This window comes from Anopheles cruzii, chromosome 2 (genome assembly GCF_943734635.1).
Source record: "Anopheles cruzii chromosome 2, idAnoCruzAS_RS32_06, whole genome shotgun sequence".
NCBI classification, from domain to species: domain Eukaryota; kingdom Metazoa; phylum Arthropoda; class Insecta; order Diptera; family Culicidae; genus Anopheles; species Anopheles cruzii.
In genome coordinates this window covers 28,597,694-28,738,523 of record NC_069144.1, presented here as the reverse complement: position 1 = coordinate 28,738,523, position 140,830 = coordinate 28,597,694, and the positions used below count along the sequence as shown (strand labels likewise).

General features: G+C 45.9%; 13 protein-coding genes across 15 annotated transcripts; 4 read left to right on the top strand and 9 right to left on the bottom strand.

The window, feature by feature from the left end:
• Positions 1-52,912: 52,912 nt before the first annotated feature.
• LOC128278806 (uncharacterized) lies at positions 52,913-53,356 on the top strand. Its single transcript, XM_053017533.1, has one exon. The coding sequence runs from the start codon at positions 52,913-52,915 to the stop codon at positions 53,354-53,356; it is 444 nt and encodes a 147-aa protein (XP_052873493.1).
• A 161-nt stretch (positions 53,357-53,517) lies between these two features.
• On the top strand, positions 53,518-54,879 carry LOC128278805 (sodium channel protein Nach-like). Its single transcript, XM_053017532.1, has 5 exons — positions 53,518-53,847; positions 53,922-54,255; positions 54,333-54,447; positions 54,538-54,647; positions 54,722-54,879. Exons 1-5 carry the CDS (start codon positions 53,518-53,520, stop codon positions 54,877-54,879), a joined length of 1,047 nt encoding a protein of 348 aa, XP_052873492.1.
• A 643-nt stretch (positions 54,880-55,522) lies between these two features.
• Positions 55,523-59,343, bottom strand: LOC128269138 (succinate dehydrogenase [ubiquinone] flavoprotein subunit, mitochondrial). Its single transcript, XM_053006514.1, has 4 exons — positions 59,232-59,343; positions 57,081-58,826; positions 56,555-56,888; positions 55,523-56,391 (listed from the first exon to the last, which is right to left on the bottom strand). Exons 1-3 carry the CDS (start codon positions 59,283-59,285, stop codon positions 56,709-56,711), a joined length of 1,980 nt encoding a protein of 659 aa, XP_052862474.1. The 5' UTR covers positions 59,286-59,343; the 3' UTR covers positions 55,523-56,391; positions 56,555-56,708.
• Positions 59,344-59,757: 414 nt separating this feature from the next.
• On the top strand, positions 59,758-63,062 carry LOC128268216 (1,4-alpha-glucan-branching enzyme). The gene is made up of 4 exons (XM_053005250.1): positions 59,758-59,961; positions 60,365-60,534; positions 61,004-61,694; positions 61,784-63,062. Exons 1-4 carry the CDS (start codon positions 59,876-59,878, stop codon positions 62,886-62,888), a joined length of 2,052 nt encoding a protein of 683 aa, XP_052861210.1. The 5' UTR covers positions 59,758-59,875; the 3' UTR covers positions 62,889-63,062.
• A 93-nt stretch (positions 63,063-63,155) lies between these two features.
• Positions 63,156-66,544, bottom strand: LOC128268217 (serine palmitoyltransferase 1). The gene is made up of 6 exons (XM_053005251.1): positions 66,494-66,544; positions 65,865-66,364; positions 65,454-65,781; positions 65,148-65,383; positions 64,933-65,062; positions 63,156-64,872 (listed from the first exon to the last, which is right to left on the bottom strand). Exons 1-6 carry the CDS (start codon positions 66,542-66,544, stop codon positions 64,696-64,698), a joined length of 1,422 nt encoding a protein of 473 aa, XP_052861211.1. The 3' UTR covers positions 63,156-64,695.
• A 3,675-nt stretch (positions 66,545-70,219) lies between these two features.
• LOC128268822 (mucin-5AC) lies at positions 70,220-101,716 on the bottom strand. Its single transcript, XM_053006075.1, has 7 exons — positions 101,555-101,716; positions 92,166-92,189; positions 77,244-77,563; positions 76,150-76,463; positions 75,955-76,086; positions 71,808-74,534; positions 70,220-71,496 (listed from the first exon to the last, which is right to left on the bottom strand). Exons 1-7 carry the CDS (start codon positions 101,658-101,660, stop codon positions 71,154-71,156), a joined length of 3,966 nt encoding a protein of 1,321 aa, XP_052862035.1. The 5' UTR covers positions 101,661-101,716; the 3' UTR covers positions 70,220-71,153.
• Positions 101,717-107,705: 5,989 nt separating this feature from the next.
• Positions 107,706-111,669, bottom strand: LOC128277522 (uncharacterized). Its single transcript, XM_053015992.1, has 2 exons — positions 111,595-111,669; positions 107,706-111,369 (listed from the first exon to the last, which is right to left on the bottom strand). Exon 2 carries the CDS (start codon positions 111,332-111,334, stop codon positions 108,230-108,232), a length of 3,105 nt encoding a protein of 1,034 aa, XP_052871952.1. The 5' UTR covers positions 111,335-111,369; positions 111,595-111,669; the 3' UTR covers positions 107,706-108,229.
• Positions 111,670-114,423: 2,754 nt separating this feature from the next.
• Positions 114,424-115,675, bottom strand: LOC128268341 (putative nuclease HARBI1). Its single transcript, XM_053005398.1, has 4 exons — positions 115,509-115,675; positions 115,016-115,445; positions 114,807-114,951; positions 114,424-114,706 (listed from the first exon to the last, which is right to left on the bottom strand). The coding sequence occupies exons 1-4, from the start codon at positions 115,637-115,639 to the stop codon at positions 114,444-114,446; spliced, it is 969 nt and encodes a 322-aa protein (XP_052861358.1). The 5' UTR covers positions 115,640-115,675; the 3' UTR covers positions 114,424-114,443.
• A 321-nt stretch (positions 115,676-115,996) lies between these two features.
• LOC128267660 (enoyl-CoA hydratase domain-containing protein 3, mitochondrial) lies at positions 115,997-117,078 on the bottom strand. Its single transcript, XM_053004546.1, has 3 exons — positions 117,018-117,078; positions 116,534-116,958; positions 115,997-116,466 (listed from the first exon to the last, which is right to left on the bottom strand). Exons 1-3 carry the CDS (start codon positions 117,042-117,044, stop codon positions 116,085-116,087), a joined length of 834 nt encoding a protein of 277 aa, XP_052860506.1. The 5' UTR covers positions 117,045-117,078; the 3' UTR covers positions 115,997-116,084.
• Positions 117,079-117,327: 249 nt separating this feature from the next.
• On the bottom strand, positions 117,328-121,818 carry LOC128278803 (glutathione S-transferase). Its single transcript, XM_053017531.1, has 7 exons — positions 121,752-121,818; positions 120,862-121,016; positions 119,744-119,911; positions 119,277-119,419; positions 118,993-119,155; positions 118,080-118,247; positions 117,328-117,972 (listed from the first exon to the last, which is right to left on the bottom strand). The coding sequence occupies exons 2-7, from the start codon at positions 120,992-120,994 to the stop codon at positions 117,662-117,664; spliced, it is 1,086 nt and encodes a 361-aa protein (XP_052873491.1). The 5' UTR covers positions 120,995-121,016; positions 121,752-121,818; the 3' UTR covers positions 117,328-117,661.
• Positions 121,819-123,328: 1,510 nt separating this feature from the next.
• Positions 123,329-124,649, bottom strand: LOC128267350 (transcription factor MafK). 3 transcript variants are annotated; one of them, XM_053004163.1, is made up of 4 exons: positions 124,443-124,649; positions 124,198-124,372; positions 123,959-123,994; positions 123,329-123,836 (listed from the first exon to the last, which is right to left on the bottom strand). In XM_053004163.1, the coding sequence occupies exons 2-4, from the start codon at positions 124,234-124,236 to the stop codon at positions 123,471-123,473; spliced, it is 441 nt and encodes a 146-aa protein (XP_052860123.1). In that variant the 5' UTR covers positions 124,237-124,372; positions 124,443-124,649; the 3' UTR covers positions 123,329-123,470. The 3 variants fall into 3 exon arrangements, with proteins under 3 accessions (XP_052860123.1, XP_052860124.1, XP_052860125.1); XM_053004164.1 differs by having other exon boundaries at positions 124,463-124,649; XM_053004165.1 differs by lacking the exon at positions 123,959-123,994.
• A 383-nt stretch (positions 124,650-125,032) lies between these two features.
• LOC128267662 (elongator complex protein 4) lies at positions 125,033-126,320 on the top strand. Its single transcript, XM_053004548.1, has 3 exons — positions 125,033-125,185; positions 125,260-125,375; positions 125,438-126,320. Exons 1-3 carry the CDS (start codon positions 125,035-125,037, stop codon positions 126,278-126,280), a joined length of 1,110 nt encoding a protein of 369 aa, XP_052860508.1. The 5' UTR covers positions 125,033-125,034; the 3' UTR covers positions 126,281-126,320.
• A 95-nt stretch (positions 126,321-126,415) lies between these two features.
• LOC128268326 (CD151 antigen) lies at positions 126,416-129,531 on the bottom strand. Its single transcript, XM_053005384.1, has 4 exons — positions 129,469-129,531; positions 127,315-127,554; positions 126,845-127,240; positions 126,416-126,781 (listed from the first exon to the last, which is right to left on the bottom strand). The coding sequence occupies exons 1-4, from the start codon at positions 129,529-129,531 to the stop codon at positions 126,416-126,418; spliced, it is 1,065 nt and encodes a 354-aa protein (XP_052861344.1).
• Between the last annotated feature and the right edge of the window lie 11,299 nt (positions 129,532-140,830).

The following is a 140,830-nucleotide window of genomic DNA, read 5'->3' as shown; positions in this document are numbered from 1 at the left end:
AGCGAAACTACGACCAATGCTGCCCAAGCTGCTGCTATATCATGTGTTGGCATCGAATATTGGGGTCGAACCGAACCCGGGGCATCGATTGCCGACGTGGAAGACATCGTCCGGGAAGTGCAATTCGCAATCGCTTTCCCGGACTGCTCCCGTAGACCGCAGCCATTTCTGTTGCGCAATCGGTGCACCCGTCGTATGCAAATCCCATGCAAACCAGGACCAGCTTTCGAGGCCCAAGGTTTCGACGGCTTCACCATACTTCCCGAGTGTTTACCGCTCGATCCCTTGTTCCCGGCGGAGCGGGGTTCCGGGTTAGTTGGCGGTGCGAGAATCATGTACGCGTGGCGTGTCGGAACGCAATGTGACACTGCACCGGGAGCGTGACAAGGACAAGGAAGGTGACGAGGAGGTCCCGGAGCTCGGTGCTCCGTGCTCGGTCCCGGAGTTCAAGTTGGCCTCGGATACTTCGAAGGACACTCGCAGCATGCGCAACACGATAAAGCACGAAACAGCTCGCAAAGGTTGCGCCAATAAATTGAAGGCACTAATTGAATAATGAAATCGGCATTCGTCCAGTGCGGCTGATTTCATTCTCGAATGGCACCCGATAGAAAGCTAATGACGGGGAAGAATTGATGCCGTAATCAGACCGTGTCGGAGGGCGTACGAATGAGCGTCTGTATCCGTTTGTCTGTGCCCGAATGTGTTTGTGGGTGTGTGTGTGTGTGGAACGGATTGCGTGCCTATATCGTAGGGGCTGCTTAATTAGCTCAGAAGGATTCCGCTGTTCCGATCGATACCAATACAACCCAACGTAGGTATGGACTATTAAACATTTGACCTTGGTAGGTCAAAGAACTCGTCAAGAACTTTAATGTACAAACCACGTGTAAACAATAGAAAAAATAAAATACTTAAACAAAAAAAAAGCTGTTGCAAACGAGAAGCTACTTAAAGTTGAAACACAACATATAAAATTGTAGCTCTTCATTTTATCTAAAGCGATAATCACGACCCGTACTGGCCTCTAATGCGATGAGTATAGTCCTCGTTTATTACTTTTCTAAACACCTCCCGTAAAACAAACACATTTGGTCTTGTCAAACCGAACCATAGCGCGCGCAATGTGGCGTGAACATAATGACATCTAATAGTGACCCCGACCTATCAATTAGCGCGGAAGCGAAACGACGGCGGATTTTGATTTATTTGTATGCTGTCACCAAATTAGATCAATATTTACGATCGTCTTGCAACGCAACATGTTGCCGAACCGGGTGTGGGTGGTTGGCCGAACGAGGCCCAACCACACACGCGTGGTTATGTTTGAATTGCCTGATTCGTTCCATTGTTTACACGTTTATTGGTTTCAGCACTTGTCTGTGAGCCGGTGTCACATACAAAGCGCCGCACATTACGTCCACCTGACTAGAAAGATGATACACCGCGAAACAGACCGAAATGTGCGATACCGATGTATATTAAGGAACATTCAGATCATTAGGTGAAATAGATAGCCCTATTAGTATGATTACAATATCCTGCAATGGTTCACCCTAAATATTGAAGAATAATTAACATTGAGAAGATGGTTTTATTGGTCGCTTTGCAATCTTTGATTAAGTTAAATATGTTCAATTATATTAAATATTTAACGTTCTCCCATCCTATTTTTTATATTATCTGATTTATGTACTTTATACCATAACAGCATGAGCACTCAAGACGACATAATATTCTGTGTCTGTAACAACAAGCGGTCGGGAAATATTGGATATGAAAATATTTTGTATAACTAATCAACGAGAAAACGGAATCATTCAATCTAAATCGAATTTAGACCATTTGCTTGTAAGCGAAATCAAACATCATAAGCAAATTCACTTTGTCAATAAAATGTTGATTCAAAAAAGCATAAAGAATAATTGAACAATAAAAAAACAACAACCGTTGAACACGGCCATTCCACAGTCTCCGTCAGCTGTGTAGAGAGCAAATATTTAGCCAAACGGTGGCTCGGCAGCAGCGCAATCAACGCAGTGCAATTTGTACACCAATCGAATGATCTAAAACCATCTGCCCAAAGAAGCTGCCCGACTGTCCAGGGCTGGCTTTTTTGTTTTCCGCCAATATGACCTTCTTCGCGATGGAGAGACGCAAACAAAGGTCGGTAATTCTCCAATCTGGACTGGGTCAAACAACTTATCAACGTTAGATCAGCTGCGCGCCAACAAACCATCCGTCAACGTCAGCTCCCAAATGTTCGGAAAACCCATCAAATCCACTCTCGTTCAAGGCTTCCGACAATTTTGACATCAAGTTTGTTCTTCTTTGATTGATTGACACAGGGGGCGCTGCCAATGTTGGCCGAAACATTTAGCAGCGGCTTATCGGCAAATGGGTCGTGAACAAATATATGATATTCTTTCGTTCGTAACTCGTATTCAAATGAACCTGGTTGGGTACTGTTTTCAAAAAAGTTTTTAAATTTAATCCGTATGGACACGACTCAAGAATGGAAAAATTATGCTACAAACATTTTCAATCAAATTCTGACACGATTTTAACTCAATGATTCCAACCTGATTCACATCAGCCTCGGTAGAATGACTGCACGAGCAAGATAAATCGATTATCATTTGCAGCAATGCGACAAAAGCTACATCGGCCCGTTCGTAAATCGCTGTCTTCTCTAATTTCCGTCGATTTTTTGATCTCACCATCCGGCAGGGACATTCGGTTCATGTTTTACATATTTTTCAGCAAGGACGAAGAAACGACGACGACGGCACAATCGAAGATTAAGCGGCAAGAAAAAGCAACCTGTCTTGATTGCCTCCGAAACTCGCTCCTTTGGGTTTCCCAGCTGCTTCTGCGGAATGTAGTGCAAAAGAAAAACTTCCACAAAAAAGGTTCAGCAATGCGACGAACCGCAATTACTAGGTAAAAATATGTGGAAACAAATTTCTCGATTCATGAAAAAACCAACCCCAAAGATTATGGTATGCGTCGAAGACGAATTCATTCTCTGTTCTTTGTCACTCTGATGGCTGTTGATTTCTGATGTTTCAGGTTTATGGTGACTGATTGGCTACGGTGGGACTCCTGGTTACGACTGATGGCTCGAACCCTGAACCTAATCCGTCTTCGTCATGGAGCATTAGTTTCCCGGTTTTCTAACTGAGACATTGGAGACTAAATTCAAATGCAATTGAGATCGAATGGCAGCTAACTACACGGAGTATTACAACTTTTTAAGATGTTATCCAGAGTTGGGTTTACAATTGGCTATCACTCTTGTCTGAACAAGCTACGAGTTTCTTTCAAAAACATAATATTAAAGGGGATCGTAATTGAAGAGAATTTATGTGACTTTTAGTCATTTTTCGGTGTATCTTTCTATATGCTTCTTTGGTCATATTTCAGTAATGTTTTCATATAGTCCAGCTCGTCATCAGTTGAACAATCAAATGGGTTTGTAATTGTTCCGGTTTAGTATCTCATTGGACTGCTCACTGCAAAGTCCGTTTAATAGGATTGAGAGTTTAAGGCCACAGAATAAATACTTGACCAGGTACTTTGATGATAAGACAAACGGGAACTCGAAAGCACCGTTATTATAACAACATCGCCCAAACATGCCCCTTTGGCACACTATGTACCTGGCCGACATACTAGTTTAATTTAAAAATTGTAGTCATCCATGTTAATGAGTGCTTGGCTGGCACTTGTCCGTTTACGGTCGCCGGGCCATTTGCTGGTGCTTCGCTGAAGTGACCACTTGAGGCGTTGACAGCGTTGAAATTTCACCCAGAACTCCTCTCGGCTGCTTTGATGCAAACCGTTGCTAAGAGCACCTTGAATAGTACGCTGGTGCGCTGGTCCCCTGGATACAATCCTCCTGCTGGCTAAAAGCACCGTTCCACCGTTACAAGTCATCCGATGATTAATGAATTACTTCATCGTACCCGCCCCTCGAGGGAACCGGAACCACAAAGTACAGGAAGAAAACAAAATCTTACCGTAGCCCCGGCTTCGCCCGGTTCTAAATCTCATCAGCAACTTTACGACGGGCTTTTAGTGTTACGACATCTGCAACGAACCCGCCGCTAGAGGTGGACCGTGGCCGTCCGGCGTGGTCAAGCTCGCGCCCTGCAAGGTCCAGTAGCAGAGTCAGAAATGTAATCTGTGGCCGTAGGATTTGGGACAATTCTTGAACATTTATGAGTTCATATGAAGTGCGCAGTACATGGCAAATGATGCTTCTAGAACGTTGAGCGAAAAAGATGACTTCGTTCGCTGCTTTAGCTTTATGAAATAGTTCGACAAATTACAGAAATGCCGACTTTGTGCCGAACATAAATAGACTTCAAAGCATTTACATCATTCTGAAACAGATTAACCTATGAGTTTAACCTCTCAAACACTGATTGATCCTCCATTTGCTCTTATGTACAGACAAAAAGTTTGCTACTGTGGTTATTTAGTTTTTATTAACTAACTTATTGTAGTTATTCTGTGCATAGTTTTATACTTATTCATTTCTGACCTAGTTCGATGGTCTACCAAAGCTTAAATTGGTCAAGATTAATGCGAACCACTTTGGTTGCCACGACCTTCGGTGTCGAATAAACGATTCACTTCTGGCATTGGGTTTAATGTGCAAAACACTCATCTCACTTATCACTCTGTTTCCGGCTTTTTATAGCATGCAAGCATGGCGCACCCCTTCATCGGCGATAATTAATGTAGCGATGATTATCGGATCAACCTCATTACCAATAATGACGTACTTTAATTGCACGTTGGGTCTTCGCGCCTCGTGGCGGCGACGAGATAATTTGATCTTGGCCGACAAGATTAAGTAGAAGCGTATCCCAATAGCAATATCATACGAAAATTTGTGTGGCCCGATTTTTGATGCATTCCTTCGGCCATTGCTCCATTTAATTGCTAAATAAGCTGAATGTTTTAAAAACATTTTGAATACATTAAACAATGCTTCAGCAATAAGTGGGTTTTTAAGAACACTACAAAAATTGTGCAGCTGATATACGTTACTTTAGTAGAGATTTCCGTTCCCCAAAGCTTGGGCGATCAATCCCAATGGTATTCGTAAATACTTCTCAAACGCTGCGTCAAGGCCTTGTTTTCCGCAACTCAGAAAGCACTCCAAAAGGGCACGCACAACTGCTGTCGACCATTAACCATCGATAGTAAACGAAGATATCCGTTTCCGGTCGTAAAACCGTATCCAACTGCGGAACGCGAACGTGTGGAACATAAAAATGCTGTTCGCTGTGTAGTTCCATCTGTCTTTTTTTTTTGGGGAGGTTCGCTGGTGTCGTACCGTCCGCGTTCGTCGCAGTACTCAATCCCGAGAAAATGAAGGCTACTAAATGCCCTGTATTGACCATTTGCCTTCCATCAGCGGCGTAGGACGATGCACGAAAATAAACAACCGGAACGGGAGAATTTCTGCCAATGATTCATCTGCTGCTGCTGCTGCAACCGAACCAGGAGCAGATGGTCCATGTAGAAATCATGGCTCGGAAGAGCACCGAAGTTCTATGACAACGCAGCGTGAAGTATTTATATGGTGGGAAATTTGGCCTTTTTGTAACCGGCCTTGCTAATGGGTGCTGATGATACAGATCTGCGCAAACATTTCTATTCTTTTAGTCACACACCAGCCAGATGGTGTCACCGTTCACACTGGCATATAAGACCGGGCAGATAAAATTGTTGACTATCAGTTTGCGAGGTCGCTCTCCATGCCAGCAAGATAGGATTGTAACATGATACCATTCTCGGCCAGTTGTCATATAAAACAAATCGTGATTGATTGTTGTGAACGACACGACAGTTTGGGCAGCGATATATCATACATTGTAAACTGACGGAACTTACTCAAACAAAACTAGGAATTAGGTTCGGTTGGTAATGTTCTTTATAAAGTAAGTGAGTCACACGAAACAAGACATTGTGAAGCTATGAGCTTCTATACACAAATTCAATACGTTTTAATGGCCAACAAATAGAAACCTTCATAACATGTTTATCGTCACATACGACAATTGATCGAAATCAAACCACCGAAAACACTGCTGTGCTTTGGTGCAATTTTAAACTTATCGTAAAACGTCTTAAATGTCAATACCCGCACTGTTATGTCCGACCTATTGTTTTCACAGAGCATTGCAGATAAAAAGTACGGCATGCAGTGTCAGCAAATAACATCCATTTCCACCAGCAACCACCGCACCGCGCTACAATTTACGATTTGCATCAATTTGACGAGCCGGTGCCGCTGAACAATTTGTGTCATAAATTGAGTTTGGTTCAACCCGACCCGACCACCCAGCGCAGAAGGCTTCCAAATTCGTCCTGTTTCGTACTGTGCGCCCGGGCTAACAAATGGTGAAACGTTCGAGAGTAAGGGTCAACTTTTTCGCCACATCCGCATCATCGATGTGGCCCGCAAACTGGTTCCAGTAATTTGACCGGTTGGTTAGTTGCTTCTGGCCTGACGGACAATAAACTAGCAGAAAAAATAGACACCAAAGTTGGAAACAAATACACCAGCGGAGCATTGCTACCCGAACACCGAAACAGGACATACGAAAGGGTGGCCCCATTACCGGTGGCGGTCCATTTGCTATCCGGAATGTTTACCCTAATGGGCATTTTGTCTCCTATTCAGGGGCATTATTTGTTGGACCCCCGAACGAACTCTCCGGTCTGCCAGAAGCAATGTATGGCTCTAGAGCTCCTGGGTGGCTCAGAAAAAAACGACCATCTATTGGCTGTGTTGAAATTCAAAACGAGCCCCGCCTGCATCTATCTTCTTGCTGGCGACTTCCTGGGTCGTTGTAACACAATTTACATCTCGGCTAGGCCCGAATGTGGGTGCCGAAAGCTCCGAACTAACATGTCGATGACGCGACAACCTTTTCAAGTTTTGTGATCCTGAAAATTTGTCCGTGTAAGCGAACTTGCTATTCTTGGTAGACCGGCCTGGTACTTCGAAACAGCTTTGTTAACGCTTCACGAATCGGTCGACCCATATCAACTGATGTGACCGTTGTAGCGTTCACTTCGTGCATTTACCCCCAGATTCGGAACATAATGGAAATGGCGAATGCAGAGTGGCAACAAAAACCGTGAAAGTATTTTGTGCTAAATATCGAGACATTTTTTATGTCAGCGTCAGTGAACGAACTCGCAGAGGCATCGCCTATGTTACTTCTGCAGGTCTCAGCGCCTAACTGTGGTAGATTATCTGACCTACTTCGAGTTTTCGTTATCTCATCTGCATCAGATATGACAGTCACATGCCATGTCATGATTTGGGACTAGTTACTAGTCCAATTGAACTAATCAATAACCGAAATTAGATAATTTTAAAATCAACAATATGGCATATTGAAAGAGATACAGCGATTCTACAGGACTTCCATTTTCTTAAATTTATGCTGTTAAGTTGCTGCACAAACCACATAAGAGAAAACAAAACAATTGACAAGATTTACACAAACATCTAATTAATTTTACAATTAAAAATTTACAGGGCGATCCAGTAAGTGGTTTCTTTTTCATTTGGTTATAAAACAAAAACGGCTTAGTATTTATCAACGGTTGAACATTTATTCGAAAGGTTCATTCATCATTATTATGTAGAAAATACTTATTTGGTTGCATAAAATTGGTAAATATGAAAAACTTATTTCCAAAGTTGTAGATCTTCAAATCATTCGTCAAAAGTACATTTCATTGAAGCTCATTTCCACCTCGGTGGCTATGTTAATAAGTAGTATTGTGGTTCGGAAAACCAACATATCGTGCAAGAGAAGCCAATGCAGCCTGAGTGACTGTTTGGTGCGGATTTTAGCTGATTGTTTCTTCGGCGAAATTGAAGCTGAGAACTTGGACGGCATTTGGTTTCAATAGGACGGCGCTACGTGCCATACAGCGACAGCCACAATCGATATTTATGTTATGCGAACAAACCAGCAACTATTGACAACCTCAAGACCCAAATTCATGTTGCTATTGCCGAAATGGGACCAGATACAATCGAAAATGTACTCGAACAGAATGAGCTACTGTCAAGCCAATCGTAGTGAACATTTCGCCAAAAATGTTTTACACAAAAAAATGCCATGAATCAACCTTTCAAATAAAAGTTCAAGCATCGAAAAATATTAAACCGTTTTTTATAGGAAAATGAAATCATGTACCGTTACCGAAACACCATATATATTGAACGTTGATTTTGATCGTTTTTGTTATGGAACCGTTACTTTCTCTTTTTCTCTATCTATCATGCTCAATGTGCTCCTAGTTCCGTAAGCCGCATTTTATCATCATCGGCGAACGTTTCTCAATCGATTCAGCAAACCATTCCTATGGTTTAGCAAACAGACCAGAAGTTTGGTGAAAACTAAATGGTACCTTGTCACGACAATTTGCACAAGAAGAGCGTAGCCAAAAATGACAAACTGAGAGCGAAAGAGACAGTTGAGGCCAGTAGAGCGAAAAAGATAGAAAGGTATGAAAAAAGGACGAGTGTGTGTGAAAGAGCATATTAGGCGCACAAGGCAACAGAATGCGTGGTGGTGGCCGAATGCCGGGAAAGCTAGAAAGTGGTTCGATGAGCGTGGTTCGGTTGTGTAAATATTATTTCCAGCATATTTGTGGTCGGCGAAGCGTTTACGCGGTTAGCGGCAGGTTTTATTCACTGGTTATGCTTTCGACACGACTCCAAACGCTCGGTTCGGTTCGGAGAAAAGCGGTAGATGTATGTAGTGGAGATGCAAAAAAACCGCAAAACTCACAAGCACACGCACGCACAGACCCTCCCGCCCGTCCGGGAAACAAAGTGCTGGGGCGTCGAAATGAGTTCCTGTAATTTGTGATTACATTCTACTTGCCACGGAAAATGGGCGACCGGCCGCTGGAACTGAAACTGACTGGCGCGTGCATGAGTTATGTTTAATTTAGGAGCTGCGACGCAATGGGAATGGCGTGAGTAAGTTATAAATTCTTTCTGCATTCATTTCGGTCATTCGGGAATTTTCGAACGCAGCGCCATTTAGGAAATAGTACATCAATAAATTTGTTCATTACAGGCCTGTCTGAATTTAGGGCTATGCCTGGGCAAAGGTCGTAAAGTGAGAGCATAAAATTTTACTAGTGCGTGATTCAGAACAACGTACTCAATACTCGTGTAATGGCCAACGCATAATGTGGAGACCGCGGGAAATGATTTCATATTAAGCATTTCATCAAATGAAAAAATATCGACAAACCTATACCGCGTCAAGTATCGGAGCAGCAAAGTCAACGCCAATGATTCTGGCAGCCTTTAAAACAAACACCACTATGGCCGTTCTCAGCCGTCAAAAAGCGCTCCATTTTACATTCAGCAGGACTCGAGGATCGCTCCATAATTCACAGGCATCGCAATTTTAAATTGCACAAAACTCCATTAATTTCGGCTGATGAAACTTTCTCTTTCGCTCGTTTGCCCTCGGCCTTTGCGCAGGTAATGCCCGAGAGACAGAGAGAGAGAGAGAGAGAGAGAGAAAGAGAGAGAGAGAATGCACTTTACCGTCGACTAATGGCAAGCTCATCATCATCATCATCATCAACATCGGGAGTTCATATCACGGAATCCCGCTCTCGAAATTCTGGTATGCCATTTCCGGGCACCCGGTATAGCTTCCGCTGCGATGGTGCGATATTCTGGGGCCGCAATCCGATGTAGATTCAGTGTGCGAGTAAAATTATTACCTGCGAACGAAGGTCTGGTGTGTCTTGATTATCTATCCGGCATTTCCGGTAAGCTTCCCATCGTTTCTCCCCGCCCGCCCGCCTGTGGGGTGGGCTTCGAAAATGAAGTCCACAGTCCACGGGCAGAGAACAATTTATAACGACCAGCTCGGTACGCTCGGCACTCGGCGGTCCGGTCCGTGTAGGGCACTGCATGGCACGCTCACTGCTGGTCACGGTGGTAATGGGAGCTGGATTATTATGTGTACTAAAAGCATTGCAGAAAAATTGCATACATTCCTTCCGGACACCTGAACAGCAGCGCGCGACGGCTGCCAGGGATGTCCGTACCACCCGAGTCCAGTCCGAGTGTGGTACGACCGAGTGGTGGCGACCGAAAATAAAAATGTTCCGCCCTGGCAGTGCCGTGACTCAAGGCATTTCGGGAGTAAGTGAATACGGTAAGAAACTTACGACGGGGTTACTTGGGCTCCTGGATACTGTCGGTCTAAACTAACGGCACCGTCGTTGGTTCGGTAGGATTTGTGCAGAATTTATGGCAAAATATATTTGCCCCTGATAGCGTTTCCGGCACTTCTGCAATGCATTTCTTACACCCGTGCATGTGCGCGTCCGTTCGAGATGGAAAAGAAATGGCTTTTTTCATGCACTCGAATGCGATAGAGCGTATGTAGGGGCTGGGCATCAATTTATTACATTCAATGATTCAGATTTTCCTAGCCTAGATTTATGAAACCCGGTAAAAGATCGCCCGAAAAAGGGCCATCGATAAAGTACATTAGTTTGACCTACGGGCCACTGTGCCGGCCAAAGCGTATGCAAATAGCGAGCATTAAGCAGGATTCATTTGCTAGTACGTTGAAAAGACACGTCAGATGGCAATCGAAACAGCTAGCGACCCTTAGTGTGTTACTAAATACTTGTCATTTTTTATACTCTACTTTATAGAACCTTCTGAAATTATGATTTTGGCTTCTGTTCAGGAGTCATACTGTTTGCTCTGTTAATGTGTTTCCCAAAGGATTTCCATTACATCTGCATCGAGTGACGGCAACGGCATTCACTCACCCAAACCACACATGAAGAAACAATTTACCAACGAATTCATATGGCGAAAACGCAACCGAACAAACAAAAAGAATCGATCGAAATACCAACAAATAAGATACGGCGGTCCTGCCGACCGCAAAAACCGAAACGACGAAAGGTTCACGCTTGAGTGGAAAATGAATTAAATTAGCATATTTTCGTCATATGCTGCTTGCTTTCCACTTCCCATCCCGGACGGCGGCTGAGGAGACGGACGGTGTAGATACGGAAGCCCGCCGCCAGGTGGAATGTCCTTGATGCGCGAGAAAAGTGGTTCCCCGGAAACTGAAGCCGGAGTCTCACGGAAGTTTTGTTGCGTTTTGCCTCTCAATGTTCTTATGCGTGTTCATCTTCCGAACCGTTGCCGGGCAGCTCCGAAGCATCCTGGCCTAGAAACGGCACCGATAGAGGAACGCGATAAGCAGCACGAGGTTACTGCCACCGGGAAGGTGCTGAACTTGACGATGATGTTGATGATAGTTCGAGCAAGTTTTGCATAAATTATCGAAGCAACAACCGGCAGGGGCGACAAATGCTAGAAAACGCTTCTTTCGCACTACGTCCCAAATTCCCGGCCGTTGGTAGCACGGTCGGGGATAATTGCATAAGCACGAACATGCTAGCAGTTTGTTTTTGGCTAATGAAAATTGAATTCTTCACCGAACTTGTCCGCCGGTAACGGAGGCGGTTTGGTTACTCCGTAAATGTAGGCCTCACATGACACACCCAGTACCAGCGGGCGTGGCCGTGGGCATAGGATTGAATGTCTATAGGCTCAAAACCATAACCCTCCATTAAATGGCGTTAACTATTTCGTAGACAAAACAAATTTACGTAACTGAATATTATGATGTCATTTTGCAATATGTTTTAGCATAGGAAACGTGGCCAAAACGGTCAACATTGATCGCAGTGGCAGTGGCAATGGCAATAAATTCCACTTTCTCAGTGACTCAAATTTCTTAAGTGGATATTTTTGCAAAGCGGATTAGATTCGATTGAATTTGCTTTCAGAAAACTGATTGAAAAATGCACCCCCATTGGCCAATATTCCAATTTTCATAACACAGAGACTGCCACTCTCGATTGGGATCTCCAGTGAATTCCTGGCAAAGATGAAGCCGATACCGTACCGGCTGTGTTTGGCTAGCTCTAGATACTTTCGTAATCGTGTGACTTAATTCCACCGTGACATGGCTCTGCGCTGACTTCCTGGCAAAGCGAATGTAGATCTGGAAAACAGACCCCTCAATACGTTCGAATTGGGCCAAGCCGGCAACTTGAAACCCTACCGATGTCGGACCGGTCGGATTCGTTCTTACCCAAGCAACCGGCATCTTTCGCTCATTCCCTTGACGGCAGGTCAATATCACCGAGCGAAGAGGCTGGGTTTAGTTTCATACCGTCCTCGAGAGGCGTCCGTTTTGCCTACGTGTTTCGTGTCGCTCGTAGCCCTAAGCTAGCTGGTCAATATTGCTATCGGGTCTGTTTGCGATTGTCGTCGGAGCTTTTGCTCACCTCGCCACGAAGGCATGATTCTCCCGGTTCGGTCTCTTGCATGCCGAACCACCGGGCTCATAATCCTTCGGAAACCAAAACGTATGCTTTACGAGCTTGTATCCTTCAACAAAGAAATGGGAGGTGGAAGGTAAAATAATGAAAACTTAAAATGATCGTAAGTATAACTATGGGAAAGATGTTTTTGCACGCAACTGCAACATACTAAAAAAATGTCCTTGTTTTTCCGATGCACATTTTGCGTTTGCTTGGAGCATTATTCGTACACAGAGAGATGTTGATCGTTTAAATCATAAGTAATATCAACAAATCCCGAACTAAAACACACACTGTACGTTACATCTCATCATTCTAAATGGCCATCGTAATATCTCCATTGAATGAAACCTAAAATAGAACAAAATACTGACGACACAATTATCAATTTTTTGTTGTATTTTCTAAAGTGTTAAAATTAGTATAACACACACACACACAGTAATACAACGATCGCTCGAAACAATGCACAAACATTCTGCAAAGTTTCTATGGCCAGCCCGTATGGAAAATCAATCAACAATTTAAAGAAGTAATGGTTCCGTCTAATCCCCTGATTACTAACAGTAACGTTCGCCGATCGATGCCGTTGTCCATTCTTTTTCGCTGCATTGTAAAATGAAAGTCTCCCATGCCGCAGTGGGAAGTCATTAATACAAGTTGCAAAAAGCAGTAACCCCGTTCAGCAAACGAGATGGAAAATTATACACTAACGAGAAACTAATGATGTCTGTTTTTACATCGGTAGCGACTTCAGAGGTACCGCTTTTTTGATGAATCCCCCGTTTCTGTCCGTCTCAGGACGGGTTGCCCGACGGGTTGAGGGTAAATTGCTCCCCAAGCGTGAAACCCCTTTTTGCTGCCACTCTCTGTCTACGGTGAAAGATAAACTCGTCCACCATCGCACCAGGGCACCGATACGCCACCATCATGGGTCTCTCCAGGTCCGGTTTGATTGTGAAGGATTTTCTGTTCAAATATTTTATTTCACAGCGTGAAGGCTCTAATTCCTGCGATATCAAGTTCCCTTACTAGGCTCCTTGCCGTGCCGCTCTCCGGCATTAATGCTGTTGTTTACCGAGGTCGAAATCCGTGGACAAACTTGATTGAACCACCACAGCAGGACCGTGCTCGGGACTTCGGTTTTCGGCACGCGACAAACATTTCGCCTTTTCGGCTAGCTTGTCAAAAGTCGATGCCTTTTAGACCCCGCGTACCCGGCGACTGACCCCCATCCATCACCAGAGAGCTATGGTTTCTATGCAAAACCAGAGGCAGAATTAAACCGAAACAAACACGGACCTGGGCGCCAGGACATGGGGCAGTGCTGATATTCATATGCCCACAGCAGACGGTCGATGGGCCGGGTCCATCCACCGGTGTATGGAGGACCCAGACCCGACGGTCGCTCGGCATCCTTCATCAACACGTCGAGGGTTCATGTCGAATCTTTTCGAGACTGTCATCGAAAGAAACTGGCGTGTTACCGATCCCACGTCAATTTGACGCGCTGAGACAGCCTTTTGTTTGGTCGCCTTCGAACGGTGCTGATGCGGCGCTGTACATCAAACGCTGGGCGGGATTGAAAAACTTTTTTCATCATTTCCCAAAACTGCCTTCCGAAAAGCGTGAGGCACGTTGCAAAAAACATCCGACCCTGGAAGGGAATCGATATTTTTTTCTAATATTCTCAGTCCACTCGGGACTGTCCCCGAGTGGACCAAATGTACTTCCATTCAATTTGGAGCGAAAAGTTGAACCCTAATCACGTGACGATACCCTGTTACGTCACGGAGTGCTTTACGCAACTTTTTAACAAGTTAAAAAGTGTGTTTAGTACACAGTACGGCTACGGCTCGAATGAGTGGCAGGCCTGCATTACCCACACTAACAGGAACTGACGCCTCGTGTAGTGGAACAAATGCGGTTACCATCGTCCCGCGTGAGGATAACTCCAAGCATTTGTGGCTGTATATCTCCCGCTTGGCCCCGTCGGTAACCGATGATCAACTTATTGCAATGGTGAAGCACAGACTGGACACAAACGATGCCACCGGGATTTGTCTCGTCAAAAAAGGAAGCAGTCGCGAGTTGATGAATTTCATCTCGTTCAAGGTGAGAATCGAGGCAGCCCTTCGTGAGAAAGCACTCACTCCGAGCACATGGCCAGCGGGGCTCGCCGTACGCGAGTTTGTCCCGCAATCCTTTTCTCACACTTCTCACAATTACGCTCTACCGACCATACGACCTTCATCCTCACACGTTCCGGACGCGTTGAGCCGTACGTCGGACCGCTCGCCGGAGAATGCTAATAACACACTGGTCGACGCTCCATCTCCCACAACACACGGACACATCTCTAATCATGCGACCTCTCACGCCAAAACTCAGTCCACGCTGGACCGATTCTTTCGCGGCTCCTAATCGCCATCAAAATAAGAATCTGTCCATCTATTATCAGAACGTACGAGGACTCAGAACCAAGCTTGACAACCTCCGGCTGGTAATCGCCGATGGGGACTACGATGTATACGTATTGACCGAAACCTGGTTGGATGACACCGTTCCTACTCCGTTGTTTTCGTCCGATAAATATATCATTTTTCGTTGTGATCGTAACACTGACAACAGCATCTTCCGTCGCGGTGGTGGTGTGCTAATCGCCATCGACAACACCATCGCAGCTCGTGAACTAGTCATGAACGTACGTTCACTCGAACAACTTTGGCTCCGCGTCAATGTCGGGATGCACACTCTAATTCTCGGCACAGTATACTTACCTCCAGGGATCAGCACGTCTTCTCCCGCTATCGGGTCACTGAACGCGACGATGACTGACCTGCTCGCGAATTCTAAACCTAACGATGGACTGCTGCTCATTGGTGATTTTAATCAACCGAATGGCCCTAATGGCATTGGGTGCCCTGAGTTCATCGATTTGTTACACCTAAACGGCCTCTTGCAAATCAATGGCATTCGCAACTGCAACTCGCGCCTGCTTGACCTCGTTCTGTTCAACAATGCAGCCAACCTCGAACCACAAGTTTCTGAGTCTGCGATATCCCTACTACCTTGTGACAAGCATCACCCACCGCTGTTGATCTCACTAGCATGGACAATTCCTGGTACGACCAACTTGACCTCACACCCAGTTGACTTCACACCGAAACTGAACTACAAACGTACCGACGTGACGAAACTTCGGTCACTGATTAATGCGTTCTCGTCCCAATTCCTATGCTCGTCCCTCACAAACATATCTGTTGACGACGAAGTTGATTCCGTCACATCATTTATGCTGGCGGCGCTTCAATCCTGCACTCCCTATGTGAAACCATCCCCTGGTCCACCCTGGTCCAACGCGCAGTTAAGACGCTTAAAAACGCACAGGAACAAAGCAATTCGCACATATGCCAAGCGTAAGGATTCCGCGTCTCTGCTTGTCTTACGTACCATCAGCAGCGACTACGGACGTCTTAACTACGCATGTCACCGTTCATACACGAGGAAAATGCAGCTTAACTTGTATCGTAACCCCAAGCAGTTTTGGAAATTCGTGAATCGTCGTCGTAAATGCTCATCGGTACCGTCCTTGATCAACTTTAACGGCATCGAGGCGTCGGATCCAACCGAGTCCTGCGAGATCTTTGCGGATCGATTCTCCAGTACGTTTGCCGAACGGATACTCGACTACTCGCTAATTGAACGTGCCTTGATCGACACCACCCCTGACACCATCGGGCATATTAACCTTTCCGTCGACACCACATCCGTGTTAGCTGCCATCCAACGGTTAAAATCGACACACCAGCCTGGCCCCGATGGGATTCCTGCATCCGTAGTGAAAAACTGTGGGACTGAGTTGGCTCCAATTTTGTCCAAGCTGTTCAGCCGCTCGCTGTGTTCCGGTGTATTCCCTTCGAAGTGGAAGACGTCTTGGATGTTTCCTATCCATAAGAAAGGGGATAAGTCCAACGCCAGCAATTACAGAGGAGTCACATCTCTATGCATATTCGCTAAACTGTTGGAGTCTCTAATATACGACGCTCTCATAACGAGCTCCCTGAACTTCATCACACCACTGCAGCACGGCTTCGTTCCGAAAAAATCTACAAACACGCTGCTAATGGAATTCACTAGCTTCTGTCTACGAAACATGGACTCCGGAACACAGGTGGACGCCATATACACGGACTTCCAAGCGGCCTTCGATTCGATCTCGCACGACATCCTCCTTGCCAAGCTAAACAGGATTGGCTGTCCGGATCAGCTGCTGGCCTGGTTCCGGTCTTATCTCATTGACCGAAAGTATTGCGTCAGAGTCGGACCTCATCTCTCCCGGGCCTTTACCAGCACATCGGGAGTCCCTCAGGGGAGCAACCTGGGTCCTTTACTGTTCTTGATCTATATCAACGACGCCGCATCCGTCGTTTTGGACAGCCGTATCCTCTTGTATGCCGACGATGCCAGGCTCTTCCGCACAGTGCGCTCCGTCGATGACTGTCGATTGCTACAAGACGATTTATTACGCTTTTCCGCGTGGTGCAGCCGCAACGCTCTGACGCTCTGCATACCCAAGTGTCTCGTCGTTTCGTTCACTCGCGCCCGGAATCAGCTAAAACATTGTTACGCTGTGGACCAAGCGCCCCTAGCTAGAGCAGAACTGGTGCGCGATCTTGGGATTCTCCTCGATGGCCACTTGTCATTCAGGGATCATATCGACCACGCCATAAAAAAGGCCAATCGCTCGCTAGGTGTCTTGATGCGGATGTCCAGCGACTTCGAGGACCCCATGTGCTTGAAGGCAGTATACTGCGCCATCGTTCGGCCCACACTTGAGTTTGGCAGCGTCGTGTGGTGCCCCGCGACGGCAGGCGCTTCGGACCGTATTGAGCGCATCCAACGGCGATTCACTCGCTTTGCCATACGGAAGTTACCGTGGACCGCCAACGACACGATGCCTGATTACAACGCGAGATGTCTTCTTCTGGGGATCGAGCCTCTGATGCACAGACGGCGTGTGGCCCAGAGCTGCTTCATTGCGGGACTGCTGCTGGGGAAAATCAACGCGCCGAGCCTACTCTCGCAACTGCAGCTCTACGTGCCCTCGAGGGTGCTTCGATCCTCGCAGTTCCTTGCAGTGCGTCGAAGTCGATCTGCGTACGGTGATAATGAACCCCTGTCTAGTGCCATCCGTCGCTTCAACGATGTGTTCGAGTGTTTCGACTTTAATATTACTGTAGCTACGTTTCGTGATCGTATTGGTTATGTGCGTCTTAGTTGAATGCCCTTGAGTGTTAAATTGTCGTCCTCCCTGGGCTCAGTTAGGCTTCATTGCCCGTTGAGCCTCAACTACCAAATAAATAAATAAATAAATAAACAGTAAGTAAAACTTGATAGTAGAACCGATGTTCCAAAATCACATGGTTTTAGAACCTTTTCCAAATATCAGAACTGACAACAAAACCCGCAAAAAGTGGATCGATAAAGCCATAAGCAAGAACTGTACTCAGCGATCTGTCTCCGTGGTCGGTGCACGGCTCTTCGATGACAATTTTGCTAATTGTTACCGTTTCCGCTATCCCGGTCGGGAGTTTGGTACCGAGCTTGCCACGGAGAGTAACGACAACAACCGGGTTGCTATTCCGGGCATCATCTGTCACGAGCGCTACCGGGCATGCTTCGTGGTTATCGCGCAGATTTGCTAATTGTATTCATTTGTTATCACCCGGAAAACCGACTGTGACATCCAATTAGCGCAAGACGGAAACAGCTTCTGGCAGCTCGAGCGGAAACTGAAGGTGCCATTACGTTTGCCCCCGGCTGTAACTATGGCCAATGGTCGCTCCCTGCACCGGGGGCGCACTGTTTGTAGCAAGGATTACGAAGGAGATGGAAGCGCCGGTGGACCCGGTGTTCAGCGTCCCTGCTGGCGGTGTGAGTGTGCGTGGATACCCGGCGGAACCGAGCTCCAGAAAGAATGGTTCCACCGGATGATGAAGGTAGAAAAATGGAAATGGCAAAGCCGCTGAATGTTTAATTTCGGTTGCTGACTCTCCGTTTCCGACATAACTTCTCGATCCAGCCCTAGTGCATAGAGGACCATACTGGGTCAGGTTCCACCTGAGCGCCGAATGAACCTTCTCGGAAAGAACAGTTTCTCCAAAAAGGGTTAGACGGAGAACAATCTACAGTAGTGCACCCGGTTGAAAAGCCAAATCATAGTCCGTACCCGGTGTGAAGGTGGGCACGGCCTTACAGGACCTAATTAACTGCGAAACTTTTATGCTCGCTGATGGCCGGAAGCCATCAATCAAAATGGCAAAACGGGAACGGGAACGGAAAAACGGATTTCCACTGGACGAATTGGGAAATAAACGAAGAGTTATGAAGGGGCTAGCTGCTGTGGGTCGAGCTTCGTTATTAGAAAACCTATTAAACCAATTGGTGCTCGGGTCGCAACAGGAACGGAACTCAGCAGTGCTTTGCCGTCCTTTCTGTGTGTGAAGTTTAATAATCGTTAAGCAGGATAGCAAATTATTGATTGTTTTTCCTGCCGTTTCTTTAATTAACCATTTTTAATTAGTTTCGTTTTCAAAACAATATATATTTTTAAATTCTTTGTAGTACATTTATTTTGAGCCAATTTATAATTCTACGATTTATATAGAAATAGCACATGGGCTGAAAAATTCCGAGCCTAACACAGAGATGGCGCGAATCTTATTGCATTTACCGTTTTTTCAGTTAGTAGTGACCTTCAAAGGAAAGCTGTTAAATTTTCATGATACTCATAAGTTTGTGAGTTATGGTCCTAAGAGTGGCACTACTTTTGCTATTTTCGAAAAAAATAGATCAAAATGGGAAAATGGGAAGTGTTATAAGGACTCCGTTTTTTTCAGAAACAACAATAAAAAGGTAAACATAAAAAATCCCCCAAAAACATTAAAAAAAAATCCACAAAATCTTTTTAAATCGCTGAAACTGAGGCCTATATTGAAGCAAAAGATAAATCGTTCTACAAAAGTGGTATTGAAACGTTAGAGCGGCACTGGAATGATTGTGTGGCTCTTGATGGAGATTAATGTTGACGAATAATGCCAATTTTGAACAAAAATCAAACGCATTTTTACTTTTAGGCCCGGGACTTTTCAGCCCATATGTTATATCAGGTTGGGGAAAAAGAAATCGACGTTTTTGGCGTGAACTTCAAAACATTATTTAAGAAGTTCCAATGGTCCGATTTGCGTCAAATATGCACCATTTTGTTGAAAAATTTGTTGTCTTTTTAAAAATACCTCCATAATGCCTCTTTAGTAGAAGGCTTAGTTGTTATTGGCGAAAAACTCGAGCAATCCATTTTCACAATCCTTTTTTGATCTCAGTTTTTCATCACTCAAGAAATTTTGTAATGTGCGAAAAGGGTATCAATCGCTTAGTGGAAGGTCCGTACTATACGGTGGATGCATTAAAACTTTCCATCCAAGCTCCTGAACTTTCTGGCGAGTCACTTAAGACGTGCGTAACATTTCGTTGTCCTGGTGGAACACAAAACCTCTTCCGTTGGCCGATTCTGGTCGTTTCTGGTCAATTGCTAGCTTCGAACGGTGCAGTAATTGATAGTAGAGATCTGAATTTAGTGTTTGGCTACACGGAAGTAACTCACAATAAACAGTTCCTTTCAAGTCCCACCATATACCTAGTAGAACCTTCCTAGCCGTTTTTTCCTGGTTTAGCCACCGGTTAAGCAGCTTTACCACGCTTAGACCCCGACCGATTTCACACAATATTGTCGTAAGTGACCCATTTCTCATCCCCAGTACCCATCCGTTTAGGAAATGGGTCGATTTCATTCCGTTTGGACAAAATTGCGAAGATGGAAATTCGAGCCATCGTGTTTTTTCATGTAAATAGGTTGGCCTCAAAACATTGAGCTTCTTTGTGAACCCAGCTTTGCGCAAATGGCTTAAAACTGTTTGATGGTTAATCTTTAGCTCCTGGCCAATGCTCAGATTACTAAACTGCTGATAAACTTTGGTTATTTCTGTGATTTTATCGACATTTTCGATGGCGGGTCTGTCTGTGCGAGGTGCAACTTAAACATAAAAAAATAGCTGAAACGGGTCAACGAAACCAAAATTTGACCTAGCTAGCTTATAAAGTTTCGGCACCACAAACACCATGCACAATTTCAGCGGTCTAGCTTGAATTTACACCATTTTCTAAGAAAAACTGTAAAATGTACCGAATTTTCTCTTAGTTGACCTCCATTGTTTACACCCTGCAACTCACAAACGAATGGAACAAACAATAAACAGTGAAAGCAGTTTTTTAAGTGTAAAGTATCAGCTTTAAAACGAGCCTAAACTTGAAGCTGTACGATCGATACTTCACGAGATATAGATCACAAAAGGCAGCTGTTGTGAAAAACGTCGATTACTTTTTCCCCAACCTGATATATGAATCGTTTTATACCGCACCTGAGAAAGACATGTTTTCAACGATTTGTATTTCATCAAACGATTTCATTTTTATGTTTGTCCATCTGCGATGACCAGAGCCTTGTGTATTTAGGTCCTATGATTGCGAGATCGCTTTTTAAAGTTTTAAGATGAATACTTAATCCGACATTCCTACCAGGTTTAGCCCGAAGGATGTTCGACCCCCGCTCAAGGGTCAAGTACTCATCAAACTCAAGTCGCCCGGACCACGTTATGCTCCGTTGACCATCTTATCCTTTTCGCCTTACAACAATGTACTTTGCAAATTACTCGAACGTGCTCCAAATTTTTTGCCCGCTCAATTAGGTTCGGCTAATTTGGCTTTGGCTTCGAGTAGAGTAACTGGAGCCCGGCAACGAACTTGACCACCACCGTCCTGCGTATCCATCGTGACGGTTCATCATCGTGTTTAAGCCATAGCGCGTCTAACCTATGGCGTTCAAGCAGGGCTCTAGTTCAAAGGATGTTGATTAAGCTGGTGTGCGAGGCGAGGGCAACATCAGAGGCTAATGTAGTGCAAAAAGGTGCTACCAACGAAGGTACACAACACTGATTACTGCCAGCCCCGCCGTTTGTTACAGTAACCCTCGCCCGGGCCGATGGTAGTGAAGTGCACCGAAATGGTGACCAAACCGCCGGCGAAGGCACGCCGGTATCGATGGTGTGCAAATAATAATGAAAAAACTTTTTCAATCAAGTTCTTCCCCGTTTGGTGTCGGTGGTGGTGTTGAGCCGCCTAGCGCGACCTCCATCATTCAATGACGGGACCTGTCGCTACCGTTTCCGGTGCGCGTTCGCGTACGCACTTCACAGACAATGAACCCAACGAACCACTTACTTCGATCCGGGGTCCTAGGTCCACCCTCGAGAGGTAAGGTAGCCCGGCGTAGCAGTGCGCCGTTTGTTATTTAAAGTTACGAGGTTCACTTTCGCTTTCATTATTGATACTGGGGCACCATTTTGCCTGCGATGGGCGCTTACGCTTACGTTCCAAAGTTGCAATAAACGGAAACTGATGGTTCGTGAAATAGGAAAAAGTTCCAAGAGTCTCTTTCGCATTCATTTTGGTTTATGAAATAAAGAAAAGTTCCAAGAGTCTCTCTTGTTTTCATTTTTATCCTGTTTATGGACCAAACCTGTTTCACGAACTGTAGAGTCCAAAGTTTGCTTCTAAAATCTACAAAAAGTGTGTGCTATTATGGCAATGTTTAATTTCAATGATTTTCATTTCAAAATCTGTACAAAGCCATTTCTGAAACAATTGATACATAGTCATTGTGTTATATCACCGGTGCATAGTTTCCCATTTAACGTTGTGTTTAGCTCTACAGCAGTTAAATTATTAAATTCACTCTATGGTTTATATAGAGCTTCCCATCCTTTAAATAGCTAAAAACGCTGTGGGTGCTAACTCCTAAAAAAATATGTGAAACGTCAAGAAACGTATTTTACATGATTTTTCACATTCTCCTCAAAACAGATCTTTCATATCTTTAAAAAAGCCTGACTGAATAAGCCCTTTTCCTCTTGACTTCTTTCAACTCGGTCAATGCTTTGGATCTATATACACATTTTCAACACGGACTTGGCAAAAAGGACGATTTTTCATTCATCGTAGCCATAAAAAACACTATAAAAAGACAGCTGCTAAGCAACGTTCCGTCTCCTACTTCGGGCTTCGTGGCAGCATTTCTCATGCCATGACATCTTCGCCGCCATAGTAACTTCACCACGGCAACTCGTCCTGACGAGATAATGCTACGCCTTGAACCATCTATCAGTACTTGAATGTCAAATAGTAGCGTATCAAATGCCCTTCTTAATTTCGTTCTCGCAACTTTCAGTCAGCATGGTGTAGCCTTTCACGATCAAGTATGTCCTCTCTGCCCTGCCGTGCAATCCTTGACCGATGGATTGGAAGCCAGCTGAAGAAAGTTTCAATGCACAAGCGTTTTGTGAGGTTTTATTCCTCTATCGCCATAGGCTACCACTTCACGTCGAGCTCGAATGATTTATGGGGTTTTCAGCTCGAATTCGACCCCGACCAGACAGCAGCACTCAAACGGTCCCTTGATGTTGGATTGCCGGTTGCCTGACCGTTAGCATCGGCAATGCTCTAAATCTCGTTGAGAAAAACTTTACGAAAATCTCCCTTTGTTGACGAACTACAGTCTTAATGTTATCCTGATGTCGTCAGCCACCATTAGTTAGTGTTTACATTTAATCCTACTTTTTCCCTTCTATTCCTCATTACTAATATACCATACTTCATCGCCAAAACCGTCGAACGAATGTGTCGCATTATATTCGTTCTGCAACCAGAAGAAAAACGTAAACACAAAATGAATATTTATGTTTGATGAGTTTCCATTGTAGCCCAAAGTAATCGTAGTCCAAAACCATAGACCGACATCGCTAGGACATCGATGCCCGTTTCTTGAGTGTGTTGTATTCAGTTAAAACAATGTCAGAAAAAGCAGCGCCCATCTTTCTAGGTCATCTTATTCTTGGGGAAAGCATAACGGACTGTGGATTACTTTTATCTTGTTCGGTTTTGCATAATGTTTGAATCGAATAAGTCATAATTCATTGCCAACACGCTCGGTGGCGCCTTTTGGTGTCATGTAAAGTAAGCGGTTTGACTCCTTGGGGAACTCGACATGCAAACAAGGAACAGCGAAACCGTTTCGCATTAAAACAATTTTCCCCGTTAGTATCGTCGATCTATGGAATGGCGCAAAACATGCAAGAAACCCACAAGAAGATTTACGAGCAGCACCTTCTGACACCACCTTTTCTCTATTCCCTTCGGATATCCTGTAATCTGTTTTATTCTTCAAGAACACGGTCGGAGCCCCGATACAGCCACGGTTTGGGTACAAGCTACAAATATCCTTTCATCCGTGGGCCGAACCCGGTGCTTGTTGTGGTCCAAAATACCTTAACTCACGCATGTGATGAAGGCCCACGGAGATATCGCTAGCATGGAAGTATCGAATTTTTAATGTTTTATGCTGATTTATGGTCCACGTTATCTGCAACAAATGGCAACATATAATACCATCCTTCTTAAGAGATGACACGTACATAACTATAACTCTTCAGCATAGTCTCTATGTTTTGAATGCCTTTGAAGTATTAGGTCTAGGTGTTAATTCGTGCGGTTTACAATACATGGTACTGCTCACTAAGTATAACGAATATTTTTGAAATGAAATATGTGTTTGACAGCTACTGTCATTACGCATCTAACGCAGTATATGTTTTTTTGCTAAAGTGCAAACAACACCTTTTATAAGCATTTGAACATGTCAAGTTTTGTTCCTTGTAGAGTAGTTTTGCGGGGAGTACTTTTTCATTACTGCTTGCACGGCAGCAAAAGGGGTTCTTGTACCGAATCGTCACAGGTTATGAAAAGGGGAGTTATTACAAGAATCCTAAACGCAAAAAACCCTGCATACAGCTTGGTGAACCAGGGCCACCGCAACTAAAGCAAAATATTCCTTGCGCAAAGGTTATGCTGTGCATATGGTGGGATATGAAAGGTGTGGTATACTTTGAGCTTTTAAAACCTTATTAAATTGTTGAAGGACAATCCCATAAACCACAATTAATCCATTTGAAGTAAAGCTTTGGCCATGAAACGACGGAAATGGGATAAAAGACATGATAAGCTGATTTTTCAAAAGGCAAAACTCGATCCCACATCGCAAAACCGGTCAAAACCTATCTCGAAAATGTCGGATGGGAACTATTAACCCCCCCGCGCTATTCACCAGATGTTGCTCTTTCTGACTAGTATTTGTTCCGTTACATGAGTAACGATTTGGCAGCACAGCGGTTCTTCTCTTATGAAGGTATAGAAAAATGGGTCTCTGACTGGATCGCTGATAAGGATAAGAATTTCTATCGACACGGAATCGAGGAATTACCCGAAAGATGGGAGAAAGTCGTCGCTAACGACGGGCAATACTTTCAATAAGTTAGTTATACGTTATGTTGTTGTAATTAGGTTATAAATATTGAATAAAAACCGCACGAACCTAATAACACCTAGACCTAATAAGATATTCTACACCCCGGGGAAGTTCTAGTGGTGTTAAGGTAATGTTGGAGAGGCTCAATATCTGATTACAGTAATCAAGGTTACAATTACTAAACGATGTTGCTTATCAAAATACGTTCAATATACAGCAATGGTCTATTCTAGAAATTTCAGTTAAAAATTGTCTACAATAATTGATAACTTCATAACTTTCAATGCTAACAAATCATGGAAACTTATTACAAGTATTTTTACATTTTATTGTATATTCAAAACGAAAGTGCAAAAGAAATGTGGCTATGGTTGTACAATATAGTATCCTTTCTCGTTTAATTGAACGGCACGTAAAGGTGATGGGCCTTAAGCTGGGTCTCAAAAAACCTAAATCATCCCACGACTCATTAACTACCTTTCATTAATATGAATAGAATTTTTAATACATGTGCAATTTAGGGTCCGAGGTTGCGGCCCGCACCTAATCCGAGGCACATAAATCATGATTCGGGTGAGACCGGCTACACTTGCAACCATTAATTTTGTCACCATGTACTTACTGCACCTGATCCTTCGGCCCATGGCAACCGTGCCTTGGTCCGGCACTGGGCACTGGTCTGGCCAACGCGTTGTGAATTATGTAGCTGGTTTGCGATACGGTTTCGGGTCCCAACCCGTATTATTTACAGTAAGCCGCTACAGTACACAGTATCTACATCCCGGTTGTTAGCTGATCCTCGGTGAACCGTAGTCTGTAGTCTATTGGGTTCCAAACAATTCTATTCGCTGCACAAATTGAGCGCCGTGTGGTGATCTCTGATGGCGCAGATTAAAGTTTCATCGCAAGCGTGCGGTGTTGAAATTGAGTTGCAAAACAATGCGGCAGAGTAATCGCCTTCCACAGTGCAGCCAATCATCCGCATGGATTGGAGAATGTAATTCACTTGTGTGGTGCGTTTCCATCAATGCTACGCAACGTTGGAAACCACTAATGATTACCAAACAGTACGATGCTAAAGTGTAAAGGTAGTTCAAAATCTAAAAATATTGCGTCAGACAGGAGACTATGAGCAGTGTACTATGACTAGAGTATGAGCAGTGGTGAAACAAACGGAGATTTCTATGAATACACTTAATTTGATTGAATAATTTAAGTTAATTAAATTGCAAGACATCTAGTTTAACCATGGAACGGACCAGTGTTAATTTTAAGTATCAATTACAATGCAACGCCTCAAGATGTCGCACTAATGTACGAGATTTAGAGATCGTGTACGAAACACACGGAACCATTCGGAATGGTTGTCCTTGAGACCGACCGTCAGTCCATTAATCAAACCAACAGTTTCAGTTGGGAATTGCTTTTATGGTTTTTCCTAGTGTACCCTTTTCTAGCGCTAACCGATTAACGATGCCGTCGTCATTAATTAAACACTATCCGAAGAAACGCCCAATTGGGTTCAGTGGAAGTTGGAAAGCGTGGGGCTCGATTAAAATTGTTTACCGCTGCTCTCGAGTAGTCCCATTGCACTCATTTACGCTGATGGGACGATATCTTCCTAATTGAAAAGCTTTGCTTAATTATCCGGAAAGCAGGTGACATTCGGGCATGCGAGTAGCGCAGAATAGCTACGGTCATTGCAGAGGTCGGTCTTCGGGTTTATTCATAAGTTATTGCGAACAAAGTCCGACTGTTTGCGGTCTAAATCAAACATCCCCTACTGGGTAAGATAGCAAAGAATGGAAATCACTAAACCCAACAAAAAATAGCCCATTGGTTTACGTAAGTATCACCTCCAGGGCAGTCCAGGTCCAATGTGTTCCTGTAACAACATAAAGCTTTTATTCATATTGATTTCGTTGCGGCAACTACTCGTCAGAGACCAGTATCGATTTACAGCTGTCCGTCGACGGACCAACACATGTCAAAAAGCTCTATTCGTCTATCGATTGGAGCATTTAAGATGCGTCTGTCTTCGAACTGAAAGCTAGCTATTGCTACTCTATTGCTTTCCGCCGTGGTGCTAAAACAAAACCCAACGGTTGCCGTTGATCGGTGTTGACAATCGTAAATCGAACCCTTGGCTGTTGGGCACTGACAGATTTGACTGGTTGAAGTTTTAAAGACAGTGACAATTCCTTTCTTTCATGCCGATGCCACAACACAACGGCACCCAGGAGACATGTTTGTCACACTGTTTCCTCGCCATCCTCGCAGCCGCTGCAAGGACACATGTGACGAATAACAATTCAACTCTCTCACCGCAGCGCGGCTTGACGGAATATTTGAACCATGCTGAAGACAGCGGATGTTGCACCACTCGTTTCCGGGTTTATGGCTAGGCGGCTAGGCGGCGTGTGCGTGTTTGAAAAATGATCAAGGACCGGTTTTTTTTTGTATTGCAGTCAGTACTTCGGCAAAGTGAAAATCGAATGAGACTACCCGAGATCTGGAGCGAAACACAAAAAAAAGTCATTCAACTTAGACATCCCACAAACACCACAAGCTGTAGTCGTATTTCAGTTCGTATTTCACATACGGAGAGTCATTGTCTTGTCAGTGCCCGGCAGCTGGCAAGGGAGCTTGCCGTGGCTGCAAACGCTGGGGTCCCTTTGCTGATTTCCAGTCTTTGTGAGTGTCACCAACGGATCGCTTCCGTCTCGTCCGCACTTCCGAACTGTACTTTTGTTTGATTAATAGACGTCGAGCCTTGCGTAGTTTTTCATTTATGTCCTGTTCTTTTTTTTCCTATTTTGTAAAGTACCCCAGAGTGCTGGTTTCGCTTCATTTCCTCCATTGTCTGCCATAGAACCGGGGGACAATGACGAGTGATAGGCGTCGTAGAAGCGCTTTAAGGATTTTTTTTATTATTTTGCCACATGCACACAGCACAGTGATCTGCATTTTTGCTGTCGGTCCTTTTGTTTGCCTTTTTGTAGCTAACAAAAGGTTTTGTAGTAGGTTTTGTTTCGTATTATTCAAACACAACCCCGGACACTCTTGATGAATTGCGGTGTCAGTTGAAGGATTTTTTAATTCAAATAATTGCAACACCCAGACTCCGCAGCCCAGTTGCAGAAACAACCTATTTTCAACCATCAGCGAAGTTGAACCCGCATCTTTACACACGTGGCATCCTGACTGACGGACCTACCCGGTTCCTAACAGGAATTATTCAAAGTGGAGAAAGCACGTGCCACGGCCAACGACCTCGTCATCCGACGCGAGTTTATAAGTCTGTGATCGGTTTACGTTCCCACTCTCCCGATCGGCCCATAAATCAAACGCAAGCATCCCGCAGGCAACAAATGGTCAAAATTAAACCATCATCCCATTCATCTTCGCGCCCGAATCAACCGGCTTCAAATCGGATGGTCTATTTGGCGCGTAATGCTCGCCCGGTACACACGTATTCTTCGTTACATAAATTTGTTTGTATCAAATAAAACGAACACCGATAAATTACCGGAAATAGCCCCACAAATCTTTGCACCCCGCAGCACGTTTCCCGGCAGCGCCGATTTTTCACATAGCAGCAAGCCGCCTCCCTCCAGTGGTGTTGCGAAAATCCGTCCCCGCACCCCGGGCGACGGCGACGTGACCTTATGCGGGAGGGAAACTCGAGAACTCGCCATGTGCCCGGAGGAGCCGAGTGGGCGGGGGAAAGACCCTTAAGAAGGCGGCAACAAGGAAACAACGAACCCAAAATGTGTAACATTCACAGCGAAAGGTAGCGAAACGCCAAACGCTTCCCTGTGCCGTGCCGTGTGTCGACATCGCTGCCAGGCTCGTAAATCTTCCTCGGGCGGCCCAGGCCTCGGGCAACATTAGACGACGCACCCGAAAACGCGCTATGCGTCAGCTCAATATGAATACGAATCAAGAACCATCAAGCCGCGGCGGTTGACATATCGCTTTAATAAATGAATTTTTATGCCCTTCCGGTGCCGGTAGGTGTTCGAATGTGTGCACGGAAAAACGCACGGCGCTGGCCCACGGCGGGGAATCGGTGGAAATATTCATGACGTTACGTGCCCCAAATGAAATGCCTTTTACATGTCAGCGCTGGTTTCGGCAACCCGCGTCAGGTTTGTGCGTCAGGGAGCGCAATTTGTTCTGCGGATGTGCGAACGCCACAGATTCACCTTAGCCTCGTGCGCACTGATACCCAGACGCCGATTGATGTAGCTTACAAAGGCACTACCTACACGAAGGATTTAGCAAACAAAAACATTAAGAGATACGCTTAGTCCGTATGCTTCAACGAAAACCAGCAGTATCTCATTTATTTTTGGCCGAATGGTCTCTGCAATATTGCATTGCAGAAGACACAATCCATTAGAAGGTGCTGCTGATTATTACCTCAGGTTTCGGATATGTTTTGAAAATTTAAATATGACATTAGAGACGTTTTACATAGTGGCCGATACATGTTTTGGCAAAGTCGCATTTGCCTGTAAAACTGAAACAAACTCGACACAACCTCCAGATTTACAATAAATCCCTAAGAAATAAATCCGTCCACGAATGCCACTATCTGCGATAACTGCGATTTGTTATACGAAGCAAACACATAATCGACATTAGTTGAAATTATAAAGAGTTTTACCTGAGGAAACGAAATTTACCGATATCGATGGTAACACCGTTGTTTCGACGGTAGCACCGTTGTTTGCGTATGCATAATGACTACTACGACCAAAAGCCCGGTGATACAAAACCAACAGTAAAATGTCAGTGAGCACTTTAAAGGAATAAGAGTGTCTTTGTTTGTTGTTTGGAGCACGTTGCAAAAGTTACAACATATAAAAACTGTCACTCGTGACATCACTGTGGAAGATCTCGTAGAACAATCGCTGGACGTCGCTCTCTAACGGAAGAAACATGTTATTTAACATAGAGAACAGAACCTGTAAGTAATGAATGATCTTCTAAGAAACCGCGGTAGACATTTTCCATACCCATTTGATACCCCATAGTATTTTATTCTGTAGAAGTCGCCCTTTTGCGTCGCCCCCTGGCGCCTCACACAACGGTGGTCTAACTATCTTGAATTTCTAGAAGACTGCTTTTGGAGAAACTCTTGGCCATTGAACGCATGACCAATTTACAAAGCTCAAATAGAAATACAGTTGTTGCTGTTGATTCTGTCTATTCTGAGAAAATTTATTGGGAAATCAATCCTTTTACTTTGAAATGTACTATTGATTTTTTATTGGTTTTACTTTTATCATTCCTCAATTACTGAACGCTAATTGCAGTCCAATTAGTCAATCATCAAAACATTACATAAAGCAAAAGCTGTAAAAACAAACCGTTTCAAAAAGCATCAGAGATTAGCATTGTCTCTGATGCAGGCTAGGACCACTCAGCGGGTGTTATTCAATAGAAGAAGAAAAAATTTAGGACAACTAAAAATTAACAACAGCAGAAGAGTGGAGTGTATTCTGACATTCATACATGTAGGTGAGACCTTCGCTTTGAACATGTAACAAGTTTAGCTGATTTTTTTGTGTTAATAAAACAATATCGAAAAAAATCGTGTAAAAATTATGGTGCGACTCATACAGGATAAAACAAGGTACTTACGGACTCGCTCCTTATGGCTAATAATTACCCATATGCAAGACTTTCGGTGTGCTTCCACTGCTAACAGGAAAACTCTACGAATACTGGTTTTGCCCGTATTACTACATAACTGTTACCGGAATATCGATAAATCAAGGAAAACTAGTCTTCACTCCATATGCGCGGTGCGAACAATGCGCGGTTGCGGTGCACATTACTATTGAACCAGCAATTAAAACAACATTTTCATGGACCATTAATCTTGACAGCACAAAGCCCCCGAACGCAAACGGGTAGCAAATCGGCAGCCGTAAAACACCAAGGCACACACAGCGTTCACCGCCACCCGTTAAGCGCTGTGTAGCTGGGACTACGAACAAGAAGACATTTCTAAATGGTTATCATTTACATATTTCCCCGGACGAAAAGACGAGGGCCAGCCGGAGCGGGCGGGTGCCGCTTCCCGCCAAGGAGCCGCTGCTTCGATTAAGAAGGCGACGTTCTTTGATTCCTTTCTCTCGTGGCCAAAACTTGATAAACACAGACACTGGGAGGAATTATTCATTGCCAGTTTGGCGCTACCGACGTTTGTAGCATGTTCTCAGCGCGGTGCAAAACTGTTTGTAAGAGCCCGCCTCCTTTCTCCCGTTTCTCCGGATCGCCCAAAATGGCAATCCAAACTAAACCCACCCAACTCATCTACCGGAGCCGCACACATCCCGGGCACGCTCGGGGCGCACCCGGGGAACGTCGTATCCAAGAGCTGCTGAAGGGTGTACAGTTAAATTAATTGCCCGGCGCAGCGCAGCAAGTACTTGGCGAGCAAGTCTCTGGCGCAGACAAACGAACGGCTGTTGCCGAGCGAGAGCTGCTAGCTGCTAACGAGCGGTACTAATTACGATCAAAGTTTTAATTTAGTTTTAGCGAAGAATTTATTACGCTTCGTGCCGTATTTTGGACAGCCAACATTGGCAATTCAGCTCTCGCCGCGCTCCGGCTGTAGCTGCAGACTCAGAGTTGGAATTGGCAGTTGGATGACTGTATGGGTTTTGGGTGAAAGGGAAAAAAGACAGAAATCCACCCCGAACCATATGATATACATTCCGGTGGAAACGGCCGGTAAGGGCAGTAAGTGCGCAAAAACAATTCCACACAGCCCAAAAACCGTTTCACGCCAACACCGGCCAAATGTACAATTCTTCGATGTGAAGTTCTTTTTCAATTCCGTTTACCGTCCACCAAACGATCAACGGCAACATCCTCGCGCGTGGCGCGCCGTGTTCGACCGCCAGGGAACGGAAGTGCGCAAAGGATGTTGTGTGAATATAATTGAATTGTAAATTACATTACGCTTTGTTTCCGGTGACTGTGCACGCATAGAGTGCATAGAATCGCTTCATATCGCTGTTTGGTAAAAATGTAGGCCCGCTTTGCCAGCGTCCAAGCGTTAAAAACAGGCTACAAGTCCTGTGCGAGTCACATAGATAGCCAGGACGATTAAGTCAACAGTCAACCGAAAACAGCCTTTTTTATAATTGATACTCTTTTGCTGGAAAATAAATGCTTTCCAAAGGGCGTTGTAATTCACGGTGATTTAGTGTTCACTCATCGTTTCCGGGACGGCTGAAAGTAAAGTGTTTGTTTACACAAGGGTAGTTTGTTAAGTAAGGCACCTAAGAAACGTGCAAGACATTTCTCTTGTTTTTTTTCTAACATAATCACCTGCAACTCAACTTCTTGAAGGTGGTTCCCTCTTCATTTGGAGATAATCTCTTTCGTTCGAGTGCAATTCTTATATGATGGAACAAAAAGAAGTCGCTTGAAGCTAGATTTGGTGAGTGAGACAGATGGTCAAGCAGTTCTACCCGTAATTCGCGTATTTTCACCATGACAACCGCTGAGCAACTTGATTTAGTATGTGACCAACACGTTCTTGTGACATGTTCTTCACCTTTGCAATTTCTCTCACTTTAATTCTGCGGTCGTCTAGTACCGTTTGGCGAACTTAAGCGACGTTATCGCCAGTTTGTTGCAGTTTTCGGACGTCCCTAATGCTCATCGTCTCCCCAAGCACTTACGGCCACGTTTAAATTAAGCAACCCAAAATGTCACTGTGGTAAGCGATGGTACAGAATGATCGATCGATTATTTTCGTATTTCGTATTACCTTTCATAAACAAAGGTCCGAACACATGATTTTGTCCATATTCACAAAAACACCGACATCAGCTCACTCAAACGATTGTGACACAAAAACGGCTGACATTTTGGTGAGAAACTGTCAGAAGATTAACAACCACATTCACTAACTTTCATTACCTAGCACTGCCATCTTCATGTTGAGGTAAGAAATAAATCAAACCACCCATCGACCTTAAAGATTATGAATTGCTCGGTCGATTACTACCACTTACTACGCGAGTTGGCACGATAGAAAATGTGTTCGACTTACTTACTACGACCCGAAAAGCTCTTCTTCAAAACACCCCGACGAATCATCGTTAATTTTTGCTGCAAGAGCTTTAGAAAATTTATAGCCCCCACCAAACGGGAAAACCAGAATAACGAACTAATTTCCCAAATGACAACAAACCCACCATTTTGATTGAGAGGCAGCGGCGAGTGAAAGTTTTGAATGTTAATGAAACCCCTGGTCGCCCCAGCCCGGGGGACGGGCGAGCATTTGACCAAACTTTCGGCCCAAATTACCCTCGCTGGCCGGCCAGGACGACGCGAGAAACGTGAACCGCAGATGGTCAGGGCCGTCGCGCGCCGTAAGTGTCGGTGCCATCCGGAGCCCGAGGAGACAAATGGTGAAACATCACACGAAATTCTATTGAAATTATTCAAATGACTTCATCACACTTCCGGCGCGCGCAAAGGCGTCGACCGACCGACTTCGAAGTGAGAAAAGTGAGAACAAAACTTCCACGTTTAACGCACTTGCCGAGAGTCGCTCCGACATCGGCAGATTCCTTCAAGGCGGTGGCGGCGGCGATGGCCGGCCGCTAAGACGGCGAATGAACATTCGGTGGACACCATTCGAGGGACACCATTCGCACCGCAAGCCGTGAAAGTTTTGCGGGGAAAATATTTTCCATTCCATCAACGACGCCGCACCCGCGGGGGTTTGGAGTCCCGGCTGAGGGAGGAGGGAAATTAGAAATTCATTCAAACATTCCTTCAAACCGAATTCCGATTTCTGATTCTTCCGACGCGGCGCCTCCCGGTTGATGGGCACGGAACGGTTGGATCATGGAACGCGCCGCCAGCAGCCAGCAGTCGGTGTCCTTGCGCTAGTCTCACAAGACACGACGACGAAGTGTCTCACGAGATGCTGCTGTGGAACGGAATCGAACCTTTGGTGCATAAATTGATACGAAATTAGATCGCAACAGAACGCCGGGACAGAGGTGGCGCCCGAAAATGAAGCTCGCAAATTGTGCGGCATTTCACTCAAATTAACCACTGCTCGTTGCTTTTGCAGATTCCGCACAACCTTCTCAATTATGTACCAACTAAGTTGTGAAGCATAGCATGTTCTTATGCATGTTCCAACTTCTCTGCGACGCACATACAGTGGTTAGCGAAGAGAAGTTTAGTAGTTGAAGAACACAAACTTTTGGCCGTACATATTTAGAACAACCGAAAATTCGTCCGACGCAAAATGAAGTTCAGTATCCGCCATGCATTCCAAAACCAAGACAATATTGCCAAATGACGTTGTTTTGTCAAGCGGGCGGTTCTACAGTCCTGAGGCATTATTTTGGTCCAGATTATGTTGATTTATTTAGTCAATTCTGTTAAACTGAGAAGGGTCTTCCCACATACTATAAGGTTCGTGAATGGCCACATGTCCCCTATGGGGCCTTCATCTTGTAAGTTTCATGGAAATAATGCATTCCGTGAGCCATAATGTTGTTGTAGTTTGTTTCCTAATGTTGATTTAGACAACATATAGCGAAAAGTTCAACTGCTCATAGCAGTAGTTAAGTCATACCAAATATTCATCACTTCGGAGCCGCTTTTCTCACAATAAGGGAAGTTTCGAAGCATGAGGTTTCAAGCAGCAACTCGTTTTGGTGTTTATTTATGGCGCCATGATTATTACGACCTTCGTTCTCATAACCACAGATTGTCTAGCCAAATACTGCCACACTTTTATGGCATATTTTTGGAAAATTCTTGTTAGTTTTACTACTAAAACTCTTACTTATGAGCATTTGATGTTCTTCATCGGTTATTTTGGAATATTTCAAGATGTTAGCCATCTTACAAGCTAATAAACAAAATAATGTCTTGAGAATTCTTCACAATGCGTTTCTCAGTCTTAATTGTTTATTTTAGAGATGAAAACATGTAAAAAACATACTCAAAATCATATACTCATTTTTTCACATACAGGGTGGTCCATTTGGTGCTCTTTTATTTAACATCCAATGACTTGATATTTAAGACGTCAAACTTAATTCTGCAAATTGTAGTCATTTAGTATACACTTTGAAATTGACGAAATGATACGTTTTACGCTTAAAGAAAGCTGGGAAATATTTAAAATTTATTTCCAAAGTGGTAGGTAGTCAAATCATTCGTCAAAAGCACATTTCATTGAAGCTTGTTAATAAGCAGTATGTGGCTTGTTAATAAGCAGTATTGTGGGTTGGAAAACCCACATATTGTGCAAGAGAAGCCAATGCATCCACAATAAGTGACTGTTTGTTGCGGATTTTGGCTGATTGGTTTTTCGGTGAAATTGAAGTTGAGAACTTGAACGGCGTTTGGTTTCAACAGGCTGACGCTACGTGCCATACAGCGTCAGCCAAAATCGATATTTATGTTATGTGAACAAACCAGCAACTATTGACAACCTCAAGCCCTAAATTCAAGTTGCTATGGAGGAAATAAGATCACATACGAGGGGTGTTCAAAAAGTAATGATAATTTTGCATTTACGCGGGCTACATAAGTCCGATTTTCGATTTTTTTGTGGCGATAAGTTACTACACATATCAGTGATTTATGGTGAACAGTTCGACCATTTTGAGTAATCGGTCAATTTTTGACAGCTGTTTAGCTTGGACAAGATTTGACTCATCTTCGATTTTTGTCTCTTCCAAAAAATGGATGGCAAAGAATCTTTATAAAATTTGGTGTGAAAAACAAAAATATTCGATTGGACGCAATCGATTTGTTGACTGTGGCTTATGGTGAAGCTTTTAAGACCAAAACCATTGCTTATCGGTGTTTCAAATTTTTCTCAGTGGGCCGAGAAGATGTGAACGTCGAAAAGCCTACTTTGATCGATTGTGAACAGTTTTGCTTACAGTTTTGTTCGATTGCAGGGTCGTGTTGCATCATGAGTTGTTGCCAAATGATAGAACGGTCAATAAAAAATATTTCCTGCAAGTTGTGCGAAATTCGCCCGAAGCAATCCGTCACAAATGTCCGGATTTGTGGGAAACCCAAAATTGGCTGTCGCGCCCCTGCTCACACGTCGTGGTTTCTGCGCGATGTTTTGACCAAAAAAAAACTTTAATGATACCAAAGCCACCGTATTCTGTAGATCTGGCCTCCTGTGACTTTTTCATGTTCCGGAAACCAAAAGGAGGCATGAAAGGACGACGCCACGATACGATTTAGGCGATAAAGACGGCATCGAAGATGAGTCAAATCTTGTCCTAGTTAAACAGCTGTCAAAAATTTACCTATTACTCAAAATGGCCGAACTGTTCACCATAAATCACTGATATGTGTAGTAACTTATCGCCACAAAAAAATCGAAAATCGGACTTATGTAGCCCGCGTAAATGCAAAATTATCATTACTTTTTGAACACCCCTCGTACAATCGAAAATGTACCCAAAAATAGGTCGACCGAATAGGCCACTGCCAAACCAATTGTGGTAGACATTTGACCAAAATTGTTTTACATAAATACAAACTTAAGAATCAACCTTTCAAATAAAAGTTCAAGCATCGAAAAGTATTAAGCCGTTTTTATTTTATAATGAAATGGAAAAAAAGAATTCGGGCTGGGCCACCCTGTATTATTCAAATGTTCAGTAGCTAAGTTTCTTTTCGCTATCCACAGTAGTGCATAATTTTGGAACACTTTTCAATATTTCTCCCATCCTTTTTGCAGAGCTTTACCGTGATACTACATCCAAAGGTACCTTACTCAACTCCATACAGTACTCGACACACATCGATTACATTTTTGAATGATAATGGAGAAACAGATAAAACTAATGTACCATTTCATACACGCCATATGGCCACGATACGCTGTTAAACTTTTCCTAAACATTTCACCAATGGTATGTTTAGATATGCTGGACAACTTGGTCTTCATCGCAGTCTCTACAATAGAGATTATTCGATTTCATCGGTCGTTGGTTTCACTAACGCCGTCTATCATCATCACCATCGACGTGCTTCGGTGCGAAAGTACATTAGAGAATCACTCAGCTTCGCCATACATGTGCTCCGTTTCAACGGGAAGCGAAGCGTTACTTCGGAAAAAACGGCAAATATCAGCCATCTGACGGCATAAACTTAAGATATCGTTATATTACCAAAACAAAAGCATTTCCGACACATCCGGCTGAAGGCACTCCGTATGGTTGGTACAATTTGCTCCGAAGCTTCTTCAAGTTTACTCAGCGCCATAATCTTTACGAGCTTGCCGAAAGAGCAGACGCGAGCCTGTGTACTCATAAATTTCACTTTTTAGTGCATGATCTGCCGGGAAAAGTTATGCCATCCATTTTTGCTGCTCGCTTCTTTCTTTCCCTTCCCTTTCACATGTTTCGCCATGATTGGCCTCGCTCGGCCTCGGAACGAACGGCCAGGCAGCCCCAAGGTGACACTTTAATAGCAATCACATACCGACGCAGACGCCTTACCGTTAATGGCACCACAAGGAACGTTGCGACGGGAGTGTGCCGTTTCACAAACACACCGCCACCGAATCCATGCCAACGACAACGGGCTCCTGAAACTCCCGGCATGCCACGCATCGGTTGTTCGCTAATAAATTCCTGTTAATGGTCGAAACTTTTCATAGAACCCAATAAATGTCTCATCGAAACGTGTTCCCGTTGGCAAGCCGTAAGCGTACCACCTTATTTGCTAATTCTTTTCGGTGCTCCAGTAGCCGAATCGGGCGTTCAAGAAACGTAGCTGTTAAGCTACGGCGCAGAAATTCGCCACAAATTTTGATAAGCCTGACCGCATTAAATATCCATTCGCACGGTGCCATCAAACTTGCCCACTGTAGCCAATCAAGATTGGCTCCAATCAACAATTCTTAGCCAGATTAGAAGCTACTGCGGCAACCGAAAGCCCCAAAAATCTGCTAACCAGATCCTGCGTTGGCAACGGCCGAGGGCCTGTTGTTCGCAACCACATTGAGACCACATTTTACTCTTAATGCTCGTAAACATCGATTATCGTGTCCATCGAAAAGCCAACCACGGCGACAGGCACAAGGGCAGCCACGCTGGGCAGCGCGTGTCCTTCGATAAAATCGTCATCTTGAGCACCGTCCACCGTCCAGAGCGGGCGCAGGGCGAAAGTGGAGCAAATTGTGTAAACGGCTCGAAGGGCATCGCAAGGAAGAAGGATGCGATACAGAAAGCAGATTAGCTTTCAGAGTGCTTCCATTCTTTCCACTTGCCATCATTTTCGTTGAACAACGTCTTAGCGAAATGAGGTCAACTATTGCGACCACGGTGGGCGGGCCACGAAGATCGAGCCGGTCGGATGGTCGGAGGGGCCAGGGAATCAGTGACTCATGACCCTCCCAAAGCCACCGCGCGGGCGGAGATCTTCACATAAGCATCCAATTATCAGGGCATTATGATGAAAATAGATAGTTTCATAAAATCTTCAAGATTGCGGTCATTTATTTGCGGAAGCTAAATATAATCAACTACATACATCGTTCGATTGCCCCAGTTTGATCAATACGGTGCGATTATCGGTGTAACAGTGACTCTTTGGGCTATCGGTACATGCTTTTGGGTGATTCTCTTCGGTTTCACTCAAGTGTTTTCATGATTTCCCACAAACGTTGAATGTATTGGCAACGTCACCGTTACCATAATCGGCTATTATGTAAGACGTGTAAGCGATAGTTTTGCTGTATTTAGGGGTCATGGATACAAAGGCAAAGTATTAGCCATACATATTTATAGATTATATATAGATCAAAATTCTACTGCAGAATTTAGAACGCAAAAAGAAGTTTACTATCCGCAATGCATTCCACCTTGAAGATATTGCCAAACAGCGCGGATTTGTCATGCACTCCGTTCTACGGTCCTCAGATATTATTGTTGACCAGGTAGTTTTAACTAATCGAGCCAATTCTGTTAAATTATGTAGAGTTTTCTGAAATGTTCTCTCAGGTCTACCAATGCCCACATATTCTCATCTCACCACAACCAGGAAATGCCACCAACCTGTAACGTTCATGCGAACAATGCATCCCTGGACCATAATGCAATTATAATTTGTTTCCTAATGTTGATTTAGACCACATATGAAAGAAAAGTTCAACTCCTTATAGCTGTAGTTGAGTCAAATCAACAATTCTTCATTCTAGAGCACCTTTTCTTACCCAGTAATGCTAACGTAATAATAAAACACACGAAATCAAAATGTCATTTAATCGTCATAATTTTGCTTTTAGAACCTTAAACTAATATTTACCAACTCGAAAGAGCGACTCTAAAAGAAGATATAGAAGCCCAGATTTTCACATATTATTCAATCGTTCAGTAGCTAAACTTCTTTTCGCTATTCTCATGTATTCTAACGCTAACATATCAGGTTGGGGAAAAAGAAATCGACGTTTTTTGCGTGAACTTCAAAACATTATTTAAGATACTTCCAATGGTCCGATTTGCGTCAAATATGCACCATTTTGTTGGAAAATTTGTTGTCTTTTAAAATACCTTCATAATGCCTCTCTTGTAAAAGGCTTAGTCGTTATTGGCGAAAAACTCGAGCAATCCATTTTCACAATCCTTTTTTGATCTCAGTTTTTCATCACTCAGGAAATTTTGTAATGCGAAAAAGGTGTCAATCGCTTAGTGCAAGGTCCGGACTATACGGTGGATGCATTAAAACTTCCCAACCAAGCTCCCGGACTTTCTGGCGAGTCACTAAAGACGTGCGTAACATTTCGTTGTCCTGGTGGAACACAAAACCTCTTCCGTTGGCCGATTCTGGTCGTTTCTGGTCAATTGCTAGCTTCGAACGGTGCAGTAATTGACAGTAGAGATCTGAATTTAGTGTTTGGCACACGAAGCAACTCACAATAAACGTTCCTTTCAAGTCCCACCATATACCCAGTAGAACCTTCCTAGCCGTAGTTCCTGGTTTGACCACCGGTTAAGCTGCTTCACCACGCTTAGACCACGATCATTTCACACAGTATTGTCGTATGTATCCCATTCTCATCCCCAGTACCCATCCGTTTAGAAATGGTGTCGATTTCATTCCGTTTGGCCAAAATTGCGCAGATGGAAATTCGAGCCATCATGTTTTTTGGTGTAAATAGGGTGGCGCCCAAACATCGAGCTTCTTTGTGAATCCAGCTTTGCGCAAATGGCTTAAAACTGTCTGATGGTTAATCTTTAGCTCCTGGCCGATGCTCTGACTACTAACATGCCGATCAACTTTGATTATTTCTGTGATTTTATCGACATTTTCGATGACGTGTCTGCCTGCGAGGTGCATCTTTAACATCAAAAATAACTGAAACGGGTCAACGAAACCAAAATTTATCCAACTAGCTGTTAGAGTATCGGCACCATAAACACCATGCAAAATTTCAGCGGCCTAGCTTGAATTTTCGCCTTTTCAAAGAAAAACTGTAAAATGTACCGAATTTTCTCTTAGTTGACCTCCATTGTTAACACCCTGTAACTCACAAACGAATAACAAACAAAAACAGTGAAAGCATTTTTTTAAGTGTAAAGTATCAGCTTTAAAACGAGCCTAAACTTGAAACTGTACGATCGATACTTCACGAGATATCGATCACTAAAGGCATCTGTCGTGAAAAACGTCGATTACTTTTTCCCCAACCTGATATGTATTCTACAAAGCCCAATTTGAGCCCAAAACACGTAACAAAGACATTTGATTTAGAACATGGTGTGCCTGAACAATTTGAAAATCTTTCGTTATACGAACGTGAAGTGCACGAACATAGCATATTATATGAATCAATATCAATTGTTTTTTTTTTAATTATAGAAGCAGAGTATGAGTGATAAATAAAGGCGAGCTGCCATACATGCAGATCACGGACTTTCATTGATGCCCTGTTTTTTTCATGCTCGTCTTACCGGATTTGCATACTAGTCACTAATGGCTCAGCGCGAGCAACGGTGCGCTTAAAATCGAAAAGCATCGGAAGGAACGAGAGCACCGATGCATAACAACTGCCAAGCCGGATGCAAACACAACATCTTCCGGAGGACGAAAATCTCCACTGATTTGTTTGTTATTTCGACAAAATTCTTTTCATTTTGAAATTCCTTCCGCTTCCGGCCAGCCGCCAAGCCTTGCCACAATCCCCGGTGGGTGCCGGTGGGCAATTGTTTGTGGCAGCCTTTGTTCCACTTTCACACGCAACCACCGGCCATTGAACCAAATTGGTTCGGGCTGGACGCAAAGATAAATGGACAAAATAGCACAAGGACACCAACCATCCGTCATCGTTGGCGATGGCGATTTCTAGAAGTAGGACCTTGTTTTTATTGTTTCCCCTTCTCCCGGCCACAGCCACGGGGTGATGCCACGTGAAAGTCTTTCTTGACGCCCCAAATAAAAAGTCCGTCACAATGGACTGTGCCGTGCCGGTCGCAGAACCCACAGAATGACATTCGCTGAAGGCTCGCCCCCTTAGACCGGTGCCAATTCGGCAGAATACGGCGCACACGGCAACCTCGCAACATAAGACTGAATTGGCGGAGTTGGCGCAAACAATGGCCGGCGCACGGATGGGAGAGAAACCAAAAAAAACTACCTTTCCTTTGTGGTCGTCGAGAAACAAAAGGAATTTGCAACCAGAACAGAGTTTCGTTCGTGGCAACGACAAATATCTTTTCACACAGCGCCGCTGTGTTGTGGTGGATGTTTCTCGCACATTCGCATAGCGCAGCACACAACAAAGGTACTACTACGGGCACAAGGGCACTGTTTCCGCGTGCACTCATCCTTAATCCTGCTGCTGTATCCTTTTCCTCTTGTTCCTGCTTCACATTCAAATAAACACAAACAACGCGATGCCTATTATGTAAGAATCCTTTCGGTTTCGGCGACATAAAAGAGCATAAACGGTGCCACCAGTACTCGGAACTGGAATACTCGAAAGTTCAAATAAAATATCGCCTCTTCGGGTGTGGTGTATCAAAAGCGGTTGGGTAGAAGATAAGCCCTAAAAAAGGAAACCACAAGGCCTGTAGTGTTTTTTTGCTACACGGTGGTTCTAAGCGGGTTATGATGTCAGCTGCGAGCACAATGCTTATGTAATGTTTATTTATTGTTGCTGCGATTGAAGTTCAGCATCACTGCCACAACCGTAGCCCTTCGGCAACTAAACGCACCCACGATCTGTAATCACTGAACGTGAAATTACCGTGAAGCACCATGCGCCTCCATCAAGAGGTGGCCTCCACCATGCGCCTCCATCATGGTTCGGGTGGCTCGTTGTTCATGCTGCAAGACAGCACAGGTGGTTGTTTTACTCTGTTTATTGAGACATACACAAGAGGATGTGCTGGGTTGGCTTGGCGAAACCAGCTCAGGGCCAATGAAGCATGAATCACTGTGCAATATTTGACGGAAGTTAACAATAATGCACTTGTTGCTATAACCCGAGCCGAGCACTCGGTTCCCTACGGACGCTTATTTAAAACCATTGTGTCAGCATCGATGGAAACGATCTGAGCGATTCCTGAAACTTGTGGTCACTTTGCAGGCCGTCCTCAGCAGCTGGCTGAGTTCGCCCTTCGCAAACCAACGATCAAACTCTTGCATTAAAAGGCTCTCGGTCAGCCGGCGGTTGACAGACCGTCGGTTCATATCTTGGGCACAATTAATTACCACAATGGACCGGCGCTCCGGATCGGGGAAACATTAGACGAATTGACCGTTCTTCTGCGGAGTGCCCAGCAGAGCTAATTAGAAAGCGCCGAAGTCGAAACCACTTGCCATCAAATACAGAAACTCTTCCAGACGCCATCCACCAGTCGTGGCCAGACCTTTCTCACACTACATCGGCCTCTGCCCTCTACGGTGACCTCGAAGTTTTTTTCTTGCCCCCCCCTTTTCGGTACATTTCAACCAATCAGCTCGGATCGCTTATAACTTAACGGACGGACGAAATTCCGTTCGAATGTTCGAAATAAATCAGCATCAGTTTCCGATGGCGAGTGTCTTCGTGTCTGCCAAAGATAAAGCATCCGCCGCGGCAACTGCCGAACAAGCCTCTGGTTCCTCTGCTTCCACTGCCACCGCTACAGTCCTGCTCGCTGCGAATCCCGCTGACCTTGCAAGGACTATCGGTCGGTTGCTCCTGGGTAAGCAAACGAAAGCTGTCAAAACCCCCAGACATGCGCAATTTTGTGTCGACACGGTTCGGCGTATCGACGACACGGTTTCGCTCGAGTTTTGTAAACATTTTACGCCTCTCGCTGCTTCTCCAAGCCGCGGCTCCTGCCGACGACGACGACGAAGCACGGCGAGGATGTGTAGCTACCAACCCAACCCGCAATTCCTGCAGTGGAATTCGTGTGTCCTTTTTTTTGCTCCATCCGCCACATAAACGTGACGTTATTTTCACCGATTTCACCGACGGATTGTCGATAAACATCGGACGCTTTATGTTTTCGGCCCCCAAGGCGAAACCAAAGCCACCTGCAGGGCAGATCATTTAAAGGAATTACATAAAACGAGCATTAAACTTTCAACGGTATCCTTTCGGCCGCCAGCAACGACCAGCCAACGTACCGTACCGTGTTACGATTCCGTCGCTACGGCTGAAATTTCCACGAGCCCCAGTTCAAGGTGTCACGCAACGTGCTCGTGTTGTCGGAAACAACCTTTCGGAAAAAGGGTCCGCCAGCTTACGTGAACCGAGCGACCGAGCGAATCGTGGTGTGCCAAAGTGTAGTCCAGACTCGTCCGACTCGAATTCTGGCTTGTGGATGAACTGTGCTGTTCATCCGCGTAACAGCTTTCCACGGCGCATGTCCTTTTCGACGGCGGCACGCTGGTGGGGCGAATGCACTGTTCGATACGCTTCGGAAATGCCATCAGCTGATGGTGAGTTGCCAACTTCATTCTCGCCCGAAGAAGTGGATCGAGAGCTGCTCGAGAAGTAATTGGCCCGCAAAACATAAACATTTCATCCGGTGACGCTGCTCCCTTTGGCGGCGTCCGGCTATTTGCATGGGAGCGCTGTTTGTTGAATTATGCGGTGCTGAGGCTCATTAGAGTAAAGGTACACCGGTAAGTTGTGTCAAGATTTGTGAATTTAGTTTCTGTCATCCGTGCCCTTCCTTAACAATTCCGATAGAATCACTTAAAACCATATCACGAAACAGGATTCACAATCAGGTTTGTTGATAAATCTGTTGATATATCTTTTACAACATTGAGCATTCTTGCAAAGGGCAAACCATTCGAATTGATTTATTTCAATAATATACAAGGTGCAATTCAAAAATTCCAGGACTTTTATTAAAAAACGAAAACCATTGATTTTTTTTGAAAAATTTTATTGGTCGGCTTCAAAATAATCCCCTTCGGATTGAATACAGCGATTTGCACGTTCAAGAAGATTATCGAATGATTTTTTTAGGCCATCTTTTGGTACAGCGTTGAGAATGGTGGTCGCCGCCTTTTGAATGGCATCAACGTCAATATAGCGTTTTCCTTTCATGGCCAAATGAAGTTTTCCGAACAAATAAAAGTCGCACGGTGCCATGTCAGGCGAATAAGGTGAATGATTGATGCTTAAAATGCGATTTTTGGTCAAAAAATCTGTCGTGAGTGTCGAACGGTGAGCTGGTGCATTATCATGCAATAATCGCCAGCTTCCTTCTTCGCGATATTCTGGCCGAATTCGTCGAATGCGTGATACCAAACGCTTCAAAACACTTACATAAAACACAGCGTTAACTGTTTGGCCTGTTGGAACGAATTCTTTATGAATAATACCCTTGGAATCGTAAAAACAAATCAACATTGACTTGATTTTTGACTTTTCTTGGCGCGATTTTTTCGGATTTGGCTCGTCTGGATGCTTCCATTCGCTGCTTTGTCGCTTGGTTTCGGGATCATATTGAAAACACCATGTCTCATCACCAGTCACGATCGAATACAAAAAGTGTCGGTCCTTTTTGGCCTCTTTAATGATGTCTTTTGAATGTTGAATTCTGAGGTCTTTTTCGTGTTGTTTCAATGTGTGCGGAACAAATCGAGCACAAACCTTTCGGTAGCCCAAATTTTCTGTCAAAATACGAAAAATCGATGCTGCAGATATTCCCAATTCTGATTCCATGTATTTAAGCGATGATTTCGGCTCTTTTTTGATGAATTCACGCACAATTTCCGTGTTTTCTTCGTTCACAATATCTCTTGGCCGCCCCGACCGTTCGTCGTCTTCCAAGTCCTCCCGTCCCTCTTGAAAACGTTTAAACCACTCGTGAATACGGCTACGAGATAGACAATCATCACCATAAACATGTTTCATCATTTGATGAGTTTCGGTAAAAGTTTTACCAAGTTTAACACAAAACTTAATATTGGCTCTTTGTTCAATGCTCATTTTTCGACCGACACAATAAATGTACTGTCACATTTGGCGCGATATCTCAGCTTGTATACATCCAAATGTCATAAAAATTTGACAGAACATTACTAATGGATAGACAAACAACCGATACAAATTTCAAAGAGATGGCGCTACTAGAAGATGGGAAATTATAAAAGTCCTGGAATTTTTGAATTGCACCTTGTACGATTAGAAAAATAATCTCAATAAGTTGCGTTGTTGTGTCAGGAAGTCAATTCCTAAGAGTTGAGAAAGTTACGATATTATTCAATTTCAAAGCACAAATTTCAAACAAGCAAAAGGTCCTTTGGTGAACAGCGAAATAAGCGAAAGGGTGTTTCCAGGTTGTTCAATAAGTTTTGAGCATTAATAAGAAAAGATAAGATGATAAGTCAGTTCAATAAGATTGAAGCCGCTAGAGTCCAAATCTGATGAATACGGTGGATGCTTCAACAATTCGAACTTGGATTCGACTTGGACTTGGATTCATGGATTTTTGCTTGCTTGCTTTTTGAAAGCTCTAAAACTCAATACTTTAGTTTAAATGTTGCTTACACTGTCCTATGAGATACCTTAGGCATCTACTAAATTTCTTTCAGTCACTCGGCGATTGTCCAATACGACATCCTGTAATTTTTCTACGTTTTCATGTGTTGTTGCTGATTTTAGACGTCCTTGACGTGGATCGTCTTTAAGGCGTACAACACCTTTTAAATTCAGCAACCCATCTTTCTGCTGTACTCATTGAAGGCGAGGAGTCCAACATTCATTTATAAATTTCCTTTACTTTGAAGCCTTCGAAAAATAAAAATTCAATCACTGCATGATAGTTAAGTTTTTAAATTGTCAAAAAATACTGTAACGCATCGATACTAAATGGCTTATAAACAAAGAATGGCTTGAAATGAAACCTCACATGCGTTCATATGGAGAGTATGGAGAGTACGAACAAAATAACATAAATTTATGCTAGTAGTGGCGCCCTCTGTAGTTGAATCGCAAAACGTATTGAACAACCCAGTATTTAATCGGATAGTTCATTCTTGAATGTTCAAGAATCGAAGCTTTATGAGGTGAAAAATGAAACAAACCACACGCTAGTCAAACATTCCTTGTCAGCTAACTGTGTACCAACAATTAACAATCAGATTCCCAGACGACGAGAAATTCCAAGGAATTTAGCGCTGAGAGTGGCGCGCCACTTATCCTTTTCCTGTTTGCTTCCTGTTTCGTGCACACGATTTATGTCTTCTATTAGCATTAATATATCCGTGAAAGTAGTTCATTTGGACGGTAATTAAATTCACCGTCAACCACCGAGTTGCGCGGCTCGTCTTCCCGTTTATTGCGTTTTTACACGAATGGCTTCACAATACGCCGATTTCCCGCACTGTACCCAAAAAAACGCGAAGTGGCCTTTGGCATAGGCTGAATATTAGAGTAGAGCCAATCGTCAGCCGCCCTACGGAACCCTTCGAGCTAGCCGCGGCACTTAGTCAGCTGTCATCGCACCACCGAACGTCCTCGCCGAAGCGTCCAGCGTGGGTCCGAGGCAAAAACCTGTCGCATGTCGCGCGTTCGTTGGCTGTTTGCTGCCACGCTCCCTTCCGAAGGCGTCAGGAGGCAATAAATTATGTCTCCCCTCGCCGCTGTCTGGGCACTGTTGAGGACAAACTCAGCGACCGTCCGCGTGGTAGGTATGTTCCGTGTCGATGCCAACCACCATGCTCTTGGTCTCCCGTGGGAGGATGCCGCTGGTCTGGTCGCTGCCTGGCAAAGGACACTTTCTTTAGGGTGTGCGCGTTGCACTCGGCTGTCTTGACTTGTTCTAGCTGCTTGCGTCCGCTTGCCCACTTGCCGAAAGGATCATCATCAGTGGAATTGAATTTACAGTTGTAGCAAGTTTTCCGACGTACCCCCTCCGCGCACCAGCCCCACTCACCACCCGGATCCGTAGACCGGGTCCGGGAACGGGTAAGAGTTCCGGTCGGCTCTCGAGATTTGTGGTTTTTACCCGGGCGCAATCTTTCTCGCAACGAAACTCGACTCGACCATCAGCACGGCGGTGTGTGTGTCCCTGTGCGACTTGGAACAGTTGGAAAAAGCTCCTGCACGGGACCACCTTCTCGGACTCTCGTGAAACCGAGCGGCGACGGCCGGGACCGGAGAGGCGTAGCCGACGAAGGAATCGGAATTGGATGGCACAAAAATTTGCGACAAGGGACATCCTTGCCGGCTGCCTTCCTGATTCTTCATCCGGTGACAGTTTCATCCAGTAGCGTCCACGGCGCGGCGCAAACACTCGCACCCGTGGCGGAGGTGATGACAGCGGGGCACTAGCCGGCTAGTGGCGAAATTCTTCGGCGGAATGGGCCCACGCCAACGACGCTCGAACGTGTGCGAACGGAAAGATTTACAGTTTAAATCAGTGTCATCAATTTCAGTCAAACAGCGGCGAAGAAACGCTGTTTGCTACGCGCCTTGGTGCCGTGCGTTCCTTTGGTCGAACCGGGAATGCCGGGCTACCGTTTCGGTAAGGATGTGATTTTGTGGCGTAACGAAGTGCACCTACACGCACACACGGAAGCGGGCGAATGCACTAAATCAGAGTCTTAAGCTTGGGGCTCTGAAGACTGCACTAGCGCAAGGGTTCCAGAAGCGTTCCCCGGACCAATAATTATAATTTTTCGACGGGTTGACTTCATTGACACCTTTTCATTAGTGGGTTTTGAACGCTTTCCCGATACTCTTTGAACATTTTGTGCCACTTATAAACTCTTGTTTTCGATAAAGCTTGATCACCGGAAGTCCTTCTGCAACATTTTCAACCTTTTTGATAGTAGAAATTTCATTCTGCACACCACATTTAATGGAACTGCGTTGTTGAATAGTTTTAGACGTAATGAAAAACGAGGAATTCACTTAAAATTGTTTACAAAATATTCCGTATCGTCAGCATTAATTAGTATTGTAACGTATAATTTGATACAGATGTTGGTGACAGTTAGAAATATAACCATTTGTCCCAAAAACCATCACAAACAGTTCTGCTTTTTGAATCTTGGCATACTCAAGTTAATGCTGTTTCCTTTAAAAAAAATGTGGGAAAATAATTAACTTTCCATTTATTTAAAAAGGACGATCAGTTCAATCGATCATCATTCTGAGAAGATTGTGGTCGTTTGCGATGTAGAAAACATCATCTTCAGCGTTGAACGTTGATAAATGATACAAGTTCCTCAAAAAAAAAGTAACCATCTAAACATCGTGACCATAAGCAATCGAAATAGTAAATTAAGTTGGGCACTTCGATGGCGCACGTGCCAACCACGACGCACGTTCCAACTAATGCTAACGACAGCAACAAACACTCGGACGCGGACACCGAATTGACTCACTCGAATCAACAATCCACAAGCCCCATGCAAGGGATTTCCGGCACTCCATCCAAATGTCCGGCCCATTTTTAATTAAACAATTGCGCTCGTAGTTTTCCCTGTTTTGGCGATGTGATTGAAAATCAAATTATAATTACAAATGCTGGGTGTGTTTTCGGCACGCCCCGGAATCCGATCCCACCCCGACGGGGGAATTTTGGGCAGGTCTTGCTCCGAGGCCCAACGCCGGGGACCGCCGGTCGATTGGTATGCATCGCCACATCGTTAATGCGTTCGTTTGCGTTGGCACTATCGAGTTCCCCGGGTGCTAGGCAAGTAGAGTTGGGTAATGAAATTTTGATATATCCGCAACCGAGCTGCAAACGAGCCGCTACTTCAAACGAATTTGTTTCCAACATCCCCCAGCAACAACAACAACAACAACATATGTTCGGTGAAATTCGAACCTTCCGGGAGTAACCAGTGAAAATTCGAAAACAATTAAAACCAACCGTTTTCCCTAGGCAGGCTTTCCGGTGTGTGGCGTGGCGTGGCCAAAGGATCCTATGCCTCAAAGGGACATCCATCCACCACCCAAGGGGACCACCGGGACCAGCCAAACGAACGCACCGTCAGCCAATTGGTGTGAGTTGTGTGGTTTGTCCATTAGACGCACCGTTTTGCAGTTTATTTTACGGCTTCCATCGGCTATCGCGACCATCGGTCCAACAACGGAACCATTTGCTGGCTGATCCGCCGTTTCGATTTCATCACCAACCACCGATGCACGCCTAAATATGGACGCTCTTACCGGTGGTTTGGGTACCAAAGCTTCGAGGCCTTTCGAGGCCAACCGAGTGGCATTTCGGTTGCTGTCCATTTTCAAATAGCGACCGGCGGACCGGTCATCATCGTCGTTGTGTTGGTCTTCGCCGTCGGTGCGTTTGGGCGAGAAATCAGTTCGGAAAACAAAATTACCATTTCCAGCTCGGGGGCTACGTCACCCTCGAAAACCGGAGCCACGGTTGACGGAAGTGATCGATCGGGTTTTTAGGGGCCAAGAATGCGCCGGTCACCCGTAACTCATTCGATATTGCCCATCGTAACGACAGCCCTCTCCAGGAAACCTCTCGGGGGAAACCCGAAACCGCCTGGATCGATGCCAGGCGCACCACGGGAGTTGGAGATCGCACTGTGCTCCCGTTTGCGTACGTCCGGCATTTCCTATTAACAAATGTCGGCCCCAACGGACAGTGCGCTGGCGGAAAAAGAGCCCGCAGCGGCTTTGCCAGCGACCCTGGTGTCCTGTTTTGCGATAACGAGGGCAATGGTGCACTTCTGGGACGTTTTGGTCTCACACGGCACACGGCGCTACCACGCCACGGCGCTACCACCGCCAGTGCCCGCTGCTGGTGCGTGCAATGATAAATTGGGTTTCGTCCGCTTGAGAAACGGCGACACTAGGCCCTCGATAGGTTCTCGATTCGCAAAAGCGACCACCGGCTCAATCTTATGCTGTTTGAGCATTCGGATACAACCTACCTCCATGACGACCTTTTTCTTATTAAATTGGAACGTTTTTAACCACGTAGTTACATTTCCCCATAACCGTGACACAGTTCCCCGTCATTTAGTACTTCAGATAGAAATCTCCACGGTTCAATTTAGGTGTGCCCTATGAAGACCTATATACATTTAAAAATGTTCAAAATAAATTCCTATGACATCGCTGTAGTATTTTTACCTGCTTAAATTACAAAACCCAAAATACCCTTTTCGTGAAAGCATCGTCATCTTTACAACAACGAAGAAAACTACAAAAGGCAAGTTATATACCGACACCAACCGTAACCTAGCAAAAAGTGTGCAAACGACCTGTCGAAGAAGGAGCGAAACGGAAAACCCAAGAAACTCCGCGACGAGTTCAGGTTCTTGGCCCTACGGTTAGCTTTCGACCGTCCGTTTTATGAATATCGCTCGTAAAATGAGTCGAAGCCCGTAACGAACCTAGAAACGGAAAAATAAAGCACCGGCAGCATCGAATGCAACAAACCTGGCAAAGGACGAACACCCAGCAGCCCCAAGAAGAGCCCACGCACACCGAAAGCACACCATCCCGGCCACAGTCCCCAACACACACTCGCTAGATGCCCATATCTAACCGTCAAGGGTCAGCAGGAATAGAGATAACGTTGATAGGTTTAATGAGGTTACATAAATTTTATCAGATTGAAAGATCGATAAACGTGACTTCCTTCGTTAGCACCTCCAGCGAGGGTGCTTGCTGGTTGGATGTTCACCTGATCTTTGGTGCTGGCCGCTGAAGGACCGTTGGGTAAAGCATGGGCGAAAATAATTTGCACGTTGTAGCCTAGATTTGTCCCATAATTTTCAGACCTTTTTTTACGGACTGCGGACTGCTCCTGAATACGTATAGTTTTCTTCTACACATTTGGGAAAGAATCAAATCTTTCTCAACACTCGATTAGAAAAAGTTGTGGAATGTTTTTTGTTTTCCTGAAACCGTTAAATGAAAACCATATTTTTGAGGAAATTTAAAACTTAATTTAACCAGCTTCAAAATTGATGTCATGGAAGTTCTCGCCTTTGCTTCGTAACAAACCTTTTTTAGAGGGAATGTACCACATAAATTTTCCTTTCAATTATTGAAACATCAACAAGTAGAAGGAAAATAAATGTCTTTGCTTTGGCTGTAACCTGAAAGCCGATATTCCTCTTCCCACTTCCGCTGTGGTCTGCGGAACCTGTTCTTTCAGCAAATCTCCCATCAAAGCGTGAAATAATAGAAAATATGTCGCCTGTTGCAGTCCGATTCTCGATTCAGGCCCCGGCTTGAGTCTACCGGCAGTTCTCTACCGCAACCACGTAATACTTACCGACATTTATTACGACCACTGCAGATCCGGAGCGGAGCACGAGATGCACTTTGGTGCCTTTCTTATTCACGGAGAACCGACATTCAAATCGCGGCATCCATTCGGATCCGGTAACCATGGCCCCATAGACACCGTGCCAAGGAGAATGCAGTTGGCAATGGGATTTTATTTCCATTTTACTAATAAAACATTCCACCCGGTACCACATTGCCGATCGTTCGTCCTGTTGGGGGCAATATTTTTCGTCTTTATTGCTTAAATTTTCCACACCAACGGATGTCCGATGCAAATTGAAAGAAAAGCTTAATCTCGGTACGGTTGCGGAACGGTCGAAAACAATCAGAGCATAACATGTGTCGACGTTTGCTAGGAAAAACAGCATTGCATTATTGGGAAAGAAACATCGATACGAAAACAAAATCATAACGTGATCTACAAGGAATCATTTTATTTAATGGCAAACTACAAAGATTGATCTTCTTCCTGGTTTTCATGAAATGGTGGTATAATCTCAGCATTCAGAATTTCGCCAAAGGGTTTTTTCCGGTAATTAAAATTTTAGACCCTCGTTAGTTTGCCAGACGTACTGTTAGAAGGGAGCACTAATGAAAAGAAACCTGTTGCAATCATTATAACATAGTAAGACTAAATAATGCGATGTTAAGCGTGTTAATAAAATAGTGATATTAAGCGTGTTAATAAAATAAAACAAAGACCACTAGTATTGCACCATCCCGTATTTGAAAAGGGCGACAATTGAAGCGACATTGTTCATAGTTTTAGTTTCATGAAACAAAAAGCTTTTTCTCATTATCGTCCTGCCACATTAAATACTGCTTAAGATTGTAACCGCTGCCATGGACGGCGAATGCAACAGCCGTAAAATATATAAAAGAAAAAAAAACAATCATCAGTAGGCAAATCGTACGAAAATAACATGTACAGTATCCAACATCCATCGTCAGTCTGCCCTTTCTCTCTCCATTTAGGAATTGTTACTAGCATTTTGTCTCAGGCAATGTCGCTACCATACTCAGAAATGCGCAATTAAGCTGACAAGTTCATGCTCATCCTAAGTACGTGTTAATTATTCACCACTTGGCCTTGTTTAGTTTACCGCGCGCTCTAGGATGGCCGGAACGAACGCAACATGAAGCCCTATATAAAGAAAATCGTATCAGGTGCCTACAGTTAATCAAAGGAACCGCGGCACGCGGTGCAGCAATTACGGACGATGCAGATCCCTCCGGTGCAAGGAGTATTTCAACCGAGGCCTGTGCGTGTTTCGCAACTACCCCACTACCAGCAGCGCCATCACTTGAAGGGCAGCCTTGGCCATCGTTTTCCGCGTGTTCATTCGACACGCTTGCTGTGGAATGCGTTTAAGGAAACGTTCTACGACTTTACGTCCGTTTCGAAAATCCACGGAAGCCACTACCTCCAGAGGCACGTAACGCGTGGCCCGTCACGGGTACTGTGGGTCGGTATCATACTGTCGTTCTTCGTCTTCGGCGTTGCGCTGATAGTTTTACTATGGCAAAAGTTCCTCGACAACCCGACCAGGGTAACGATTGCCTCCGATATGAAGCTCGTGGAAGTACCGTTCCCTGGCGTTACCCTGTGCCATCCACAGAGTGTAGTCGAGTATAAGGCGAAACGTTTCGTTGAACGCATGTAAGTGATCCGTACGCAACTGACCTCCCGTCTATTAAGCCTCTAGCTGATGTTTCCAGTAAGCTGCCTCTAGGCGCAACTAAAGAGACTGTCCTCAAGAATCTACCATCACTTGGCTACTTCACCGAACACCAGCGGACCTTCCCTAGACCGCAGGACTTGAGAATGGTCGACGAAGTACTACAACTGAACAACTACACCATCGAGAAGGCCATCGATGCGCTCGGGCTGATCTGTAATGACTTCATCGTAAGCTGCTACTGGGCCGGTAAGAAGTTTCCGTGTTTCGACAAGAATGCCTTTCTCGGGTGGATCGGATCGACCAGCCATTACGGGGCCTGTTGTTCGCTCAACTATCACCCGAATGAGGAGAAAAATAGTATTCCATACGCCGTCAACACGTACGGTATGCACGGGGGTCTGAGCGTCATTGGCACAGGATATCCACAAGCTTCCGATGGAAAATCGGGTGCCCTGTACTCGGAAGGCTTCATGGTGTGTAGTTTAGAATCGCTAAACCTAAATTCGCTTATCTAGAAATAGGTTTCAAAATATGTCCCCATTACCAGCTAATGGTACACCATCCTCACGATTTTGCCGTGGAAGACGCCCCCCTAACGCTGCTACGTTTGGGCAAAGAGACCTTCGTCAACGTGCTGCCAACCGATTCGCGGTGCTCGGAGCAAGTTCTTGCGCTGCCCCAATCACAACGGAAATGTATTATTGGAAGTGACTTCCACCCACCGATAGCATACTATCGCCAGCCGGCCTGCACGCTGGATTGTGTGCGAAAGGAGGTTCACCGTAAGTGCGGTTGTCATCCGTTCCATTTGCCAAGACCACGAGCTACGAAAATTCGTAACTGTACCGTTTACGATTCAATTTGTTTCATCGAAAACTACTGTGAGTATTGCGTAGATTTAGCTGGAGAGTAACTCAAAAACGAAATCCACCTTCTTCACATTCACATTCTTTCGCAGATATGTTCAAACGATTGAAGTGTGACTGTTTTCCGGCTTGCAGCGACGTTACCTACACGACCACATCGTTTGTGACAGACTTTTCTGCCCAGCAATTCTCGATAAATCCATTCTAGTAAGTGCACAAGAATAAACATTCAATTTGCTGGAACCGCTTAGTTTTCGAACACACCAGACCTGTAACTAATGTTGCGTACCATTTCAGTGCGGAAACCAACCTGACTAAATTTGAATTTATCTTTCACATCTTCCTGAGCAACCAAGTTGTGGAGGCCAACAGAAGAATCGTCGTTGTATCGTGGATATCACTACTTTGTGAGTGCGCTGAAAAAGATTAGCGACCTAAGGCTTTTTATTGACCATTGGATGAGTGTTTCTCGTTCTTCTAGCCAACCTTGGAGGAGCCTTCAGTCTGTGCCTTGGCATTAGCGTTCTTTCGCTGTGTGAGATACTGTTTTTCAGTACAATCCGTTTGCGCAAAACTTATCTGTCACTGAAACAACGTCAAGGACATAAAATCAACCTAGTCGCACCAATTGAACGCTGAAACAAATGCCGAAAGCTATCATCGAGCAGTGAAGAAAACTTGATGATAATTGTATAATTGTACAACCATTTTAATATAGTTATTTTATGGTGTAAAAATATGAGCAATGAAAAAAATACTTCAACACACTACACACGTTGTTGAGAAGGCAATGACCATGTTTAGGTTATTATATGTCGCCTTCGTGCAAAACCAAAAGCAGGGAAAAAACAGCAAAGGTCAGTAATTCTGGCCAGTGCTACGTTACAACTGACAAGAACGTCGTAAGAACGACAAATCCAGCAAAAAGCGAATTGAACACCAACAAGTAACAACGAAAGGGATAGTAAGACGACGCATGCTAGCCAAAAGGGAACAGGAACAGAATAGTTTTGTGAAGAAAGTACTATAGTACTGTTTGATCCCGCTAACTTGCGTTTGGACCACTTCGTGGGAATTCTTATAGCCGGACACAATCTTCTCTCGAGGCCTCCACCGGCAGGCAGCTACCCTGTCCGTCCCAGGCCAAAAGAGTCAATGTATTTAATGAGATTTAAGGCGGAAACCAAGGCTGGAAACGCTAAGTAAAACCAGGATCAGTACGGACCACGCTTAGCATCTTGTATCATCAATCGTCGATGAAGTAAAGCAAGACTTTTTGCAATTTAGCTTATTATTGTTGACCTTTATTGTTGTTGTGCTTTCTTATTGCAGAAGTATGATCGATTTTGTGACCAAACTTTGTCTGCTAGCTGATCCATTCAATTTTAATGAACCTAGTAACACGTACACGAAAAAATAATCTAATTTTAAATACATCATTCTTTTCTGTTACGGAAGAAAACATGTGAAGATCCTGAAAGGCAGCAAACGTAATCAAACCAAAATGTACCTAACAGCAAATGAAAATCCTAGCTTTCCGTGTTCTGCGCATTTTTTGAAACCAATAACAATCGAATCGCGTTTCGGCATTGGTATACTCAATGTCCCTATATTATGAACTACTTTTGGTTGAATTTATTATCGATTTTAATTTTCTTGTAGAATCACAATCTACAACTACAAAATAGTGAAGTACACAAATTTACTCAAACAACTCGTTGCTCTTGTTTTGTTTTTGGTTTTCCTGATTTTCTACCTAAACAAATCATTTTTTATAAATATTACAAATCAGAATACATATGTGTTTTGACTCTCTCTCTCTTCCATAATTCTCACTCGTCGAATGCCGGCCCTGCCCTTATCATAATTCTCGTCGTCGAAAGTATCGGCGCATCGTTCGCTGGGTTTCGTTCACTAGGATGGTCGAAAGGTTGACTGCTTCATATGGTGGCACATGTGTTGTGTAGTATCGATGGCCATTCGTGAACCAGAATGGTTACAATGTAAGGCATGCGATTCAAACGTTAACATACCATCGCTCGCTGTATCTCCACCGTTGCACCGTTCAATTTTTTGGCTTTCTTAACAAAATGTCAGCGTTCATGATGAAATAAATAAGCAGTGCTGGTGTGATCTTCCGCTGTGCTGTTACTGTAACCAAACGAGAAGAAAACACAAACATTACAGATTAGAACGGTGATCGTCAACGTGAATGCAATTAAATTTAATGCCACCTCCCGATCGACGAACGTTCAATTTACGCTCACGACGCAAGACTGAAGGTTAAACTGATAGCAAAAGTAGCAATACTTACAGTGTCAGTAATACTTTCGATTGCCACCCTGCATCTCATTTTGTCCTTGGATCGAACGGTGAGCGGCAGACCTTGTTTGGTTTGGGTTGTTGTTACGGTCCCGAAAATAGATCACAATGCAGCAGCAGGGACAGCAACTTCTTGCGAGTGCAACTTAATAGGACCGGATAGCTGGTGGGACGGTAGAGCACTCTTCGCTAAGCGTTTCGTCAATAACCGGTCGGTAATCGATCTTCACGTCGCCAGTCGCCGGATCGATCCATATCAGCGTGTGCTTGCGCCAGTGTTCCTCCACTGGCCGTTTCTGTTGCCCTTCGATCGGTTTGCTGTAGTCCTGTTTGAAAAACATGAAAACCAATTGGACATTACTATTGGTGATACGTGATAGGTGGTGGTACGTGATTCAAGAAGCGTTTGGTGCAGATTGTACGACATTATCTTGCTTATTACTACTTCTTCTTTCAAGCACCTTTAGCCATTCAGTACATTCTGTGTGAATGCATTTGTATTAACAAAATATACTTACAAATTCATCGCTGCGCGCCTTGTAGTCCTCGCGAGCGTGGGCACCACGGGATTCTTTGCGATTTTCTGCCGCAACAATCGTCATGTTGGCATTCAGCAACAGATTCTGCAGCTCGAGGGTTTCAATCAGATCCGAGTTCCACACCAACGAACGGTCCGAAACCTTCACATCCTTGATGGTCTTGTAGATGTCGCTCATCTTGCGCACACCTTCCTGAAGCGTTTTCTCCTCGCGGAACACGGCCGCATGCGTTTGCATGGTCTTTTGCATATTGAGCCGCAACGTGGACGTCGGGACGGCTCCATTTGCATTGCGCACCCAGTCAAGATTAGCCACCGATGCTTCACCGGCGTTCGGTTTAAGCTCCTGCACCTTTTCGCCCGGTCGATTCTCCTGAGCGATCGTTTTGGCGCACGCGCGACCAAACACGACCAGATCGAGAAGCGAATTCGCACCAAGCCGGTTGGCACCGTGCACCGACGAGCAGGCAGATTCACCGCAAGCGTAAAGCCCGGGCACGACCTTATCGGTGCCATTTTCCGACGTCAGCACCTGGCCCTTGTAGTTCGTCGGAACACCTCCCATGTTATAGTGCACGGTCGGTAGTACAGGAATCGGTTCACGCGTCACGTCGACACCGGCAAAGATCATGGCCGTTTCGGAAATTCCGGGCAGGCGCTGAGCCAACTGCTCCGGAGGCAGATGGTGCAGCTGCAGGTAAACATGATCCTTCTCCGGTCCACAACCGCGGCCTTCGCGGATTTCGATCGTCATCGATCGCGAAACCACATCACGTGATGCCAAATCCTTGGCCACTGGCGCATACCGTTCCATGAACCGTTCGCCCTGCGAATTGATTAGATAACCACCTTCTCCGCGGCACCCTTCCGTGATAAGACAACCGGCACCGTAGATGCCGGTCGGATGAAACTGCACAAACTCCAAATCTTCCGATGGTAGTCCGGCGCGGGCCACCATCGCCGTTCCGTCACCGGTACAAGTGTGGGCCGAGGTGCACGAGAAGTATGCCCGTCCATAGCCACCCGTGGCCAGCACCGTGTTCTTGGCCCGGAACCGATGAATACTTCCATCCTCCAGGTTCATGGCAATCACGCCGACACACTCTCCATTTTGCATCAGCAGATCCATCGCGAAGTACTCGACGAAGTAATTGCAATCGTAGCTCAACGACTGACCGTAAAGCGTGTGCAGGAGGGAGTGTCCGGTGCGATCTGCTACACAGCAGCAGCGATGAGCCTGTCCACCCTTGCCGAACTTCAAGCTCTGTCCACCGAACGCGCGCTGATAGATTTTTCCGTCGGGCGTTCGAGAGAACGGCATACCGTAGTTCTCCAACTCAATTACCGCCTTCGGTGCTTCGCGGGTCATGTAGTGGATAGCGTCCTGATCGCCCAACCAATCCGACCCCTTCACAGTGTCGTACATATGCCACTTCCAGTCGTCCTCCTCCATGTTACCGAGGGCCGCATTAATGCCACCCTGGGCAGCCACCGTGTGCGAACGTGTCGGGAACAGCTTCGTAATGACGGCCGTCTTGAATCCTTCCGCTACGAGTCCGAAAGCAGCCCGAAGGCCCGCACCTCCTGCGCCAACCACGACTGCATCGTACGTGTGGTCCACCACGGGGTACTCTCCCGAGATGGCATTCGGATTCGATTTGGCATTATTCTGTCCCACGGTGAAGTGAAGGTTACGTTGCGAGGTTCCGACGCTCAATCCACGTACCTACGGAACGAAGAGATATGGAATTGTTCGATCAAAAGTGCATTGACATAACCTACAAAAGCAAAATATTGACAGAAAGGGGGCAAAGGTTCACAACAAGTTAATGGGAATCTCAGGGTCGAGCCACACGAAACCCGGCAATACTTAGGGACACGAAACGCGGCAATTTCCTCAGCAATGCACACCTTTTCACGGGTCCGAGCTTGATATTTAATTTATCTAAGCGCATTACATAACACCAAAGATCGACGGAAACGGACTGTTCTTCAGGTGGCACTTTTACTTGGATAACGTTGTGTAATCGAACAACACAGCGGACACACGGAGCTCGAAAATTGGCACGGCATACTTTGAAGAGGCTGAAAAGCACGCCAGGCCACTCGAGCAACGACGTAGGTAACTTACCGCAGAAAGAGCGTTCTTGGCCAGCACCGTCGGAAGTCGTATCATTCCGCTCATCTTGCACGAACTATCGAATCGAAAGGACAATCTTTAACGCCGACCGACATGAAAAAACTGCTAATTTTATCTCGCCGACATCACACACACATTCACACGGCTTTGACAAGGCCGTGAGGAGCCGGTGAGAAGAACTGTCAACGAAGTGAACTGACGAGCTCATTGTCCTAACCGTTGAGTTGCAAAAGTAGTTTCCAGTCCAACAAATCATGCTTTAAACTCATAAAAAAATTATTGTTATTTCGACATATTGTGGGATCGTTTGCCGCCATAAATATTCGGTCATTGTTATATTGTCTCAACCGGCCGGCTTTCTTCTATTTATTGCCATCTCACGAGTGAGCAAAGAATGCTCACAGAATGCTCAGTGCCGATTGTTTTGTTTATTATTCGACCGGTCCGGCCTTTAACGAGTACATACGAATTAGATTTAGACGCAGTTCTTCGCAGTTCTTCGTAGTTCGCACAGGAAGTCAGACGTTGATTTCTTGATTCTCTCTCTACTGCGAAATCCTAGAAAACCGAGTGTTTGCAGCGTTGCAACGATCGTTTCTGTGATAAGTGATATTGAAGTGAAGAGGACCGAAACGATGGCGATGGAACCGAAAGTTAACATTGAGACGATCCTCGAGTTGGATCCCTATCTCAAATTGCACGAGAAGGAAATCCGTCGCAGGTACGTCCAATCGCCTAACCGGAAATTGAACACGGCGAAACAAAGTAATGTATCTTCTGTAACCCAAAACGGCAAACGTTGGCGGCCGGCAGGAACACGCACACATTCTAATCGTAAAACCGGAAGAATGTCGTTTCGAAAAAAGAAATTTCTAACCTGCGGCCGGTGAATGTCACGCCAAGGTCATTGCCGTTCGATGCGATTTGCTTCGGATGACGCGCGGATGCGCTCGAGATAATTTAGTGTGTAACAGTGTCGTAAGATCAGCCTACCAACCGCGGCGAGGTTCATGTACCGGTCATTCCCTATCAGCAACAGCTGGCCACGCCGCCCGAAACGTGGAACAAACCGGGAATGTAGAATGATAAATGTGAACTGATTCTTCCACTCCTGATTGCTACAGAAACACCGAATTTCGGGGATGGATCAAGCGCTTGAACGAGCTGGAAGGTGGGCTGAATGAATTTACACAGGGCTACAAGTACTACGGATTGCACATCGCCCAGGACAACAGCATAATCGCACGTGAATGGGCCCCGGGCGCCAAGGAGGTCTATCTCACGGGAGATTTTAGTAAGTACATTTTATTTTTAACCATTCCATGAACCTTCCGGTGAGCTTCACATTTCCCTATGGTCTGTGGACACAGTGATGCAATTAGTGTTGGCGCCAATTATAATCAACAGCATCAGCTGGGAAGCTGTAATAAAAACACTGATGAAAAAAGGCTTGACCACGGGCAAGCGTCCCGCGTCGATGCTTCATCTGTAATTGACTGTATCGTTATCAGTGGCCAATCAACAAATCAGACGTTTGTCCTCTCTACGTTTGTCCAATGATGATCTAGCAGAGGACATGTTCTTAGCAGAACAGTTATATAACTGCAGCTCGTTTATGCTACTTTTGCCCATAAGCATGCCCTTCATTCGTACTTTTGCCATTGCGTGCTGCTGAATCACGGAACGGACTCTTCTTTTTGTTGACTCTGAAATCTTTAACCGTTTCTTTCTTTTCTTCCCTTTCGTCCATTTCTACGCGGCAGATAACTGGCAATGGTTAGCGACACCGTACACGAAGCTGCCTTTCGGCAAGTGGGAGCTGAAAATTCCCCCGAACTCGGACGGCTCCTGTGCTATCAGGCATCTGTCGGAGATTAAGGTGATCATACGCAAGCAAGATGGAGCGCTCGTGGACCGGCTGTCCCCGTGGGCCACCTATGTGGTGTCTCCACCGAAGGAATTGGGGGTCAACTATCAGCAGCGCGTTTGGCACCCGCCGCCACATGAAAAGTACATGTTCCGTCATCGGAAACCCAATCGGCCGCGTGCCCTGCGCATCTACGAGTGCCACGTGGGCATTGCCACCGAGGAGTACGGAGTCGGAACGTACCGCAATTTTGCCGACAACGTTGTACCGCGCATCGCGAAGCTCGGCTACAACACGATCCAAGTAATGGCGATCATGGAGCATGCGTACTACGCCAGCTTTGGATATCAGATTACGAGCTTCTTCGCTGCGTCGAGCCGTTGCGGGACGCCCGATGAACTGAAGTACATGGTGGACAAGGCCCACGAACACGGACTGTTTGTGTTGCTCGACGTGGTCCATTCACACGCCAGCAAGAACACGCAGGATGGACTGAATCAGTTCGATGGCACGAACGCTTGCTACTTCCATGACGGTGCTCGCGGAGAGCACACCCTCTGGGATAGCCGATTGTTCAACTATTCCGAGTAATTATCCTCCGAATTACTATTTACTAAACCACAGCATAGAGCAGACAAGAATCATAAAACTTTATCCCCATTCTGTGTTTCCTAAGGTACGAAGTGTTGCGCTTTCTGCTCTCGAATCTTCGCTGGTGGCACGATGAGTACAACTTCGATGGGTACCGTTTCGACGGTGTGACTTCGATGCTGTACCATTCGCGCGGTATCGGAGAAGGTTTCTCCGGCGACTACAACGAGTACTTCGGGCTGAATGTGGACACGGAAGCCTTAATATATCTGGCCATTGCGAACTATTACCTGCACGAGCTGGATCCGAACGTCATCACGATAGCCGAGGACGTCAGCGGCATGCCGACGCTTTGCCGCCCGACCGAAGAGGGTGGTATCGGCTTCGACTACCGGCTCGGGATGGCCATTCCGGACAAGTGGATTCAGCTGCTGAAGACGAAGAGCGACGAAGATTGGAACATCGGCAACCTCGTGCACACGCTGACTAACCGGCGCTGGAAGGAGAGCACCGTTGCGTACGCCGAATCGCACGATCAAGCGCTGGTTGGGGACAAAACGATCGCTTTTTGGCTGATGGACAAGGAGATGTACACGCACATGTCCGTGGTGTCGGATTCGAACCTCATCATTGATCGGGGGCTCGCGCTGCACAAAATGATCCGTCTCATCACGCACGCACTCGGTGGTGAGGCTTATCTGAACTTTATGGGCAACGAGTTCGGTCACCCGGAGTGGCTCGATTTTCCGCGTATCGGTAACAACGAGTCGTTCCACTACGCGCGCCGCCAGTGGCACCTGGTCGATGATCAGATACTAAAGTATCGCTTCCTTAATGAGTTCGATCGCACGATGCATCACACCGAGGAGCGATACCATTGGCTCGACTGTCTTCCGGCGTATGTGAGCTGGAAGCACGAAGACGACAAGGTGATCGCATTCGAGCGCAACAATCTACTGTTTGTGTTCAACTTTCACAGCAACAAAAGCTTCACCGACTATCGACTAGGAGTTGAGTTGGCAGGAAAGTATCGGGTCGTGCTCAGCTCAGATGATGGTGAGTTTGGAGGCTTCAATCGAATCGATAAGAACGTCGAGCACACCACATTCCCGGAGGGTTGGGCAGGAAGGCGGAACTATCTGCAACTGTATCTGCCCTGTCGTACTGCCTGCATTCTAGCACCACAGTAAGATCGTACTGTGCAATCGAGGAACAAATTTGTTCCAGTTACTTCATTGTTGAACTTTCTTTTCATAGTTTATAGGAATAGCTGCCATATCGAAACATACTAGTGGTTAGCTTACGTTTATCGGGGGAAAATTTGCAATAAAATGGTTAGAAATCTCACCGATTGTTTCCTTTATATGTTATGTTGACAAGACTTTCTGTCTCAACAATTTTTTTTCGAAATTTCTCAGTTGCTTTAAAGTTAGCCTTTGGTTCAACTTTAGTTGGTCTGCGTTTTATGAAGCGTTTTCGTTTTATTTTTGATACCGTTTTCCATTGATTCTTTTACTGCACCTTGCGAGTGATAAAAAATAAACCTATTGCTCGAATAGCAAAACTCCGTGCTGCTGCACTCTACAGCGTGGTTACCTGAAAAAATAATACATTCCGATATGCCTATTACACCTCATTTCATTAAGCATGTAACCTTAGTTCCGAAAGCAAAATGGCTTTCCATCTTAATTCTTAACCCTACGACCGCTAACGGCAGTGCAAAACACAAAACACGAAACATTTGCAACAAAGATTGTTTGTCCGGTATGGTGAGAAAAGGCAAAAAGCTAGGACACACCCAATTGGGACAAAGTCTATTAAATAGCCAATTTGGCGAAAAAGGGTACTGCGTACTTTATTCATAAGTGACAAAATTGCTTCTGAAGCGTAAGGCTTTGCTAGTAAATGCTCTGAACACACATCCTCTTGGTGTGTTTCTTGCTGTTCCACGATATCCCTTCTTTTGACTGGCCATATTGTGGAGTTTTCATAAAATTTGGTTTATTTGTCCGTTGTTTGTCTGTTCCTATTAATACTCGCTCTAACCGGTTGTGTCCGTCGCTCTATGTTTTGCCGACAATTGTTCGCCACCCGATAAGACTTCTCTACATAGATAAATGGTTTCTTTTTCTTATGCTTAAGCGTTCATCGTTCATTAAGTTACTATATTGAATTTATGACTTGTTTTTTGTACATGCAAAATCTTGTGCCCCGCCATAATGAAAGGGTAATTGTTCTTCGGGTTTAACATACGATTACGCATCTTCAGTCCCCAGTTGTGCAAAAAAAGGAATTCAAAGCCAAAGGAATTTTGAATGGCCTTCGGGTTTCTTTTTTCGAATCGCTTTTCTAAAAGTTTATGAAAATCCAATAGGACCTTCGCTACCCGTACTCTGGGTGCACGACGTTGCTTATACACGCATTATAAAAGGCTCTCAATTAGCGACGAAAAATATACACTAACTAGTTTTGATTGCATGATAAACCTTGTGATAAACAAAAGAAAACGTAAGCAATTGTGAATACTCACTCGATGGAACAAATGTGTAATTTCTAGCTAACCAAACACAACGTCGTTTCCCGACACGATGCAATATGGCTTCTTAAAGGTGTTTTAAGAAAAGTATGAAGCGCTACACCTGTGCTATAATACAATTAAACTATACAATACTAATTTCAAGCTGGCAGCAGTTTCATGCTTCTTTGTCCCGCCTTCCATTAACCTCGAATGTAGTCGGTAAAAGTGGAACATAATCTACTGTTGATTTAACGGTAAACATCGCCTAACTTGTTGGCTGAATGTAAGATTTCTTCGTTGAACCGGTATACGGTAGGCTGCCGCTTACGAAATCCTTCCCGAAAACACACAAACATCTGACAATTCCCGTTTTCGCAGTGTTACCGTTTGGAGCTTTTACTAAAACAATCTAACGATCTTCAATGATCCTCACCCTGGTGAAGCCACTAGTAGTATGGATTCGGCTCTTTTGCAATCATTCAACCTCTGCTTGTTAGAATTTTCTCCGATGCTCGTTGCAGGATTCGGAATGCATCATCAACGTCCTGCTCCGTCAGCAAACGACTAACCGTGAGTCGAATGCTGGGCCGTGGACACCGTTTTTCCATCGCTTCAAGGTACTCGGCCGCAACCACAGCAACCCCGTTTGCTATGCACTGCAACAGAAATACGATAAAGTATGTGACTTTTCCCGGTTATGATCGGTCAGCTCTCACCTCTGTGCAGATTTTGTCCAACGTGGCTTTTTCTGCTGCCCAACTTTCGGCTGCCTCCTTGAGATACAAATGTTTCACAGGCGAAAGACGATCACCCCTAGACTGAAAATGACTAAGAGTGGCAAGCTTCCTAAAAGTGAAGAAACCGAAAAAGAGACAATCGAATATTTGTTTTAGGGAAGCCCTCAAAAGACGGTGTATTACGGTTCACTTACTCCGAAACCATTCTACTACGATCGCGCAGTTCTTCGAATATCCGTGGATCTTTTTCGAAACGATCGAGCGCGCTGATTGCTGCTTGAGTGAGTAACGGTGGCAGAGAGGCCGAAAAGCAATAGCCAAGTCCAGACAGTCGCTGGTGCTCGACGATGAACGACGAACCGGCACAGAAACCCCCGATTGTTGCTGCCGACCACTCGAGCCCAGCTGAAATCAGATCGACTTCGGTTTTCTGGAAAGGACAAAAACATGCACACTCAAAATCTGACCCTTTAAACACATTGCGTTGCATATCGACTCACATCTACATTGCAGTGCTCAACAAGTCCCCGGCCACTGTCGCCCAGCACTCCGAACGATATGCTTTCGTCGAGGAATAGCCGCAACTTGTACCGTGCCCGCAGCTCTACGAGTCGCGGCAAAGGGCACATCTCACCGGTGTTCATGTAGATCGCTTCCGCCACCAGAAACCGACGCCTTTTCCTGGCCTTGGCCGGATTGCGACGATCTTCGACCGTCTGTTTCTGTAGCAGTCTCTCCAGGTCTTCCATGTCGTTGTGCTTATAGAAGAAAATCTTACTGCGCGACGCATCCAATCCTTTTTGGATGGCAAAGTTCACACACTCATCCCTGAAGAAAACGGAGAAAATGTGATTTTAGCATCAACCGAAACTAGAAGCACAACGCAACCTCGTCCTGGTTCAGAAACTTACACGAATATAACATCCCCTCGCTTCGAGTACGCCGGAATGGCACTGGCAATGGTTGAGAATGCATACGAATAGACGACGGCTTCCTCGACTTCCATAAAACGAGCCAACCGCTCTTCCAGCTCCAGATGCACATCCACGGTGCCGTAGAAGCCACGCGGACCACAGGATCCGACACCGTACTTGCGCAAGCTTTTCACCGCCGCCTGTTTGATGTCTTCGTCCTCGGCCAGCCCGAGATAGTTGTGGGTCGCCAAATTGAGACACTCGTTGCCATCGACGTTCACTCGCTTGCCTACCGCACCGTACACGGTTCGCGTCCGCAGCACCGGATGATCTTCCGACACCTCCGCCACCAGTGGTTCCGGTGACCATTTTGCTATCACATCCTCTTCGTTCGTAACAGCGAAAGATTTGGGTTTTTTGGTAGTCCGCTTGTAGAGCACTATCCATATGACCCCTAGTGCCAGGAGCGCTTCCAGCGTCAACTCGAACGGAGTGGACTAGAGAATCGGAACGAGAAACAGAACCCATTATCAAAACGATACACATTGATATCGCTGCAGCTGCAACACTGGATGGCGAACCCACTGTCGGTGTGGCAATAGATTGAACAATTGATTTTTTATTACCTTCTGCAGAATGTCATAAATTTCGTTGATTATGTACGGTGTGGTGACCATCTTGTGCGCTGTCTGCTGTAAATATGTTCCACTACGTCCGTCGCCTTTCGCGCTATGTTGACGCTACACTCGACCCTGTGTTAATTGTAGGAAATGGTCGGTCAACTAAACGCAACCGGGGAGTGACGCTGCCATGCAAATGCTCTACTGAAGTGGCAAACACCTTGACGCACTAGCACTAAACCACTCCTTAGGCAAAGTAACCGCTGGAGGAACGACGAGGACGGGCGCTTTTCTGGTAGTCTTTCGACCCTACACTCTAAGGTTAAGTGAATAGCAGCAAGTCACGCTCAATCAGAAAAAGTTCACAAACCTAGACCGCGAACCGTAGTGAAAAGAATCGGATAGTAAGGAATTTCATACTTGAAAGCAAGGTTTAGGATTCTGTTTAACAGAAAATTTTGTCCCCAATTTGATGTGAAAAAAGAAACCACCGGAGCTGCCGTGACACGGTAGAGGTCCGAAAGGTGGAAAGCCGAATCTATAAAGTCTGAATTGACTCACAACGTAAGGTTGATTGATTTTGGTCGTGGCACCATTCCCTGATAATAGGAAACTTGTATTGCTAATACGGCCAAATTCACGTACATCTACTATCGGAACGCTGATTAAGTAATATCCCGCTAGGTGAGCGCGATTTCGGCGCGTGACGCAACTGCGAGCCTCGCGAATAGGGCGATGAATTTTCGATGTGCACACGATTTAACGTTTCCCAGTATCTTATCATCGGATAAGAGTACATGATACGCCGTGTTTGAAGTCGAGCTAAGAGTAATAAAATCGCCTAGTGAACGCAATGAACACTGCAGATAGAAAATGGCCTAACGTATTGATAGCATCACTAAAGAGACAAGCTCATCAGGTTAAAGGAGCACATTATAAAAGTGTGACACATCGCTTCGACAAACCTTTTTACGGAAAACACTGCTTACAACGAGGGCTTTCGCATTTCAAATTGCATGAGAACCGTGTCATCGATAAGGTCAGCTTCCGGTGGTGTAAGCAGCCAGTGACAGGATGTTGTTGTAGCGCTTTCGAACGATAATTATCCACAAATCGGAAGCAACATGTTTTAGCTACAATCATGATGCAAAATACGCGACTACAAACGTTAGTAATTCTACTAAAGCATTTTACACCGTTCTACTAGATGTAGTTGGCCATGAACTAATTGTTGCCAGCACACTGAGTGCGAAATTTGTAACACAACTGTGAGAAACGCGTCCAACATGATTTTTTCTCTTTTTCCAACATTCCAAAACCTTATACGAATTATTAATACGGCATAAACCATGTCCTTATTTATTAACCGATATGCACACTATAATTACTGATTTTTACCAATAATTATATCATTATTTACTACGTGCAATCGTAAAACAATTTCTTTTCGCTCAAGCGATATCAAACAATCTTACAAAATGTAACGAAACTTTACTGAAAATAAGCATCTTCAGACGGTTACTATCCAGCCAAACTCGGCCTCAATAACCCTACCGAACACGCAGCATTCTATAGTAGACCCTAAATCGTGGTTGTAACAGCAAAACGATTGGCCGCTGTTCCAAATTTTGTGGTGTTTATACGCCGACCACATCGTACAGCATAAAAAAGTCATAAGCCGCCGCTGTGGCGTCGGTCCACTTTTTCCCACCCTTTCTAGTGGCTTTTCGCAACATCGAACCACGAATCGAATAAAATATTCGGAGCTACGGGCCCCATTGGTTGGCACGCATGGCACGCATTCGGCGCCGCAGAAGGGCTAAACGCGGATGATGGGGAATAAACAGCCGTCCGGCGCGAACACTCGTTTCTCCATTGTGTAGCACCCCGAAGTACTTTCGAGGTGAAATCGTAATACGATCACTCCGCGGGCCAGGTGAACCAGAGGAGTGACGTACTAAAATGTTATCACATTCCGCCGCCTGACCATGACTAATTTCTTTCGTCGTGTCGTACGATGATGGGCCGAGCATGTGGGACCTTCCCGCCCATCCTGATTCATGCACGATAGGCACGTGAAGCGCTCGGCGTGATTTTTTGCCGTGGTATTGGATCGATCCAATCAAGCTTAAGAGGTTTTTCGTAGCCGACTAGTTACCTTTGCTCTAATGGAATTCGGCTTCGTTAGTACACGTGTTCACCCTTGTGGAAGGTGCAATGTGTTTCACTTAAATATTCCCCAAATCTGCTGATGGGTAAAAGCACTACTAAACTACACAGCAATCCTCACTCTTTCTCTTTTTAGCACTAGGCTACGTTCCACCTCTCCATCCCCGTCGTTCCGCACTGTTTGTCACACACATGTACCGGTTAACAACCTACTTAGGATATGGCATGTACCTTTTCAGAGGGATTCGGCACCGCTGAATTTGGCCTAATACTTCTTACGGCCTAGCGTTTTCACTTTACGGAATGTTGCACAAACCGATTCACTTGCGGTGGTGCTCAACGGTGATTTTACTGGCTTTCACGTCACACCACCGAAAATCACGATCGTGGTAAAGATTCGAAGGGAAAAGGCGAACACACGCCGCTGTTTTTAAGCAACAAAGGACTGCGAAAAGTGTGGCCTTCGCCTGACTCAACACACCCGGGGCTCTGGGTTGCCGGATTTATGCGGAATATCGGCCGGAAGGAAACCAATCCCCGATATCTTTACCAGCACTCCGCACCCGAAAAGGTGTGTGGATGTGCGAGCCAACGAGACAGAGAAACGGGTGCTCGGTGAGGGTGTGCCTGACTTTGTCAGTGGGTCCGATCTTCAACTGGAAACAGAATGGGATCTCGTACTGCGGCTGCTGAGGGCCGCCGAAAAGATGCGCAACTATCCGTACTTTATGAAGCTGGTGTTTACGCTCAACACCTCGAAGCGTTTCCAGGGTTACCGGTACGAGCTGCTGCAGTTGGCTCTGGCAGCCTGCATCTTTAACCGTGATCCAACCTTCGGGCACAATATCCTGCGGGAGCAGATACGCACGATGCTGGCACTGCAGCCGGAAAACATCAACCATCCGCGACTGTGGAATGTGTTCAACTTGGTCGTTTTCATTAGCGGCGACGTACGCTACAATCGATATCTGGCGAGACTCTTCGATCGCGTCCCGAGCATTGTCGTTCAACCGAAAGCCCTCATTGCCAACTATCACCTAACGTCCTGCACCTACAAGTATGCCCTAAACGAGTACAACAAAATTTATCGTGCCACCGAAGATCCACTGTACGCGATGATGGTTGCCGTCACGTTGACGCAAATTGCTTGCCAAAAGTTTACCCCCAAAAAGCAAACACTCGTGGCGCAGGCCAATATTCACATGGACCAGTACCGGAAGGGGCGCATGGCAGAGGTACGGCACGAGGTGTACTACAACTTTGGCCGCATGTTCCACCAACTCGGTATGCTGCACCTGGCGGTGGACTACTACAAGCGTGTGCTCAGCTTCGACAGTGCGGTAATCAGAGAGTGTCCAGAACATTTGGACCTGAAGGCCGAAACGGCGTACAATTTGAGTTGCATCTACAAACAGAGTGGAAACTTGGAGCTCGCACGCAAATATCTCTACGAATACATACGAGTGTAACGGGGGTTGTTGGTTGTAGCTTTTTGCACATTAAACAAGTTTTGTTTTGATGAATTTCGGATTCATGACGGAGCCTACAATAAACGCGATCGGTACAAATTATTTTATTGACTCTGTTAAAAGGTTAACACTTCAAATAACTATCAAAACAAAAAGTGTCGCTCCTTGTGTTATCATTGTCCGTCCCATTGCTAATTGGTTAGCGTTTAGCGCTGTATTTCTTTCTCTCGAGATTGATTCGTTTTACATTCAAACGATCCATTTTCTCTTCCCTTGAGTGTCGCGGATCACCCTTTCCTATATCAATTTGTGACATTTAACCCGAATCACGTGAAGGCCATTCTGTGGTGGAAAGTGTAACATTTTTAACAATGCTTCTAAAGACGGTGCGCGCACGTCTAATGCAATGTGTTGAATCAATCTGCTGTACAATCCGTGCTCTCTCCATGACCCTCGATGCTGATTGTTGGATAATGTTTATTAAAAAAAATTAAAACCGATAAAGTATCGTCCAAAACCGAAGGTTGAACTCGAAATAGAAGCGTTAAAATAAATTATAAAACAATTTTGCAGTATTCTTGTATTGCTCGAGCACGGCTTATTCGTTTGACGGTACAAATCTCGGTCAACTAGCTTACCCCACAGGGACTTGTCTTAAACTTAGGTCTATTCGTTGTGTTAGAGCATGGTAGTAAATGCGGAAATGGGAAGATAATCAACCATCGCACCTCATTTTGTTTGCCCAATTTTTATAGGATTGATTTTCAGTCTTTGTTAATATGCGGTGTACTGTAATATGCTGGTCTGCTGACAATAGGTTATTCTATTTCATTTCAAATCGATTACCTCATTATGAGTGAAACTGTTACAGTATTACATTGTTCGGTGTGGTAACGTAAAAGAAACACTAATCCTGGCTAGTTCTGCGCACAACGTCGCTGATTTATGAAGCGCGTTATGTTTGTTAAATTAAAGGATCTTTACAGTAACTGAAACCGAAAAGAATTCCTCGCACTGGAAGCGGGAATCTATTCCAGCATGATTCGTCGCACGCCACAGGACATGCAAAACTTGGCGCTGCTTATCATGAAGCGTGCCCCACACTCGTGACAAAATTTGGACATTGGATTCATGATCAACCCAGCAACGGAATCACTGTCTTTGTGCGGATGCGTTTCTGACTTGCCGGCTTTCGGTGTGCCCAGGTTAGTTAGTGGCGGAAGGGACGTCGGTGCATGATGCGCATTATAAGCACTGTCCGTTGAATCCAGCGATTGCGGTGGTTGGCCAGTTGAGCTGCGCGAACCCGGGAAACCCTGACGTATCGGTACCGGCGGGGCGTAATCCGGTGGCGACTGCGTGGACAGGCTGCTACGAAGGTGCACCGGAGGAAATGAACAGTGAACGCAATCGGAAGCAGTTAGAAGGGCAGTAAAGATTATGCGATTGGTGCGCATGCACGGCAGGTAATTGTCCAACTACTACGCTCCAGAGACCACCGTCAACTCCAGCATGTTTTAATTTCGAGAAAATAAGTGAAAAGATGGAGTCGTGGAGTCACCTTTCTCATTAGACAATGGAGCACTAGAGAAGAATAGTTGGAACCACTTCTAGTTAGGACGGTTGCTTGGAGCTTGGACCCTTTGTTTGGTGTTACTACCACCGCGCCCCGGATAACCTACCTGCGGTACGCTGAATCGGCACTCGCCTGTGAACGCTCCGATGGACGCTTGTGGAGCGGGTAATCCTCCACGCTGTACAGCTCTTCGGAATCGATCGAACACACCGAGGAAGACGATCCGCACATACGATCCAGCTCTTGGACGCTTTTGAGCAGATCGCGCTCAAGATGATCGAACGATTCCGGAGGGTACCGCGGCTCGTGGAAGTACCCTGCCAAGGAGGATGAAGCCGGTGTAGTAGCTGCTGGTGCCCCGGAGTTAGCTTGGTAAGAACTGTTACTATAGCGAATGCTCCTACCGTTTACTGGGCTTGGGGTTGAGTAGTACGGTCTGGCAGAGTGGTTATTATTGTTTGCGGTGCCACTTTCGTGATGGTGACCGGCCCCGGTGGCGCTGGCCTGATGAATGTTCGGTAAGTTCTGTACCGTCGAAGCGGACCCATTGCTTCCTCCGCCCGGTGGTGATGGTGAGTAGGGTGTCGATTCTTGGCTCGCTCGCCGGCTGAGGATCGGCGAATTCCGGGCGTAGTTCAAGCGCTGAGCGAGTGGACGAAGCGCTTCGGACGACGACGGTGCTTCTTTCGACGAGCTGCCACCATTGCCGTTGCTAGTACTGTGATTGTGTGTGGTGTTGTTATTGATTGCGTTGCTGTAGTAAGCGGTACTACTACTGAAGCTACTTCCGTAATGCCTAGGGCTACTAATGCTACTACTACTATTGCTACTATTATGGTTACTGGGTGTGCCGCTACCATTCCGCACACGCAAATCCACTCTCGGCACGCCGCTACTCCCATCGGTGCTGCGATCGAAATGGTTCGTGAGGCTGTTGCTACTATCGAGACTATTGCTTCGCTTGCTGCCGGCGCTGGTGCCTTGACCGACGATGCTACTGCCACCGGTAACGGTACTACTGGTACGGCAGAACAACGACTGCTTGTAGTCCTTTGCCGTGGCAGGTGATCGTCGCTGTAGATCCTCCAGCGACATCATGAACTCATCCACATCGAAATCGTCCAAATCCGGTACCAACGGCCGTTCTCGGCTACGACATCGAGCGCTGCCCGTGGGTGAAAGCATGCTGGTTGAATTCACCACTAACGCCGTTGCTATTGTGGTCTTTCGATTCAGGTCATTGGTTACTTGAGTGGCCGAAACCTTACCACCACGCTCGGCACCGGGTGACGGGGTCGTGTGAGAAACAGTCGTCGAAGCCGTCGAAGACGCCGAATGTTTCTTGCTCAGCTGAGGTCCATCGTTGTTGGTCCAGCATGAGTCGTGCTCGGAATCCTGGCCGGTGCGATAACCCGAATCTTCCCGATCCTGGCGTGTCAGTTGTGGCCGCTTGTCAATGTTTGTACTTTCTGCTGCGTTGTTCCGATTATCCACCGGACTTGCGGCGGTGCTGCTACTGTTACTGCTATCGCTGCTGTTGGCTGGCACTAGCCCCGAGACACCAGCCAGGTTGTCTTTATTGCTGTTGCAGGGCGCTGCCCCGAGTGTGTCGGTCGCCAGTTCCAACTGTTTCTTGACCACTTTGATTGTCGCCCTCGGTGGCGGTACTGGTGGGTTCGATTTCTGACCCGTATCGGTCTCCACCAGCACGGCACTACTGTTGCCCACTGTTGTTGGTTTTGCAACTTCCGCAGCAGGTTTGCCCCTGATACCGATACGTCCCACGTCCAGCGACGCCGTCTTTACAAGATTAATTGGTAAGTTATCACATTTATTTATAAGCTTTGGATCGATATAACTAACGTCGGGACGGGTTTCCCGTTCGAATTGTGGTTTCGGTTTCGCATTACTGCCACCCTTGCCGATAATCGCGTCTAGCGATATTACGGTCGGTCGCAGGTTCGTACTCTCGCTGGCGCTGCCCCCGCCGCTGCCGTACGTTATATTGATCGGTTCCAATTTGATTGGGACCAACTTTGGAAGCGTTTGCTTCTTGGCGAGATTCTCTTCCGCGCTCGGTACGCTACGGGTGACGATTTTTTGTTCCGGCGGCTCCGATGTGGGCGTTTCGGGTTTCAGTGCCGTTGTAGCGTGGGGGGCGGCGGCGGCAGCAGGCACATTATTGTTATTGGAGCAATCTTGCTTTTTTGCCTGCGTTGCGGCTTCTGCGCTCAGCGACGACGACCGTTTGCTGATGCTATTACTCTTGTCTTTCATGTCCTTTTCGCTGAGCGCCAGCTCGGTTTCGTACTTTAAAAATACGGCCAACGAGTCGGTCTTCGAGAGTGGCAGATCTCCGCCGCCGGGCGCCGCCGGGTGATTAAGATCCTTAATGTCCAGCTTGAGATTCTTTCGCACCGTGCTCGAATCGCGTAGCTTCGGTTTCTCGACCATCTGCAGCGCGTTGAAGGTTGACTTAATCGGTATCTCGTCGTACTCGGAGGACTTGAGGAAGTTCGGCGACACCGGCCCGTCGTCGGTGATGCCCTTCTGTATGTTGGACTTTGCCTTCTCGATGTACATTGGTCGGGACACTTTGCGCGGCATTCGCAAAGAATATGCACGACGAAAGTTCGAGTTCAGGGGAGACGTTTTCGATGCAGTACCACCGCCGGTCGATTTACTGTCGGCGCCGGCGGTCTGGTTCAGCCGGGAGGTGCTCGTCGTACCCGCCGGAGAACTCGTGTGGATGAGGGAGGTGGCAGGAGAGAACAACTCTTCGAGCTGTCTCCTGGCGGAGAGGAATGGATCGTACCGGTCAGGGCTGTATCCACTGGGAGACGCGAGGACGCGAATGGAAAAGAACAAACGAAAAAATAGTACCACTTTATAGAACACACTGGCCAATCGACTGGTGGGGTCGACGGACACTCTGATTTTGGTTATCATTGTTTAGTGATTAGAAATGTTGCCAGGTAAATGTTAAAGCCGATTATATTAGCTAATGGATGTCGGGAGGAGCTTTTAAGATTGCGTATATTGCATGTTAATAGATGATTTTGTGAGTACTTGTCGCATGATATCTCCACAGGATGACCACTAGTACCAAACAAATGATATGATTTGATATAAAAACATCCGAAAGCGAGCAATATTACACACAGCGCAATGACGTTGATCGAATGACGAGGATCTCATGGAAACAATAGACAAAGAAAGCAAAACTTGGGAGAAATCTCACATTGGGGAACAAAAAGGCACAACATATTACCAATAATCTATCTAAACAGCTAGCCTTGCGCAGTTCGCTTTTGCGTCTCTTGCATTACTTCAACTTATCCGAAGCGTCCCAGAGAGTTGGATGTGCTTGGATGAAGTGCTTCGTGCGGGTAGTTCTGGCGTACTTCTATTGTTTGTCCTTTCCCAAAAGTGCGGTTTGAAACTCACAACCTACAGTCTACGGTGCATAGTGAAAGCTAGCGGAGCCAAGTGCTGGAGTCACACCGAAGGACTGCCCCCTGGCACTCATATGTCGCTCCGATGGTGGCCACTAGAACTTCTGTTTTACACACGATCAAGAGCCCTGGCCATGGAAACGGATAAACGACCAACGAACCTGCTGCTCGTACTCGTTCGTACGCTTGGCTGGCCGACCGGCCGGTGGTGGGTCATCCGCTCGTCCTGCTTACTATGGCCAATGATTTCAAACTTTTCGACGCGCTGTTCGCAGGTCCGCATCTTATCATGTCTGTGCATAGTCGTGTGGTCTACGGTGGAGCGTTTCAGAAGATTTCTAGTCTGCGTCCGGCCGCCGGGCTCCAAGCGGTTCCCGGCGGTGTGATTGCTGTAGTTACTACTGTTAGCGTTGCAGTTATTGTTCGAATCACTGTGCAACCGGTCGCTACTGAACGTGAAAGTCTTGGTCCGTTTCGTCACTTTGCGCGTCTCCTCGCGCCGTTTGTTAGCATTTGCTTCCTTGGTGGCGTTATTGCCGATTGTTAAGGACAGTTGCTGCAATGAGGCTGATGGATTGGGCTTTCTACTAGACGATGGACCCAGGCTTTTGCTGATGGTCGCACCAGTCGCAGCGCCGCGTGAAGGAGGAAAAAGAGAGAAGCGATGATCAATGGTGAATGCTCGTTAGTAAGTCGAAAAAGCGCAATTTAATTGTGGATTAGTCTTCGCATGGTATGGCTGAAAATGGAGCACGGGGCGGACTCCCTCATTGCCGGAAACTGGGGACTGCAACTTACTTGTCGCTCGATACGGACGAGCTCATGGAGTTGTGGCGCGGCATGTGCAGGTCCAGTTCCGCCAGGCTGCTGGTTGAACCACCGCAACTCAGACTGCCGGAATATTTATCCCGATTGAAGGCGCGCTTCGATCTAGAACACAATACATTTATCGTGAAATATGGCTTTTGGGACTCAGTATGCGCTTCGCCTTACCTTAGCTGCGGTGCCCGGTACTGGATTCTGGCCTGGTATCTTTCCTTGGCTGCCGATATGCTTTGATTGTTGTTCACATGCTTACTCAGGAGCGCTTTTTCTCGGCACCACTCAACGTGCCGGTCGTAAGCCTTCATGCCGAAACACCGCTCACAGTACGGACAGGGTTCGTTCTGCTGCGACATGCTGCGCTTCAAGGCTGGTTTCGGTGTGCTCGTTGAGCTCGGCATCGACGTGGACATGGCCGTAGCATTGAATTCCTTACGCTCGAACGTTGGCGTCTTGCTGAGGCTCAGTTTTCGCACCGGGATCGCCTGTAAGTAGCGCGATGTATGAACGAATCAATTATACGGTAATGTCTCGGTAAACTGTGTTACTCAAGCAAATTTCGCACTCATTCGATCTAGAACATTCAAGCAGCGTTTATCGGTTATGCTTCGCTTAGAGGTCAAAAGTGTTATTTCTGATATCTTTAGTTAAGTATTAAATATCTTCCGTTGTTATTATAGCAAGAGAATCATGTCAATAATTTAATTTGAATATAATACTTGCAAATCAACCAAAATAGTACACATAGCGCACGAAAATTAGCACAATAGTCAGGCCAATGTTAACAAATGTTAACAAAGTGTATTAACTTCAACAAAAAGAGTTAGGCTATGACCACATATTAACAGCAGTACGATTTTGTATCAGGCATCTATCAGAATTGTTAGTTGAAACTGTTTCAGGAATCTATAAATGGGCACATCAGTACGGGCCGAAAGATTGCTGAATTACTTCCTGTTGGACCTGTCATGGTTTGAGAACCACTGATCCGAGAACCACTCATTATGGATCGAGAACCACTGACCCGAGTGCGTCCCGAACGCATCCGAGTGCGTTCGATCAGCTAACTCCAGCTGTCTCTTGTTTTTCCCATAATATTATAGATTATAGATAAGGATAGATAAGCAACCGAAATGAAATATAAGAACTGAATAAACGGAGAGCAAGCGCTCTTGAACAAGCACACATCAACTGGGTAGAACCTGTAATAGACCTGCACCCGGAATTTATAGTAAAATCGGTATAAAACACAACACAGAACTCACCTCATGCGAACCGCTTACCGTCTTATGGGGCAGTCCAAAATTTTTCGGCAAGTAAGAAGCTAGCTCAGTTCCCTCCCGTCGCTGCCTGGACGAATCGAACGGTTTCCGCTTCTTCGTCTGGACTCGCTCACAAATTCCGATATGTTTCAGCAAGGAGGTTGAAGCGAATTTTCGCGAACAGATCGGACACGCCTGCAGCTGAAGATTTGGCGGAGGCTCGCTCGGAATACTGAATTTCTCGTACGGGTTACACTCTTCGATGTAGACCGGTTCCTCCTTTTCCCCGTCCGTGTACTGTTGCTTTTCATTGAGGTTGTTATCTGCAAAAGGAAATTGGAAGAAAAATTATTATTTAATGAAAACATTTAACCAAATTAAAATGATGTTCTTGGACAGCGAAAGTGATTGATTGTCTATCTCACAATCGTGTAGATTAATGACTCAAGGCATCTTCTTAATCGTCACGCACAATACGCGGAAGGATAACCATTGTTCCATGCCCATTAATTATATCGCCACAGGCGCCAAATATCACAGCAATCAAACAAAAATACATAGAATCCGAGACTCTTTATTTCACTCACTCGCACAGTCGCAAGTCGCTTCAAATCAAAGCTTGGGCAGTGGATTTTCTTGACACCTTCCTTCGGTCAGTGAATTGGGCCAATTCACCGACGTATTCAGAAGGGGCCCCTTGGGGCGGCACAGAAAAAGAACGATCGCAGGGAGATCTCGGCTAGCCGGCATAGTTGGTTGAATTGTTAATCATACCATCCGATCTTGGTGCAAATGATTAAAACATCACTCAACCGTGTCGGACATCGGACGGTTTCGGTCTGTCAGTTTGCCCGTTAGTGGCGACGAACAAACGGCCGAAGGTTGCTGCCGGATATCGTATGGCTCCCATCTAAGACAAGATAGCGTAATTCGACCCCCAGTCACGGACAGGCGCCTGTGGGAGTTATGGAAGATTTGTATGCGGGGCAGGGTATGAGACGCCGCCGACGTTGAACTGGGCTGTGGAACCCGTCGGTGGTTGCGAATTCGATTTAGTGCCCCCGTACGTTTCATCTCAGTTTGATACACCGTCTAATTACTGATGCCTTTCACTCAATGCAACGGCCGTTATTTAAATCCGCACCGTTTGTCCGCAATTGATATAGATTAATTAGGTTCTTCAATTATCTGATCAACTGAATGCTTCATGAGCGTAGTGAGAGTTTCAGAAAATTAGGTAAACCTTTCCAGCATTTACTGAAAGTGCTCTTGAGCGATTATTTTTGAAGCATAAAGATAACGACGATAAGAGAACCCGTCTCATGCGGCTTATCTATGCTGGATTAGAAATGGATCTCCCATTGACCTCTTTACCACCGCGTAGTAGGGTAAACACTGTCCGACGTCCATCATGTGTATCAATCATTTCAGACTGTCGTAACTCCTTTCAGAAATCTACTTCTTACCGTTAGTAGCATGACCAGTATTTTCTAAGATAAAAACTTCAAACTTCAAACCCATATCAGAGCAATTTCGTTCCACCAACTTCGGCTAACGGTTGTGCAAAATAAAATTTAATTATTCTGCGCAGTAAAAAACCATGAAGCGCAGCACGTTTTTATGTTATGCTGTTGATCTTTCATTAGCGCACTAATGTTTATGGCCACAAATTTACCTAAGAAAATAAGGGGTTCCTTTATGGGTAACGGTTTATCTTTTGACGCATTCCATAAATCACTTTGATTGCTGTGAATTCGCCATCGCGCCCGACCCATTGAAAGTACTAGTTGCCATTAAGCTGCGTTTAGTTTCGCATTAGCCAAGCAAGTGAAGTCGTTCAAATCAATCGACTTTAAAACGCCAATTTCTCCCAAAAATGGATTCATTAGGAAACGTGGCGGAAATTACAAGTGTTTACCAGTGTGTCTCTGCTTTGCGCTGTCCGCCAATGCTCATTAGAGCACTGGGCAGTACTTGGATCCCTAGTTCCGTAGAAACATTGCTTCAATGTGCCATATGCCCTGGTTTCAATGGCCGCCAATCGTATGCCGTGTTGCTACGCTTACCGGACAAACTTATTTTCCAGACACGTGCCAACGGTCACATGTTTCGATCTGGAAATGATTAATATTCCGTTCAGGGCAGCAAGCCATCGAGTGCTCCTTCATTACCGCAATGACCGCACAGCAGTTTATCTTAATTCAGTTCCACCGTTTAGGCACCGCGCGACAGTAGAACTTTTTTTTTAGCAGCTGAATTTGCCGATTCGTTGCTGTTTACTATTCGTCTGTTTTCTCCACCGATCGTGACTATTCCAGCCCAGGGTCGGTATTTGCTAGATGACATCATCCCTGTGGAACTGAGCTTTAGTGAGCTTCGTGCTGCTTACACTTAAAACTAACGCCCTTGAATGCCCTCCAGGCAGAGCAGTAAACTGGCAAAATAAGTCACGATAGCAGAAACGGTTCGGGCGGAACAAGAAAACGAACCCGGGACGAACATGTGCGTAACTTGCATGTCTCGCAAGTACTATAACATATTGCTTATTCAGCATTCTAGACGTTTGCCCAATAAGATGATGTGCCTAATACAAAATGCTACACAAAAGATCGATACTTATCGAGAGGCTCGTATATTCATTTGTTGCCATTCAAGGCCCGAGTGGCGGATCCCATTATTTGCTTGAGACGAGCATCTCTGAGGGACGTGCCAAATGGCAAATTTCGTTTTCATTCCGCAAACCGGTTGAAAACTGCACCACATCATCCCGAACGCGAGTTCATCACGACACATTATGTCAATCCACTTTCGCATATCGTTGCGTGGCTGCGTGGTAGTTGGACACGACACATGTTGGCGTTTTCTCGGTCCTTCTCTATGCCTCTCTCTCTCCTTAGGACCGGCGAGTGTCAACGGGGAACGACTCATCTTGTCCATTTTAACGACAAAATGCCCGATGCGAATGAGGTCATCCTTTGAAATTGCAGCCAGGAACCAACTCTGCGAAGTTCCAAAGCCAGAGAGCGACACTTTTCCATCGTATAAAGTTACACTTCATTTCTGCGCTTGTCGCAGTATTGCCCCGTTTGAAGCATATCCATAGGGGCCAGATGAGAAGAAACAGAACTCTCGGTAGTCACAGAAGAAGGGAACACCCCATAAGCTGAGCGTGTGATTCTTCGGCGTTCTAAAGGGTGTCAAAAGTCAATGACTAAGCTGGGTTGGGTTGGGCCCACCGTAAACACTGCCAACGCGTGAAGGCACCACGAACAAAGAACATTTGCAGTACACAGTTTACATCAGCCGTCAGTGTCTGGTCTTTTGGTTCTTGGCTCTGGATGGCACATGACACGAGGCAACGCCGTTCCAACGCCGCTGTTCTATGTGGCCATTGCCCAATGCAAACAGTGCGAGGTGATAATTGAGTTGACTTTGGGAACACTTTCACTCTTGATTAGAAAACCCCAAACAGAGCCGAGTAATGATGTCAGTCGTTAGCGGGAGCAATCATCGCCCACGGTCCGGCGGTCTGGAGTTCTGAGCCGACTCTCCTACCACTCGCTAGTCAACTCGCTTTAATTATAACGTATGACTAAAAACGGTTTAAATTGGTCGGGCAGTATAGCGTCACGGGTGCACTTCAATAAAATCCCTTACCCTTGTGGCAGTCACATTTTCAATAAACTATACGAAATACATAAAACGATAACAGGTGCGCCACTGGGCGCCCGGAAAGATCCGATCTGGTGCCCCGCGATCCGCTTCGAACGTTAATTCGACGGTGACTGAAGCACTAAACGCTGAATTCATCGTGTCACTCCGACGAAAACGTGTTACACCATCGTGGGATCGATGTTCCAAACGGGCCCGCCGATCTCGTCGTATCGTTCACGAATCGTGTGGTGTTTTATCTCCTTTACCTTTTTGACCCACCGCCTGGGCCGCCCCCCAATTATCCGAGACTCCGAGACACCGGCTTATGCGCGCCGTGGAGCCGTCTCTTTCCTACCCGACCGACCGATAGGCTGAAGCCGTCCGCGTCCGACGTCCAGCCAAGCCAAGTCGAAGAAAAGCGAGCCACAACGACTCGAATATCGCGGGTTTACATTTTGAATTACAAAAACCATTCGCGTAGTGGCCGAACGAATATGGATATGTTACGTGCGCGCCTTCCAGTTCTTGCCTTTGGCTAGGAACACGCTGCCGCCTGGCGCTGTGGCCCGGGGCCGAAGTACAAGAATTAAGAGGGCACATTATGGTAACGGTGACTTTGGAGCATTTTGGGCATTAAGCGAGGCAACCGGTTTAACGCGGCCTGCATCCAATCAATCGCGAGGCCCGCGCTCCCGCGAATGTATGAGACAAATGACTAGGTTGGACAGTTTGCGCAACAATGTAATTATTGTTAAGCAAATGTTCGACGTTAAATTGTTTACCGAATATTACTCCAGCCAAAGTGTCGGTTTTTGTTGAAAGTAAAAAGGGGAGAATAAAATCACCCGGTAAGACGGAATGAAACCGAACTCCTTTAATGAAAATGATATTTACAATAGGCTTAGCTGTTTTTTTCTTCGCATTTTCTCATGTGATTTGTTGGGGCACTTAATTTTTATAATGTCGTATTTTTTTATTTGATACCGCTTCGCTCCGAAAAACCCGAAGTCCTCCGAACGAACGCTGAACCGGTGATCCCCAATTAAGTGGTATCGCCATAAAACTGCGCCACGGAGAGTTTATGCAAATTTGTAAAAAAGTTGTTCGCCGATAAGCCGCAAGGGGGGTGGGGGGGCCATTTTGCGCACAATACACTTTGATGATCACCTCGGACCCCGGACCCCATTGCTTGGCGATTCATTATCGAGCATCGGTGCTGAAGCCGGAACCGGTTCAAATGCAACGAAAAGGTCCACGGCAAACAGATGGACAAAAATTTCATGAATATCTCACATCGGTAAGATGGAGGCAATTAACATACCAACAAGTTTGTTCTCCTTATCTGCATAATCAACCAGCATGGGGTTTCGTCTTTTCGAGTTCGCAAAATGGTAAACATCATTCAGCATGGGGGCATCTCTCGCCGCCGGTTCTCACTCATCAGGGGCCATCAGGGAACTTGACTGAAGATGGAAAAGTGCTTCCATGCTTCGGAATGTATCGAATTCGAGACAGGGCTCTATGTTTTGAAATTATTAATCCCCCCGTTGGCGGGTTTTTGTTTTTCATCCCCAACAACCTGTTGTTCGTTAACCTTGAAACGGCCGCCATAACCAATCGGACTAATGTAAATATTCTTCACCATAGTGGTGGCTCTTCACACCCAGATGTTTGTTGTTGGAAATGCCTGTAAAGCCACACTGTGGCCTTCTTCCCCCTGTTCGGCCGAATGGGGCTCTTCTTCCAGTGGATCTTCGCTGGTCATCGCCAATCGAATGCACCATGTGGCGCTGCGCCTTGGGTACCCTGTCTTCCCGGTTCGCAGAAGAATTTGTTTTCGCACAACAAAATCTCCATCATCGCCAATGGGGCCGCAGCATCGCTCTGAAATCGAATTTAATCGAAGCGTGTTGATTTTAATTCCTTTTTACACCTTTTACAGCGTGCAGCGCCGACTGATTTGCTCGCGTACTTGCGCCGGGTGCCTTTGATTTATTTGTCCTTTTTCCGTCGGTGGGTCCTGTGTTGTGTTTTTTTTATTTCTCCCAGAGGACGCAAATGTAGACCACCACATGCAAGTAGTCGCCTGTCACCTTGACAATTCCCATTTCGCGTCGTTCATGGGGCGCTGATAGGCGCAAAACCTGACGCCGATCGGAGTCTGGAGTCAGTCGGTCGGTCGGTCGAGATGAAAGCACAGAAAAAGAAACCAATCGAACTCGTGGTGCCCTTTTTCCTTGTCCCTTTGCGCTCGTTTTATTTCCATTTGCCATTGCCGCAGCCCGGAGCTGTCGGCGAACATTTAATGGATTTACGATGCATGTACTATTCACTGAACAGAGCAAGCATTGGCAACTTACTTAGTGCCCGCGTCGCTCAGCTTCTGATTGTGCACACTGAGACATCTCTATCGCAGCAGGCGGCCAAAAGAATAGCAAACGTTGGCTTGGTTTTGTCTTGAAACTCGTCAAAATTTTTAGAAACGATATGAATTCAAAAACTAGGTAAGAATTTATATAAAAGCACACACAAGGTTGTCCATATCGTAGTTTCGAAATCGCAGAGCTTCCGCTTTACAGTTTTCGAATATACGAATCGAATAAATTTTTGAATATACCTTTAATACAGGCCGTTACATCCAGAAAAGGTGACTGTATGTTGCGCGTTATGGACTGGCGGCGTCATACGAGCCTATTTTTCAAAAACGACGAAGGGAGGACAACTACCGTCAATTCCGAGCGATACCTCCCGATGATAACAAAATTGTTTTTTAGTCTTTAATCGAAGATATGGACTTAGAAGATATGTGGTTTCAGCAAGATGGGGCAACGAGCCAAACAACACCTTCCTAGAATCCTTCAAGGAGCCTTATTTTAGTTATTTCTAAATGATGTGCTTATTTGCTTCCATAAGGGTACGAGTAGCAGTGTTCTGTTCGTAGTACCAATATTGCCCAAAATGCGCATTTAGCAACTCATCTTAAGCACATTCTTAAATCTATGAATCGAAAAATGGTGGGTTTCCTATCAATGACCGCATTGTTTGGTTCGGTGCAGTGAATCAGTGTCGGCCGCTGCTAATAGTGATGTCAGACACGCCAACAGCAATCAGCAGATTGTGCCTCCCTTCAGCCGCTTGTCAACTGATAAGCCACAGTGCTCCGCCGTTGCATTACAATGCTTAACAATTGAAAAAAAAAGATTTCCTAGACAGCTGCTTTCGAGGATGAAAAGTATTTCGTAAGCCGCACCACTGCCACACTGACTAAGCGTTGGAGTTGCTGCATAGTTTAACCGGCCCTTGACTGACGAAAATTGAAATGTGCCTATCTCCTACGAGCACGAGAAGCTTTGCACTGGCCCCGTTGCAAATCGCTAATTGCAAGCCGCAACCTAATGAGCCCTGCACACGTCGTGATTGAATGATTAATAGGTTTTTAGCGTTACGATGATGTACTTTCTCCAAATATAACGAATAGCTTGCCGGCCGGCCGCCACCGCCAATGACGCTCCGGCGCTTACCATACGCAATAATTAAGGCGAAAGGCTGCGCCGGCCGTCCTACCTTCTTCCCCGGCACTTAGAGTTTTGCGTTTTTCCCTCTAGCCGTAGAAAGCGGGCTTCCCGGTGCTGCTGCGGACTTCTCCGAGGGCAACGTACCTGATTTGCAAGGTCGCAACGAGGCCCGCTTGCCGGCCGTAAGGATCTCGTAATCATCGTTCCACGGCGTAGGACCCCCGGAGCTGCCGGGGGCTGTCGGTCCCGGGCCGGCGGGTCCGGGTCCATCGGCCGGCCCGGTCCCCGAAGGGCTTGCGGTTGCCAGCAGCTTGAGCCGGCTCTTTGATGCACTTCGCTTCAGGCTGAAGCTTTTGAACGCACTCGACAGCTTCGATCGACGCATCGGAATGCAGGACATCTGTGCGCCGATCGAGTCCCGATGCTGAGCGTTGCTGCCGCTGCTGCTGACGGCGAGATCGAGTGCATGCGCATCGGGTCGTGGCCGCATTCGGACCGGCTCCGGTCCCAAACCGACGTTGCTGCCATACTGCTCGAACTGAGCCACCGAGGATTGGGAGGTACCGGCCTCGGAGAAACCATTCGCTCCGGAGGACGACGAACGGTTCGAGAGGTTCTTCGAGGATTTGGATTTACTTTTGAACAGTTTGTTCCACATCCTGGCGCGACCACTGCTTTCGTGTGGTGTTCCGAATTACGACAACCCCCTTTCACTGTGGGAGCAAACCGTGTACACTTGGCGACTGTTCTCTAGCCATCCGTATTTGGGATCGTATCTTGGTCACTTTAGTCTGGGTTTTTGAGAGCTACTCACTGATCTGAAGCTGCACCGACATCAAACCTGGTCTGGTTTCTGGTGGTTCGTAAACAGTAGAAAACCAATTATAATAAAGTCGAGACGCCGTCCCCCAAAACAAATCATGCCTGTGGCCGCCCAAAGCCCACCGCAGCAGCGGCACCTGTCACCAATAAAATGGTAATTAAGTGCCTGTGTCTATTTACAAACGTGCCCTGTCTCCCGGCCAAACCTGGCGCTTCCTCTTCCCCCGGGCAGGGGCGGCCAACTAACGTCGAAACCGATAGTTTCCCTTTACTTTCAGCTCATTTCACCCTTCATTTCACTTGATTTCGGAAGCGGATAGAAACCGCGCGGGCGCTGCTTCCCAATCTCCCCAAGCCCAAAGTCAGCGGTCCGCCGGGCGGCCGAGAAAGCTCCGAAACCTCATCGACCGACCTGCATGGCGCCAGCATTTTCAATCAATTTCCTTATGGGTTTCTGCGGCCTGCCCTAATAGGCTATTTTTTCGGTCCAGTTTTTCTTTCCCACTGGGGGGCCGAAATTGGTTTTCAGTTCGCGCCGATAAAGCGTCGAAAACAATTGGAACTGTCGCACAGTAGCGAGCAAAAACCGGCGGGGCCGGTGTCCAATCTGCCAATTTTAATTAGTTGCTGGCTGCGCCAACCGCCAAATACTTTCTAGCCCGAAACCTTCAGAGCGCGTGATTGGCACCTGGCGCCCCTGGCGGTATTTTCATAACCCACCACCGCGTAATCCTTACACAACCGAGTGTCCCAAACCGAATTTGGCCACCCATTTGGCCACCGTGCAGGGGTTGCAGCTCACGGGCACCTGACGCACCCAACAAACGGCCGGCAACCGTCGAAACATCAACGAGCCACAAAACGAAGTCCCTGATAATCTTTTTGTTGACCTCCGCGACCGCGGGTCTATCTATTTTTATGACCTCCATCACGGACGAACATGGACCGTTGATGGATGCAAATCAATTTCCGTTAACCACACCACACCGATAAAAAAGGCATACGCGGCCATCCGTCAGCAAGATGATCGTCCGGTCATGATCACCGAAATCCACGCTGGGTCCACGTCCATAGATTTCTTTCGGACGTTACACAAACCCTACTGCAGATTTGGGCTTCGAAGAAGTGGCGGACGCGCGCTAACACCGTTTCCCACCGAAGACACACACGGAGTTTTCCCGCCTCCGGAATGCGGAAAGCTTCACGCGTCACACTTTTCCACGTCCGGGACCGAGGTCTCTCTGTTCACACCTTTTCCACCGAGAGCCACCAGGCTAAGTAGCTTCCACCAGGCCAGGAAATTAATCTCCCTCGGCGGCCGGCACACCTAATGACTATAATATTCGGGGCGCCGCGACGGCCTCCGGAGCCACATCAATCACAGGGTCCACACGGCGCGCACGGTTCGCTTGCTTGATGCCACTTTCCGCTTCTCTTTTTTCGGGCTTCACCTATTAAGCCAATCCTCTAGCCCCGCGCGCCCCGCGAACCAGCTAGTGACCGCTTATTAGCATCACTCCGGAGCACCGGGTCGTTACGGGTCGCGGCACCTTTATGTTGCACCCTTTTTTCACGAGCTGTTTACTTCCGTCCCCACGGATGGGTTACGTATTTGCAAAGGAGAACTGCACACAGACACTGCACTGAATCCCTGGGTGCACTGGCAGCTGGTTGCAACATTGAAGAATGGCTCAAGAATGGCCCAGACTCATACTTCGGAAACGGCGGTAAGAAAAACACTCAAACGACCGGCGCAAGTAGCGAAGGTTGTTGCGCAGCCGCGCGCGGTTTCTATCGGCGATCTTGACGCCGTTGAAGTCACGATGTTACTAAAATGCGTTGAACCGCCCGGAGCGCTATCTTGCACTCTCGCGCTGCTCTCTTGCTCTCCACCTCGGGGTGGCCATGCTGTGCTCGGACTCTCTTCGAAGTCTGTAACGCACCGCTTGGCAAACAACGTTTGGGGCTTCGTAGGATCCCGCGAGCGCGCGAAGAGATGATCTCTCGGTGAAGAGTGGGCTGAAAAGTCCTGAGCCTAGCACAACAGATGGCGGTAGTCTAACTGCATTCACCGCTTTTCAGTTAGTACTAACCTTCAACAGAAAGTTGTTAAAATTTCATGATTCTCATAGGCCTGGGAGTTATTGTGCTTGTACTATTTTTGTTATTTTCAAAACAATGCATAAACAAAATCTCGTGTTTCAATGTTATACTGTTGATGGGGAAAAGTACCGTATAAAAGGTAGCCAAGCTTGAAAAGTGTTAAGTGATGAATAAAAGTGAAGTGATAAGGACTTCATCAAAAACAACAATATAAGGTTGGTTTAGTGAGTTCAACCGTGGTGCAAAATGTAGTGGACGCCCAAATGAGGCGGAAACACCAGAAAACATTTAAAAATATCCATAAAATCGTTTTGAATGATCGAAAAGTGAAGTTGCCTGAGTTAGCTGACACTGTAAAGAATAACATGTTGGCTCTATATTGCATCAATATTTGACTATGAGAAAACTCTGTTCAAAGATGCTGCAAAGACGTGTTGATGATTCTGAATAGTGTTGGCCAAACTGAGCACTGGCCAAACGTAACAAATCGGAATTTTTGCATCAATATGTGACAATCGATGAAACATGAATCCATCACTTCACTTCGGAATCAAAACCATCGTTATCTGAGTGAAGGTGAACCTCGTCCAAAGTGCCCGAAAGGACAGCAATCGGCTGGAAAGATCATGGCCTCGGTATTTTTTGGGATGTGCGTGGAGTAATATAATATTTATCGACAAACTTGAGATGGGAAATACCATCAACAATGGTCAACAGTCACCATATCTGTCGGATTTGGGCCCTAGCGACTACTGATTGTTCGCAGATGTCAAAAATATGCTCATCGGTAAGAAATTTCGCTCTAATCAAGTGGTTATCGCTGAAACTGAGGTCTATTTTGAGGCAACAGATAAATCGATAAAATCTGCGCTGGAATGATTGTGTGGCTCTTGAATAAAGCCAATTTCGAATTCCTTCTTAGGCTAGGAACATTTCAGCCCATCTATTAGTAGGCGCCTGTGCAGCGCGCCCGAGATCAAGAGCAGCTGGCTGCCGGGGCTTGCGGGTTGCCCTCGCGGAACGTCTGAGACGCACTTCTCCGCTCGGAACCGCTTTTTCCGTCTAGCAGCCGAGACGAGTGCGTAAGCGGGTTCGGGTGTGTTGGTGATGTTCTATCGGTGGCTCTTTAATGTTTGCCACATTAACCCGGCGCGATCGAAGGGATTGCTCTCGAGTGGTGTAGATCAAGAGTACTGCATTGAAATGGGAAAACTGACTTGAGCGGAGCTCCATTTGTGATCGCTGAGATTACTCCATCCATCCATCCGACGGTAAGACACATTTCCAAATCAATGCAGTTATTGTTCGCTTGAATGAAGTCCCTCCGGCACAACTCCGGCCTTCGCCCGTCGTGCAATCTTATGCGGATTCGCACACATGTGCGGTATGAGTCACGCCCTGCACATGAAGCAAGCTGAAACATCTTGAAAAGAGAACCGGGATTTCACACCATCACACTCCGAGGGCTTATGTTTGCCAGAACAGTGACGTAAATGAAAAGATGCTCACAGAATTGTGCAGAAGCATCACCGGACCGGACCCCGGAGACTGATTGATTGAACAAACGGAGTGATCCCTAGCCACCGATGATGTTTCAAATAGGATCAGAAAATCAGTATGTGAGTCGGACTTTGCGCAACGCAGCGCGGGTCGCGCGGAAGTATGTTAAGACTTTAATGCCGACACCCGAAACAAGTGTTGGACCATTTGGATACACTAATCTATCTATTAGAACTATCGGTCTGCCGTGGGAGTGATGCCCCGAGCCAGAGCAACCGAAACGCAGCCCCGGCACCACACCCCGATATCCTGCGCGTCAATAAAACACCCGCTGAACCACGCGCCCACCGGTGCAACGGGCGCGGGTTTGATTTTATTTTTGAAACATCGTTCACTCACATTTCTTCGCTTGGTTCGTTAGTCGCATCTTCGGTTGCATTTCTGTTACCGCGTTCCCTGCGTTTGTTTATGTTGTGTTTTGATTTTCTCCCGTCTCGTCGTTAGTGGCGTAGTCGTTCTGCCAAGTCGTTCGGCCTACGGTCGTCTTGGGTCTTGGAAGCGGTGAGGAAGGAAAAAAGGCAAAACAAGAAATTCTAGACCCCGTCTGCCGCGCGCGTCTTGCTGGCACTGGATGTTGTCAACCGGCGCGGTCCACGGGCGGAACCAATCTTGGTCGGGTGCGCTCGCGCGGTTTTCGCCGTATTGAGAGTTGATCCGTGAGCGGAGATACCAGAAATAGAACGACGCCTCTATCGCAATAATCTTCGCTCGGTGGAGGCGTTAGCCGCGTTATTCAATTGCTTCGCCCGTGGACCGTGAGTTATCGAGCTGACCTGGAAGCTACCACTGGTGCCGCCGCTATCCAGTCACGTCCGAAGCCCACTAGCGCACTTCGATGGGTTCTCGTGGGCCCTCCTCGAGAGAGAAGGCACGTGCAGCGGACTGTGGAACTGTGGGCACAGCCACCTCCCCCGGGGTGAAGAAGCCGACGAACCGTGACCGGAAAGCGGAACACATAACTTATAGATTGCAAATCTTCGCGGACCTTCGTATTGACCCGAACCCTAGGAGCCTAGTAGCCGACCACCACAAACGGGATATGCCGACATATTGGCCCTATGTGGCAGCCGCATTGCACAATTTGTACCCGGTCACACACTTTACATAACGCGTGGAAGATAGATGATGGGGGCCGGCCGGCTCTGGGATATTCCTCATACCCGGTGGTGTTGGTCCAATAGGAAGCGGTGCCGACACCGCTTACCGCGCGGGTGACTACCGTTGGGCGGAAAATAAATCTCCGCAATTGCATTACACCGCGAGCTGGAGAGCTGGTCGTCGTCTGCCCTGTAACTGTTGGATGTGTCGCATGGCGAGATACGGACCATTTGCCGACACTACGGACCGTGTGGTTCGGGGCCATACTCTCAATGACCAGTGGGGAGCATCGCCAATCAGTTAGGATTTACTGGGAGTTTAGATGCCTGTGCTGCCTATTATTAGTAGGTCAGTAGACCAGAACACCAGCAACAGGACGAGCGAACTAACGCTTCGCCAAATGCTGTCAGTTGTCATACGCCTCTACGCCATGACAGTGGGCACCAGACTTTCAGTTTTAATGAGCAAAAAGTAATGGTCTCCAGCAACGGACCTAAACCTACCCCTAGGAGCTGTCAACCGAGCTGTTCCTGGTTTGGACGGACTGAAGAAACATGTATTCCAAACCAGAGGAATACAAATTATCGCCTTCCCAAGAACACATGTTCCGTTCCGTTCCGTACAAAATTAATTTGCATGTGGGGCCGCGCCGCCGCCACCGGGGATCCCTGGTGGGCGCGCGCGCGCGATGGAAGTGGTGCAAGCGGATGTGGAGCATGTTGGTGCGGTATGTTTCTTTTACTCTATTTGTTTCACTCGCCTCGTTGTCTCGGTGCATCGGCTCGGTGTTGCCACCACTAATGTCGACATTTCCACGCGGCGCATGCCGAGCAACGTTGTTTTCCCAACGGACCAGACCAGCAACCCGAGCGCTTCCTTGGTGCGTGTACCGCAATTATCGGCATTTAGTAAACGCAAGAAGCAAGCACGTACCTCCGCGAGCGAGCAAGAATCATAAACAAGCTGAGGCTGAGCGGCGAAAAAGGTGTCCACAGCCCACAATGGGCCTTCAAGCCGGTGGGCGCCGGGGCAGAGAAATGTTAAACAGGGCCCACCGGTAGGGTTCAAGGGTTCACGGGGAGAAATCGCTAAACATTTACGGCCACCAACACGTCACTTCACAGCGCTCCAATCGAAGGAAGACAACGGAACGGTGTAAAAACGGTGGAGATCTTTAACACAGCGCCACCTGGAGCACCTAACCCTAACCTTGCGCTGACGCCGATTACGGCACGCCGGCGACCGTGGAAATGGCGAAAGTTTTCGGGCGACCTATCGGGCCGCGTGTGTCTGTGCGGTGGCTTTTTGTTTGCCAACCGGAACCCACCATATTTTCCCACCATTCTGGCACCTGCTACCGGATCTGCTGCGATCCGATGCGAACGATTAAACGTGCGGCGCAGGTTGTTGTGCGCTCTCCCGGACTAATTTTTTATGCCCTTCCAATACCTGCCTGATGCGGCCGCGGGCCCGTGGGTGTGAGAAAAAATCGTTCAACAAAACCGACCGCGACACGCGCCCATTGTTGCCGGAGAAAGGATCCCCGCACCGTGATCGAGCAGCCCCGGGCAGCATTACGACATACTCTCTATTGTGTCTCACGGGGTGCGCAAAACAAACACGGCGTGCGTGGTGCGTCGCGGGTGTCCCTCGAGAACTCCCGCAACCGGCGTTTGAGCAATAGAATCACGCGGACCACCAAATGCATCGGGACGTCGTTGCACGCTGGGAAGATGTTGCACGCCGCCGCATGTCTATAAATATCAGAGGCCCCATTTTCACAACGGTGCGGTGCGGTGCACATTTTCGTCTCCGGTGCAAGCCTCGTGTTCGCACCGTCTGATCGCTATTTATACCGTGAAGTGCGTCGTGCACCGATCCGATCACGGCGGTGTGTGCGCTCGTTATGCGTGCGTCCCAACATCGGGGGCCCGGGGCCCGACTTTATGCTGCCTTTATGCGAACCCGACGCTCGTGTCTCGTGTGTGGTCGATAAATTTGATTTATGTGTTCGAACAAAATCTTCCGCGAACCGAGTTGTGGTTTAATTGCTCCATTAAATGGCAAACATCGAACGCCCAAGCCGGTCGTCACCGGCCCACCTGCCATTGCAGATTGACGCCCCAACGGCCTACATTTGCTACGGTAGACAAGAATGGGCCAACAATCTCACCTGACCAGCTTCCTTCGTAGCGATCTGTAACGGAAAAAACAAACAAAGAAAAATTAGTAACATGACACCACTAACAGACCTTGTCAGCTCTGTACTAATTAGATCAACCTTAGCGATCGAATCTTCGAATCGAAAACAATCTTGTCTAGGTTAGTTGTTGGAGGCCGTCCGGTCCGGAAACCAAATGTCGTCCAGGTTTTCAGATTCAAGTTCACCGAAGAACCAATAGACGGATACGGCTCCTACTTCATTTTTGAAGAAAAATGGGCTGATGATGGGCCGTCAGATCAATATCCGCAACAAACAGTCGCTCGTTGTGGGTGCTTTGGCTTCTCTTGCACGACGTGTGGGTTCTCTCTGAGCCCCAAATACGACAACTCTGTTTATTAAAATAATCATCGAGGTGGAGCTTTTCCAATTTCGTACAGATTGAAGAATTGAAGATTCATCTATTTTGGAAACATGTTTTTAATATTTATAATTTTCTGCTTTCGTACAGGATCCCCATTTTGTTAATGTCAAAAATTTTAGCACTTACAATTGCAAAATAAAGTTTGACGTTTTAAAAGTCTAGTAATCGGCAGCTAAGAGGTGTCCGTCAGTCTCAAATACGAGATTAATCCCAGCTACGACCATCGTTTAGAGATCAGATCAGAGATCATCTTCAGTGTATAGAATGACCTGTTGGCGTCCGTAGTCTGTAGTTGACCTTTAGCCCGAATCTCCTCCGTTGAGTAGTTGTGAGTGCTCAACTTTGACCCTCGATAGAGTCTGAAGCTGAGAACTTAAGGGTCGCCTTAAGGAAACTTATCACTTCACCACACCTACAGTGGATGGCGAAATTAACCTTAGTTCAAGAACACAAAAGATTTTTGGAAATACGAGGATGAAAAATTTGCTTTAGTCAATCAAATATCAATCAAAAACATTAAATAAGATGTGTAAATGATAGTTTTGATGTATTTCGGGATGATTGATACAAGAGAAAAATTTTGGTCAAACATATTTGGAACAAGCCAAATTTCTCTTCGGCGAAAATAACCTTAGTATCCGCAATACATACCATTCCGCCAGGCAGTGTAGCCAAACATCCTGGTTTTGTTATGTGGCCTTTTCTACAGTCCTCATGTATTGTTTTGGTATAGATTGGTTTGATTAATTTAGCTAATTCTGTTAAATTGAGTGGGATTTTTACGTACACTCAAAAGTTCATGAATAACCACATGTTTTCAGTGGTTGGCCGGTCTGGACAAAGATGTTAATACCCTAAAACTTTGATATTATCATCCACGAGATACTGCATGACTACTTCTGGCTTGTGGATTGCCGTACTATCCTGTGGTGCGGTGAAATCTTCACCAATAAGACATGTTCCTTCTTGACTGATTTTTCTTTCGTCGATTTTTGACCAGCTTTCGAGTCACCATGACCAGGAAAGGTCACCAACTTGTAAGTTTCATGTAAATAATGCATCCCTGGAACATAATGCCGTTGTAATTTGTTTCCTAATTGATGATTCAGGTCCCTATAGCAGAAAGTTTCAACTCTTTATAATGAGAGGTGAATCATACCAAAGATTCATCACTCCAAAACAGCTTTTCTCACAATAAGCGAGGTTTCAAAGCATGCAGATAGTAAAATACTGTTCTTTTTTCGTATTGGCCATGGTTAGGTGCGGAATTTTGTTGAAAACAAGGCCAGATTTGTCTACATGCTATAGGCTACGTCGAATGATGTGCACGGAAGGAAGTTGTATAACTTCTGATTTACGTTTTTGGCCAATATTTTAGGCGGATTGTAAATGGTTTGTGGAGGAGATATTCAGTATACGTTTATCAACTCGTTTTGGTGTTGATTTCTTGCGGCCACAAACCTTAATATAATGACTACGACCTTCATTTTCATACAGCTTGATTATTGCTGCCGATTGCTTGCTCGCTTTTGTCGAAAATACGTGCAATATCCCTATCAGTTTTCAGTAACCCCCGCTGATAGAGCAGTCGGTAGTGCTCTTCGCTGTCACGCAGCTGGCCTGGGTTTCGAATCCCGGGATCGGTTGTCACTCAACCGGCCATGGTTTCGATTCCCGATACCGGCGTGACAGGGGGGTTGGCGCGGGGCTAACAATCCCGTCCGTAAAAATTAAATGTTACAGAAGAGCATCAGAGATTAGCATTGTCTCTGGTGCCAGGCCAAGACTGCTCAGCGGTTGTAGCGCCAAAAAAGAAGAAGAAGAAGATCCCTATCAGTTTTACCACTAATACTCAAATTAATAACTAATTTACGTTATTAATTGGTAATCTTGGGATATTTAGAGGGTTCTACCATATTTCAAGCTGAGAAACAGCATAATGTCTTGTGAATTCTTCACCATGTGTTTCTCAGCTTTAATTCTGCATTTTGCATATTAAAACATGTAAAATATCATGTTATTATTGCTCATAAATTAAAAAAATGTACTCTAGTTGCTTTATTACCGAGCAAAACGAAGGAAATTGGTGTGAAAAATAAAAACTTCAAGCTTCCAAATTAAACTAAGGTTAATTTCGCCGTGCTCAAATTTCCTATGGCCACAAATGGCCGCACCAGTCTACTAGATTACATCTAAATGTCATTTTATCGCCCACATCTTAGTCTTAGAACCTCAATCTAATATTCAACGTCTCAAAAGAGCTATTCAAATAGAAGATGTACTCATATTTTCACATATTATTTAAATGTTCATGAGCTAAGGTTAATTTCGCCATCCACTGTACGTACGCTCCATGCCGTTATTGGAAAGGCAAATCGTTGTTGGAGCGATAAACCTTGGTTTTTGCATAAAATTTTCGAGATCATTTCGCCACAAACTCGAAGCATATCGCTCCGCAGGCATCGTATTGACCTGACTTAGCACGACTTAGCTAAACTCAAGAGACCGTTCCGTGGACATCATTTTAGAGTTGAAATGAAGAATGTGTTAAAGACAAACAAGAACAAATGCTTTTCGCTTTCGCACCGTTTAAAAAATTGGAATTTTGTTTAATATTTTTGGTGGATAAAAGAGCATTTGTTTCTAAGACTTCGTACGCTCATCAGCTTTGATACGTTGAACACGTCCTTCTTTTCATAACCCAATTTTATTTTGCTCCTTGATCCTATTTCCTTGATATTTTTATCATTAAGACTCATATTTTTTACCATTTGACGTTATCAATCAATTTACCGTATTTTTCAATGTATAACGCGCACCTTTTTCCCAAGTTTTTTAGCTCTAAAATCTGGGTGCGCGTTATACAAGGGTAGTAAAAATTTTGTCTCCTCTAAACTTACAAATGTGCCCTTTTAGGTACATTTTTATGGTCGTATTCCGTGGTAAACATCTGTCAATCGTGGTAAACATTGTACCAAAATTGTTCTTTTCTGATCAAATGGAAGGAATAAACCTTTCAAATAAATGTTCAACCAATAAAAAATATTCAGCCGTTTTTGCTTTATAACCAAATGAAATCATGTATCGTTAAAGAAACACCCTGTAGTATGTCTTTTGCAATGTATACGCATTTTATCTTTAGTCTACTTTAGAATATTTATAGAATAATATAGATTTTTTTTAGATTATTTAGCATAATACATTATTATCATTGGGTATTTGTTGGATATCACATATCTGAAAAATGTACAATAAAAAACTTTTTTTCCAAATTTTTTCTCTTAAAATATGGGTGCGCGTTATACACGGGTGCGCGTTATACATTGAAAAATACGGTAGTTTACAATACTTCAAGGTTTCTACTATGTTACAAGCTGTTAGAAACTATATAATGTGTTGTGAATTCTTCATCACGCGTTGCTCTCCCTTAATTCTGCACTTTAAATATCAAACCATATAAAAATCACGTGATTACGGTTAAATGGTCACGAAATTAAACCAAAATGTTTTTAATCAACATATTTTGGGTCTTAGAAGACCACGTTCTTAAAAGCGATTCACAAAAAGAAAATATACACATATTTTTTACCCTTTTGCAAATTCTCAGATGATAAACTTTGTCTCGGATTTGATAGTTGTAATTTTTGGAAATTTTTCACTCGTCAGTCGAAATCTACATCTGTACACCTTTAAACTGACTGGACTGACAATAGTTCTACATTCCATTTCGGTAACAAATTTGGCCACATATATGAAAAGCTCCCAGTGAACTGGTTTCTCGTCGAAGATGTGCAAGTGTAGGCGCTGCGTAGGTGACAAACGGAGTGCTGCGTACAATTTCAGCATCAAAATCCATCAGCGATCAATCCCGCGCGTATTCGGCGCCGGAAGTATTCGGCGCCAAACTGTCCGCAGATGGCGGAGCACGAGCTAATCGTATAATTGAATTAGCGAACAAAATACCCACTTCCTGCTGTTCGCACCCGGTAAGGCCCCAGGCCCCCCGGCCGGAGGTCGGACGTAGCAGCTCACGAAACTATACTACCGGATGTTTTGGGTGTCGTTCCAAAACCTTCGCGTGGCTTCGCGAAATGTAGGCTAGTTGGGCAAAGTTCGCGTTGTCCGTCCGGTGGAGCACACTAGGTTTCCAGCCCGCGCCCGGCAAAACCGGTCCCGAGTGCTGCATGGAAGCAATTTGAGCAATGTGTGGCCACCTTTTACCAGCCCAAGCCATTCGCGAAGATCGCGTCGATTATCTTGCCGCTCGAACCGGTCCTGCCATAAGCGGGCAATTGCGTAGGTTCAATTATTACGCTTTACGGGCTCGCTGTATCCGTTGCATCGATCATCGATGTGTGCTTCTTTCGTGCCACGCGAAAGAACCGCCGCGGTATTTCCGTGGGCCGGGCTGACGGCGCAGATCCAACGGGGTTCGATTTCGGTACCACGCCAAGATACATTCGCGGGTCGCTGGAGGAAGATTCGAAGCCCGGGCGGACTGTGAAAAAACCGGCTTTGTTCCCCCTTTTGCCCGACACGTAACCCGATTTTGGCCAGGTTAATAGGTCGTTTGTATGCGATTTACTAAGAAGAAATAAAGACATATCGTATTTCAACAGGTCTTACGGTGAAGTATGGAATAATCTGGAGGAAAATAATACTTTGCTTTTTATGGAAACCAGAGGTTTCACCAGAGAGAGAACTAATGTCAAGGCATCTTACACACGTCGTACCTAGTCTTCGTATTTCAACCGCCAGACAGACTACATTTAGAGAACTCATAATACCTATAAGTGCAAATATGCAAACACGCACCACATGTTCAATTCGAGGCCGAAGCCCCATGAATTACGCTGACAGGTTCTTGTCAAACTTATTGGAAACTGAAAGTAAAATGGACAAATCCAATCAAACGGTACCCCAGTAACACAAGAATTCAATTGTGTCTTTCAAACTTCTTCCTAAACAAATCCTGTTAGGCAAAATATCAGCCCGACCGGGACCGGGTCTTCGACAGTCGTCTCACGTTGCGTAACACCTACATCTACCGTCGCCATTTGATGGTCGTGGCACAAAGGTGACACGTTTTGTGATTGTTTTTCTCACCTCAATGTCAGCATACAAAAACCTGTGCAAAAGCTACAAAGTCACCGTAGCTCAACGTATCAAGGAGTGCCACATGGCACGGATACCCATAGGTGACGCGGTGCCACGGAGCGCTGCTGTAGGTCTTGTGACCTTCGCTGATAATAATATGCTAATTAATTTATTTGTCCGGTTTTTATCTCCTGCACCGAGCCGCTACGCACTGACAAGGCGAAGCAAATGAAAGAATTGCCCCTAATTTGATGGCCCGTCCGTGGTGACAGTTTATCCTTTGGTGTGCTCCTTTGGTGTTCCTCGAACCCCGTTCCGTACCTAGACCCGCAGTCACCCTGGAGGAACCTCCGGCTTAAAGGCACTTTGATTTAAAATTCATCAAAAAGCCGTTCAAGCAGCCGTTCCTTTGGAGGTTGAAAAATGGTCCACCAGAGCGCAGTTTGTAAGAAAACAAACGAACGACGCCCTCCTCCAGATTGAAGTCAATGAATAGACGTGATTGTTCGAGGACCGCGAAACCGGAACCTGTGCACAGATCACGCGCGCGCAATCAACCCTCGTGGAGGTCGGGGCGCCTGTGACTCCAGGAGGTTCCGTCGGCTCATCACCGTTGAAATATTCATTAGCCCAAACGTAGAAACGACAGCCCGAGAGTGAACAAACAAGAAATGTGAGACTCAGGGGAAGTAATTACGAAGAATTCGAGAATCGCGGAATTCCAGGTATGGGATAAGCACCGCGGTCTGGCGGCTCCATCACGGACAATGATCCAAACGCGCAAACAAGCGGTTAAAAATGGTTTTTTTGCCCTTTCTAAGCAGCAAAATTCCTGAATTAAATATAATAATTCAATCAAATAATTCAAATAATTTAAAGGCACGTGTAGTAATCCGAACACCGAAGCCATCCCGAAGTGCTAAGTAGTAGCAGAGCGGACATGCATATTAGCAGGTGATGCCAACCGTCCTCCGTACTTATTGACTCTCAATTTAAGCTTCCTCGTCCCAGTGTCAATCGGGCCGGGCTAATGGGCTCGAGTGACGTGAACCAGCCGGCAAACTGCGGCTATTGACGTAACCTAACCGCAGACACCCCGAGGGTCTACGGTAACTGCGCACGGATGATTTATCTTATCTTAGTGAGAAGTGCAAACAAATAAACACCTTCCCGTGCCGGATCCGGCGATGCTTATCTCGGTGCCATCGTCAGTTTTAGGTTTGCGACTTGAGATGCTGGTCGTCCAGAACCGCTGTTCGCTAATGACAAACCCCCGCCATTTGAGGCCACACACACCATACACCGGTCCGTTCTTCTGCTACCTACACGCTTTGGTCACCCCATTTGGGCCTGGGGGGAGACGCGCTTACCATAAATAAAGCGTCTTAAGCTACGACGAATGTAAAAATAATCACACACCAACCAGCGCTGACCCTGTTTTCGAAAAAGTCTATCTTTATTGTGGACGTGGAAAGCAAAAGTTGAGTCCAATGTGGCGAAAGCTTAGACTATCCAGAATCATTGGAAAACACGATCTAGAGCCAACTACTAATGTTACTGAATCCTTAAACTTCCAATTCCACATAGACCATCAACTGGCGGCATCTCTCCGCCGTCGATGCGGTAAGCATTCTTGGGGAACTTTGGCTGGTGGTTGGCAAATTATGTCAACAAAATAACACTTTTTTCGCCATCGCCATTCATAAACAAGTGGTGTGGTAGGTTTTGCAGACAAAAACCAGTTCTGCAACATGGCGAGGCGATGATAAATCGGAAGTTTCTCCTTGATTTCACCACCGGCTTGCGGCAGACTGACCAAATCTGCTCAAATACCCTAACCAGCACCCCAAACGGCCGGTGTGTAGTGGTGTGCGAGGGTAAATATTTTATTTCAACCAAACCCCAACAACCTTTCCAGTGCGCATAAATTAGTCCCATATAACACACCGGCGCCGCGGTTTACCTTATTTTAGTTTTTAAACGCTTTCGAGCGTTTCGAGCGACGGACCCACCGGGGAGGGGTTCTGCGATCACGGCACGGCACGACCACGAAACGGGATAGTGTGAGGCACAATCGTGGGGGCGCACACAAGATCTCTACCGAAGATTTCTGAGCCACACAGCTGACGCCCACCGGAGCGACCCACCGGAGAAACCAGCTTCCTTGCCGGGGACGGGAGCGTAGCTTTGGAGCGTGTTTGGTCGCCTATGGTGTGCGTGTGTATGTTTGTTTTGCGGAGGGTGCACTGGTACAAAGACCCTAGCCCCAGCCGCCCTCAGCCCTATGTAGTTCTTCCTTCCGTCAGACAGGAATCAGCTTCGAAACATACTCGTGAATGCGCGGCGCGGCGCGTACGCTCCACTAGATCTATGATTGGCCAGGTCTAAAGCCTAACGAATGGCATTCCAGGTCTAGATCCGGGGGCGGGAATACCTGCGAGCTGCAACCTTTTCTGCGCAGATCGGCCGCGATCGCTCGTTAGTCGTTAGTGGCGCTGTTAGTTGCTAGTCACGAAAATCAGTGCAGCAAGGCAACCGTAAAATACTCCAATTTTCCGACGGCAGTACCGTATTCGGACATGCGACGGTTAACGAAATCCTTGTTATATTCACCACGTGGAAGCTTATGTACTTTGTTGGCGTCAGCTAGGGAGGTAGGGACACGAAGCGACCGAAGCGAAAGAATTAATCAAATCAAAAACGCTCTCAGACTTGGGCGCCCTTGTGTCGGCCGGCAGCCCAAGACCGACCAGCAACTCACGAACACGGCTCACGCTGTACTTCGTTGTCCACCTCGCTGGCCCTCTGCAGATCGCACACCTTGCGATTAGGAAACCAAATATTGCACCCTTTTATGGCGCACGCGGCGCTCGTGGTCAGCTCTCTAGTCAGCTATTTACCATCGTTTAGTGCGCGTGATCCACACACGAGACCCACCGCGCGGAAACCCACCCTGAACCGTCCATCTGTCCAGAGGACCTTAGAAGATCAGAAACATTTCGTCACCATCCGAGATATCCTTGGGTCCGTGCCCTATATGGACAGGCGGCATTTGTACGGGCCAAACGGGTGAACTATTTTGCTGGCTAACTAGCCATCGGGGAGGGAGGCCCCGAAACGTTCCGGAACCTTACGAAGCGGCCACAAATGAGCGTGGCAAAGATAATGATGGATTGTACTAATTGATAGCTTCAATCGCTAATTTGAAACAGATAGCCTCCAAAAGCACACGGCAACCATTGACCATTGACCAAAGAAACAAAACTAGCCAACCCTCGAATGAGCCCCCCGGAAGCAAGACAACAATGTTTCCCGATCGATTTTGGATCATTTTCTTGAGCTTACAACAAAATAGAAGCTCAACGAGTTGTAACAATGAAGCTTCCCAGTTTGTTACGAAACAACAAGATTGAAGCATCATTTGGCCAGTACGGAAAGACCTCGCTAATTGGCAACTATTGTTTCGATCTTAAGCTGGTTTCTGAGGTACCAATGTTTGACATTTTTACACCGCCATCCAACTTATCGGTTATGCCATCAGACAAACTGCCGATTTTATGCCCAAAATCTGTTAAACAAAAGGAAGGTCCGTCCTGTCCGTCAAGGCCGTTTTGCCCAACTAGGAGCGTTTTTGGTTGCTTTTTATCAAATGGAAGCGTTTCAGCTGCTCACACAGTTGTCTATTCTGCCGTCTGATTACAAAACACGGCAAAACATGACGAAAGTCGTCGAGCAAAAAAAAAGTGGTCCACCGACCTGTGTGTTCTCCTGGACCTGTTATCTCAAATCCGCCATTTCGGCGTTCCGTTCGGGGCGCGTTCGGGGTAATAGCGCCAATGTTTCGCTATCAGCTGGTGGAGAAGACGGTAAACAAACTTACGATCAAACCGCTCCTTGAAGTCCCCGTCGTAGCTATCTTCGGCCGCGTGTTCCAGTGCCTCCATGGCGCTGTTGATGGTTCGTTCAAAGTCGGTGTCGATATCCATTGCGGTAGCTTTTGGGAACACGGGGTTCAAAACACTGCAGGATAATGGCTCGCGTTATCTCACTATCGCACACAGTCACAGATTTTCACATGATAGTGCACCAATTTTTGTCGCATAATTTCACAGAACCGCTCGCTTGCTTTCGCGACTTTGACTTTTGTGGATCACTGATCTCCTAGGGTCGGTTTTCAATCACTCACTGCGAGGCTAACCGCGCGGACGAGAATGCTTTTGCGCTTCGCGGCAACGCGGGTCAGCAGAACAACGGCGGACACGTACGGGCTATGAAACGGAACAAACAAACGCAAACCCAACATAAACAACTATTATTTTTGCCTCACGGGACGGGTTTCCATTTCGCGCGCGCGATTTTGTTCCAATTTGTGTGTACTGGAAGCGTTTTTAAAGTCCGCTAAGGCGGCACCAACCACGGATAGGCGCGCGTTCGACGATGGTCTGTTTGCTCCGACCAAACACGCGAAACACGGCGGCGCTGCTCGGGCTCCGCAGCCTTTGAGGCGTAAAAACGGGTATTGAATGAAGTTTTCTCACTCGCCTGGCCGCAGTGTCGCGAACCCGCGATGCTCGCGTTCTCGTTTTATCACACGACCAATCACGCTCTCTCTCTGTTTCTCGCACACAAACACACTGCCGTTTGACCAGAGACCCGATGATCAGCGACACACACACGCTTAGGAGAGCGGGTTAAAACATTCCGCATCGTCTCTGTCACCACCGTGGCCGGTGGCCACTACCACCAACAAGCGGTCCCGGTGAAGGTGGTTGTTACGAGAAAACGAAAAAAAAGTTTATGCGCCTCAGGTACCTGTCGAGCAGCATATGATATCATCATCATTGCGTATCAGCAACTTCTTCTCCATCACCGGAGGACGGTGTAGTACCAGGCCGTCCCAGCGCCATGGTCGCGCTGTTGCTCAATCCACCCAACAACAACAACCACCGGTGGTGGGTTGGCGTAACCGATGGCGCCCACGCCACGCCGCTAGAACCACCATGCAAACCATTGGTGAGCGATCGGATGCAGTTTATTGGGTCTTGGGATGGTTCGTTAACGGTCCGCAGGTGCGTGGGATGACTGATCGAACGGCACAGAATGCCACACAATACTTGGAAGCTGTACCTCGTCTCTTGGTAGGGTCTGAGCTTCGACTTCCAACCCAGCTCCGAACCAACGAAGGTTAACAATGAACTAAAGAGAGCCTGAGGAACCACAGCTATGTTCGTATCGGGGGGGATATGCTTTTTTAACTAAACAATTTATCAATAATTCAACATGGCACCGTTTACGGCGCATAGCAAATTCTTAAGCCAGACATCGCACTAAAATGCTCTTGCTCTTACAAGCTCCACATGGCCATTGCGGTAATTTATGTGCAACAAAACGCACCCCATTTATAAACGAGTTTCCGTAGCAACGACCTACAATGACCACGCAAGGCTCAAAACTTTCTGTTGGATCGATTCCGCGCGATGCCTAGGTACCCGTTAAGGGAACGTTTAGGGGGTTCTGGGGAATAAAAACTTAACAAAAAGAAAACACATAAAACTTTGTCCATTAGGCTGCTGTAATATATCCGCCGTGTGGTAAACGGGCACGTTAATCGATTAAACAACCCGGAGCGTGTGTGTTGTTCCTGAAAGCATGTAATGCTCGTGGCTTACGTAATTCCGCTGTTGACTCGTTATTCGGTTAGTAATAGGACTAATTGATTGTGTTTCGTTATTACCGTTTTCCAATGGCGTGGTAGGGAACGATACATTTTTAGTAGCACAAAGTCACACGGCAATAGACGAACGAATCACTTGAGAAAATAACCAATGCTGCCCTGCTGCCCTCGGCGCCTGATTGGGAACCTAGTACCTACGATAAGGATATGGGAACGTAATCAAACAATGTTTATCAGGCATGCTATGAAGTGCCGCATGGACGGCACTTGTTCAATGAAAGCCAAAAAAAGCAGCTTTTTATGTCCAACCAAAGGCCCATTCGGAAACATTGCCCACTCTTTTACGACCCAGAGAGGCTTGGCGCAATTACTCGATGGGTTTCGTGTGAACTTTGCGGTTCATCGATGCTGTGTCCGCAATGATCGATACTTTCGACTGATCATACGCACTTAAACCGCACATGAGCGTATGCCCAAAATCGTGTTTAAATAAACTGAACTATTTCACGAGACGACCGCACCAAAAACGTCCAGCCAGCGACGGTGACCCCAATAGTATCGATTACACGCGGTAAGCACTCGGTCACTAATCGCGGCACGCACCTTCCCGTTCGGTCGTGGCAAGTCTTACCGCTTCGGTGGACGGAACGAAATTGGCAGAAACGTGGCGTCGGATCACTGTGGGACTTTCCCAACCTTTCGAGGTTTTCGCGTGCTTTCGCCATTACTTTAGCGAGCCACTCGCTGTCTGGCCTGCACACGCCTTTATTGGCCGCTAAGCTATATCCTGCTGTCGGGCGGTGTTTTAATTAAATTAGCACCTGTCCGCTTTTAAACTTCCCCGCCTTTCGCCCCGGTTTGATGACTTCAATATGACGTAGGCAAGTTCTGGAACTTTCGCGAGTTTTAAGTTCATTGAGCTGTGTGTCCTTCGTAGAGCTTGCATCGCAATCTTTTCCAAACTTACCGCCTGGAAAGCTTTTTAGCAGTCTGTCAACGTTTATCAATAAGGCACGGAAAGGAAAGGTAAAACGTTTCGTCCTATTGCACAATCTTCCGTAACCCCGGTGCACACGTACTGGTTCGAAGTGTCCCGACTGACTGACAACCGAGACCGGTCACCACCCAAACGTTGTTGCCCCCGGAGGACCAACAACCGAGTCGGCTCCGAACCACCCATCAAATCGGTGCCGCTCCGACCACGTTTTTCACGACCATTCTTCGATCGGTACGCGGCAAGGTGAATTTGTTCACCATCGTCATTGCACCTTGCGTTTTCGTATGTTTAATGGTGTGGTACAAACAAAAGGAACCTGTTTGGAAATGTGTCCGTGTATTGGAGATGTTGGGTTTCGGTAGCCTAGCGAAGATGTTTGTTATAAATCTCTAGAACGGTACAAAAACAGCCACCATAGCAACGAGCAGAAATATCACACCGTTCAAAAAGTCCCGGGACTACATAGAGATGGCGCTAATAATGCCATTTATATACCGACGTTCGGAAGTACCAACCTTCAGATGAGGTGTGTCAAAATTTGATGTAATTCGAAGCATAACCAAGAAAGCTATAGTGGTTAAAGTGACGCTACTTTTGCAATCCTGAAAAAATGGACCAAAGCGAGTTTCGTGTGTTGATAAAACATTGTTTTCTAATGGGAAAAAACACTGTTGAAGCTCAGCAATGGCTTGAAAAACGTTGTCCGGACTCTACTCCGTCGAAACCAACCATTTTTCGGAGGTATGCTGACTTCTATGCGGTCGTGCTGATACAAATGATGCGGAACGTTCGGGTCGGCCAAATGAGGCAGTAATCCCGAAAACACCAAAGCAAGTATTGAAAATCGTGATGGGATGACCGCAAAATGAAAGTGCACGAGATAGCTAAGATGGTGAACATATCAACTGGTAGTGCATTTACTATTTTGCACCAAAAATTGGATATGAAAAAGGTTTTCTCAAATGGGTGCCGCGTTTGCTCACAATGGAACAAAAGCCACCATGGCACAATTCAATCAAAACGATGAAATTCAACGAATTAGGCTTTCAACTGCTTCCTCATCCGGATCTGGCCAGCGACTACTGGCTCTTTACGGATCTCAAAAAGATGCTCCAGGGAAAAAGATATGGCTCGAATGAGGAGGTGATCGCTGCTACTGAGGGTCATTTTGAGTCAAAAGACAAATCGTTCTACAAACATGGAATTGAAAAGTTAGAGAAGTGTGGAATGATTGTATTACACTTTAAGGAGATTATGTTGATGAATAATAAAGAATTTTGCCGATAAAATGTTGTTTTCATAGTTAGTCCCGGGACTTTTTGAACGATGTGTTATGTGACATCTTTACTGTAATGTAAATAACACTACACAAATTGGAACGTATTGTTTGACTCGATTCTTGTTAATGTTGGGGAATAATTATCGCAGTCAAAATGATTTTCATTAAACGGGTTAACCGGAAACACTTACTAAACTCACCGAAACTACGCGAGAGAGCACACCAATGAACAACTCCATTTACACCGTCACAATATATTTGTTGGTAACTTTCCGTAACCATGGCAGCAACCCAACGAGTTGCTTAATTTGGGATTTCTACCGCACCAAACAACCGGAGGGGTCAATAGAAGCATAAAATATGCAAGCTTCTCGATGTGCAACACGGACATTCATTTCTCGTGAAGATTGCACTCATTCAAATTGAGATAACCTCTGGCTTTTTCTCATCCCTTTGACCGGCTAGAATTGACCTGCAAGTTAGTTGATAATGATTTGCGAATGAACGGATTGATGGCATTCCGACAGAGCAGAGCCTCCTTAATCCTCGACGATAAAGCATTCCACTTTTGATCGAAACGATCTCTAAAATATTGATCGACTTCGTCATATGCGCCCATAACCAACAATTTGTCGACATTAACCTTTCCGAAAGCGCAGCGCAAGTTCCCATGAGAGCAGATAACGCCTCGGGACATGCTTATCCTGGATGCCGCGATGCCATGAAAACCCGCAAAAAGTAATGATGCCTGTCCCCGCGGGCTATGTCGTGTCCGGCGCCACCCATCGTTAATCTTTATTGGTTGCACCCATCGAAGCATTGGGCAACTTTAGGTAAAGATTTACCTTATGGCGCAAAAAAGTACCACGAGCAACAGTATTCGGTGGCACACGAAGAAGTTCGTTCCCTCGTTCGTAAGACAGGTACGTGAATGGTAACCACAACATGAACGGGAAGTCCTAAAGTTGTAACCAGTGGAACGACAGAAGCCAAACCGAACGATTAAAACCTGTTTCGATGCCGCGTCAAATCGTCAACCTTGAACATGAACTTCCTTCACACCACATTCGGCGAGAGCTAGTTGTCGACGTGAGGACGAGTTGCTGTTGGCCAGAAGTTAGGTCAGGATGTTGAAAGTATTCCAGGAATGGATACACAACATAGAAAGAGTTTCCAGTCCAGAGAATTAGTTACCAATTTGGATTTAGATAGAACCTGCACATTGTTGGTTGTAAACAATTTTATGCAAACTATGCAAACAACAGCTATAGAAACCAAGTGTTGAAAAGGGCCGGTATTTGTTCGGAAATTAACAGTTGATGTTTCAGAAATTTTACTAACGATTATAACAGTTATAGAACAATTTAAATGTGCTAATATGTTGATTTAGGCAAAGAAAATACTAGTAGTTTTCAAACTCCCAATTTTAAGAAAATGTATTACATAAATGGAAAGTTCAATCAATGAGTGACGAAAACAAAATACATAAAACACTGATTTTCGAGTTTACCATAAGTCCGTTAAATTTTTCTTCCATTGTGCATATTTTTCACAAATGGACACCAAGCTGTTCGATGTTATTTGCGGGTGTAGAAGTATTATTTTTCTTCATATACGATGGTAGACGTAAAAGAATGCCTTCAACAGTATGAATGTTCAGCATTTGTTTTAGGCTCCATGCGAAGATTTGTCCAATTTCACAATTACATAATGGGGAAGAAGCTCAGGACGAAGCTCAAATAGCTGAAGCTCCGACGAAATTCCTCAAACAGCTCAGTGTTTTTGAAGATTTAATGTTTCGACATGTGTTATCTTTGTTGTAAACACTTTGTTTCGGCTTAGAATAACCATGTAAAACAAATGGAATCTACTCTAATGTGCCACGTTCGTTACGCAGCTCATATAATTTAAAGCTAGAAGCCAGCACGATCGATTTAAAACGAAATGCAATTTATTTGTTTTTTTATGTAGTGAAACAGTTTCGTTCATTTAGTAGATTAATATTACTTTATTACCTTTGTTTCGTTTCTTACTCTTTCACTCACAGAATACAAAAAAGATGATCATTGAAATACGGCTATAGTTCGAAACGAAAATAAACGAACACCAATTTTGAAATACATGCGAAGCGAACAATAAACGTATCGTTACGGCTATCAGTTAAGTATCGTGCACTCTGCCGCGAAAGTAACCGTAAGATTGTCCTAATAAAATGTAGCTGGCTAGAGCAAAGACAACGCATATCTTTAAAAAAAACTCTTTGTCAGCTAGAATGTTTGTGTTCCCGGAAGAAGTCACACAAGACAGCGATGATATCGGCCAATTGCATTATTGGACGGCGATGTTAGAATAAACTGCTACTCTACTGTGCAGTTGTACACGAATCTACTTAAAAATTGTCACTAAATCAGAATCGAATCAAACGTACGACGTCGACAAGTTCCCACCACATCCAGAAAGAAGCTACTGGAGCGAAGGTCAGGAAGCAAGATTGTGCGCTGGGAAATTGGCAATTCCACTACCGGCAAGTAGTGGCCACTATTGGTGGTTGTTGTCGCTGTGTTGCGGCGACCAAAGGAATGCAGTATTGTGTTGCGTTTGCCCTCTACTCGTTGACCAGCTCACCATAGTAAGCGGTCAGGGCGATGAGTTTGCGATCAAGAAAGTTCTGCTCGATCTCGACCGCCCCGTTCGGCCCGGCCAGCATCGTCAGCTGCTGTGTGTTGGAGTTCCGCGGCAGATACAGGGCCACGTTTTTGCTAATTTGCTGCGCCGCCCGCATCAACTCAGTCGCCGGAAGGGGCTGCAGTGACTGCTCCAGATCGTACACTTCGTCCTTCATGTAGCTGGGACCACCCCACGGCGGCGAGAGGAACACGACGTCCGCTCGCAGACGGCTCGCCACTTGCAGGAAATCGCCCGTAATAAACTCGATCCGATCGGTCACCCCGTACACCGAAGCATTGTGTTTCGCCATTTCGATCTTGCGCGGATCGATGTCGATCGCGATGACTTTTTGGCAGGTGAACGCAAACTGGATCGAATTGCCACCGCAACCGCAGAACGCATCGACAATCAGATCCGAGCGACATCGTTCGGCCGTGTGGGCGGCCACCTTCTCCGGCGTTACCGAAAACCATGACTCGCGATCGAGCCGAATGCCGGCGTCAAACAGTGAGAAAAGTGAAAAACGCTTGTACCAATACTTGAGCAGCGACTTGTCGTTGGCAATGTCGGCAGGTAGACTGGCGACGAACTTGGTTTTGCGCTTCTTTTTCTTTTCCTTCTTGATGGTGGTAGCGACTTCTGGCTCGCCCACAGACGAAGCTGCTTCTGCCACCGTCGATGCATCTTCTGACACCGCCGAAGCAACGTCGCTGCGTTCGACGTTCGATTCGCCCTCCCTTCCAGCACTGACCAGCAGTTGGGTGTACTCGAGAATCGAGCTCGATCGGATGGTGTTTGTTCTGGCAGCGGCCGTGGCTCCCAGGTTCGCTGGCTCATCATCGGAGGAGGTGTGCAGCAGGGCTTCCGGCGCGGCCGGGTCCGATTTGTCTCCACCTACCGACAACTCGTTGCCATCGTCGTCGAAGTACGTGTGCTTCGGAGGTCGGTAATGCTTCATTTTGAGCACACGATTTGCCAATCGAATATGCTTCTTCCGGTAAACGACCTCTCCGCTAATGTTGATGATCGATTCCGTATCGTTTGTTGGATCGGAAAACGCGTAACCCATCAGCTCGAATGCCGCCTTCAGTCGCTCTTTGGGCGTTTCTTCGTTGTCACTCTCGTGGCATCGCTTCAACGTGACCGGCTTATCGTTCGACGGTGGCCGATCGTCCCCACTGCCGGCTGGCATCTGTTTGCCGAAAACCGTCGGCAATCCGTATGCCGACATTATCGACGACAGATCTTCCACCGGTTGACCCTCCTTGGAAGAGTTCCTACTCGCTTCATCGTTTCCGTCCTTAGGTTCCTCCGTACTGGTGCCTTCGTTTCGTGCTAACCTCAAACCGGCGACCATTTCCGGTAGCTTTTCCATAGCTCCACTGGCTCCCCGGTTACTGTTGCGTTTGCGTTTATGATATTTGGCGCTACATTCGCCGCTGTCGTTGCCTTCGCTGCCGCCAACGTCGTGTGCGTGGTCCGTCATGAACCGACGGTAACGCTTGGCGTACAGTTCTTGAAAGTGTTGCTGCCATAGTATCTGCCAGTACTGTTCGCCGTCCATTGCCGCGTCTTCGTCGGGTGGTACTATGGCACCGCCGGACGCGCCACCTCCCGCTCCTACCAGGTACTCTGTTTCGAGCAAGTCGGAACTGTTCGAACTGTGGCTGTTCGATACTTCCGAGCTGAGGCTTTCGCTCAGCTGCGAGCTTTGCGAGCTCACCTTGGAGCTACAGAAGTCATAGCTCGAAATCGTCATGCGCGTTACGTTCGTCATGGAATCGGTCGTACCAATCGTGAGCGGTATGCTGGAGGTGACGGAATCGCAGCGCGGACTTAGGAGGGACTCGTTATCACCGCTTCCTCCGCGATGGGTGCTCCAAAGCAGTTCCGCGTCGCCGGACCCGCTCATAGGCCAGTGGTTTGCTTGGTAGGCCGACTTCGTGTACGGATGGGGCGAACAAGCCGAAACGATGATTTCCGTGCCCCCGCCGGCAATGGCATCGTTGTCGAAGCTGAAGTCTTTGTCCGCGTCCGTCGCGGCCCCGGGTGTGGCTTCACTTGCATCGTGTGGACTGTTCGTTCCGGTCGCTTGTCCCTGATCACCCGGTTCCAGATAGCCGGGATTGATGTAATCACTGTACTTCTCGATCCACGACTCCCAAATAATCGCTTCACCGTGTTTGCTCCAAAACGATTCCCATGCATCGTGTAAATCTTCGCGCCCAAATGCCTCCGGAAGACTGTTGTTGCGCGATACCGAGGCACCCGATGATCTTCCCCCTGTCGCAGTACGTAGATCCTCGGTCAGCTCGAAGTGAGTGCGACCCGTTTCCAGTAGTTGATCATTCAGTGAGTACTTCCGCTCATTGTGCCGCTCGGAAAGATCGGCTCCACTATCACTGGAGTGCATCGCGGACGAAACGATGGCCGTGCTGGAGGTGCTAGCAGCAGCAACTGGAACTGTACTACCTTGCTGCTGTACACCGGAAGCATAAAATACGTGCTCGTGCTCATCGGTACTGCAGTAGTTAGTGTCGGAATGACTGGCACTCGCACTGAAATAGCAGCTCGCGTCGCTGACCGTTCCCGCATCACGGTCGCCCCACTTCGCGGGAATTTTCCGCGAACCATCGCGACCGAAACTCAACTGCTTCACCAGTGGCTCGTCGATGAACACATCGTCCACCTCGGCGCGATCCAGCACATCCAGGTCCAGAGGTTCTACGTTCTCGCTTTCTGCATGCGCTTCCAGCTCCCCGGAAGCTGCTCCCTCGGTGGCAACTGGATCTGCTGCTGGTGGTACTGTCGCCGTTGTTGCTGTTTGAGAACTGGGGTGCTCCGCGGTCACTGGAGGGTCCATGGATGATATCAGGGAAACGGAATCACCACGCTCCAGGGTGGACACGTAAACATCGTAGTAGTTCTTGATGAATACACGGCTGCACAGGCAGTAGATGCCCTTCTTCTTGTTCTTCACCGACGGATGTGACAGATAGATCTCTGCCAGCGGTTCCCAGTGTCCCTCCGAAGCATTCGTCATGTTTCGTGAGCACACTCACACACCCCGTATTTGCGCTGAAAAAGTGCAGAAACACAACATTCAGTGTGAATAACTCCAAAGTTCCCCGCTGCACCTTCACGCTGCACGCGTTAGGCAACAATAATAACACAAAAACCCCCTCGGGTGCTGGGCTCGTAGAAACCAGTTTCGCACCTACGAGGGCAACCTCCCGTGGGCAACCACGCAGCGAGCCCGTACGATGATGCAAAACACCTTCACCCGGGGGGCCTGGGGCTTACCGTACGAACACCACTGGGAGGGGATCCCGTTTTCGTTCTTCAGGTCGACATTTTTGATTCACGCTCCTCGCGTAGGGCAAGATGAAAACGAAACATGACAGAAGGTTCCACTTGGAAAAACAACTGACATGCGTGACAGCCAGTGTTGCCAGACTTGATCTTTTGTGACTGCCAACGTTTGTTTTGTTTTCGCATAGGCTTTTTCATCGAGAGTGCTATAAAATTTCCCGATGCGGGAAACATCCTGTTTCTGTTGTATTTCTGTTGCTATCGCAGTTCAAAATAGCCCGGAAAGATTCGGTGTTGGGAACGGGACTGTTTCTCGTGAACAGCGTCTAGGCCAACGCATAACACCTAGCACCACTCGCTAAATATGTAAATGTTAAGTACCACGAAGGTCGGTTTGAAAGAATCCGAAAAATCCCTCCTAGGGTAACTACATTTTACACCAGTTAGCGAAGGATAGGAGTAAGGGATAACGCCGCGTGGGCCAGCATAGGCAGTAATGCACCCGATCGAGCAGGCGGCGGCATAAGCATGGCAGTAATCGTGATGCGTTTATTAATGCAACCGTATCGTGCGTTCTAGGTAACCATACGGGCTCATACGAGGAATCAAAATAAAGACCAAAATTAGAAGGCGGCCTAAATCAACTTTTTACCAAGAGGTCCATACCAACGGGGTTTGGACCTCCAGATGCGATTAGAAGATAAGAACGAGAATGGTTGTCTCTTTCGATCTCCTCAGCAGGGGGCGATTAATTTGGTATATAAGGCATGGAAATTTCTTAATAAAGTGTCATTCACGAATAATCAGTTTGAGAGACCAAACCGAGCGTTCTTTTACTCGCGTTCCCACGGAGACCGGCAATTGCTCAGCGCATGACCCACTCTGCTGCTGAACAAGAATTTCAGGAATTGAAGGGTTTTGGAATCTTAGGTAAGCGCTAAGAAACCTCGCGACAAGGGTATCAACGGATGTCGATCAATGCGCCGCGCGCAAGATTGTGAGTGTGTTGAGAACGCGACGATTTCTAACCTAGCGTCATAAGCAATAAAGATAAGCCACGAATTCTAAGAACGTTAAGCCCAAGCCATAGAACGCGATCGACCGAGGGGTCTTAAGAATCCTAAACAAACGAAGCAGAATCCACAGAGACCACAGCATGGGTGCAGCTTGCATCATAAAATTATCATCATCTTAAAATATACAGAAACCGCGTTGATCCAAACTGCATCTGAAAAATACATTGCAGGCAAGAGTAATCTAAACATTACGATAGATAAGCGTAGGAAACATATGGCCGCAGCATAGGACCTAGATCAACCGAACCGAACCGAAAATAGACCCAAAAAGGAGACCACTACCGAGAATCAATGCATGCGTAGAACGAGACAAGAATAGCATAATTTTACCGAAATCTTACTATATAAGGCGTGGAAATTTGAAGAATAAATCAGATATCATTAGGCTACGGAACGCTCTGGTCTCAAGTCTTTTAGTCTTGGACCGTTTGATCCCGCTTGTGAGATCCCTCCGGATGTTGACTGCTTACAATCGTTTGCACCACTCCGTCGGAACTCTAATAGTCGGAAACCAATCTTCTCTCGAGGCCTCCACTGTCAGGTAGTAGTACCCATCTACCCTGTCCGTCCCAGGCCAATGAGTCGATTAACAAACGGTTTTAAGGCGTTGGCAAAAAGATCAGAACTGGTAAGTGAACGCGAGATCATTTCGGACCACGCTCCTTCGCGCGTTAGGTCCGCTCCGTAACAGAGTGTGTGATATTTTGTGCTAAAACTGTTTTTTAACTCACCTAAAACGGATTTTAAAATGTGAGTATTATATCTTTTAAATGGAAATAAGAAAGCATGGAATAATATTAACATCGAATATTAGGGAAAATATCGATACAGATACGCTCATCACTCGCAGGCAATTCATCAAAATGGTTGATGTTATGGAAACGGATCCAGAAATTGCCAGAGCACTCAAAAAAGGAGACCAATCTGCGTTTTGGGACAACTTAGCTACAGAATTGAATGCAGTTGGGCCACCAATCAAAACACCAGCTATATGGAAAAGGGTAAGTGTAATAATATTTCAATCATGTTAATTCAATATATTTTTTTAAATGTTGATTATTTTTAAAAGGTTTGGTTCGACTACAAATGTGAAGTAAAAAAGAAGCTGAGGGCGAACAGAGCAGCTTTAATCGCTACTCGGGGAGGACCTAACACAACCAAACCCCTCAGTGAGCTAGAGGAAAGAGTGGTGAGTTTGAACAATCTGCAATGTACCATCACCGGAGACAGAGTCGCAACCTTCGGATACAACCCACACGCGGATCCAAAGCAGGAGCCAAACCAGGAGACTGAGCAAATGCAAATCGAGGACGTCTCAAACGAACAAGCTGGTGTTCCACTTACGAGGAAAACAAGACGTAAGAATACGGAGGAGGTTCTTCGACAGAACCAAGAATTGATAGATACTATGAAACTTAAGATAGAATCGGATGCAAAGCTTATAAAAAGCCAAGAAGCTTTGATGGAGCTTTTTACAACGGTAACAGCAGAGATGAAGACGAATACATTGTTATTGCAGAACATTATTGAAAGTATTAAGAAATAAAACAAGAATTAAATATACTAAAGGTGTTGTTATAATACAAATGATTGTTCCCTAATAAAATTTATGTGCTGATTTAATTTATGTGTGCTGATACTTAACTAACAACAATGCTCCCTATGAGTTGATAATTATAATCCTTAACAAGATTGTTTTAATGACAAGTTATTTATTAACTTATTGATACTATACTACACAAAATGAAATAAGGGAACCGAGATCTACTGATCTGTCATATTTTCGGAAATACAATAATTGTGTAATGCGCAACATACATTTGTTATTCTTCCCACGATTTCCGGAGTATAATGGAGCTGATTCGCTGCTAGCAGACACCTGAACCTGTTCTTCAACAAACCAAAACTTCGTTCGATAATGTGTCTTGCCTTTGCGTGACGGTTATTATGCACAGCTTCCGGAGAATTTATAGTTGCATTTCTTTTCGGCGTTACAATCCATGGTTTGGATGGATAGGCGGAATCAACTGTAAGTAAAATGGAACGTTTAAAAATGGAATGTTTGTGCAACAATATGTTTCTCTGAACGTGCAATACGATACCTGATGTAAGCAAAATTTTACTTACCCAGTACTTTAAAATCTCTATTCCCACTTCCATATTTCTCGGCAAAAAACTTATCTACGCCAGAGGCAACCCATATATCAGCAGCATCATTTGCTCCACTGTACCTAGCGTTGACGTATCGAATAGTCATTGTATGGTCACAAATCTTTGAATATAAAAGAAACACTTTTATAGAAAGCTATGATTGGAATCATTCACATCGTACTTACCATCAACACATTTAAACTACAAAAGCCCCTCTCATTGCAATATTGATCCCTGTTATCCTTCGGCGCTATTAGTTTAATGTGCGTGCCGTCTGCACACACTACGATATCCGGGATTCCACTTTGTTCATAAAAGTATTGCCGTGCTTCTTTTTGTTCACTGGCATCCATTTCGAGCTTGATCCGTTTTGGACACTGTGTTTCTTCCAATATTTTCAATGTTTGGCGAAACAACGGTGAAAACGTCGATTGGGCAATTGCCACATTCCAATCTTGACCGACGCCATGTCTACCTTCAGCTAAAAATCTTAAGGTAGCCGCTAACTTCTCTTTTGGCGTCAGCCCTGCTCCCTTCAATGGCGGAAATTTCGCTTCAATTTCGGAAAGTATGGTTAAAAACATTTCCTTTGATATGCGAAAACTTTTCTTGAACCTGCAACAATATTTTTACATGAAAGAAAAATCATTGATCATTTTCGTCTTCGAGCACGCTTACGCTGATGATGAAAGATTCAGTGGGTCGGATTTAACTCGCAATATTTGGCGCTGAATCCTTATATTTGCAGTTTCTTCACCGTCACTGTCGCTGTCGCTGTCGCTATCGAAAACATAGTACGCGGAAATCATCTTAATATTTTAGAAATATAATAGCACACGTCTGAACTGCTATCTGTTTACCACTTGAATGTTTACAAAATGCACCAGAATGACAGTTCGTACTCAAAGAGCTTGACAAGCTTGGGCCACACGAAGCGTAAAAACTCGATTTGACATTAATCTGTAATGTCAAATCGTTTGCGCTTATGTCAAAACGATTATGAGTTCGCGGAGACGTAAAACGCTTCGGAGCTTCTCCAATTTAAAACTGTGATCCCGGCACTTGAGTTTATTGTTTGAGTTTGAGTTTGAGAAGTCAAGTGATTGAGTTTCATGATTTTGGGGTACATCACCGAGGAGAACGTTAAATTTGTAAGTTTTCCAGATTATTTTTTATGAAGTTTATTTGGTGAATCGGTTTATAACAATTTCACCTGGTGTCGTGATACTCCCCTTTGGCAAGCGTCTTCTTTCGCTAGCTTTCGTGCGACCATTTGGGTTTTCGTTTTTCAACAAAACTTCTTATTCCCTCTCGTCCGTCTTTCGTGGCCAAATTATCTACCATTACTTGCTCACCCCGCATATAGGCCGTTTTAACATCCAGCGACAATTGCTCGTAGAAAAACCTTTTTCCGAGCTCAATAACCGATCGGCTTTTTGATCCGATAGCCTTGCAAATGTTTTCGATCTCTTCGTCCAAACGGTCTTGGGGCACCACTTTGCTAACCAGCCCCGCACCAAGCGCTTCCGTGGCGTCAATTGGAAGTCCTGTCAGGAGCATATATGAAGCTTTCATGCGTGGCACGGCCCGTACCACAGCAACTCCCGGCGTGGAGCAGAAAATGCCGAAGCTTGCACTGGAATGGAACAATATGAGCAGCGATTGCGACTTTGTGCGTGCAAACTTCCGGCGACGAAAGTTACCCCGGTGTGGAAAAGGTGCTAATATCGCTGCACACGGCGATATCACACGATGCCACGAGCTGGCACCCGGCAGCGGCGGCCAAACCATCAACCTTGGCAATGATCGGAATGGGGGCCGATCGTATGTGGCCAATTAATTCCGAGCACTTGCGAAACACCTCCATGTGAGCATCCGAACCATGTTCCGGAGTCAGCTCCTTCAGATTGTGGCCGGCGGAAAAAACGCGTCCCTTGGCTGCTAGCACAATACATCGCAAATCGGGTCGATGTTGGTTGTTAACAATGTTTCGCAAAATACTGTCCATCATGTCCAGCGAAAGAGAGTTCCGTGTTTTCTCATTGTCCAGCACCACTGTGCCAACCCCGTTTTGTTGCGTATACGTGGACAACTTGCGGAATGATAAGCCTATCCGGCATAATATGTTCTGGAAAATCACTCAAAATCAGCAATGGAATTGCATGGCGAATAACAAAAACTACTCACGGGAAGATTTCTGCTTGAGACTATCATTGCGTCTATTTCGAATAATGATCGTGCACGAAATGATTTGTTATTGTTTCGAAAAAACGCAGAAACGGTGATAAGGAGAGTGATATATAGCATAGGGTTCAAGGGTTCGAGTCAGCTTCACGTTGAGATATGTTGGCAAAATGAAAATCTTACATTGTTTGTAGCTGAAAAAAACAAACAGTTCATTCACAGCCAAGAGCAGCATTAGAGGACTTGTGTTGTAACTTTTTCTTTCAATTCAATTAATTTTACCAACGCTTTCATATTCGATTTCCTGTACCACCATTTATTCTCATCCTTAAGCCTAATTAAGCTAAAGTTTAAGTTATTATGACCGAATAATGATTGTTACGATGTAAATGTTGCATGGGGAGGACAACAAAGATAAAAGATAATCGTTGTCAACACGTGAGTTCGGACTAGGAATTAAGACTCGTTGCGGTATGAGCGAACCGCGCGCCAAAGTCAATCGCTGACCTTGTAACATTTAGCGGATGTATCCAATATGCAGATTTGTCGTTATCAGCGCCAATTTGAGTGAAAAATCGATCCACCATGAAGCATTTTTTGTGAGTTGTGCGAAGGCAATGATGTATGGCAAGATCACTAAAACCGGCTTAGACTTCAGTGACGGGTCTTTTGGCAATGTATGCCTTAACGTTTTCGTTGTCCAGCACCTTGTTGACCACTTCCTGCAGGTTCGGAAAATTTTCAAGCAAATTGGTCTTGGTAAGGTAATTGAGATAGTCCAAAATGCCTGCAAAGTAAACATCTGCCCAAGTCGGTTTGCCGAGCACCAAATGTCCATTGTTCTCCTTGGCGATCACGTTCAGCTTGGTCAGATAGAACGGAATCACTTCATTGTTGAGAGTGATCATTTTCTTCTCCTTCACCATGTCGTCCGGTTCGTAGGCAACAATGGCGATTTCTGGTAGAAGGGAAAATAACAAGAAAATTTCGCACTTGTTCATACCGTACCACATACAGAAACGCGCGACTGCCTATGCGACAGAATCTCGGTATCTTTATACTCACTTAGGCGGAAATCATTGATCGTGTCCACGATGGCATCGATTTGCAGCGCTTCTAGCGGATTGTCTCCGGCCAGATTGGTCTGCTTGGCCACAAAACGACACATGGCCAGCGATTGGTGAACGCGTTTGCCGTCGACCTCCAGCACTGGCATCTGGCCCATGGGCATGGCTGGAAAAATCAACACGAACCAGTCGAGGGTAGACAGGTTTATAGACAAGGAGAAGAGAAGAAGAAAAAAGGGTGTGTTAAATTTTAATACTAGCTGGATTTTCATCGTGCTCAAATTTTGGGCCTTTTTGGCGGCAATTTTCAGATTTTACTTGCTGAAACTGGTTCGGTTTTGAAATTGTTCGTTTGTAGTGTCTGTGGTGGGCAGCATTGAATCTGATACCCGTGGAACGCTCCCAAACCCAACACAAGATGAAAATGTGAAGAACACCTTATCTTTCCGTTATTTGGCGAACGTATACGGCAAAAACACACAGCAACAAACATTGAGGTCGGCAAGATCTGTGAGTGACTTGCCGAATCTGAAACATTCTGTTTGGTTAGTAGATAAGATTACGAAACTAACGCACTAAGGGAGCTAAAAAAATGGGTATGCAGCAAGGAAAACAGTACACTTATTTTCTTTTACAAATATATGCTCTCACAACGAGAGCAACCCTGATTGATGTGTCATTTTGGTCGTGTGTTATCACGAACTGTCGTTTATTTTTTGCTTCTCAGTGCTCAGTTGGTGCCATGCATAATTTCAATCGCATAATCCTCCATTCGATTGTGCCGCGGTGCGGTTTGATAGACCATAAAAAAACCATAAATCCATCGGTATGTTGGTGACGTAATCGATCGTTGAGCCTGAATTCTTCGATTTGAGTTCTGTGTGTAGCACCAATGATTGTGCCAGTTTAGATTTCAGTCTTTGGTCGTTTGTCGATCCAGTTGCGAATGGATTCGATCGAAGTTACGTTGTCGACAACTCTCTGCAGATTCGGATGATTTGCGATCAGATCGGACTTAGTCATGTAGCCCAGATAGTCCAGAATTGCGGTGAAGTAAATGTCGGCCCAGCTCAACTGGAAAATGAAACAAAATGGATGATTATTGTGAACCATATGGAAGTGCACTTTCGGCGGAGTTAATACACCGACGATCACTAATGGTGACCGCCGGTGCTCTAATTTAAACGATCTTTACTTTAGAATTGGCCAGGTGTCCATCGTTTTCGCGAGCAATATCATCGAGCTTCTCCAGATAGAATGGAATGACCTCGTTGTTCAACGTTACCAACTTCTTATCCTTGATATCATCATCCGGTTCGTACGACACAACGGCAATTTCTACAAATGTGACAACGTTAAATTCACCGGGCAAGATTTAGACTTCGGCGGTTGGGATCTCGAATGGGATCGAATGGGATCTATCGGTATTTTTGGTAATCCTCTTCGATCGGAATCATATATTCGATGAGCAACTTTACTCCCAAACTATGCTAATTTACACCAAACCATGCAGAGTGGTTTTGTGGAATAGACGCGCACTACCAACCGAACCACCAAATCACATCATGATCCTTCCCAACAAAAAGGATTGCAAAAATATGACCGATAGAACCCAAGTGAACCAAGTCCACACTAAAGAATCGAAGTGAGATCGAGTCTTACTTAGACGGAAATCGTTCACAGTATCGACCACGGTGTCGATCATCAAGTTCTCCCAATCGTCGGCCCCAGCCAAACCGACTTGTTTGGCCAGGTAGCGGGACATTGCGACCGACTGGTGGACTTTTTTGCCGTCAACCTCGAGCACCGGCATCTGACCCATCGGCATGGCTGAAACGAAAGATGGAATGTTTGTTCATGGCATCTGCAATGGTAACCTTTAGACATGAGCGTGAGGTGCGGGCATGAGTTCGAAGAATATGCGATCGCAATCGGTACGCAATCGTGCCCACGTTCGTTACGTTTTATAGATGAACCGAAAGGGAAAAGCGCCAACTTCTTACACCCAAAAACCGTACAACTTCCTCCCCGAAAATTGTACTACAGATTCAGCTGCTTAGAATGCAAAGTAAACGTGTATCTTGAGTACGAGTGTGCGTGTTTGAGTATCCGTCGAAAGTTATAGTTCGAAAGAGGTTTAAAATCCAGCCATTATTAAAAAGAAGTAATGTGATATATAATAGCAATCTTACTTCTAAGATAAATTCTAACTGAAAAAAAAAACTGTTTTCATTGCTGCATTATGGTTAGTGATTAAACACGTCACACTCATGGTCCATCAAACACATAACAGCAAAAATTAGGCTAATCACATTCCGCGTGATCGCTTTGTCTATTTTAAACACACTCATTTTCATCTTCACCCGATAGCTTAACCGCCACCATAATCGGTCGCCATGCCATGTCGAACCGGTGATTCGGATCGATCGATGTCTAAAATTACATTTAATCAATCGACGATGGCGATCATGGTGTCGAAGGCGGCGGAGACGGCACGTCACTTTGATAGCATTCTGACTATGTCGGTCAGAAGGTTAATCAAATCGTGCCGCCCGTCGATCAGTCACCAATGTTTTCATCGCGGGAATTGCATAAACCATTGCATGTCACGAAGAGATCTATCCGAGTACATCATATGCTTTACACGTGAGTTGGCAAGAGGAATTTTAATTACGATGAGTAAGACATGTAAGTAAACACATGAAATGGCATTTACATTAGGTGAGATATGAGAAAGCAATTGTACAAAGTTTAAGGCAGTATAATGGGTTCGAACTTACTCGGTTTGAGTGCTGGCCATTCTTCGCGGGTGATCCTCACGTCGTCGAATGGAAGATTGCCGTACGACAGCAAGAACCGCAGCGGTTCACCCAAAGCCTTCACATTGAAGTAGTATACCTTGTAATCCGGCATCGTGGAAAGAGCTGGTGAAACACTAGGCAGGAGAAGAGAGAATTAGTCCCCAGTTTTATGTACAATCTTATCAACTGACGAACGATAGGTCATTGATACTGCACATTATGCTCATATGTCTTTCAGGGTAGGTTCTCTTATTAGGGACATATTTATTCGTTTTCTCGATTCAACTATTAATTTCGCCCTTGACGGCATTTTCATCTACATCGGCTTTGCCTACGCCCAAAATTTGCAAGGATGTGGTAGTTACGTTTGCGAATGCAGATAGCATGCGAACCGGCAATTACTCAATAATACTTTCAATTGTTATTTTCTATTCACCACTAACGCTTGCTGAAGCAACCTACACAGCTTATTCCTACTGCAAATGTTTACATAATTTTTTTCATGTATCTCGATCCCGGCACAAACGGGGAAATTGATTTGACCTTGAGGCAAACATGCTCATCTCGCCAAGGTTTTTCATATGTGTGCGACGATATGCTGCGCACATTCTTGTTTCACGGTTCAGCTACTATTAGCTATCACTTGTTTTTACACAATTTTCTGGAAGAAAATCGAGCTACAACACACGATCCACAACACTGTGCACATCACAGATCATAGGGAAACTTAAAGCTGAATTATGTATCACTTCGCTTCACTTTGGTAATCGATAAAAGCCGGCCGGCCGGCCTGACACCGGGTTGCAAAATCGGTTCCCTACAGAGGGATGAACATAATGCTCCACGACGCGAAAAGAGTTTCAACTTACCTGTTGATCAAACTCCTGCTAAGAAAACGGTCAGACTAAAGCAAGCTCGTGCGCGGTTCAGTTATTTATATTGTCCGCGGCTGGTCAAGCCCTCGACAATTCTCGTGTGTGTATTCGCGAATTTTCGTATCAGTGTTTGTCTGGTTTTTTTGCTTCCCCGCGAAGCACACATCGCGCTTCGCGATGACGAAACTTGTGTTCATCGTCCTACGAAACATTCGTTCGTGGCATCGAAGTTCGCATTGTGTTTGTGGGCGACACTGTTCCGCGTAGAACTCTAAACAGATAAACAGATGGGCGTTCACACGGAGAGAAAAAAAAGCAACGAAGCCAATTATCTCATGATACAGGAAATAACCAAGAGCTACCTTCCATACACAGCATTCTCAAATTTCAGTATAAAATTCTAAAACATAACGATCATGTTTTTGAATCCTACACATTAATGTACAGTTACTAGTCTACACATTGATAAAAATGAAGAAGAACCAAATCGCAATTGTATTGCTTAAGTATGGCCCAATACTAAAAGACAAGATATCATCGAAGGTCTTTTAGATAACTCTTTATGTTAAGAAAAGGTTAGTACTGACGTAAAACAATTCAGTAGCTCGAAAAAAGATCGAATAGCGTAGGTTAAATTAGAAACTATTTAAGAATTTTTGTTGTTCTTCTGATTCGTCGTCATTCATCTTCTAACATCTGTATAATTTCATTTCAAATCACATGCAAAGATCTGTAACCAAATGCAAACTTACCACTAAAATCTGTCGTTTTGCAGTCACAACCGCTATCTCTTGCGTTTCAGTTTCCTATACCTATTTTAGTCATCTGTATCAATAGGCGACATTGACTGGCAAAAAAAGCACAACTAAGATCATTCTAAAATGCGTAAACCTGGCGTCGGCTAGTTCGTGCGTTCAAAGGTGCTGCGTTCACGCGCCACGATCGCCCGACTGCAAATCACGATGATCGTGACATCAGCGAGTTCGTAGTTGCATTAACTTGGGGTATCAATGTGATGCACATGGTTTGGTGGTTTGTTGTCGATCTTATTTTGGCCACTGCAATTCGGAGCTAGTTTTCGGCTGACCGAAATTCCGTTTTCTAGGGCAACTGTTCTGAACAATCGATCGCAAGTGCACGAATGTGTTAATACGTTATGCAATCTAACAGAATGGCCAATTTCGATTTATAATATGATTTTGATTGTATGCAATGATCATGCTGTTCGATAGACGATTCTTTCGCAATCAACTCTACATAAATGCGTAGGTTGTCTGGCGTGCTAAAAATGTCTTCAACGCAATGCTCCAATTTTACACCATGACAATCGAGTATAGTCGAGTGATAATGTTATCAGGTATTGACGACACGATATGATATGATACCATGCAGCAACACAATTTGCCAGGGCTGGGCTGGCTTACGCTGCCTGGTTCCTGTATAATTTTGACTTTTTTCTTGTACCCAACATATTCAAATAACAGGCCCCTCTTTAAAAGGTCTCTCATCGTGTGATAATTCTTAACAAGGTTGAGATTTCTTTCTAGCACGAAAATAAGAATTGTGAAACATACACTTGTATTATTCTGTAATTATCAAACTTCACTTATAACTATTGGAAAGTTTGTACTACTGAAGCGAGCACAAATACTCTAAGTTGGTTTAAAATAAATCACAAACAATCGCATCATTACATACCGCTCATTGGCGTGCCTAACATACATCAAGTTCCGGCGGCAGAGGAATTTTTTTCGAAATAGCAAACTTCCGTAGTGCCTCGTATTTGTTGCGTAGCGAATCTACTTCCTCCTGCAATCGTCCTGTTTCGTCATGCATGGTTTCCATATCGCGCCACTCCTGTGTCTTCTCCGTCTCTAGTTCGTCCTTCTGCTCTATGCGCTTTATGCGGCAACTGGCCGCGTAGCCTCGGTTCTTCAAGGTGCGGCGACGCTGTTTCATGCGCACAATTTCCTCGCGCGTCAAGCCTCGCATCTTGAGGGTACGATTCAGGTCCCGTACCGTGATCGAAACCAGCTCATCGTCGCTGATGTCCGGAATCGGGCACGGAGAAAGGGGAGCCTGGAATGGGACAACATTCGGGTGTTTAGTGTATGCGACTCAGCAGCACAGCGGATTCCCTTCGGATCGAAAAGGGCATTTGAATGGCGCGGATGATGGTGTTTTTGCGAACGGATAATTACTTCATTCCAGTGAATTGATTTCGGGCGCATCATTGACTACAAATATAGAAAGGGAAGGCAAGGGTAGAGGGGGAAATGCGATTAATTCTAGCACACACACACCCAGTGCCACACGAGGCAATACGTTGTGCACCGATGAGCTTTATATCATCTACTGAAGATTTCATCATAAACAAAATCTTTCGAGTAACGATTCTGCTAACAGAACAACATAACACATTTTACTGAACTGGCATTACCTGCGTTGTTTTCCGTTCTCTTTTAATTTCTTGTGGCATTAGAGAACCGTTTGAAGTGGACTCCGGCAAATTCTATTCAGCGACGAGCTTCTTTCGTTGGATGCACAGCAGAACTGAAGGAAATTATTGAACAAATCGCACAACCCACTCTGGCCGGAAGGTTCCGAGGGCACGCCTAGGTATAGGAAAAAGCATAATCCATGAACGAGGCACAGTTCCGAGAATGGACGAAAACTGCAAGTCACCTTCAGACCATTAATATTACCGTGCGAGAACCTTTAGGGCGCTCTGAGGCGGAATACGGTGAAGACTACGCCCGAATGTGCCACAAAGTTATACTGGACAGAGTATGAGAAATTAATATGCTAGAAGAACACTACTTTGAACTTAATATGAAACTGTTTCAAGAAACACTTGTTGTTTTCACGATCAAGGCTAAAACCAATTCAGAAGATCGCCACAAAAAAGCAACAAAACCTTTGCCACCCAGCTGTCAGTTTGAGATCCCTACTCAACCACGGATGGTAAACAAAACAGTGGGTACCTTGAAGAGAAGTTCGAGAAACAATTCGAGAACCGGTTCGAGAAAAAATCATTTATCCACGGATAGCTCCAAAAATCACTGATTAACTCATAATTAAAACATTTAGAAAGTGCACGAAAGAAACTAATACCTTCGTTGCTTACTTTCCGTTTAAGTTGAGAAATTCATAATTTTGTTACTAGTTCGTTGAAGCCAGTGTCAAAATGTCAACTGCACATGGTCTTCCTTTATGGCGCGTTTGTTTACATTTGATTTGTTTTTGAAGACCGGTACCGTGTAGATGCAAGAAGAAAATGTCCGGTTTTGTTAAGCGCCGTCGTGCCGTTAACATTAAAGGCGTTCGCCTTTCTGTTCATAGTGGCCAATCAGTTACATCTTCGGGAAATCCATCATTGGATCACATTTTTGGAGGCGGTTTCCCGCTGGGCTCGGTCATAGGTCTCGGTAAGTTGAATCACTGAAGCAGGCACTAAATCACGGATTGTCCCTAACACGGAGCGGTGTATTTTACTTTACAGAAGAAGATAAGTACGGTAACTATGCACGGGTATTGGCAAAATACTTCCTCGCGGAGGGAATCGTCAACGATCACAGCGTATTGATAGGCACGATGGAAGAAGATCCCGAACAGATGGTAAGCTGGTTACCGCACACGCTTATTGCTAATAGTACAATCAATGTTGCCACCCTTTGTAGATGCGGAAGCTACCAACACCGGTCGAAGAAAAAAGTCACACGACGAAAACTGGCCCACCGTCGGCAGAAGGTATGCGAATCGCGTTCCGGTACAATCAACTGACACCGGTTGATTCAGAGCAAAAATCGTCCCAATCTCTGGGACATTTTTTTGATTTAACGAAGGCCATGGATCCTTCGACACTGGCCGGAAAGGATATTAGCTACTGGAGTGGAGATGAGCCGATGCAGGAAGCGGACTGTGCTGCTGGTCCATTCGCTATCCCACATTTTGCATCGCTGCTTTCGTATATTCATCGCAAGGCAAAACAGCCACAATTTGCTCTGAACGATTCGGAAGATGTGGCCAAGAACGTGTTTAGAATTTGTCTTCATTCGGTCGGATCGCCTCTATGGTACGATCGCAGTTTTTCCAAAGAGCTAGTACACTTTCTTACCATTTTAAAGTCGATCGTTCGAAATTCGCTGTCCGTGTGCTTCATTACGGTGCCTTTTCATCTGTTCCGCCATCTGGACGATAATCATCTGTGCACAAAAGTGACGAATCTTTTCGACTATTCGTTCGGCTTGGAAGCTTTCACCGGTCAGACGGAAGAGCAGGCAAACCCGTTGTTTAAGGAATACCACGGGCTTCTCAACATTACAAAAATCACGGCGTTGAACGCACTGGCCCCCTTCACGCCAGAGACACGTGATTTGGCCTTTAAACTGAAGCGCAGCAAATTCGTAATCGAGAAGCTGCACTTGCCACCGGATTTGGCAGCAGATGATACCCAAACTCAGAACCTAGTGCCTACGATGAGCTGCAGCGGCGGAGGCGTAAGGAATAAGCTGGATTTTTGAAACTGCAACATGTTGATTTGTTGTAATAAATTTAAAAAAAACCAACCAACTGAAAAATATTTGGTATTTATTCGTCCGTCAGACTCACAACCTAAACCTACAATGCCGATACGTATGGAACCATTCGAACGGACCTTAAACTAGGTAGCTTTTGGATATCTGATAGTAATGGGTGTTACTGTTAAAAGGTAAATCTTGTCGATGTTTGGTGTATTCCTTTGGTTGAATGTACGACTGCCGGAGCGTAGTCACCGGGATCGGTGTCGGCAGGTCGTGCTCGTAGATGTTGTCCAGCACCCGCCGGTTCGTTGGCAATCCCGGGATCGGAATGGCAGGCAAAGGATTCGCTCGGACCGGCAGAGGAGTTTTTCGCGGCAGCTTAGTGCAACTCAGAATTATACTGAGCAGAACGCAAAACTCAACCACCGCCACTATCAGCCCGGCGCACAGGAAAAGAAAGTACTGCTCCCTGTACCACACCTCGATCTTATGCAGGCATCCCTGGAATGAAGGATAGTTTTGAGTTTCGAATTTAACCCAAGAAACGTAAGTAAAGAAGCTCACATCTAAATGCCGACTCTTTTCATAATCGTGTGCTTGCAGAGCTTGACAGAGGGTCGAATTGATCGGGATCGGGTCGAGGTAAGCCGAAAACTCGAAACGATTCTCCAGCTTGCAGCAGGTCAGCGGTACGGTAAGCTCTTTTTTGCCCAAACTTTGAAGCTTCCAAAGAGAGGTGTCGTAGTTGATACTCGTATTTATAGAACAGCATTCGAAGATCGTTTGGGCCAGATCCATCGCGGCGGTAAACTGCTCGTGGCCCGGCACCCCGTAGCTTCCCTGCAGCGCTTTGACCATTGCCGTTTCGTTCAGATTCAACCCCAGACACTGGGGCCACGCGGTGATCATCAAACAAACACCGAACTCCGCGATCAGGAGAGCAAGTATGATCAGAAAGTACTGTAAAAACCAAGAACGGGGAATTAGATAACATTATTAATAAGCACTTTCTTATGGACTTCGATGAAACTTGCCATTGTTAGCACACAGTAAGTGTTCATACATGTCGCCCAGCATCCGAGCAAAGATGCAATGATGGCCACGAGCCCTGCGGTAGTTAGCCCAAAGGCCACGTAGTAGAACAGCGGTTGTTCTAGTTCTGATAGCGGTGTGCGATGCTGATCAGTAGCCGATATCAGCAAGCGAGACAGTAGGATTCTGGGAGAGTCAGTGAACAAGTAGAATCCCGTGGACAGTAACGTAATGCCGCAGAGCTGTAAATAGTAGAGATGTTGTTAGTTATTTACTCTCACGGTGAGTATTTTAGATTTAATTGTATTCGGCGTTGTCCGTTTCCTGTTTCTTGTTTCCTGTTGTGCCTTGGTTAAGGCATCGATCAATCATTGATGCTACGGGCAATTAATACTCGACATGTTTCAACGCCAAACAACTCCAATGCCAACGACAGTTCAGTTCGTTGACATTCACCCACTATAATTAACCCCTTTCATTCCCGTGTAATAAAAGGGGCTACATAATTTACATGAAACGGAACACGTTTCGTCACTACGTGCTGAAGCCCGGTGAGATGGTTTCGGACGCGTGGTGACGCGGGGGGCAATTTGATGAAAAGCGTGACCATACAGGTGTAACATTTGCTCCACATGCATATTGTTTGGCCATTTTGTTTTAGTACAATGGCCCGGTAAGAACATTTTCTGCTCACCTATCGCAATCGTTTCATGGGAAATGTTTAAACGGAAGTACTTAAAAATAACTCAATTTCCCACCATCCAGCAATGCGACGGCATAGCATAAAGGTTTGACGGAGCATGTAGTTCTACAAAAGTGCCTAAAATCAAATAAACAAATAAAATAGTGCAACAAATAATTACACCATAGTTTAATTTTTAAATTGTCATCGCATTTGCAATCTTGGCCATGTGCGGGTATCGTTGTTAGTCGATAATCGATCGTTGCTGGCGCACAGCATGATGTTGGATGATTTGATCGCGGCAAAACAGATTCGTGTTATGCGGCCATTACACGTTTATGCTGTGCCGAAACAAAGTGGCGGCAAAATGTTCTCTCTTTCAAAACGGAAAAAAAACTTTTCCCAGCTGGCATGCGTAATATTTCGTGTACGATACACGTGTAAAGGCCGTTTTCTCTCGTTTGTTGATAGCGAAAAAAACGACTTCGCGTTTCGGAGAAATGAAACGGCCGGCATAATTCGAAGCAGCGAGCAACTTCGGTATTCACACGATTTAACTCCGATTTCGCTGCTAAGCATGCATTTTATTAGTGCGCGCCTACGGTTAACAGCGTTGTCGGCACACCTGGCAGCATACATCCGATGGCGGTACCAGATCCATAGGTACAGATTTTAACACGCGTGGTATAGTAATTGGTGTCTGGCTCTTCCGTTGGCGCTGTGCATTCATTTCGTTTTTGTCCATTTCGCGGCATTGTACGGCAAGCGACGATCGTTCCGTAATTGCGTGGATGAAACGGAACGATCTTCCTGTCTCTCAAAATAACATTTCACAGTTTCGTTTGAAATCACTGGACCGAACCAAAACTTTGCGGCTGCAGCAGACTGTCCCTTTTGAGTTTATTGTTATATTTCAACTGTCCAGCTACATAGGCTTCGTTTTCAGCGTGGTAGTTCTGGGCGTAACGGTCTCATTGCAGAAACGAACGTTTGCGTGAGTACTACAATGTTAATAATTGTCTCAAACACACACTAAACTCACTACATGCATTATGATTGACACTAATAACGCTGTACAATTTCACGAAAAGTCCCCACACTGTCGGAACAATGTTGCACAGCTCCCAGTTTCACCATTTCCGGCAAGGAAGTTCTACGAGGCTCATATGTGACTCATCGCAGGTCTCACGTGGAATGCATCTCAGTGCAATATTCTAATCGGCGTACTGTGGTCATGTTTAAATTTGCCGTTTTATTTAACTGTAACACTTGTCTTCCGGGCAGAAACTGAAGATCAATACTCCGCATTTCGAGCTGCAAAACGCTGCACAGTTAGAGCGGAAGTTGAACTCATTACCGCGGGTCTAATTAACGATGTGTGTCACCGAACAATAAAATCCATTCATGGACATTCTGCTGATGAGCCACTTCTTCCACTCATCGTTCGATGCACCACTTTTAATATGATATTTACCATAAAGATAAAGTTACAGCTGCCTAGCACAAACTTGTGGTTGAACACGCTGCCCAACTTCATGATGTCGACGAAGGGTACCGCGAACTAAACACTGCGATGCTGCGCTGGGCGTGAATCGGAAGATACTAAAGCCCCCGGTGCGCGATCATCGCTTCGTCAACGCCGACCAAGAACTGAGGACCAGTGGCCAGTGGCCACATTGATCATCCCTTCGCCCCCTTTCACGCGCCGTGCGCATGAAGCGTTACATTTTTGAAGCCGTGCTGACCGGCAGACCACCTGCGAGAACGCACAACTTGGATTTGGAGTCGGCCGTTTGTTTTCGATGAGGGGATGCCACCCATCCGGAGCGAGGGTGGTTGGATTGTTTCAAATTGTTTTGGAGTAAAAGCAAAATACAAAGCGTGTGCGTACCCAGGGAACGTGATGGTTTGGAGCGAAGGAACGTGCTCTGCGATCTACAGCGAGAGGACAAAACGTGCTAGACTATCGCAAAAAGTAGAAATGCTTGACCACATCATAACCATGTGTTCCGAGACAACTCAACGTGTGCCATAGCGGGATTACGTTCCACTAGTGAACTATTGAGTAATTATTACTGTGCCTGTAACGTTGAATGTAATTTTAAACTACCCATCGATCCATCGGAGAAATTTTAATGGAAATATAAAAATTGTCCCTACCTATCCGACAACAACGAACAACGAAGATCTTTCCGTTAGTCTGCCATGCATCATTTTAGTTGATTGTCATCTAGTTCAAATTCAGGATTTTTAAGTAATTGAACCATTCGACCATTTTAACTGTGCGTTTTGATTTTATGTCGTTGCTGTACCAAATTATGTGCTGGTAACATTACATCTGGTTTACATGGCAGATTGTTTCTGGACGGGATCATCGACCACCAAGGTTTTGAATTTATCTGTTAAGAAACGTCATCATGCTTTGGTCTAACAATTTTCCAGCACAGATTCAAAGTTGAAACAAAAAACCTAACTGAAACATACGAGTATATAATTTACATCGGTTAATACAAACTTGAAGAACAGTTGGCGTATTCAAACATTAAAGGTCTCTGCACACTGATTGCGTAACTTAGGGAGCGGAGCGTAACCTCTTAGGATCTTTCACGTTGGTTGGCGAGCAAGGCGAACGACATGCAAAATAATTTGAACTTAATTATTACTTGTAATACTAACACAAATTCATCATGAAACTGTTTTAATTCTCGCGCCAAAACTCAATGTCTCTTGAACTTGCAAATATAAACACAAATCAAAATAAAATGTCAATAATTTTGAGAAAAAAGTTCGGGATTTTCAAATTCATTCTTACGGACAAATTCATTCCTTCATTCCGAAATCAACTTCGGGTCGAAAAACCAGAGAGCGCAGAAAAACGAGAGAGAATAGAGAAACAAAGAGAGAAAAGAGAGAGGTTTTTTTATTCTTCTAGTTTTTAAAATGCAAAATTTGGATGAAAAATGCAAAATTTGAATGCATTCAAACAGCCGATTTGAATTCATTTTATAAACTGACAGTTGTCAGAAAAACAGAAAAATGCAAAATGTTCATGTCTTCTTATTTTACTTTTTTTTTTCGCTGGTCAGGTTCAGAAACAGAGTCAGGTTCGAAGCTTCAAAGTTAGGTTCAACAATCGGATTCATGAAAATAGAAACAGCAGCCAGAAAAAAAATCAAAAAATTACAACTTTTGCCGGATTCGGACGCGTTTGTGTGATAACGTCGAGTTTTACGTGTTTTCGGTTGAAGTATTCGACGTGTTTTCCGGTTTCGGATGTAAAACGGTTAGCACATTCACGGAGTTGTATTTCGCTAAATTTCTGTACGCAACGCGCGTTTCTATCGCTGGTGTAGTCTTGACGGTGCGCTATAATCGCGGAAACAGCAATCGCTGATCTCGGTGCTGAGGAGTATTGTGAATGGAACGAACGATAATAGAAACATCAATAAGCGTACGTTGTGTAGTCGCCCAGTGAAATAATAAACGTAGCAATAATCAAAAAGGTGTCTGCGAAGCTCAAACTGTATATTGTGGCAAAATAGTCGTACGAGGAACGGTCCAGGGTGCTGAACCGGTGGATTGTTTATCACCTGGCCGTGTGTGCTCACCAATCTATCGGCAATGTTGTTTCGGTTCAGACAGATGAGCAGTGAGCTACGCCGCTTCTCGCTCACCACGGTGAGAAGCAATAATTGCCGGTGGTGGGTGATTAAGGAAATGGTGTGGGCTGCCAGGGGATGAAAAGTGAGAATGAGAGAAAGGGAATGTGCATGAATGTGTGTTGATTCCGGTTTCGATCTGCGTCCGTGTGCGTGTGTGCATGCCTGCAAAGTGTTCCGAGAAACATCGGGGCTCACGCTCACGTAGCAGCACATCGCGGTAACCGACGCGATGCGCGACCCTTCGGACAAAATTGTTTTTAGTTACCCGAGCCAGCGAACCGATGGGAGAGAGAGCGGGACACAGCGACTCGGCGCCAGCGGATGCGAGAGACAGTGACAGGGCGAAAGTGCCTTCTCGTAAAGGGTGACAGCAGTGGTAGTGGTAAACGCCGCTGTTGAGAGTCCTTTTGCCTGGCGCGTTTGTGAAAAGTGCGGTGTTTGGTCCGGAAGCGAAAGACACGCTCGAAGCGACCTGTGACATCCAGGCGAATGGGCGAGAGTGAGAAACGCACGGCGTCGAGTGAGAAGGGGAATAAACTAAAAACAAGACTTTTTTTGTATTACGAAAACTCCTGTTAGTGTAGTTGGTGTGTATTTGTTGTGTTGGTGGTTTGCGTTGTGCGTGGTTTGTTTGTTTTATTATGCTTTTTCGAACGAATGCGTTTATCACTTCGTTACTCAATCCAATTGTTCTCGAAGTACGCGAATTTTCAGTAAATGAAATTGAAAACCCTTATGGAGAATGTAATCTGACGATTATGTGCGATTCGCGAGACGACAGTTACAAAACAAAAGTTATAACATATTTCGCCATGTTTACGAGGCGATTAAATAGATTCGTTCATGTTTTTAACGTGCTATTAGCTGTCAATTAGTTAATTGATTGTGTTACGCCGACATTTCAGTGTATAGTGAATAGGAAAAGCCGTGCAAAGTGAATGCCTGAAATTGAAAGCTGTTTTATTGAGCAGACTAACAGAAATAGTGACAACTTCGGCACCGAAACGGAACAAAATTGATCCTGTCAAGCGCAAACTAAGTGAAGGAAACACACAACCATTATTAACATGTAAGTCGATTTTATTAAACCTTATACAGGGTGGTCAAATAACCGTTCACTTTTTGAACTACCCATTATTTGATGTTTAAAACGTCAAACTTGATTCTGGAAAATGTAGAAATTTAGTAAACACTTACACATTTACGAAATGGGTCGCTTTGCGCTTGAAGAAAACTGGGAAATATTAAAAATTTACTTCCAAAGTGGTAGGTCTAATCTCAAACGGTACGAAATTTGAAAAACACATTTCATTTAAGCTTATTCCCACCTCGGTGGTTATGTTAACAAGCGGAATTGTTATTTTTCGGGTTCGGAAAACCCATACACCGTGCAAGAGAAGCCAATGCACACAAATCAAGTGACTGTGTGGTGCAAAATTTGGTCTGGCGGCATCATCGGATGCCGTATGAATGAATGCAGAAAGAGCCGTCGTAACCGTCGATGGCGAACGCCACCGAGCAATGTTGGTTAATTGTTTCTTTGGCGAAATTGAAGCTGAGAACTTATCCGACATTTGGCTCCAACAGGATTGCGCCACGTGCCCTATAACGACAACCACGATCGATTGTTTGCGCCGCATCTTCGAAAATCGAACATTCAGCAGAAATGGTGATGTGAATTGGCCTCCAAGAAGCTGCGATTTGACGCCTTTGGATTATTATCTTTGGGGAGCGCCAAAAGATTAATGTTATGCAAACAAACCAGCAACTATTGACGACCTGAAGACACAAATTCAAGTTGCTATTGCCGAGATAGGACAACAGACAGTCGAAAATGTGCTCAAACAATTCGTCCGAATGGGCTACTGCGAAGCCAATCGTGGTGGACATTTAACGGAAATTATTTTTCACGAATAAATGTGATGAATGAACCTTTCTAATAAATGTTCAAGCATCGAAAAATGCACCACCTATTTGGAAAGAAACAAAAGTTCCCTGATTTCTAATTCCAGCAAAAGGGCAGCTCTTGTAACCTGTCGATTTGTGTCAAGTAGCCATCTCAAAAAGGACACTCTCAGGGTGTCAGCCTTACCGCGCGCGCTGGGAACAAATGCGTGAGTGTGGATTAGGAATTAGAATTAAACTTTCTGGTAATCCCACATATCAACTCGAAAGTGACGCGCCTGACGTAACACGAACATAATAAAAAAAACGAATCCATACTAATGCGCCCAAGAAGAGCTTCTTTTCTTCCGCATTCTTTCGTCCAGAATCTGGAATAGATCACGGGCGCATGATTGACTGACTGAGGTGGGTGAGATGATGATCGTTCATATCGCCGAGAGATGGTGTTGTGTGTTGCCGTGCCGCGTGTGTCGAAGAATGCAGAACGGAAACCACCGTCCTCCATAACCCGTGTTCCCTTTTTCCATCGTTATTCGCTCCCGGAGTCGTCGGTGGGCACACGCTGTTGCGCCGTCTAGCACCACCTCACAGCTCCGTACACACCTTCCCCGGTATGCGCCGTGCCCAAGAGGAATGCATGATCTTGTTGTCGACCGTTTTCCGGCAATTCTGCTTAATGCCTCTTTCGTTGATCATCTTTTTCATTTTCGGAAACCCGGTGTCCCGGTTGTGATTGGTTGTTGCCGAGCCTTCTATGCTGCTTCGCACTCTGTGCTACCTGCTGGCCCTCCTAGCCCCATAACACGGAGGGTTTACGGAGAAATGCTAGCGCTGGCTGCTTGTGTGAATTTCCCCAGGTCAGGTTGACAAACGAGCTGCAGAGGAACAACCGTTTCGCCCGAAAAAGTTTCCACTGTGCCAAAGCTACAAACGTATTCGAAATCTGTATACCTTTTGCCGGTTCGCGAGTCGCAGGATACCGTTCGCTACCGTTCCGCTACCTCCGCCCGATAGAAAAGGAAGCAACATATCCGTACGCGAAGCAAGAAAAGGGAAACGCAAAAAAAGGGAGCCTTTCCGTGGCGAGTCCTGTGGCCTGTGCACCGGCTGTGTTGCACTTTCGTGCACGGTGCACAGTGTCGGTCAACCACGCACACCAACCAGAACGAATGAGGAGTAATTGAACGATGAAGTGGAATCGTTCTTTTAAGGTCCGAGCTTAATGGCAGTTTTGCACCGTCACTGATTGATAGCCAAGTCTGTACATGATTGTAAAAGTTTATGTAATTTAGAATAGGTACAGCTCGCTTGAAGAGTAGCACCCCAGCATGCTTTAGGTTGACCAGGACACAAAGAAGTTCGTTCAGTTCCGAACGAGAAGTTATGTGTGTGATATCGCCAAAGACGGTAATGCTGGACAGCCTATCGGGAGGAATCAAGTTTTGGGGGTTTATGTGTAAAAAGCCGCCACGCGCGAAGAGGGCTCGCAGAGAGAGATTAAAAACTGGCGACGGCCATCGGCGGCTCGGTTGGTCGGTCGGTGGGGCCGCTTGCTCCTTCGTGTGGTATCGGGCAACAAAGCGAATCAAACGGCTGAAAAGCTAGCACCACTGCTTTCGCCTTGCTCGCGGGCGAAGGTGTGTAAGATCATGGGGAAAAATGTACATAACGGCAAAACGCAAGACGGACGCAAGACATCAGCTCTCGCGCGGGTGACTGTTGTTAACGAACGGAACGAAGGCGGAGCCGGAGCCAGAAAAAAGTATCAACCCGCGCCCGCGCTGGACCACCCCAGCCCACCCGGCCCAGGTACCCCGATCGGGAACGCAGAGGGCACAAGGGAATCTGGTGCGCGACAGCGAGAGCGAGAGAGAGAACGAGAATGATCTTCTTGTTTACTATATCGCCACGACATCGCCACCAGCACACAATTATCAACGAGGTTACTCTTTTTTGTTTTGTTTCTGGCTATGTCGCTCTTGTGTTTCGTTTTTGTTGTTAACTTTGTGTTTTCCTGCTGGCCCTCCGCACACCGGACGATCCATCCTCGTGATCGGCGGCGTAAAGCACCGTTTACCGTGCAGCAGCCCCGTGATGTGTGGTGTATCATCCGAGTGTGTGTGGTTTGTGTTGTGTAGGTGTGCGCACACACCGCCGCGTGGTGTAAACATGAACATTAAGCATAAGCATAAGCCCTTTTCTTCTACTTGCGTCGTCGGCGTTCATTCTCGCTCAACTCCGATTCCCGATTTCTTTTGTTTTTCTCGTTCTGCTGCTTCTGCCAATGATCGAAAATGACCTCCGGCGAAGTCCCTCTAGCACTGGAGAACTGGAGATTTTAAAGAATATCGAGAAGGATCAATGTTCCGATGCGGAATGCTCTCTAGATCATTAGGTGGAGTGTTGTCCACTAACAACAACTGGTGCGGAACCAACAAAAGAAAAACTAACTCTTCGCAGAACACATCATAAGCTGTCAAATGCCACATACCGGATGATACTTTGATACTTTTCGGTATTTCCGGCCAACTAGCAGAAGTCTCAAGGGTCTCTGCTTGACAGATTCCCCGAAAGGGAACATAAAGACTGTTTCATTATGTCTAAGCACGATTTTGACAGATTACTACTCACTCCACATGACGTTTAAAGTGTTAAACTCGACAGATTCTTTTAGTATACAGTTTAAATTAAAAAATGGTGGTTTCCTGAATTTTGGTGAAAATGCGAAGCATTTCTCCAGAGGAGCGCAAACAGATTTTGTACAAATAATGCACTATTCCAACATTTCACTGAGTCAGTTTGCAAAACAGGGAAAAATAAGCATTGGAGCGGTTCGAAACGCAATAGCAATAGCAAATTTGACTACAAAACTCTTCCGGGTCCCTAGTATTACACTGTTCTGGATCGCCAGAATGCTGACGATGCAGATACATCCATTTTTACTGAAAAATTCGGAAAAAAGGCAATGGTTTGGCAAGCCATTTGCGAGTGTTGCATGCATTCCGAACCGTTCGTGACAACGGAGACAATGAAATCCAAAATTTACATCCGCGAATGTCTGAACCGACACCTACTGCCTATGATTCGAAAACATAAAGACCCAGTACTACTTTGGTCGGATTTAGCATCCGTACATTACTCCAAGAATACGGTAACCTGGTTCCAATTCAACGGGGTCCAGTTTGTGCCGAAGGAGATGAATCTGCCAAATTGTCTACAGGCAAGACCGATCGAAACTTTTTGAGCACTTAAAAGGGCAAACTTGAGAAAACATGTAAAGCCAACCAACGCCATTGAAATATTCGCCAAAGATTGGAAGAAAGTGTCCAAAATAATCGGAAATCGGTCTGTACTAAGCTAATGCGTAATGTTCGTTCAAAAGTTCGATCATTGGCATACGGTTAACAGGAATGTAATTTTGTAAAAATGTACTGTTAAGTAAGATAACAGAGCGTTAAATACAGAAAGAAAAATGGATTTTACTTCTAATTTGAAATGTTGGCGTTCATTTAAAATCGTGCTTAGACATAATGAAACAGTCTACAGCTTCTGCATGATGCATGCGCGTATCTTGATTGCGAACACCAACGCGTACAGTTCGTCTTGAAAGCGAATCTCATCTTCTTGTTCTCTGTACCGCTCGCGATTGCACCGGTCGATTTTGTTCCGGGTCCGGTGACCGTCGCCCGAAACAGTGGAGTTTTTTTGACGACTCATCAGAATGCGATTGCACCTAATTGAATCGCCAAAAGTGTGATTAAACTCTTCGTAGTGTAAATTGGCACCGGCATCATGACCACATCCGGTCCCACCCTCGGGGGGTTCGTTCCAGAAATTCGATACGAAATACTTTATTTGGAGTAACGTGTGAAGCTTCTGTTTCTTGGAAAGCGCCGTGTGTTTGTCATAAATTACACTTACACACATTTGTTGTAGTTGAACCGGGCGAAGAAATGAGTGGAAAGTATGTGCCCCAAATGTACACACAAAAATGGTTCGAATTTTCTTCGCCGCTAGTCGCTCGTTAGTCGACAATTTTCCGCCAAATGCCACCACCACTGTGCATATAATGCCGAGTTGACCGTTTGGCTGCCAAGGCAGCCGTCAAGAAGTAGAGGTGGAAACCCACCGACCGACCGACGGGAGCAAGAATCGGATGCGCAAGAAACGGCACAATGATGGAACGGTAGTAATTTCTTGGCACGCGGAACACATCGCCACGCCGCGCCGCGCCGCGGTTAGCCCGTCACTGTGTGGAGACGGTGGTGTCGTCGACCGTCATCCAAGATTTTCCGGCGCGCTAGGCAGTACGGTCTCGGATGATGTACTTTTTGGTTTTTTAAATCAAAGCTTTCTCCAATCGTCCGATTCATTACACACGCGCGCCCGGCGTACTTTCCTTGGCGTGTGGAGCCAAGTGAAAAAGAAGCTCGCAGCGGGTCAGCTTTTGGTTACGGGTATTATCGACTCATCAGCCACTGTAAGGTAGAAAGATTTCTGAACTTTGTATTAGGTAAGTGAGCCACCCTGTAGATTCAGCAAACAGCAAACGAATTTCCCTTCAACAATGATTAAACTTGCGTGTTGTCAGCGTGATAACGAATTTGCCGCACGTGCTGCAGGAAACATAGTTATGAATATTCGATAAGGGCAAAATCAATACTCGCTCGCACTGCTCGCTTTTTTCTAATATCACTTACCAAACGACCATCCCCCGTGGCAGACCTTCTTGGTGGCGAATTTCGGCTCAATCATTAAGCTTTTCTCAGCCAGCCGCCATTGACTCCTTTCGATCGCAACAGCAACACTCTCGGCCGCAGGGGTGTCCTTGCCGTCCCGTCCATCCGTTCTTCGCATCCTCCAAATCTTGGCCGTTGGAGCCGGAGAAGGATGCGCATTCCGCCACAGCGCACCACCAGAGACGTCACGAGGCCCCTGCGAGATAGCTTCACCGAATCCCCGGTTCTTCGCCGGTGGTTTTGAAAGCTTTTGGAATATGTGTGGCCTGTGCCATTTATTGGGGGGGGAGTTAATCTGGCCCTATCTGGACGTGTTGCTCCGCTTAATGTTTCTGGGGGGTTTTCTTTGCGGTGTTTGGGGCGTCTGCTATCGTCTATTCCCCCGCGTAGGTTCCGGAAGCGCTCTTCTTTCGTCGGCCGTGTGCTTTCCGAGTGCGATTGTCCATAATTTTACGTCAAGCCGGGCCGCGCCGGGTGCGGACATTAGACTCTGGCACACACTCATCATCGAAGTCCACTCGCGCGTTCTTCCCCCTGCGGGCTGATCGTGGGGCCAGTTACGAACATATTGTTGCTACACATTTATGGGCTGCTCGTTACGGTTCGGTGCGAATCAGTGTCGGAGAATAGTCTTACAACCCACCTAGAACACGGGCGGGGCGCGGTTGGGTTTCCGGAAACCATTATCGGACTGCTCCTCAGAAGCATCTCTCGGAAGGCACGGGTTTAATGTCACCATCCGCTTGGACCTCTGCACCCAAAAAGGCGCAAATAGCGCAGGGTTATTTATTGGCTAGTTTCAAACAGGAACTATAAAAAACACATGAAAAATTTAGTTTTTAATGTAATTTCATCCGGGGGGTGTATCGCTCGGAATTGAAACGGGCTAGAAAAAGCTGCCTCGTTGCTGAAGCAAATCACCACTTTGTTGGAAAAATTAGCGTTTTCGGCCTGTTGCTCAGCTTTAGTAAATTTAAAAATTCTGTTGCTAAGGGATTCATTTTCTAAAATGGAAGACAGATTTATTCAAAACCTGTAAAGCGCCAGCCCCGTGATTTCGGAACTACGAAGTGCATAATCCTGTTCGCTTTTGAAAAAAATCGCTTGAATTTTATGTACATTTTCATGTCGAGCATTTTGTTGAACAATCGTCCTCAACACTCACCCTAAACTGTTGCTAGTTTTCTTTTTGTTGCTTCTCCCCTACACGGGTCGATCGGATTGGTGGAAATGCATCGAAAAAGAAAGTCTCTGTGGAGCTCCTCCGCGTCGTGTTATGGGTATTGGTTTTTTTATACACACACATTTTTTGCGCAACGAGAGTGATAGTTGCGGTGCTGCTGGTCCGTTACGAACCGATCGTTGTTGGGTTGCTGGTGGGGAGGTACCGGGCCTGAAAAACGGAGGTCCCAAGTCGCGTCCCACACAGACCCCAGACGGCAGGCCGGTCGGCGGAGCAGAGCATAAGTGTTTAGCTGTGTTGGGCCGGTGAGCTACGGTGCACGACCGCGGAGCAGAAATTGGGCTGCAGATTTCTAGGCATGGGCCACAAAAATGGGTGGTGGTCTCGTTGAATGTTCACCCAGCGAGGGCGCGCGCGGGACGCCGATCATGATCGCGGCGGTCTTGGTCTTGGTCGGGCGATGTGCATTGAAGAGAGCCCCCGAAAACAAGCCTGCGGCCGGCAAAGATTTGCTTTCGGACGACTGATCGGGCTGACGGATGGGCGGCCGAAGTAAATCTTGATGCGGCTCACGCGCGCCCTCAAGGGGGGCATCTCGTTTCCCTGTGCCCCCCACAGCCTCCCGACGTGAAAGCTGCAGAATGAAGAAACGGAGTGTGTTTGGACGGAAGAAATGAGATCATCGTGTGCCGCTGCCGCTGCGCGTCTTGGTCGCGCACGAACGGAAGTGAAAGACGCCTTGCCTCATTGTTGGTGCTGGAAAGTATTTCTTTTTTTTCGTTTCATTTTTCGCTATGCGTATGGCTCTCCCCCGTGTGTCTTAACGATGCTCGTCTCTCGCGCGCGCGCCCTTCTCATTGGTGGCCGGATGTCGGCGAGAAGGGGCTACGCTTTTCCCTGCTTCCGGCCGCGCCGGGAATGGACCGGCACCGGCCGGCGGTGGCGGTTTCAGGAATGCTCGCTTCGAAACATGAATCGTCGACGGGCTACAAGTTTGGTTGTGCCGAGTCAAACATAAAACAATCCCACTGACTCTCTCAGGTTCGTAGCGACCAATCGGAGCACCCCTCAAAATGCTGGACCTTTTCAAATGACAGTATTTTAAAATACTCACAAAACACTGTCAGCTCGTTCCGTTTGAGCTTAAAATTGATCGTTCGAGGCTCTCGTGGAACTGAAGCCGTGTCCGGGCCGCCACCGAAACGCAAAAAGCGCTCCAACGGCGATATCGATTGGGAAACAGTACAAGTGTGGGAATCTGAAAGTTCCTTACCAGTCCACCGCCCGAGAGAGACCGGGTGGAGTCCATGTTTCCATGCTGTCACACACCACCAGCCGGGGGCCTGT

Coding starts and splice junctions, on each gene's coding strand:
- LOC128278803 (XM_053017531.1), bottom strand. CDS start 120,994: ATGCCGGATTACAAGGTATACTACTTCAATGTGAAGGCTTTGGGTGAA. Junction 119,912..120,861: donor ATGGCCAGCACTCAAACCGA/GTAAGTTCGAAC, acceptor CTTTCGTTTCAG/CCATGCCGATGGGTCAGATG. Junction 118,248..118,992: donor CAAACGACCAAAGACTGAAA/TCTAAACTGGCA, acceptor TGATTTTTCCAG/CCATGCCCATGGGCCAGATG.
- LOC128277522 (XM_053015992.1), bottom strand. CDS start 111,334: ATGACGAATGCTTCGGAGGGACACTGGGAACCGCTGGCAGAGATCTAT.
- LOC128268341 (XM_053005398.1), bottom strand. CDS start 115,639: ATGATTTCCGCGTACTATGTTTTCGATAGCGACAGCGACAGCGACAGT. Junction 114,952..115,015: donor GTAGTTTAAATGTGTTGATG/GTAAGTACGATG, acceptor TTATATTCAAAG/ATTTGTGACCATACAATGAC. Junction 114,707..114,806: donor TAGAGATTTTAAAGTACTGG/GTAAGTAAAATT, acceptor TTTTACTTACAG/TTGATTCCGCCTATCCATCC.
- LOC128278806 (XM_053017533.1), top strand. CDS start 52,913: ATGCAGATCCCTCCGGTGCAAGGAGTATTTCAACCGAGGCCTGTGCGT.
- LOC128269138 (XM_053006514.1), bottom strand. CDS start 59,285: ATGAGCGGAATGATACGACTTCCGACGGTGCTGGCCAAGAACGCTCTT. Junction 58,827..59,231: donor CCAAGAACGCTCTTTCTGCG/GTAAGTTACCTA, acceptor TTCGTTCCGTAG/GTACGTGGATTGAGCGTCGG. Junction 56,889..57,080: donor AGGCGCGCAGCGATGAATTT/GTAAGTATATTT, acceptor TTTTTCAAACAG/GACTACAGCAAACCGATCGA.
- LOC128267350 (XM_053004163.1), bottom strand. CDS start 124,236: ATGCCACAAGAAATTAAAAGAGAACGGAAAACAACGCAG. Junction 123,995..124,197: donor GAGAACGGAAAACAACGCAG/GTAATGCCAGTT, acceptor CTATATTTGTAG/TCAATGATGCGCCCGAAATC. Junction 123,837..123,958: donor AATCAATTCACTGGAATGAA/GTAATTATCCGT, acceptor GTCCCATTCCAG/GCTCCCCTTTCTCCGTGCCC.
- LOC128267662 (XM_053004548.1), top strand. CDS start 125,035: ATGTCCGGTTTTGTTAAGCGCCGTCGTGCCGTTAACATTAAAGGCGTT. Junction 125,186..125,259: donor GGGCTCGGTCATAGGTCTCG/GTAAGTTGAATC, acceptor TTTACTTTACAG/AAGAAGATAAGTACGGTAAC. Junction 125,376..125,437: donor AAGAAGATCCCGAACAGATG/GTAAGCTGGTTA, acceptor CACCCTTTGTAG/ATGCGGAAGCTACCAACACC.
- LOC128278805 (XM_053017532.1), top strand. CDS start 53,518: ATGGTCGACGAAGTACTACAACTGAACAACTACACCATCGAGAAGGCC. Junction 53,848..53,921: donor TGTACTCGGAAGGCTTCATG/GTGTGTAGTTTA, acceptor CCCCATTACCAG/CTAATGGTACACCATCCTCA. Junction 54,256..54,332: donor TTGTTTCATCGAAAACTACT/GTGAGTATTGCG, acceptor ATTCTTTCGCAG/ATATGTTCAAACGATTGAAG.
- LOC128267660 (XM_053004546.1), bottom strand. CDS start 117,044: ATGATAGTCTCAAGCAGAAATCTTCCC. Junction 116,959..117,017: donor TCTCAAGCAGAAATCTTCCC/GTGAGTAGTTTT, acceptor GTGATTTTCCAG/AACATATTATGCCGGATAGG. Junction 116,467..116,533: donor AGCACCTTTTCCACACCGGG/GTAACTTTCGTC, acceptor GTTCCATTCCAG/TGCAAGCTTCGGCATTTTCT.
- LOC128268326 (XM_053005384.1), bottom strand. CDS start 129,531: ATGAAGTTGGGCAGCGTGTTCAACCACAAGTTTGTGCTAGGCAGCTGT. Junction 127,555..129,468: donor GCTGTAACTTTATCTTTATG/GTAAATATCATA, acceptor TACTATTTACAG/CTCTGCGGCATTACGTTACT. Junction 126,782..126,844: donor AAAAGAGTCGGCATTTAGAT/GTGAGCTTCTTT, acceptor CCTTCATTCCAG/GGATGCCTGCATAAGATCGA.
- LOC128268822 (XM_053006075.1), bottom strand. CDS start 101,660: ATGGATATCGACACCGACTTTGAACGAACCATCAACAGCGCCATGGAG. Junction 76,087..76,149: donor TACCGGGCACCGCAGCTAAG/GTAAGGCGAAGC, acceptor ATTGTGTTCTAG/ATCGAAGCGCGCCTTCAATC. Junction 71,497..71,807: donor GCCGATTCAGCGTACCGCAG/GTAGGTTATCCG, acceptor GCACCTTCGTAG/CAGCCTGTCCACGCAGTCGC.
- LOC128268217 (XM_053005251.1), bottom strand. CDS start 66,544: ATGGTCACCACACCGTACATAATCAACGAAATTTATGACATTCTGCAG. Junction 65,782..65,864: donor CGAGGGGATGTTATATTCGT/GTAAGTTTCTGA, acceptor CGTTTTCTTCAG/GGATGAGTGTGTGAACTTTG. Junction 65,063..65,147: donor CGTAGTAGAATGGTTTCGGA/GTAAGTGAACCG, acceptor CTTCACTTTTAG/GAAGCTTGCCACTCTTAGTC.
- LOC128268216 (XM_053005250.1), top strand. CDS start 59,876: ATGGCGATGGAACCGAAAGTTAACATTGAGACGATCCTCGAGTTGGAT. Junction 60,535..61,003: donor CTATCTCACGGGAGATTTTA/GTAAGTACATTT, acceptor TCTACGCGGCAG/ATAACTGGCAATGGTTAGCG. Junction 61,695..61,783: donor CGATTGTTCAACTATTCCGA/GTAATTATCCTC, acceptor GTGTTTCCTAAG/GTACGAAGTGTTGCGCTTTC.